Source organism: Artemia sp. Qi Xiang Cuo, chromosome 17 (assembly GCF_049724085.1).
Source record: "Artemia sp. Qi Xiang Cuo chromosome 17, ASM4972408v1, whole genome shotgun sequence".
Lineage (NCBI taxonomy): Eukaryota > Metazoa > Arthropoda > Branchiopoda > Anostraca > Artemiidae > Artemia > Artemia sp. Qi Xiang Cuo.
The window spans coordinates 42,521,161-42,665,339 of record NC_142810.1 but is presented as its reverse complement, the minus strand read 5'-3'; the positions used below and the strand labels follow the sequence as shown (position 1 = coordinate 42,665,339).

Sequence of the window (144,179 nt, the reverse complement as noted above, 5' to 3'; positions counted from 1 at the left end):
ACTTAAAACCCTTGCCCTGAGGGTTGTGGGGCAGTGTCCTCCTCAAAAACATATTTTCTATCTGGAAATCAACTACGCTGAACAAAATGGCTATCTCAAAATTTTGATTGGATGTATTTGGGGGAATGATGGGTGTTGGAGGGGGGGAGGGCTAGTTGCCCTCCAATCACTTTCGACTATTAAAATGGGTACTAGCCCTTTGAATTTCCAATCGAATGAGCATGTTTTGAAGTTTTTACGACAAAACCTTCTATAAAAACCTTATATACCCCAAGGGCATAACTTAAAACCCTTCCCCTGAGGGTTGTGAGGGAGTGTCCTCCTCAAAACCATATTTTTTTAGCTGGAAATCAACTACGCTGAACAAAATGGCTATCTCAAAATTTGATTGGATGTCTTTGGGAGAATGATGGGCTTGAGGGGGGGATAGTTGCCCTCCAATCACTTTCAACTATAAAAAAGGACACTAGCCACTCCAATTTCCAACCATGTGAGCCCTTTTCGAAGTTTTTACGACGACTCCTTCGATACGAAGTGCCCGGGTATGGAGAAAAAAAAACCCAAAAAACAACAAATTGTGCCCACATCGTTCTTTACTTAGGAAGCGCTAGCGCACTGCCTATGAAAAGGTGGGCGTGACAGGGGGGTTAGTTACCGTCCAATCACTTTCAACTATTAAAAAGGGCACTAGCCCTTTGAATTTTCAATCAAATGAGCCGTTTTTGAAGTTTCTATGACAACGCCTTCTGTAAAAACTTTATATGCCCCCAGGCCATAAATTAAAACCCTAGCCCCGAGGGTTGTGGGGGAGTGTCCTCCTCAAAAATATATTTTCTATCTTGAAAACAACTACGCTGAACAAAATGGCTATATCAAAGTTTTGATTGGATGTGTATCCAATCAAAATGATGGTCGTGGGGGGGGGCAAGTTGCCCTCCAATCACTGTCGACAATTAAAAAGGGCACTAGCCCTTTGAGTTTCCAATCGAATGAGCCTTTCTTGAAGTTTCTACGACAATGTCTTCTATAAAAAACCTTATATGCCCCCTGGGCATAACTTAAAACCCTTGCCCCGAGGGTTGTAGGGGAGTGTCCTCCTCAAAAACTTATTTTCTATCTAGAAATCAACTACGCTGAACCAAATGGCTATCTCAAAATTTTGATTTCATCTGTTAGGGGGAATGATGGGGGTAGAGGGGAGGGGGCTAGTTGCCCTCCAATCGCTTCTGAATATTAAAAAGGGCACTAACCACTCCAATTTCTAATCGAATAAGCCCTTTTCGAAGTTTCTACGACAACTCCTTCGATACGAAGTGCCCGGGTGGAGAAAAAAAAACACATTTTCCCCACATCGTTCTTTTCTTAGGCAGCGCTAGCGCGCTGCCTATAACAAGATGCGTTAATCGGTAGTAGTGTTCAAACTTATGAGATGGCCGTTCACAGTAAACTTAGCTAGGATTTGATTTAGAGAAGGTGGGGCTTTGAGTAGACTACTGTCTAAGCTTGTTAATTCTTGTATCTGGATTCTTAAAGCGATTAAAAATCTTATAAACAGCAAATTTTTGGACTAATTCTAGAGGAGTAAAAGTTTTTCTTGACTTGAGTTAAGACGGTGGCGAATGTGGGCCAATCTGTGGCGAACGTGAACCGGGGTGGCCCTGGTTCGCCACTTTCGGACTGCATCAGTATAACCCATTTATCTCTTACATCCAGAAACATTGGTCGTCAGGGATTTTTTTGGAGATACCCCAAACATGAATATATACATAGCAATTTTCAGAATTATTTAAATTCAAAAACTGTGTTTACAAAAAAATAAATAACCAGAAAAGTGGCGAACGTGGGCCTGTCTCCCCTACTAGGAGAAAACTTTCTTGCACTAAAAGCAACCTCTATGATTAATGCGGTGACACGAGACCAAGAAAAAAAGAAAAGGGAGGCTGCGCCCCCCACGTGTGAAAATGATGATCAAATTATACAAAACCCATTTCAATTTAACGACGAGATGCTCATAAGAAATGCAAAACTAAGAAAACCTAAAAGCCAAAAAAAAGGCAGTCAAAAAGGAATGCAACCATAAACAAGAGGAATTATTGACCGTAGAAAGAGAACCAGAGAAAACCAAAGATGAACTAGCCGGAATACTCGGGGTAACCTCCGAAAAATTCGTAGAATTACAAACAAATGATAGAGATTGCAGAAAAATAAAACTAGCACTACCGAATAAAAAAAACCGCAATCTAAATAGTTTTCCAGTAATGGTAAGCTACCTTACAAAATAATGGAGACTGGGGAGAACCCTAGAAAATTGCAACTTTTGGTACAGCATGAACTGAGAAAAGTGGTAATAAAATTGGCTCACTCAAGCCCAACGGGGGTACACATGGGATCCCAAAGAACAAGAGATAGAGTCGTGCAGCGTATTGATGGAGAAGATTAAGAAAGGATATTATCAACTTTTGTAAAGGATACAAAGATTGCCAATTAGTCGCTTACAAAAAACCAAATGAAGAAGTTTCAATGAAAAAATGTCCATTTTCGGCCAACCGTTTGAGAGAACTTCAATGGACATTGTAGGTCCAATCCCAAAATCTAGCGCGGGAAACAGATTCATTCTGGTTATTAATGATCTTGCTACGAGATACCAAGAAGCTATCCCAATGCGAACAGTAAAGTTACCAAAAATCGCAGAAGAATTAGCGAAATATGTCTCACGTCACAGAATCCCAAAATAAATTTTTTACAGATAATGGAACCAATTTTATAAATTCAAATTCAAATTAATTTATTTAACATAAAAAGTACAAACAAATTTACAGCAGCCATCTACAGAAACCCGAAGGTTTGTTTACGATGGCTGCAGATCCATTATTATAAAGCTCTACTACATTCACACAACATCTATCTCTTTGCGGGGAAAAATCAGCATTTGAATTAAATCAAAATAAAGAACATCTCCTACTCTAAAGGGATTACAGTCTATAAATCGCAAGTGAGAACTATCACCCATCATCCTTACAACATCCACTAAAAAAAAAAAAAAAAAAAAGAAACAACAGAGGTAAAAAAAAAAAAAATAAACAATGAGATACAGCTAACTAAATCAACTATGAAAAAATCAATAAGTATCAGCTAGGCTATAGAGCCAACTCCGTGCGCTTTGACTGGGTAAATTCGCGAAAATGCGACCTTTATCTGTCCAAACAATTTTCATACCAAACATTATTCAAATTCAAATTTCTAATCATTCAAATTATAACCCAAAAGGTAACGCTTCAATCTACTCTTGAGATGGCATACATTATAAGCTTGTCTAATAGCATCCAGGAGGAAAAAAAAAAAAATAATAGCAACAACAGAGGTAAAAAAAAAAAAAAAAAAAGAAAATGAGATACAGCTAACTAAATTAACTATAACAAAATCAATAAGTATCAGCTAGGCTATAGAGCCGACTCCGTGCGCTTTGGCTGGGTAAATTCGTGAAAATGCGACCTTTACCTGTTAAGGTCTATCATTACAAATAAATGATAGAGACTGCAGAAAAATAAAACTGGCACTACCGAATAAAAACATCCGCAATCTAAATAGTTTTCCAGTAATGGAAAGCTACCTTACAAAATAATGGAGACTGGGGAGAACCCTAGAAAATTACAATTTTTGGTACCGCATGAACTGAAAAAAGCGGTAATAAAATTGGCTCATTCAAGCCAAACGGGAGACACATGGGATCCCAAAGAACAAGAGATAGAGTCTTGCAGCGTTTTTGATGGAAAAGATTAAGAAAGGATATTATCAACTTTTGTAAAAGATACAAAGATTGCCAATTAGTCGCTTACAAAAAACCAAATGAAGAAGTTTCAATGAAAAAATGTCCATTTTCGGCCAACCGTTTGAGAGAACTTCAATGGACATTGTAGGTCCAATCCCAAAATCTAGCGCGGGAAACAGATTCATTCTGGTTATTAATGATCTTGCTACGAGATACCAAGAAGCTATCCCAATGCGAACAGTAAAGTTACCAAAAATCGCAGAAGAATTAGCGAAATATGTCTCACGTCACAGAATCCCAAAATAAATTTTTTACAGATAATGGAACCAATTTTATAAATTCAAATTCAAATTAATTTATTTAACATAAAAAGTACAAACAAATTTACAGCAGCCATCTACAGAAACCCGAAGGTTTGTTTACGATGGCTGCAGATCCATTATTATAAAGCTCTACTACATTCACACAACATCTATCTCTTTGCGGGGAAAAATCAGCATTTGAATTAAATCAACATAAAGAACATCTCCTACTCTAAAGGGATTACAGTCTATAAATCGCAAGTGAGAACTATCACCCATCATCCTTACAACATCCACTAAAAAAAAAAGCAACAACAGAGGTAAAAAAAAAACAACAAAAAACAATGAGATACAGCTAACTAAATCAACTATGAAAAAATCAATAAGTATCAGCTAGGCTATAGAGCCAACTCCGTGCGCTTTGACTGGGTAAATTCGCGAAAATGCGACCTTTATCTGTCCAAACAATTTTCATACCAAACATTATTCAAATTCAAATTTCTAATCATTCAAATTATAACCCAAAAGGTAACGCTTCAATCTACTCTTGAGATGGCATACATTATCAGCTTGTCTAATAGCATCCAGGAGGAAATTAAAAAAAAAATAGCAACAACAGAGGTAAAAAAAAAAAGAAAAAGAAAATGAGATACAGCTAACTAAATTAACTATAACAAAATCAAAAAGTATCAGCTAGGCTATAGAGCCGACTCCGTGCGCTTTGGCTGGGTAAATTCGTGAAAATGCGACCTTTACCTGTCCAAACAATTTTGATACCAAACATTATTCAAATTTAAATTTATAATCATTCAAATTATAACCCAAAAGGTAACGCTTCAATCTACTCTTGAGCTAGCTTCCATTATCAGCTTGTCTAATAGCATCCGGGAGGAAATTCCACACCCCCGGTCCTGCAAAACGAGGCAGAAACGCAGCACTTTGAGTATTTCGGAGCTCACATGCAAGGTAATTCGCATTTCTAGTCTCATAACAGTAATAAGATGAATTAGCCCAAATTTCCCAAAATACCTCCGGTGAACACTTATTCAAACATTGATAAATAAAAATTGATAACTGGTAATCCCGTAACTGATAAATATTTAAAATTTTCAAACTTGTAGGGCCTAAAGCAATTCAACGTGCTATTTTCAAACTGAATACAGTCACCTAAAATACAAACTATTTTATTCTGTAGAATTTGGACCTTTCTAAAACTTGAAATAAAACTACTAGTCCATAGCATGCAACCACACGATAAATAAGGGCTAACAATAGAATGATATAGTAAAAGTAAAACATTTGATGGCAGTTGATTTTTCAGTCTTCTTATCACACCCAACCCTCTTGAAATCTTAACTGCCACAAGATCACAATGTGATTTCCAACTTAAATTAAAATCAAGACTAAACCCCATGTATTTAACACCAATTACATGCTTTAAAAATTCACCATTAGAAACAATTTCATTATCTAAAACACATGAAACTCCATTTCCACAAAATCTAATGAAATTTGTTTTGGAAATATTCACTACCAAATAACTAGAATTTGTAAAACTTATCAATTCAGCGAGGGCCTTATATGTCTTGTCAATTAACTGGTTCAGACAAGTAGCTGTAATTGTAAGCACCGTGTCATCAGAAAAAAAGGCGTTATCAGTGCATCAGATATATAAAAACGCAGAGTATCAACGTAAATTAGATAAAGAAGTGGGCCAAGCACGGAACCCTAAGGCACACCAGAATTAACAATAAAAGTTTTTGAAATATAATTTTTAATAGACACTCGAATAATGCGCTGGTTAAGATAAGATTCAAACCATTTCAGAATAACACCTTGGACCCCTAAACGGCTTAGCCAACGCAATAAAATTATATGAACCACAGTGCCAAAAGCCTTTCTAAAGTCTATAAACACTGAAATTACCAATACGCTTTTTTCGAGAGCACTATTAATTAAATCTGTTAGGTACTGGACTGCATATATCGCAGAGGGGTTTTTCCTGAATCCAAACTTGGTATCACTAAGAAAACCGTAAGTAGTCAGATGGTTATAAAGTCATCGATGCATCAGTTTTTCATACAGCTTAGCAAATAGGGGCAATATTGAAATCGGCCTCCAATTAGACGGATCAGTCTTTGTACCTCTTTTGTGAAGCGGAATAACTTTAGCCTCTTTCACCCGAGTAGGAAATACACCTTTCTTCAAAGAAAGGTTAATCAAATAAACAATACAAGGCAACAAATATACCATAACATGCTTGAACGTTTTCAGATTAATTCCATCATTTCCTGAAGAACTTGATTTTACCAATCCTATTATCTGTTTTAATTCTTCAACCTTTCATCTGCAGACATTTCCAATTCAACTCCCCTTTCATCACTAAACGTCTCATTAATTTCATTATTTTCATCGTATGGATTCTCACTTATTGATTCACCAATCTTAGTAAACTATGCACCAAATAAATTAGCCACCTCATCATTTCCATCAACAAATTTACCATCAAAGATCAGACTAGCAGGAATCTCGGTCTTTTTCTTCTTATTTACAACTTCATTTATAATATTCCAAGTCGTTTTCGCGGATGCATGACCGCCTTAGCCAATTTACTTTATTACGGATTTGTTTAAATTCAGTTAGATCTTGACTATGGTTACTATTTAAGTAACTCAAATACAATTTATTTCTCCTTCTAATTAAGTCTAGTAGCTCCATAGTTACCAAAGGTTTCCGGGGATCCTTTTTTCTCACCTTTATGCTCTTTACTGGACAAGTTCTCTCAAATATTGGCTACAATATGTCCTTGAACTTATCGAATGCCGCAGAAGCACTTTCAGATTCTTCTTAAACTGGTTTCCATGACATGATACTTAGTTCCTCTCTAAACTTCTGTAGGTTCTCTTTTTTTAGTTGCCTTCTTTTAACCTTTGTCCTGTTCTGCTTTATCACATATTGATATGAAGTCACTGCTACTATAGGAAAGGGATCGGAAGCCTCATTTACTATAACGTCAGCATAACAGCTATGTAATACCTGGGATCGCACGAAAATATTGTCAATAAGTGTAGCTGACTGTCCTGTAACACGAGTCGGAATCCCAACTAATGGATAAAAATTATAACTGGAAAGAAGGTTTAAAAAATCCAAATTATCATTATATAAACTTAAAAGATCAAAATTAAAATCCCCCAAACAAATGCACTCTAGTTTACTCAATTCTACTTCATCAATTAAACTACTAAAACGATTTTCAAACTCCTCCCAAACTGTACTTGGCGGTTTATAAACCTTAGTAATCAATACATCCTTTCCACCAACTTCCAGCTCAAAAGTAAGAGATTCCACCTAACCTTCTATCCAAACTGATAGGTCTTTCCTTATTTTAGCAACAAAATGGTCCTTAACCAAAAATGTCAAACCTCCACGTCCCATTTTCTCCCTATTCCTTACAATAAGCCTGTATCCTCGAAAATTATATAACGACAGAACATGTTCAGCAGTTAAAAAAGTTTCACAAAGGCCAATTACATCAAATTTACTATTTACATCATCAATTAACTGGAGAATTTCAAAATACGTTGAAGTTACATGGCAATTCCAATGGCACAGGCAAAACGATCTTGCATTCACCTCTAATCCTGAAGAAATCACATCCACATAACAACTATCTCTCCAAACCCGACGGGGGGGGGGTTAGACATTTTAAAGAAATCATGGGAGAATGATGAGAAAAATGAAGAAACAGTGATAACACACTTGCTATCACTGCGAGAAAAACTGGATAAATACCATGAAATTGCCAACCAGGCACAGGGGGAATATGCAGAAAAAAGAAAAATATGGTACGATAAATCCGCCCGAATGCGCGAATTCGTGGAAGGGGATGAAGTCCTCATATTGCTACCGGACGGAAATAATAAATTGGAAGTAAGATGGAAAGGACCATTTAATGTGAAAAAAATAATGAATGATTTAAATTATGTGATAGAATTAGATAGAGCGAGGAAAAAGGAAAAAGTTTACAATGTGAATTTATTGAGGAATCTTAACAAAGAGAATGAAAATGGAAGCCACAAAGTTCCGCAGAAGCGCTGCCTCATGATTTTGACCTCAGAAAATGACGAGGAAAGTGCTCCTTTGGGTACAATAGACCTGGCAGAAACACATATAAATGCCATTGAAAAATTTACAGACGCATTAACAGATCGAATCGGAAAAACAAAAAATGTGGTACATAAAATACCAGTAAAAGACTACAAACCAATAAAACAATACCCGTACCAAATACCAGAAGCTAAAAGGAAAGAAATGAAAAAAGAAATAAACCGAATGCTTGGTTTAGGGGTTATAGAACCATCAAACTCAGAATTAGCAGCGTCAGTCGTATTAGTCCCAAAGAAGGATGGCTCCATTAAATTTTGCATAGACTACAGAAAACTGAATAATATTCCCGAATCAGACGCGTGTCCAATACCAAGAATGGACGAAATCCCAGAGTCAGTAGGTTCCGCAAAATTTATATCAATTTTAGACTTGAGAAGGGGATATTGGCAAGTAAAGGTGCACCCAGAATATTCAGCAAAAACTGCTTTTATTACGCCTTTTGGGTTATACCAGTTTAGGTATACGCCTTTTGGACCAAAAGGGACACCAGCAAAATTCAAAAGACTAGTAGATTGTATTTTAAAATCCTTACCATATACAAGAACCTACTTGGATGAAATTATATTATTTCCAAACTCGTTCAATGAACATATAACTCATACGGAACAAGTGTTGACAAGGCTGAGGTGAGCAAGATTAACTCGGAATGTAGAAAAATGTAGATTGGTGCAGTCAGAGAAAGAATAACTGGGACACAAAATAGGGAACAGTATCATAACCCCATTAAGGGAAAAACGGAAAAAATTAAAAACGCAGCAATCCCAAATAAAAAAAATAGTTCGGTCATTTTTGGGATTGGTGGGATATTACCAAAGATTTATGCCCAATTTCGCAACGATTGCTATTCGTTTGACGGAGTTAACAAAAAAGGGTTTCGTAGACCCCTTTAAATGGTCAGAAATTGAACAAAATGTTTTTGATACACTTGAAGATGCTCTTTGTAGCGTAAGAACACTGAGAAATCCAGGTTCTTCCTTGCTATTGGTTCTGCAAAATGGCAACTCAGATTATAAATTAGGGGCTTTTTAATCTCAAAAATTTGAGAAAGGGGAACGTTCAATCAATTTATATCCAGAAAATTGTCAAAATTATATATAAATTTTCGTACAACTGAAAAAGAATGTCTTGCAATATTGTACGCGGTCAAAAAACTTGATAATTATGAATATGGACGAAAATTTACAATAGTGACAGATCACAACACATTGAGATGGCTAAATATAATGAAGCCAGATTACCGACGATTGGCACGATAGGCCCTGTGCTTAGAAGAATACGATTTCGAAATAAAATCAAGACCGGGGACAGATAACAAGAATGCTGACGGGATGTCCCGATTGTGATGAAAACATATGTTGAGGGGAAAAAAAGTTGGATGGGCTGTGCCTAGCTATCACAATAAATAAATAATAGAGGGAAAAATAAAAAAAAAGTTGGATAGGCTTTGCCTAGCTAACACATATAAATAAATAATAGGGGGACAAATAAAAAAAAATTGATAGGCTGTGCCTAGCTAACACAAATAAATTTTAGGTCCAAAAAGGTCCAAGACCAAGGGGAATAAAACAAGATGATTGCAAAATGGAGTGTAACGACCTAAAACGGGTTGGTTAAAAGTTGGGAGATACTGAATGTCGGGTTGGATTGGAAAAACTTGGGAGGAATCTGAGATTAGTCCTATCAACGCTAAGATAGATTTGGTCTCTTTTGCGGGGTGAGGAGCCCTTTGGGGAGCTATGAATGATGGACGATTCACTCGACGGATAACTGGTTGGCCAGTTGTGACCCTGTTACCGAGATTTTGCCTCTGATCTGGAGCCCTTGAGGGATATTCTCTCCTAGTCACTTCATATTTCAATTCAATTCAATTCAATTTATTCAACTTATTGAAATAAAAAAGATGAAACATAACATCAATAATAATATGGATCCTGGAAGCAAACTTGTTGAGGACCATAACAACAAAAAATTGAAAATGAACACGAGAGAAAAAAAAAGAAAAAACAGAAAAAAAGGGAAAACACGGGAAATTAAGGCAAATTGATTTCACCCAAACCTTTGTCCAGTAACCCTATTCATAGTTGTTACTCTTCATGGGAATCGACAATTATTTCCGGCAAACTGTATTCAGTATCTAAGTTTCATCTTTAGTTGGTATCAACACTTATTCTTCATCTGATTATCCCAGGGGAGGGAACCCAGAAAAAAAGGCGATTCATGGTTCGCTCACAATTTTACTTCAGCCCCTGTACCTTTATCGTTTTCACATGCCTTTGCATTGTCGGCCTTAGATTATTTGAAATTATGCCAAGGGGCAATTTACATTTTATTGAGATGTGAGGTTGTTTCCACAGATGGAATTAAGAGGCTATTACAGCCAATTTTTCATGATGGCTGGCATCATCAAATCTGCCAGAAACTGCTTCTATGCTCCTCTTAAATGTAAATTCGTGAGAGGGAGAAAAGTTGTATCTTTGATTGTGCTGCGCACGATCGTTTTCTGTGAATCTTGGGGACTTCAAGTTTCAAAACCTAATGCGGGTACCATACGATAGAGACCATGGTGGTTCTACGATAGAGACGTTTGGATAACGACAGATCCTGAGCCAAGCAGTGGAATTATAGGCACTGGTGGAAGAAAGAAAAGAAGATAGACAAGTTTGGTGATTTTGAAGTTAAGTGTTATATTTACACAAATTACAAAATTACGCAAAAATGGAATGGATTTTGGATGGTGATTTAGCGGATTGGCCAGGGCCAAGCGAAGGTCCACCCCTATGCAAAGTTTGCTGTACAGAACGAATATTATTTTTGAGTTAGTCTAGATTGAGCCCCGTTTAGGGAAGTCTATTCCTTTTAAAGTGTTATATATGTGTGACCTTTTTGGAAGATTACAAGTAAGGTATTATCTACATCTGTGTATACTATTTTTCCAGGAACCCAGACAGGGTAGGAACAGAATTACGATATACCGTCATTATTATATCGACAGGGGGGTTCTGTTACCTTCCAAGGAGATATCTAGAGATTTTAATGGTGACCCGGGTTGAGTGCACCCTGGGCTCTAGAGTTTGGCCATTTGACCGTTCGATCACGTTATCATACCCTGGGGCAGGGTGTATTTTAAATTGGGTATTAACAAAACCTATATTTATAGAACCGTTGTGGTAAGCGAGGACATCCCATTATAATATTTGGTGCCATCGGGGGCTTTCTCCTCTATTTAGTGGGGTAGCACCATTTTGGCACCAATAAGTGGTGACACCAGTAGCTAACCACACAAATACTATTGGTATCAAAATTCGATTTTTTAGAGTTTCGGTTAATATTGAGCCGGATCGCTCCTTACTTACAGTTCGTTACCACTAACTTTTTAAAAAGGTTGGGATTGAAAAGCCATTCTCTGCAGAACGCAGACTTGTTTTGAAAATGAAAATTGTTTAAGATGAGCAAAGACTGAATGATGAAAATCTATGATAGATATTTTAAGGCAAGTCTAGCGTAGAAAAATCAGACTTATTAATAATCTTCCAATCTTCTTCAGTACTATCGGACATTCAGTATGGAAACAAGCATATGTGTTAGTATTTACCTACCAAAAAAGAAATTCGATGCATCCAATTATCAAAATTTTTTGGTGAATTTCAGGGAAATAAAAATTAAAAGTAACTTGGTGGAGGAGGCAAAAGGAGGACAGGATATCTAAGAAAAAGAGAACAAAATTGAAATTGTATCCTGGAAAACTTATTGTAGGACCTAATTTATCTGATTACAGCTTATTAACATCCCAATTTTCTCCTGTCCAAAGATGTCTTGCATCAACTGATTTTGGCTGGACTCAGTGCTGAAATATCCCAGAAAAAGCTTATATGCCGAAAGATTTACGTCCCGAATTTTGATCTTTCGAAGAAAGGGACCGTCGTTTTCAAATCCTGCGTATATTCTTATGATAAGACATTTGAAACAGCAATTTAGGGGATTTTAACTTGGCAATATTAAGAAAAGAAAAAAGAAAAAATGGCAGATAAGAATTAAAACTATATGCTCTTGAAATTAAAAGACTGGTAGAACAGTGTGTGATGAACGGAACTGTAATGCACCATTAAATGAATTGGAACTGAATTGGTTGAATTGAAATAAAATCAAAAAAGACCATTCAAATAATATAATGAAATACTAATGTTGCTTTATTACGGGTTCTGGGTTTAAAAGGGGTAAGAGGTAGTGGAGGGAGACTGAAGCAAAAGAAAACAAATTATATTTCATAATAATAATTACATTGTGGGTATTTTCAATAGTACAGCAAAAATGACAACTTTAAAAGTGAACACAGGGGCCCTGTAAAAGGGATTAACACACTTTATAAAAAAAGCGAAAAAGTATGAACACCCTCAACAAAAATTTAAAAAAAATGAATTTTCTTGACAAAAAATGAAAATCTGTAAAAACCTGAAAAAAATGAAGGGGTGTGAATATCCTTGATAAAGAAAAAAAAATGAAAAAGTATGAAGAAAGTATAATCTTCAAAACCTGTGAGTCTAAATCCACAGTTTTTCAGCAATGTTTAATCATTTGGAATTTTCAGTCGATGACATTTGGCACTCATTAGGTAAAAACGTTCAATTTAAGCTGCCTTGTGAAACCGTCACTTTGATTGCCATACCACAAGTCATGAACGAAACTGAATACAGTAGAGCTAGCGTGAATTTGCACGATAGAAAACTGGGAAAGCATGAATTTCTGTGACCAAAAAATGGAAAAGTGGGAAGAAATTTTTTACAGGACATCATTAGTGCACTTTTATTTTTAATTTAAATGAAACTAAGATTTGAAAATAAATTCCATATGACACTAGTATTCGGCAACCTTTTGTGGTCCTGGGTCAAAAATCAACCAAAATTTTAATACTAAGTTTATGTTTGGTTCAGTAATATTTTTTTTTTAAATCGGTCTTTTTAGTGAATAGTCAGAAATTCTTTTATTAGGATATCAACTACAATGGACTTTTAAACTCAAATTATTGTTATAAAACTATGAAAAATTTATGTGGCCCACCCCGCAGTGACCCTTTGATCATAGATGGCCGATTCCTGTTCTACCCTGCATATTCTCTATATATTTTTGAATATAGATAAAATATTCCAAAATTCCTTATTTTCTTCTGTGCTTTTATTTTTTTTTTCTCTTTGGCTGCTAAATTTTTTTCTTGGGTGGGACGGGGGGCGGGGTTCTTGGGGGAGTAAGACAAGCACCATCAACTCAAACGTGGTCCCATCTCTTGCCTGTATATAGCCACTCGGAGAAGATTGACGATGCTGCTAACGCTTCCATATACGCTGGTGACCCTATTTAGCAACAGTGTTAAGTCAAGTAAGTTGTTCCAATTCTTTTTCTTAATTTCAAACGTAAAAATAGATGGCATTATAAAGCTCTCAAGGATCCAGTTTCTTATCTACTTATTTTTCTCTTCTCTCAGTTAAGCGAGCCTAGATAAAAAAAAAGATATCTAATTAGTACAATCAGTTTGGTTAAGAAAGATATGAATTTCTTCGCTTTGTCAAAAATAAGAGTGTTATTCAAGCTCGGAGAGATCGTAAGTTATTTTTAATAGTATTACGTTAATGAAAAGTGACAGGGAAGACATAAATAGTCAATATGTTGCGATTTTCCACTGTACAGTATTTTTTTGTCTATTCTTTAAAAATATTTCTAATAACATTTGGAATAATTCGTAAAATGATGCTTGTAATAATTTTAAGGAACAAAAAATATTTTCTTCACTACACTATATAACTTTTTTCACTATCCCTAATGTGTCGTAATAGTGTTTGTACTATTTTTCTAACGAGGTGAAAGTTTTCAAATAGATAGAAAAGACTAGTTCTTTTTTTGCTCAAATTTTAGCAGAAGAAAAAATAAACTTTATTGCAGTAGGCTTCTAGCAAACACTTAAAAATATGGCTGAATAAAGGCAATGACAGCTTGTATAGATATCCTTAGAGCCATGAGCTTGGAAACACCATGCCCCCTCCCCCTTTGATTGCTACCCCTCAGTTTGGTTTTTGACGCCTTCTTTTTGTGTGGAATTTGTTGGAAGGATTGAAAATGTTTTGTTAGGAAAACTGTAGAGGCCTGAAGTGACAGTCGATTATTACGTTATTTTAGCCTTGTTCTTTTACTCATCTTTGTGCTAAGATCTTACATCTTTTAACAAAAAGCGCTTAAAAGTGAAATCTTAGCACTAAGATCTTACATTTTATGGCGTTCTTTTGCAAATGTCTTTCATCATTCTGCTCTGATCAGCGGTCTAAGAACAATGATGAGTATATCATCAAAGTTATCTCATCATTGTTCTATGTGGCAGAAAAATGGCGTCCTTCAAGCTTTTTGCTAACATCAGTGAGGTGTAAGATCTTACCACAAAGATGAGCAAAGTAACGGAAATGTTTGCAGAAAGATTTGAGATCTTAGATGTAAGATCTTCGAGCAAAATAACGGCCTTATTGTATAGAGAGGTAGTTTTTGCAGTATTTCAATGATAATCCTTAGTACATTAATGCGACTTCTTTTGTTGGAACTGGTTAAAGAAATATATAGAAAAACAAAAATAACGAGAGGTCAGCACGGTATTATGAATAGACCCAATTCTTAACGTACAGAATAGGATGTTGTCAGTTTTTTTTAGGCATTCCATTGGAAATATATAAAAATTAAAGCATTATTGGATTTAAAATCCATTGAAAACAAAAGTTAAAACAACCAAATGATTCCTGGAGCAGATCCCCCCCCCCCCGGCTCATGCTCACTACCAATTTCTATGAGTCCTATTTTCTTTTTCAACGATTTCTTTTTCATTCGGAAAAATTATACTCACTGTATAGTCATAAACCTTCTAACTCTTCAGTGATTCCATTTCTGTTCTATTTGCTGATGTAGAGGGTGCTTCAAAGTTTTGTAACATTTTGAAGGCTTTAAAACAAGAAATCGAATCTAGAGCTCATGGATTTTAGGGAGTAGAAGAATCTTAACTATCAGGAAAAAGATTTGACCTGAGCAAAAACTGAAAAACAAGAAGTATAGAACATCATGCAATCTTGCCATTAATTAAGCTCAACAATTTTTTTTATTATAAGGCTCTGGGATCTATGGTGTGGAATCGGAAATTACAAAGGCGGTATATTAGCATAAACGTTAATGTGGAACATTTTAAGAAGTGTAATGGACTCAGGGTCTTATGCATGATTTTTTTTTTGGTGGGGGAAGGGGGTATAAAAAGTTTATTTTTCCAGGAAGGGGGTTACAAAAAAAAAACTAAAGCGCCTCAAAAATTTGTTTACTTTCATTTTTGCTGCGTTTTTACGAGCCAAACAAACATTTGGAGGGAGGGGGGGGGGTAAATTTCCCTCATGCTAGATACGGCCTTGAATGTGCCCCTCTTTTTGCGTTTTTTCTATATCAAAATACGGGTGGTTATATGAAATCACCTATATTAAAACTATGGATTGATTCCAAAAAAATACATATCTACTGGAAGTAAAGAGCGAAGTTGAAACTTAAAACGAGGATCTGTTTTAAAGTGCCCCACCCCCCCTCATCAACAACGTATATCGTTGTAGGTATGATTACCGGCTTCAGAAGAAACAGAAAAAGGGAGTTTTTGGTGTTCATTTCAAGAAGAAAGTAAGATAAAAATTTATTTTCAGGTTTTAGCGATTGTAAATATAGGAATCATACGTGATCATTTCGTCCTTGGCTGGATGCCGCTTGCCTTGATGTATGGCTATTCTCCTGATCCTAGATATGACTTCAGAGAAAAGGATCAGATATACGCTCCCTATGTGGATCTAACATTCTTTGCAATTTTCACTGTTAGCGGTCAAATTCTTGTTATTTTACCTCTGCTTGTGCTACACATTTGGAAAGAAAAAGTATGCAAGTATCTTGTAAGTAGACCAGACCCGAACCGCTAGTTTATTCTATTGAATATATTATAGAAGAAAACGATAAAAAGTGAGAAGCAATACGTAATTTGTAGGCGTTGCTATATAAAGGTGTTCGAAACGGCTACAACAATATAAAAATATCAGAAAAGGGTCACTCGACAATGTGTACATTTGTCAGGTCAACTGAGCTGAAGTTCAAGCCGGATTTCTCCTAAGCAAGCACGTATGATTAACACACATAGCAACTTTGTTTTTTCAGGATTGTAGTTGTTCGGAAAAGTCTCATTTCTCCGCATGAAAACCTCATAGGGAGGCCACACATGGTGGCGCACCTGGCAATAAGGAAAAAACTATTTTTTTGCTGTAATAATAGGAATATCAAGGTTTTAATAATGATTTTTCTTATGTCCTACATATATTTGAATTTAAAAAAAAAACAAGTTTTTTCAACTGAAAGTAAGGAGTAACCTTAAAACTTAAAACGAACAAAAATTATTACGTACATGAGGAGGGTCGCCCTCTCTTCAATACCTCGATCTTTACGCTAAAGTTTGATTTTTGTTCCAATTATTTAGGAATGACTCCGGAATCCAAAAGGTCGTTTAATTAGAATAAAAAGCTCTTTTAAAAGTTATAAGAAAAAACTCCTCTTGACTAATTAGGTCTTTACATCGCCATCATACAAGTGTATATCTTATTTCTTTCGTGCCTGTAACATTAGTGTCAACGTCTCTGTAAGTATTTTATGTTACGAGTTTTTATTATTATTATTATTTTTTTTTCACAGCTCTGGCTTTTTTGGATGACGGGTTTTCAATGAATAACAATAATAATAATGATAATTATAGAGACAGTCACAAGAAAGTAAGGAAATAAATAAGGCTATAAAGGAAGTTGGATAGGATTAAAGAGGTGGGAGGAGACCATGAATATGGAAAAGAATACTGAAAGTTGGATTGGTCTAAAAACAGCTGAAGGAGACCAGACCCATCAGAAATGAATAAAAAAAATCAATAAGGAGGAACAGTAGGATAGACTGAAAACCACAGAATAGGGATAAAGCAAGTTGGAAGGCAGTAAAGGAAGCTGGATGGAAATAAAAAAGGTTTTAGGAGACACAAACGTCAGAAAAGGATTATAAGAAGTCGTAAGATAGTGAAGCAGGCTGGAAGACAGAAATGGAAGTTGAGTGGGACTAGAGGAGACTGGAGGAGACCAAGAATGTCGAAAAATATCATGGAAGTCCAAATAGCAAAAGTGGACTAAAAATGAATGAAAAAAAGTCAGAAAGAAGTGGAGAAACTTGGAATATAGGAAATAAAAGCAAAAAAAAGAAAGAAGTAAAGGAAGTCAAATGGAACGAGACAATGGTTGGGTATACCAGGAGTATTGGAAAAGGATTATGAAACTTGGAACAGCTTTAAAGCAGCTGGAGAAAACCAAGAACGCTGGAAAGGGATTAGAAAGGAAGTTAGCCCCCTCTCCAACTTTTTTCAAAATAGTACTCAGGTTTACTTGCTATCTAAGGGACAAGAGCCCCATAACTTGGTGACAGAGAGGATGAATACAGAGCCTAAGGGCTCCATAAATGTGGTTCACAGAGCCTCTTGTAAAGTTTTAGAGAGATACACAGTGTGTAGAAGTCCATTAATCACTGGCTTTTTATGCTTCTACAAAATTTAGGCTATTGAGCTAGATGTTTTGAGCCTAGGTTAATCAACGATAATTTACAGTTACAACTTTTAACAGCAACAATTTAGAAAGGAGGAGAGGCTATCATTTTCCAAGCTTTCTGTGTTGTTTTACTTTCTAGATTTACTTATTTAAAAAAGATTGAAAATAAATTTTAGGTTTTTCCAGATTCTTTATTCAGCAAGTTCATTTTGTATCTGAGGTAGGCTACCCCTTCCTCAACTCTACACTAAGGTAAGCATTGATTGTTTGTCCCAATTTATTAAGAAAGATTGCTAAAATACAAAGGCAGTTGGTTAGAACAAGAAGCTTTTTTAGAGCTCTTAAACACCAGTGAAATGAGCGATGAGTTAAGAAAGTAATAATTATAAAACCAAACTAGAGTGATTTTCAACCCGTGAAAAAAAGGACCGAAAAGATAAAGCAAGTATTTTGGCAATGGTTTTCGCTAACGGTCCTGAGTGTGGTCTAATTGTCAGCCTAAGCCAGATGCCAGCATATTAGGTTGAAGGTCAAATTTTATTTTTGATTTTTCACTAGTGGACAGCTACAAAAGTTAATACGGTATCTATATATAGTTTATGCATAGACAGGTTCTAAGTACCAGCGATAACAAATCCTAAAACATTAGGAGGGGGGAAATGGTTCAACACGGGAGTAAACAATTTAGCTGACTACAACTGCATATCCACTCATAATTAATACGAAACAAGTATATATAAAAGCGTGTAAAATTTTGGACATTTTAAAAAAATGGCCAATCTTTATGTATTTTCCTTTGCGTTGATTAAATAGTGGAGTTAATTTGTATTAATTTAAAAAAATGGAAGTACAAAAAAAAAGAATTTTTCAAATTCTAAGGGACTAACTGCCTCCCAACACTTGCTGATTCTGCTAGGTACATACATTGCTCCAAAAATCTCTTTGTTGGGTATCAAAGACCTATAGTTACAAAAGTAACGAAAAATGTGTGTCTAGAAAGTTCACACACAATTTCATATGTTTTTCCTGAATTTTATGTCCAAGTTTTCCCTTGAAATATTTTTGTTTGGCAGCGTGTGGTCTGCTTTTATTTATTGTACTTTTATTTTTAGGAGAGTATATACTTGTTTGTCCTTGCTTTAATGTCAATAGTATCCGGAGGCTTAGTTATCAATGCATTTGCTAAGGACAAGCACTCATTGTTTGTGAGGAAAGAAGAAAGAGACGCATTTTTTGCTTTTGGGGTAAGTTTTTTCAGTACATTTTGATGAATGTATCAGATGGGCCGCTGAAAAATCAGTTTGTTCAACAATCTATTTTTTAATTTTTTTTTTTTTTGATGAGACAAGTTAAGACTAATGGGTCGTGTCAGAGTGTTGTCTCTCAAAAAAGGTTTAAGGATGAAAACTACGTCCCTTTTTTAAAACTTTCCATTTCAAAAATTTATAAACTTAGGAAAATTGGGGTATTCAATGTGTTCTGTCTCCCATTCAGGATTTTAAAATAAAACAAGTAGCCGTTTTGGCCGACTTTTGGCGCGCTTCTACAGTCACTCGAGCCTCGTATGACAAGACTACGCAGAATAACCTCAATGCTCTAGGTTCGAACATGGTGACCCATACTTGGAAACGCCCTTGATCATTCATAAAACTTAATTTTTTTGTCATCAATAGTGAATTTGAAGCGGCTCGGGCCTCGTATTATAATATCTTAAGCATCTCGGGCTCTGCTTATCTTCTAACGAAGTAAGTGTTAATGATACAAAGGGATTTTTTGCCTTTCGAAAATGATTTGGGATTAAAATAAAATTCTGCCACTGAAATACTCGCGTTATTCATCTTTAACCCATTATTATTTGAAAAAAACTACGTTTTCTAAAGAGTTAAAGAGGCTGAGTTACAAGGTCGAACCTTAAAACGTAAAGGGATTAGGAGGCACAGTTGGGGGCTGCCGCCCCCAAACCCCCGCTTTCGCAGCCTTTAAATAAAAAAAAGGGTTTTAAACTGAAAGTAAGGAGCGACATTAAATCTTAAAACGAACAGAAATTATTCCGTATATGAAAGGGGCTGTGCCCTCCTCAACGCCTCGCTCTTTACGCTATAGTTTGACTTTCTCACAACTCTTTGTTTTAAACAATAAAAACTTTAGCGTAAAGGGCGTGGCGTTGAGGAGGGCACAGCCCCTTTCATATACGGAATAATTTCTGCGACCGCTAGGACCGGAAATCGCTTAACATTGTGGTGGGTCGCCTCTTTATAGAGGCACAAGTGTGCCTCCTTGATCACAACTAAAGAAAAGTTCATGTGTTAGTCTAGCCTAAACTTAGCTTCAAGACTATTGTCTTCTCAAAGTGTTCTCTCTGGGAGCTTTGTCTTCAGGATTTGCAGTCAGAACTCTGTCCACACTGATATGTTTTGTTTTTTGTCTAAGAAACCTAGATGGCGTTTAGTTTGTGCAATCAGACGCTTATTATTTTGTAAGTATTATTTGAAAGAAACTACGTTTTCTAAAGAGTTAAAGAGGCTGAGTTACAAGGTCGAACCATAGAACGTACAAATTTTAAATTAAATATAAACTCAACGCCTCGCTCTTTACGCTAAAGTTCTTATTGTTTAAAAAAAAGAGTTGTGAGAAAGTCAAACTTTAGCGTAAAGAGCGATGCGTTGAGGACGGCACAGCCCCTTTCATATACAGAAGCGGGGGTTTGGGGGGTGGCAGGCCTCCAACTGCACCTCCTAATCCCAGTACGTTTTAAGGTTCGAACTTGTGACTCAGCCTCTTTAACAGCTCCCCAACTGTGCCTCCTAATCCCTGTACGTTTTAAGGGTCGACCTTGTAACTCAGCCCCTTTAACTCTTTAGAAAACGTATTTTTTTTCAAATAATTTAAAAAAGAAACTGAGTTTCATTTTTAAAGTTTAAACTCAGTATATAAAAAATTTGCTCTGACGGTGAATCGAACCCGGATTTTCCGCCTGACAGTCTAGAGTATCAACCGCAGGACTAAAGAGACACAATTGTAATTGTTTTTTAGTAAATGGAATCTATTTTCGACGCAAGCAAATCCCCACAAAACTTGATATTTGGTTTTTGGAAAACAGAGAAGGTGTGATCAGATTGAGCTGAAATTTCGAGGATAAGCTCCCAGGCCCCAGGAAAGCTTATCCTCTAAATTTCAGCCTGATCAGACAACGTTAAAGGGGGACTGTGGTGGGAAAAATTAACATGGGCTATTATAGGAAAACGAGGTTTTTCGTAAATGTAAATTCGGGGGATAATTTTTTCGGTCTGAAAATATCAAAAGGCCCTAACAAGTCAAATTCTGCTTCGAATTAGTCCTCATTCACTGTGGCCTGTAGGCGTGGATAAGAAAAAAAAGAAATGATGAATTTTAAGTGGCTATATTTGGTTTTTTGAAAACACGGAAGGAGTGATCGGATTGAGCTGAAATTTCGAGGATAAGCTCCCGGGCCCTAGGAATGCTTAACCCCTAAATTTCAGCCCAATCAAACAACATTAAAGGGGGGTTGTGGTGGGAGGGTTGAAACGTCCGGCCCAGTTTACCCCATGAAGATAAAGTCGGAGGAGGATGAAATTTTGCAAGTTTCTTAGTTTAAGCTTGGGCTACAAAATGCGATTATCGCCGTCTCTCTGCGACCTCTAGGACCTGAAATCGCTTAACATTGTGGTGGGTCGCCTCTTTATAGAGGCACAAGTGTGCCTCCTTGATTTAAGGTCTGTGCCTCTAGATCTAGATAATTTTTGGTTTCTAAAGAAGTGTTCAGGTTAGGGTATTCTGATACGAACATGAACAAAAAAGACCTTTTCAGGTATACTTTGGGGCTGATAGTTCAGTTTTCCACTCAACTCTTCCAGGATTTAATTGAACCAATAAAATTATATACCTCTTTTGATGAGATAACTAATAACCCCATTTCTTTTTTCATCTAGCCAGTCAAACGACAAACTTTGTTAAAAAAAGGCGCTTTTTACCGCCATCTACAAAAAGGGTTGGAAATCACTTGAGTTTGACTTCTACTTTACAAATTCCTTAATTCGAACCCCAATCATTGCGAATATCCAAAATAGATTCGGCATTAGCACTAGTTCAAATAATAATTTTTTTTGTATGTTATGTAATTTACCAAGCAGATTTTTGATGTAACCTGTGAAACTAGACCAATAAATCACTTAGTTCCTTATTAACTGTATTTCGAGTGAGAACGCATGGATTTTTGGCTGAATCAAGATTTTTATGGTTTCCCAAGACTACATACTTTGGGAACAAAAAAAGTGCCCACGAACCTTAATAGATCAAAAGACGATAACTGTACATGATTTTTAATATCATGATTTTTAATAAATTTTTAATATTCTCGAGAATAGCTTTTGAGTTTGAGTTAAATCAGATATAGATACATTTATTAAAAAGAAAAGAAAACAGTATTTGCCTTTTGCCTTCCAAGAAAGGCAATAATATTCGAAAAAATTGACTTTAAAACCGATTTTAAAATTTACTCGGATAAGGCACGAGTAAATTGAAATGATTTTTTTAAAAAGAGAATATGTGACTGAAAAGTTTTTAGGAGGGCATTTAAGATAGTTGAAAGTAATTACTAAGCTCTGATGCACGATTGCAGAATGTTCCTCTATTTTCTTTTTTTAGTGGTTTTAACAAAAGATGAATTTCATAATCTGTTGCTATCATTATGATAGCTTTTTGGATTTGTACGCCAGTCAGTATGAAAGGACTTATCTAAATGTGAAAGGATATCTTCAACATGGTGTAAAGTCACCATTTAGTATTGAAAATCATGCATTGAGTTTAGAAAACACCATTGAACAATTAATAATAAATTTAATCAAATTCTGTTTTTTTTTAGCTTAAAATTTTCATTTTTCAAAGATAATTTCATTGAAAACTCTGGTATAGACAGTATTGTAGCCGTGATACTTTTATTACAAATCGAATCATCTGAAACAAGGTTTACTTTTCAGATTTTTTGGAGGCTGTAAGGAAGAATGAACTCTTTCTAGTTTTATCCTTCTCTGAAGCTTTTATGATTGCACTTACTAAATTGCCTGTATGAGCTCAGGCCGTAGTCCGTTCCTCCTTAAATACTTATTTTCATTATAATTTTAATGACTATTTCTGTTGTGCTAGCTAGTACTGCTGTGCGTGCTAGTTACCTGTGAAATTATTAGTTGCCTGTACTGACTCACTATGCAGTCCGTTTGTCTGAGACTCAGACAAATGTTTTGAGGGGGGGGGGATCAAACCCCCTATACCCCACCCCCCTGGATCTGGTCTTGCTAGTGCCACTGTACTAGCTAGTTGCCTTTGCAATTGCTAGTTGCCTCTACGAACTCATTCCGCAGTCGGTTCGTCTATAATTTTTCTTTTTCATTACAATTTTGAAGGAGAGGTTTTTCCCTGCTAGGTATTGCAGCTTTGCTGGGTATTTGCGTGTAACTGCTAATTGTCTGTATGAACTCCCTCCATAGTCCATGCGTCTTTAATTTTTCTTTTCATCACAATTTTTAAGGTTTAGTTTTGTTGTGCTAGCTAGCGCAACTTAGTTGCCTCTGCAGTTTCTAATTGCCAGTATGAACTCGCACCCCAGTCCGTGTGTCCATAATTTTTTCTATCATAATTCTTAGAATTAGTTTAGTTGTGCTAGCCAGTACAACTAGTCCAAGCTAGTGCTGCTGCACTAGCTAGTTTCCTTTACAATTGCTAATTGTCTGTATGATCTCACTCCGCAGTCTGTGCGTCTTTTTTTTTCTTTTTATCACAATTTTTAAGGAGTAGTTTTGTTGTGTTAGCTAGTGCAACCAGTGCAATCTAGTCCTGCTGTAGCATATAGCTGAATCTGCGATTTCTAATCGCCTGTATGAACTCACACCGCAGTCCGTGCGTCTTCAATTTTTTTATCACAATTTTTAAAGTAGTTTAGTTGTGCTAGCTAGCACAACTATTCAAAGCTAGTGCTTCTGTACTAGCTAGTTGCCTGTAAAATTGCTAATTGCCTGGATGAACTCGCTCCGCATTCCGCGCGTCTGTATTTTTTCTTTTCATCGCATTTTGTGAGGAGTAGTTTCGTTTTACTAGCTAATATAAGTAGTCCAAGCTAGTGCTGCCGTGCTAGCTAGTTGCCTGTGCAACTACAAATTGCCTGTACGAATTTACTATTCAGTCCGTGCATTTATACTTTTTTTTTATCACAATTTTTAGGTGTTGTTTATTTGTGCTAGCTAGTACAACTAGTCGAAGCTAGTGCTACTGTACTAGGTAGTTACTTGTACAATTGCTAATTGCCTGTATGAACTCACTCTGCAGTCCGAGCGTCTATATTTTTTCTTTTCATCTCAATTTTTAAGGAGTAGTTTTGTTGTGCTAGCTAGCGTAACTAGTGCAATCTAGTCCTGCTGTAGCATCTAGTTGCCAATGTAGTTTCTAATTGCCTGTATGAACTCACATCGCAGTCCGTGGGTCTATAATTTTTTTTTTCATTACAATTTTTAGGAGTAGTTTAGTTGTGTTAGCTAGCACAGCTAGTCCAAGCTAGTGCTGCTGTACTAGCTAGTTGCCTCTACAATTACTAATTGCCTGTATGAAGCAATTTAGAAGTAATTTAGTTGTGCTAGCTACCACAACTAGTCCAAACTAGTGCTGCTGTACTAGCTAGTTACCTGTACAATTGCTAATTGCCTGTATGACCTCACTCTACAGTCTGCGTGTCTATATGTTTTCTTTTCATCAAAATTTTTAAGGAGTAGTTTCGTTCTGCTTGCTAGTACATGTGGAGCAAGCTAGTGCTGCTGTTCTAGCTAGTTGCATGTATAAACTTACTGAAACCGCAGTCCGTTAGTCTATAATTTTTTTTTTTTTTTATTACAATTTTGAAGGAGTGGTGTTGCCCTGCTAGCTAGTGCAGCTTTGCTGGTTATTTGCGTGTGTAATTGCTAATTGCCTCTATGAACTCACTCCGTAGTCCGTGCGTGTATAATGTTTCTTTTCATCACAATTTTTAAGGTTTATTTTTGTTGTGCTAGCTAGCGCAACTTAGTGCAATCTAGTCCTGCTGCAGCATCTAGTTGCCTCCGCAGTTTCTAATTGCCTGTATGAATTCACACCGCAGTCCGTACGTCCATAATTTTTTTCCATCACAATTTTTAGGAGTAATTTAGTTGTGCTAGCTAGCACAAATAGTCCAAGCTAGTGCTGGTGTACTAGCTAGTTGCCTTTACAATTGCTAATTGCCTGTATGAACTCACTCCGCAGTCTGCGGGTCTATATTTTTTCTTTTCATCACAATTTTTAAGGAGTAGCTTTGTTGTGCTAGCTAGCGCAACTAGTGCAATATTGTTGTGCTGTAGCATCTAGCTGCATTTGCAGTTTCTGATTGCCTGTATGAACTCACACCACAGCCCGTGCGTCTATAATTTTTTTTTCATCACAATTTTTAGGAGTAGTTTAGTCGTACTAGTTAGCGCAACTAGTCCAAGCTAGTGCTGCTGTACTAGCTAGGTGCCTGTACAATTGCTAATTGCCTGTATGAACTCACTCTGCATTCCACGCGTCTATTTTTCTTTTCATCACAATTTGTGAGGAGTAATTCCGTTTTGCTAGCTAATACAAGTAGTGCAAGCTAGTGCTGTCGTACTAGCTAGTTGTCTGTGCATCTACGAATTGCCTTTACAAACTTACTGTTCAGTCCTTGAGTCTATATATTTTTTTTTTCATCACAATTTTTGGGAGTAGTTTAGCTGCACTAGCTAGCACAACTAGTTCAAGCTAGTGCTGCTGTATTATGTAGTTGCCTGTACAATTGCTAATTGCTTGTATGAACTCACTCTGCAGTCTGCGGGTCTATATTTTTTCTTTTCATTCCAAATTTATTGAGTAGTTTTATTGTGCTAGCTAGCGCAACTAGTGCAATGTAGTCCTGCTGTAGCATCTAGTTGCCAATGTAGTTTCTAATTGCCTGCATGAAATCACTCTGCAGTCTGCGCGTCTATATTTTTTCTTTTCCTCATAATTTTTAAGGAGTAGTTTTGTTGTGCTAGCTAGTGCAACTAGTGCAATCTGGCCCTACTGTAGCATTTAGTTGCCTCTTCAGTTTCTAATTGCCTGTATGAGCTAAAATTGCAGTCCGTGCGTCTATAATTTTTTTCATCACAATTTTTAGGAGTAATTTAGTTGTGCTAGCTAGCACAACTAGTCCAAGCTAGTGCTGCTGTACTAGCTAGTTATCTGCTGCTGTACTAGCTGTACTAAACCTAGTGCTGCTGTACTAGCTAGTTTCCTAGCATAAACTTACTGTGTAGTCCGCTCGTCTATAATTTTTCTTTTCATTTTAATTTTGAAGGAGTGGTTTTCCTATGCTACCTAATGTTGCTTCACTGGCTAATTGTCTGTGTGATTTTTAATTGCCTATATAAACTCAGTCAGCAGTCCATGCGATTGTTCTTTTCATTACAATTTTTAAGGAGTTATTTTGTTGTGCTAGCTAGCACAACCACTGTAATCTAGTCCTGCTGTAATAGCTAGTTGCCTGTGCAAATGCTGATTGCCTGTATGAACTTATTCTGCAGGCCGTTCGTGTATAACTATTTTACTCATTTCAATTTTTAAGGATTGGCTTTGCTGTGCTTGCTAGTGCTGCAGGGCTAACTAGTTCCCTGTGTAATTTCTAATTGCCTGTGTGAACTCACTATATAGTCTGTTCGTCTATAATTTTTCCTTTTATTATAATTTTGAAGGATTGGTTTTGCTGTGCTTGCTAGTGCTGCAGGGCTAACTAGTTGTCAGTGTAATTTCTAATTGCCTGTGTGAACTCACTATATAGTCTGTTCGTCTATAATTTTTCTTTTTATTATAATTTTGAAGGAGTGGCTTTGCTCTACTGAACTTACCTTTTATTGACTAAATTTATCTTTCTTTGTATTTTAGTCTTTAATGGTCATCACCGGTATCGTGTACATTTTTGACTTGATAGTGACGTTGAGAGAACGAGACAAACAAAATGAAAAAGAAACTGCAATGGACAGTGATCACAGCCTTTAGATATTTTGGTTCGAAAAAGAAAACGAAACAGCATTTTACTGATGACTGAAATTCAAAGTGTGCTGCACATATATTTTGGATTAACGACATCCCCCCCTTGCAAAACAAAGGATTTCAAAACTGCGTTTTAAATTTCTTCTTAAGATTTTGTTTTTCTTCTCAATAGTTTTAAGTAATGATGAATAAGTGAAAGATTCATAGAAATCTGAAAGGAAAAGGAACACTCCTCTACAAATGATTAAAACCTATTGCAGGAATTGTGGTGAAAGGGAATTTCCCTTTCCTTAAGTGTTTAAAAGGGAAAGAAAGTAAAAAAAAGGAAAGGGAGACTCCTCTATATAACAATTAAAACGTGTTCTAAAATATGTATACAAATATGCTTGTGGTCAATTATGAATATTTACCTCAAATAGAAAGGATTCCAAAATAATGCTTGCAGCTGTTCCGTTGACGATTTTCTTTTACTTGATCGCAAAAGATGATTTAATGCAAAATTCAGTGTTATCAGAACCTCCAGATATAATGGCTGAAGAGTAAAAAATAAACACTGGTCCGAACTACGATTGAAATTCATAGTAAACTGTATATGTGTCCTGGATTAACAAAACAGAGCGGGTGCGTTATACGGACACTTTTATATATTGTACAAGGAAATCAGTCACGAAAAACCTGTCAAACAAGCTATTCTCAAGAGACCCCTATATATAAATGATTGCAAAGCTGTGGTTTCTCAATAAGTTACAATATTTAAACGATTTTTTTTTTTGGGGGGGGGGGTTAAGGGGGGAGAAGGTACCTAGGTTAGGTTAGGTTACGTATTTAATATATTCTATGCTATACCCTCCCCCCCCCCCCTAATCTGCAAATATATAGGCCAAATTTGTTTCTAGACTACTAAATATTCATCCTATTTTATTTTATTTCATTAGCATTAACCAAACTTGACTTTTTGGAAGTGTCCGTACAATGCACCAGTACCAACAAAACATATTGAGACTAAGCATTTATATGATGGTTTTCCATAATTTTTTTTTTTGTAGTGATGATTGATCCGATATTTCAAAAGTGCATAATTATGTACAAGATTTGACGGTTTTGCCCTCTTTACCTCTTGTTGCAATATGCATACAAATAATTCTTATTTCTATGGAATATCCTTTGCGATTATGTTGAGTTAAGAGGAAATCAAGCATTTTCATACTGTTTGAAATGGAGAAATTTCAATTGAAAGAAGCTGAATTTCTGGAGGGCACAACAATTGCTGCTTTTGTTGCTATTGTCTTTAAATTGCCACTAATTCAGCTCATAATGTCAGACCTAAAACCAAAAGGTGTAAATGAAACTTTTTCAAAAATGAGTTATTGCAATTCTGGTAGGTTTCTAGTGCTTTATCTGCAGACTTATTTTGCAGAAGTGTCACAAGTGATGGTGAAAGTATACTCATTGCTTTTCATTTGGAGCGAAAATATCAAACATAATAGTTAAACTTGTAGAAATTAAGGTTTACAAACTTTGACTAAAGTTTAAAGTTAAAGCAAAGATTATTGAAAATTTGTCTTAAACACAAGTCTCTATATTTATTTTCTCGATTTGAAGAAGTCCCTCCTTCCCCACACCAAAAAGTAAAATCGGTTAAATTGACTAGAAAGTCAACTACTGTGTCCCATATATTAAGGTCTCATACGACAAACTGCATTAACTTGATTTTTTTTAATATCTAAAGAAAATGAGCAACAGGAAACCAAAATTTCCTTACCTTTTTTTCAAGAAACTATTTAAAAGTGCCTACCCTAGTATGGCTTAAATGGTAGCTGCTATTGACAAGTTTTTGACGCTACTAGAATATTAGTGGCTAAAAACTACTGATAATCAGCCTTTAAGAACGCTTAGATCAAAGCGGAAACAAGAATGTAGGCAACCGTCAAAAGGAAACATGTTTTTTTTTCCTATTACTCAAAATAGCAAGCAGTACCTTTCAAAATATTGAAACCGAAGTTCACATTTCAATACTATTGATGTTATATTTGTCTACTCTATGCACATATTGGGTGTTCAGATTCTTAATCAGCTCATAGAAATGTTTATCATTCATCATGCTCCTGGTTAACCATTCAGTAGTTGTAGCTTTGTTTCAGCAGTTTAAAACTAGTTGCTTTTCGCGTCGAATGGTTCTAATTACTGGTAATAAGATATGATGTTTTGTGGCGTTTTATAAGTTTAATGATCATTTTGTTAAACCTATATATTGCTAATCTTAGCATGTAATTCAAAAACACAGAACACTGGCAATATTCTTTTGTTGTGGCAACACTGGCTTTTAGGCAAAGACTTTTTCTGTCATAAGGAAATCAGACTTTATTGATCATGAGTTTCAAGGCTGAAAGTGCTGTGGAAGAATCTGCGAGGAAATGTGCTACTACACTTTAGTCTTAGAATTTTATCGTCTTTTATTCATATAATATTTATTTTGCCCCATCTAGGATATTTTTGACTCAACTCCCGACTATAATCCGAAATAATTCATTAATCTACAAAGGTGAAAAGTAATATTTTAATGAGTAGAAACTTCGAAAAGGGCTCATTCGATTGGAAATTGGAGTGGCTAGTGCCCTTTTTAATAGTCGAAAGTGATTGGAAGGCAACTAACACCCCTTCCACGCCCACCATTTCCCCAAACACACCCAATCAAAATTTTGAGATAGCCATTTTGTTCAGCGGAGCTGATTTTCTCAGAGAAATTATGTTTTTGAGGAGGAAACTCCCCCATAGCCCTCAGGGCAAGGGATGCAAGTTATGCCCTGGGGCCATATAAGGTTTTATAGAAAGCGTTGTCTTAGAAACTTAAAAAAGGCTCATTCAATTGGAAATTCAAAGGGTTAGTGCCCTTTTTAATAGTCAAAAGGGATTGGAGGGCAACTAAACCTCTCTCATGCCCAACTTTCCCCCAAACACATTCAATCAAAATTTTGAGATAGCCATTTTGTTCAACGTAGTTGAAAGTTCTGAAAATTAAGTTTTTGAAGATCACAACCCCCCTCCCTCCCACAGCCCTCAGGGCAAGGGTTATAGATTATGCCCTAGGGGCATTAAAGGTTTTCATAGAAAGTGTTGTTGTAGAAACTTCAAAAGAGGCTCATTCGATTGGAAATTAAAATGGCTATTGCCCTTTTTAATGGTCGAAAGAGATTGGAAGGCAACTAGCACCCCCTCCACGCCCATCATTAATCTAAACATATCCATCAAGATTTTGAGATAGCTATTTTGTTCAACGTAGTTGAAAGTTCTGAAAATTAGGTCTTTTAGGATGACACCCCCCCCCCTACAGCCGTTAGGGCAAGGGTTATAAGTTATGCCCTGGGGGCATATAAGGTTTTCATAGAAAGGGTTGTTGAAGAAACTTCAAAAGGGGCTCATTCGATTTGAAATTGAAATGGCGAGTGCCCTTTTTAATAGTCGAAAGTGATTGGAAGGCAACTAACACCCCCTCAACACCCACCATTTATCCAAACGCATCCAATCAAAATTTTGAGATAGCCATTGTGTTCAACGTAGTTGAAAGCTCTGGAAATTATGTTTTTGAGGATAGTAAGCCCCTTCAGAGCCCTCAGGGTAAGGGTTATAAGTTATACCCTGGGGGCATATATGATTTTTATTGAAAGCTTTGTCGTAGAAATTTGAAAAAGGGCGCATTCGGTTGAAAATTCAAAGGGCTAGTGCCCTTTTTAATAGTCGAAAGTGATTGGAGGGCAACTAAACCCCCTCTCACGCCCACCTTTTCCCCAAAAACATACAATTAAAACTTTTAGATAACCATTTTGTTCAACGTAGTAGAAAGTTTTGGAAATTAGGTCTTTAAGGATGACACCCCACCCACCTCCCTAAGCCCTCAGGGCAAGGGTTTTTAAGTTACGCCCTGGGGGCATATAAGGTTTTTATGGAAAGCGTTGTTGTAGAAACTTCAAAAAGGGCTCATTGCATTGGAAATTGTAATTGCTAGCGGACTTTTGCATAGGTGAAATTATATGCAGGGCCAAGGCGGAATCAAAGTTGACATATTTCTTTTCCAATCTCAGGGACTTATCATTGAAATTTTTTGTTCATGCAAACATTCACCAAGTTGTTGATGGGTCCTACCAATGTAAAATTTCCAACATGAACACAGGACTCAGTAAACACCATTACCCAGTACATGGTCAGTTTTATCTTTTCCTGAGCTGGTAAAATGTTTAACTTTTTGTTTACTTTTGAGAGAAACAGAGAGATTGTTTTTATTTAAAAATTTTCCAAGTTTATCGCTAAGTTTTGAAATACATGGTAAAGTGGTGAAAGTTTTTTTTTTCTCAATTGCCGGAATAACTGAGTAAAGGGTGACGGGCTCTTTATTTTCTTGTCCTATCTTTTTTAATCGTCCATCTATGATCTTTTCAATAAATTTTATTGGGCAGCCGTTGCAGAATAGAATATCTTTGATATAGTTTAATTCTGAATTAGCATGATTAATTGAACAGATTTTTAAAACTCTGTCTACTAAAGATATTATAACCCTTCTTTTTACAGAAGGGGGGGGTTGATTTGACGATAAATGTAGATGTTGATCATTATCGATCGGCTTTTGAACGTAGAACATTCAAGACTAGGAGTATTTCTTATAATCAAAACATCCAAGAAAGGCAGCTTTCCTGAATCTTCTAGTTCATAGTGAACTGAAGATTCGAATCAAAAGAGTTTAAATGTGCCAAGAAATCCCCAAAAGAGTCTTGTTCTTGTTCCCAAACAGAAAGGATATCATCAACGAAACAAAACCAGAGAGAATGTTTTAAGTGGAAACTACTCAAAGCAGATTGTTCTATTAAATCCATGTAAAAATTCTCCAAATAAGGAGATAAAACAGTGCCCATGGATAGGCCTATGATTTGAAGGAAAAATTTTTCTCGGAACTTAAAATACGAAGAGAACTTGTTACAAAGCCGAACAAGCGTCATTATTCTGTGAATTTCCAAAATTTTGTAATTTGACCAAGCGGAATTCTCCTCTAATTTTATTTTTAAGGCCTGCTCATATTTATGGAAATCGCATTAAGTGTACATAGAAACTGCATCAAAATTAGATAAGATAGTTTTCTCTGTTGTACTTTGAAATTTTGACTTCTCAACAAGATGTATGAAATTTTTTATGTAAAATTTCTTTGTGCTTAAAAGAGGCTTAAAAATGGTGGCTAAGAAATTTCCTACATTTCTAGCTGGAGAAGTATAACATTCTACAATGGGACGTAACAGAATATTTTTCTTATGGATTCTAGGCAGACCATAAAATTTTGGGGCTGAACATCCTTTGGGGTAGAATTCTTTGTACATTTGAGGGGTAATTCGTCTGCTGTCTTTTAAAAATTCCGATTTCTTTTCCCAACTGTTGTGTGTATTTGTCTGTGGGATCACTTTTTATTTTTTTTAAAGTATTTTTATCCGTTAAAAGGGTATTTGCTATAATTTCATAATCTGCAGAATTCATAAGTACTACTTTGTTTCCTTTGTCTGTTCTTGTAATTACTGTGTAGGTATTTTTTTTAAGTTTCGGAGGATTTTAATTTCTTCTTTTGACTGATTTGAAAACGACAAAGATGGTCTGTAATCAAGAATACTCTTTACAATTTCATCTCTGAGTAGGTCTGAATTTTCAACCTCCCCATGAGAGCTAAAAATAGCAGAATCCACGCCCGTAATAATTTTTTATGTATTTACGGTTGTTTAAGTCATTGCAAACTTTGGTCCTTTTGAAAGAATACTTAGCTCCTTGGATGTGAAAACCTTAGAGGATAGACTTTCCAAAGGACGGCCAGGACAAAATCAAGGAAGAGAAATCCGTGTTTGTTAAAAATTATGAAATTTCAGTTTTGAGAATTTTTTCCGATAAGCGAGTTTTTGCTAAATGGAAAACGGGTCGGAAAGACCTTTGTGATATATATAAAATTTGGTGAAAATCTTGAACGGATAAAGTCTGATATAATAAAAATTTGAAATTTAATATTTTATTACTAAGGACGTATCTTTTGAATCTATGGTCTTTTAAAACATGTGTTAAATTTTTTAAACCCATTTTCAGGGTAAACGGACCTTCAGATTGTGTACCTAATTGTAGGTGTAAAAGTAAAGAAGGTGAAAGAATTCGATGTCTTTTGCAACTTTCTAAAAAATTGAACTGACAAATAAGATTTGTATGTTTTTCAACACAATTTAACAAATATAAAACAATATTGGTCCAATGCCTCCCATAATCTAGACGTAAATACATTTAAGCCTGCACTGGCTACACATGACATATGAAGCTAAGAGAGGAAAGGAAATAATAAATGAAAAGGAAACAAAAAATGGGTGAGAAAACAAGGATTTTGTCAGCCAGTGGCAAAACATAAAGACGAAAAACAAGCAAATATTTCGACAAGGACCTCCGCCATGTCGTCCTCCATGCTAAACAAAAAAGAAGAAAACAACAAATATCTAACCTTTTGGAGTTTAATCGACAAGATGCGAACAGATGCTAAATGAAAGACCTAGCCAAAATCAATGAAAAAAGGATTTAACAAAGAGATTGAACAAGAATGTTTTACCTTGCAATACTTTTTACTCGTATGCAATTACGGTTTTCATTAGATATGCAAATAGGTTCTCTTAAATTTGACTGGGTGCAAATATTAACTGAGTCTTTTGATATTAACTTGTTATAAATTGGACTTAATGGAATATCTCCCATGTCTCTATTTATAGCCAAATTTCTTTTTATATATATTTTTTATCTCAATTACCTCTTTAAAAGATTGCGGTAGGCCATTTACAGTAGATATTAAAGTTGTCTCCTCAAAAAGAACAAGATGTGTAGGATTTTTGAATATATGCAGGGCCAAAGCGGAATCAAAGTTCTTATTTTTATTTTCCAATCTCAGAAACTTATCTATTGAAAGTTTGTGTTCATGCAAACGTTCATTAAGTTGTTGATGGGTCCTACCAATGTAAAATTTCCCTCATGAACACGGGAATCTGTAGACATCACTACCAAGTACATGGTCAGTTTTATATTTTCCTGAGTTGAAAAAATGTTCAACTTTTTGTTCAATTTTGAAAGAGACAGAGACATTGTGTTTATTTAAAAAATTTTCAAGTGTATCGCTAAGTTTTGAAATGTATGGTAAAGTGGTTAAAGTTTTTTTCTCAATTGCTGGAATAACTGAATCAAGGGGACGGGCTCCTTATTATCTAGTTATATCTTTTTTAATCGTCCAATTATGATATTTTTAATAACGTTTATTGGGCAGCCAATGCAGAATAGAATGCTTTTGATATAATTTAAATCAAAATTTACATGATTAAGTGAACAGATTTTTGAAACTTTGTCGACTAAATAGATTATTACCCCTCTTTTCACAGAAGAGGGGGTGATTTGACGAGAAATGTAGACACCGATGATCATGGGTAGGCTATATGTATATAGAAAATTCAAGGCTAACTGTATTTTTCATAATCAAAACATCCAAGAAAATCAGCTTTTCTGAATCCTCTAGTTCCGCTTTGAACTGGAGATTCGAATTAAAAGAGTTTAAATCTGCCAAAGAATCCCTAAGAGAGTCTTGTCCATGCCCCTAAACAGAAAGGATATAAGTAACGAAAGGAAACCAGATAGAGTGTTATAAGTGGCAATTATTCAAAGCAGATTGTTCCACGAAATCCATGTAAAAATTGCCCAAATAAGGAGATAAAACATTGGCCATGGATAGGCCCATGATTTGAAGGAAAAATTTCTCTCGGAAATTAAAATACGAAGAGAACTTGTTGCAAAGACGAACAAGGGTCATTATTCTGTCATGTGCTTTTTGATTTCCAATTGACTTTAAAAGACTTGACTGTCTCTTCGGATTTGAACGATATGTCGTTCAGGGTATTTTGAACAGATACTATGTTCTTTCCTAATGAGTATAATAGGCATTAACCAGTGGCGTGCCACCGTTTTCCTAAGCATCAGTGACTCACCGCCGAAAATAAAACAAGCACGGCGCAAGTGTCTATTGCAGGACCATTATTTCTACCCTCTTCTTATTTCTATGGCTTAAAAGATTTAACATATGACATGTTTTGCAAAGGGTGAAAGCTACGTGTATTTTCCCTACAAGTCTGAAACTATAACTAATTTGTATTTGTAAAAGACACGTGAGGGATCAAAAAAGTGAGAAGGGCTGCGCAAATTTTTTGACATGCACTCATTTTGAGCGAGAATCACTCTTTCTGGGCCTTGATTTGCACTCACTGGAGACGTCGGCAGCTAGTCACCTTGTTAACACTGATTTCTATCTTGAAGAATCAGAAGAAAATATGGTTTTTTAAAGTGAAACAGAAGGTTGGAGTGAAAGGATGAAATGAGCCACAATCGCAAACATGAGAAGAATTGACGCTTGAGGTCCTGGAAAAGCACAGGTATAAGCATATTCCTACATAAATCTTGGTTAAATATCATAGAAGAAGTGTATGTATACGAATAGAGGCTATTATAGGCTAGCCTAATCATGCTGTGTTAAATATTTGGTGGTTCTATTCTCTATTGGGGAAACACAAAAAAAAAATCTGAAAACAACATCAAATAATCATAAAGCATTTACTTATTTCATTCCTAAATGTGCTTTGCTTAACCCACCTCCTAATAGACAGATGGGTAGGCCTAGGCTATTTGTATGATATACTGGTAAATTTTTACCAAATCATATTATTGACTTATGAATAAAGTAAATACACCACTTGATGCCTTTTTTAATGCTCTTCAAATAAAATAATCATTTTTGTCAGAAATGGAATTTTACCCCCACCCCTAGGCTATATATATATATATATAAAATATATATATATATATATATATATATATATATATATATATATATATATATATATATATATATATATATATATATATATATATATAATATATATATATATATATATATATATATATATATATATATATATATATATATATATATATAATATATATATATATATATATATATATATATATATATATATATATATATATATATATATATATATATATATATATATATATATATATATATATATATATATATATATATATATATATATATATATATATATACCAATTCAGGTTATATGTTTGCTCATTAGGAGGGTGGAGATAAATTTTATTTCTGATGTATATGGGAGGTAAGTTTTAAATACACCCCCACCCCCCTTATTTGCAAATATATACCCTAAATTGGTATTTATAGGGATGGGGGTAAAATTCATTTCTAACAAAAATGACTATTATATTTGGAAAGAGCATAAAAAAAGGCATTGAGTGGTATGTTTACTTTATTCATAAGTCAATAACATGATTTGGTAAAAGTTTACCAATATAGCACCAACCCAAGTTGTTCATCTGTTGACACACTGTAAACAGATTTCTTTCACTAGTTTCTTTCAGCTTAGTGCAAGACAAGACAAAACAAGTATATATTTGTACTGTATATTTAGGTAAATTTGTTGTTGGCTATTGTAATTTAGATAGGATGAAAGTGAAAATGTTATTTGATGGCTTTTTAATGATCTTTCTTAATTCAGTAATTGCTTCTAGAGCCCTTAGAAGGGCCCTGAAGATATTTCATTTTTGTAACCACACAAAGAAGCTATCAAAACAAGTAAAGCTATTGAAAAGTGGTTAAAAACATATCACTAGTTTATAAATAAGTTGTTCAAGAGTAATATATTCCAGAAATACTTATTTATAATAATTCAAACTCCATTTATTAGGCAACTCAAATATAAACCATTTTCCTACTGTTTCAATTAAGTGTGCATTTTTTTAATGCTGTCAACTAATGCTGTCAAATAGCACTGAATTTTACAATTCAAAATTTTGGCATCAACTAGTGTCAAATTTGTAGGAAAATGTCTGAATTTGACTTGTCATGGAATTTAATTTGTAATCTCTAGCAGTAGACAAAGCTTTGTTTGTCATAGAAAAATTTGCTTTTGCTTTTACTTCAAATTAGTGCCTGATTACATGGATATTTTTTTTTTTGCTGAAATACCCAAAAACTGATCTTTTCTTAGAACTGACAACCCAAAAATCTTAATAATCTGATTGCAATTTCAGTAGGCTATTTTGGTAGGCAAACTTCATATAATAAAATACAATCTTAGTTGCCCAATTGTCTTAGAGTCCTGTGGACATGGTCTGTCATAAATTGCTGAAAACCTTTTATTTGGGGTCTAAAATTGCTTTTGAAGAGCTCATGGAAATTCATAGACTATAATATAATAATAATAATATTTTATTATCTGTCAAAATCAAACAAAAGAGACAGAGTACACAAAAATACAAGAAAAAGATAAACAAGACAAATATATACAACAAAAACAAAATACATAGGAGTACAAGTTCTAGACACAATAAAATACTCACTAGCAGGAAAAGACTGGTCAAACCATAGAGGAAACAAAAACACATGAGTTCTACTGGCAGAGGATTTTAAACCACAGATGGCTTTTAACATTATTATTGAACTTTAAGATCTGATTAAGGATGCCTGAAGTTGGGTCTGCTATATTAATAATTCCTAATAAGAAAAGAATTTTGGGACCAAAGCAGGAAACAAAGTAGAAACTTAGCATACTTAAAGAAAACAGATCAAAGTTTATGTTTATGGCACTCAGGGAAAAATTCTCAAAAAGGACTCAAATACAAAAAATGGGGGAGTGCAATTGCATTATAAAGGCAAGCTAGAACCTTTCTGTTGAATCTCAAATTATTTGAAACAATTTTACTATATGCAAAACCAATTTGCTTCTGTTTTGACAGGTTGACAGGTTGCTTTTAGAGTTGAACCAATAGGAAGGCCAAGGTAAGTAATGAATTGGACTGGCTTAACATTTGTATTTCCAAGAGCAATCATAAAACCATCAGGGACTGATTTCCAATTAAAAAGTAGGATTTCCGACTTTTCTGCATTAAATTCTAATCTAAACTGCTTATAATCATTCTGGAGGATGTTAAAGTTTTCCTCTATACCCAAAATAGTGCAACTTGAATTAAATATATCATCTGCGTATGATCTTAATGAAACATCAATACATTGCAGGACACAAGTTGTTTTATATTGCTCTTGCCCTTGGATTATTGTATTATTAATAGCAGTAGGTGAAGTTATTGCCCCTTTTTTAACTGGGACAACAGGATTATTTTTTATTTTATGATCTGGATGCTGAAGCAAGAGCTTAAGTTTGGCTTTCAGATTTGCATACATATCTTTTAAAAGAAGAAGGGTTCCTTTTTTTACACCATGCAATCCCATATCCAATATCAACTCATCATGAATCAAAGACTAAAAGGCACGTTGAACATCATACACCACAAGAGCCAAATTTTCTCCAGTTTTCTTGGCATCAATGAGAATATATGCTATGGCAGACACTGTGTGGCAACAACCCAGATGCAGCTGGAATCCAAACTGTGATTCTGGGCTATAACACCTATTTCAGACTTCATTAATTATCAAAAGCTCAAATATTTTATACAAGGTTGTCAAAACCATGATCAAACAGTTCGTGGTAACGAATTGTAAGTAAGGAGTGACCTGGCTCAATGGTAACCGAAACTCTAAAAAACGGGATTTTGATACCAATAGATACATCAAAAGAATCAGATTTTAATTCTGATTTCAAATATATAAGTTTCATTGAGTTTAATCTTACCCATCAAAATTTACGCGCCTGAGAAAATTTGGCTGATTTTCGAAAAAAGGGGGAAAGACCCCCTAAAAGCTATAAAACCGTAATCAAAATCCCACCATCATATTCCCCATATCAAGACACCATACTATAGAGGTTCATGCTCCTATATAGAAAAATGTGGAACTTTGCATTTTTTGCAAGAAGAAAGATCACAGATGCATATGTATGTGTTTGTTTTTTTTTTTTCCCAAGGGTGATCGTATCGACCCAGTGGTCCTAGAATATCGTGGGAGGGCTCATTGGAACAGAAATTAAAAGTTCTAGTGCCCTTTTATAGTGACCAAAAAAATTGGAGGGCAACTTGGCCCCCTCCCACGCTCATTTTTTCCCCAAAGTCACCCGATTAAAATTTTGAGATAGCCATTTTGTTTAGCATAGTCGAAAATATGATAAAAATGTCTTTTAGGATGTTTTGATCCCCCAAAGTCCCCAGGGGGAGGGCTGAAAGTTATGAACTTTACTCAATGTTAACATATAGTATTGGTTATTGGGAAGTATACAGACTTTTTCAGAGGAAATTTTGTCTGGTAGGTGGGGGAAGGAGAGGGTCGGGGGTTATATGGAAGGATATATCCATGAAGGAAGTTTTCATGGGGGAAGGGACATTGCTATGAAGGGGGCGCCGGATTTCCCAGCATTATTAAAGAAAAAGATCAGGAATTAAATAAAAAAAAACAAGTTTTTCAACTGATCAACTGATTGTGATTAAGAGGTCATTTTTAAAGAACTGGAAAAAAAATTCGAACTATAGTTTAAAGAGCAGGGTATTGACTAGGCGGCGAACCCCCTAATATATGTGTTAAAAATTTATGAATATAGAAGTTCGTTACGTCAGTTAATTCTAAGTTATGTATATTTATTACTAATAAAAACGTTCGTAAATAAAATTAAACAAGTTTCGAGAAAGCCATTTAACCAAATATAATATGCAAATTTTGTTTTAATTATTCATGTACGGTGAGCCAAAATCAAAACCTGCATTAATTCAAAAACGTTCAAAAATTAAATAAAAAAAACAAGTTTTTTAACTGAAAGTAAGGAGCGACATTAAAACTTAAAACGAACATAAATTATTCCGTATATGAAGGGGGCTGTCCCCTCCTCAACGCCTCGCTCTTTACGCTAAAGTTTGACTTTCTCACAACTCTATTTTTTTAAACAATAAAAAAACTTTACCGTAAAGAGCGAGGCGTTGAGGAGGGAACAGCCCCCTTCATATACGGAATAATTTCTGTTCGTTTTAAGTTTTAACGTCGTTCCTTACTTTCAGTTAAAAAAACTTGTTTTTTTTTATTTAATTGGCCAAAAAGAAGAACATTCCTGATGAGGTTTACCTTTCTTTGGGATCAGAGTTAAAGCCCCAATACAAAAAGATGACAGAACTATTCTGGTGATGAAATCATTTGAAATTACAGTGTAATATGATGAAGGAATAATTGACTACATATTTTGACATGGAAATATTATCTGAACCCCTGGATTTCTTTATCTTAAGGCAATTAATAGCATTCATTACACACTCTAGTGAAACCACACCATCAGAATTAGACAAACTAGCTAAGAAAGAGTCTAACTCACACTTATAATAATCCACAAGGTAGTTTTCAGGGGCAGAGAACATGTTCTCATAATATTTGACCCAAGTTGATTCAGGGATGTCATAATCCGATATATTATTAAGGCAATTACTCTGTGGTTTTAGCACCATTTTTCAAAGCTTATTTGGATCACTAAGAACTTTATCAGAATAAACTGACTGAATTGAGCTCCTACGTTTGACAAGTTCATTTGTGAACCGTTTTTTAGTCTGCAATCTTATCTGATTTACAATACCAGACCTAGGAGAGCCACAGTCTCTCCAAATTTTCAACCAAAATTTTGCCCTATTTGACTTACAAAGTAGTTCATAGGGCACATGGATTTTGTTCAGGATTACATCACACAACTCATAAAATTTTTGAACATTAACCCTAGACCAATTTGGTACCTTAATCCACCTTTTACGCGACTCGGCGCTGTCCATATCTTGTGGTAACTGAGCCTGCAGGAAATATACTCTGAACTTGAGTGGGAGATGGTCAGACGTAAAGTTATTATCCATAACAAGCACAGAGGGAATATTAACAGATTGGCATGCTACAACATGGTCTAAGTTGGACATACTTCCAGAGTTATGAATGTGTGTGTATTTTTCACTTTTTGCTCTGATGCAAAGATCATCACTCATAATGCCAAGTAAAATACTTCTGCAATTTGACACCATGTGGTCATCAAATTCCAGTTTGCAGTTGAAATCACCAACTATAATACAATGAAGGTTTCCTTGACGAGCTTTTTCCAGGCATTTAGAAAGTTTAGACACACTAATTGCAAAGCTACGTTCCAATTTGTCATCCCAGTAGTCATTGGGAACATAAACATTAATTATAGCCATGTTGTTTACTCTAACAGCAAGGTAGTAATCCTCCAAATTCAAAAGGTCAGAGCTTAGGTTTAATCAAGCATACATTACTAAACCACCTGAAGGACAACCACAATCTTTTGTTTGCTTTGCAGGCACAGAATAAACACTATGACAAGGTGAAAGATTCAACAAGTTTATGCCCTGCTCCATAGTAAAATGCTCTAGCAGGCATATTATGTTGCACTCACAAAGAAAATCAAGGATGAAGGTGGATCTGTTTATGAAGTTCCCATTGATATTCCAAAATATCAGACTATGTGATGTTGGGGGCTGCTTGGTCATAGCCTAGAAGAGGTCGGCTTCTGTTTAGCAACAGGACAATTTATGCTGTAGCATGTGTGACCATTTTTCTCACATACTACACAAAACATATCACCAGTGCATGGATTGGATATGCTGGACTATTTAAATTACCCTTGTTCCATGACCATCTACCTTAGTTCTGTCCTAGTATTATAGATGGAGGATGATAGACTACAAGAGAAATTACATTATTGTTTATACAATTATGAAAAAGGCTTATGCCTCTTGCTCAAACTATCTTTCTTAGATTTTTCTTCAATTAGCCATGGCAACTTGATTCTATTTTACTTCAAACAAAGTGCTAGATTACCTGGATATTTCTAATATTGTTTTTACTGAAATACCAAAATACTTACCCACTACTATATAAATATATATAGTATATATTAACATACTATATGGAATATATAGTGCCAATATACTATGTAGTATATAATTACTCTTTGTATCAATTTTGGAAATAATCTGTATCATGACCTATGCTTTCAATCTATGCTGCTAGCCCCTTATTGCCCTCCAAAGCCCCATTTACCTCAATCAAAAGCACAAAAATCCCAGTTTTAAATCCTATTAATGGAGGAACTGAGCATTACAGAAAGAGCTTTGTGCCAGCATTTGTTGAAATAATAAATAAATGAAAATTGTAATGTATCTTAGTCTGCTATAGTGCTGCCTAAGTAAAGAACAATGTTGGCACAATGTATTATTTATTTATTTTTTTAGGTTTGTTTGTTTCTATTAGACCAGGCCACTTCATACCAAATTAGTTGTTGTAGAAACTTCAAAAAGGGCTCATTCAATTGGAAATTCAAAGGGCTTGTGCCTTTTTTAATAGCCAAATGTGATTGGAAGGCAACTGGCATCCCTTCCACACCCAGCATTTCCCTAAACACTTCCAATCAAAATTTTGAGATAGCCATTTTGTTCAATGTAGTTGAAAGATCTGGAAATTATGTATTTGAGGAGGACACTCCCCCTACAGAACTAAGGGCAAGGGTTGAGAGTTATGCCCTCGGGGTATATAAGGTTTTTATAGAAAGCATTGTTGTAGAAACTTCAAAAAGTGCTCATTTGATTGGAAATTCAAAAGGCTAGTGCACTTTTCAATAGTTGAAAGTGATTGGAGGGCAACTAACTCCCCTCTTATGCCCACCATTTCTCCAAAAACGTCCAATCAAAATTTTGAGATAGACATTTTGTTCAACATAATTGAAAGTTCTGGAAATTAGGTTTTTGTTAATGACAACCCTTAGCCCTCAGGGCAAGGGTTGTAAGTTATGCCCTGGGAGCATATAAGGTTTTATAGAAAGCATTGTCATAAAAACTTCAAAAAGTGTTCATTGGATTGGAAATTGAAAGGGCTAGTGCTCTTTTTAATTGTTCAAAGTGATTGGAGGGCAACTAACTCGCCTCTCACACCCACCATTTCCCCAGACACACAATCAAAATTTTGAGATAGACATTTTGATCAAAACATAATTGAAATTTCTGGAAATTAGGTCTTTGAGTATGACACCCCCCCCAGCCCTCAGGGCACGGGTTGTAAGTTATGCCCTGGGGGCATATAAGGTTTTTATAGAAAGCATTGTCATAAAAACTTCAAAAAGGGCTCATTTGATTGGAAATTAAAAGGGCTAGTGCCCTTTTTAATAGTTGAAAGTGATTGGAGGGCAACTAACTCCCCTCTCATCCCCACCGTTTCCTCAAATACGTCCAATCAAAATTTTGAGATAGACATTTTGTTCAACATAATTGAAAGTTCTGGAAATTAGGTCTTTGAGGATGACAACCCCTAGCCCTCAGGGCAAGGGTTGTAAGTTATGCCCTGGGAGCATATAAGGTTTTATAGAAAGCCTTGTCGTAGAAACTTCAAAAAGTGCTTATTTGATTGAAAATTGAAAGGACTAGTGCCCTTTTTAATAGTTGAAAGTGATTGGAGGGCAACTAACTCCCCTCTTATGCCCACCATTTCCCCAAAAACGTCCACTCAAAATTTTGAGATAGCCATTTTGTTAAACATAATTGAAAGTTCTGGAAATTAGGTCTTTGAGGATGACAACCCCTAGCCCTCAGGGCAAGGGTTGTAAGTTATGCCCTGGGAGCATATAAGGTTTTATAGAAAGCATTGTCATAAAAACTTCAAAAAGTGCTCATTGGATTGGAAATTGAAAGTGCTAGTGCTCTTTTTAATTGTTGAAAGTGATTGGAGGGCAACTAACTCGCCTCTCAAACCCACCTTTTCCCCAGACACACAATCAAAATTTTGAGATAGACATTTTGATCAAAACATAATTGAAATTTCTGGAAATTAGGTCTTTGAGGATGACACCCCCCCCAGCCCTCAGGGGAATGGTTTTAAGTTATCCGCTGGGGGAATATATTGTTTTTATAGAAAGCATTGTCATAAAAACTTCAAAAAGGGCTCATTTGATTGGAAATTGAAAGGGCTAGTGCCCTTTTTAATAGTTGAAAGTGATTGGAGGGCATTTAACTCCCCTCTCACGCCCATTTTTTTCCCCAGACACGCAATCAAAACTTTGATACATCCATTTTGTTCAATATAGTTGAAATTTCTGGAGATTAGGTCTTTGAGGATGTTAACCCCCCTCAGGGCAAAGGCTGTAAGTTTTGCCCTGTGGGCTTATAAGGTTTTTATTGATAATGTTGTTGTAGAAACTTCAAAAAGGGCTCATTTGATTGGAAATTCAAAGGGGTAGTGCCCTTTTTAATAGTCAAAAGTGATTGTAGAGCAACTAACTCCCCTCTCACACCCACCATTTCCCCAAAAACATCCAATCAAATTTTGAGATAGCCATTTTGTTCAACATAGTTGAATGTTTTTGAAATCATGTCTTTGAGGATGACAAACCCCCCACACCCCTCCGCAGGGACGGCCCGGGGGGGGGGGGAGTGGCGCGCCCCCCCCCGCAACATTTTTGGAATTCGGTAAAATTTTTGCCAAAGACGAAAATTTCAGCTGAAATTTTGCAAAATCGGCCGAAATTTTGCAAAATTATTGATTTCTGCAGAAAATTTGGCATAAATCAGGTAGCAATTTGGTAAAATTTACAAAGATCGCCCCCTCCCCCAGCCAGTAAAATGAGCCTCAGGATGCCCCTGTCCCTCAGGGCAAGGGTTGTATGTTGTGCCCTGGGTGCATATAAGTTTTTATTGATAGCATTTTTGTAGAAACTTCAAAAAGGGCTCATTCCATTGGAAATTGAAAGGGCTAGTGCCCTTTTGAATAGTCAAAAGTGATTGGAGGACAACTACCCCCCCCCCCCCTTTCACTCCCACCATTTCCCCAAACATCCAATCAAAATTTTGAGACGTCAAAAATGGCTCATTCGATTGGAGAGTGAAAGTATTAGTGCCCTTTTTAATAATCAAAAAGTGATCAGAGGGCAACTACCCCCCTCTCATGCCCACCATTTTCCCAAACACATTCAATCAAAATTTTGAGATAGTAATTTTGTTCAATGTAGTTGAAAGGTCTGGAAATTATGTCTTTGAGGATGACAAACCCCCCACAGCCCCCAGGGCAAAAATTTTAAGTTATGCCCTGGGGGCATATAAGGTTTTATAGAAAGCGTTGTCACAGAAACTTCAAAAAGTGCTCAATCAGTTGGGAATTGAGAGGGTTAGTGCCCTTATTAGTAGTCAAAAGTGATCAGAGGGCTAATGCCCCCCCCCACCACGCCCATCATTTCCCCAGACAGTTCCAATTAACATTTTGATATAGCAATTTTGTTGAATGTAGGTGAAGGGTCTGGAAATTATGTCTTTGAGTATGACACCCCCCCCCCCACAGCCCTCTGAGTTAAGATTGTAAGTTATGTCCTGGGGGTATATAAGGTTTTTATGAACGCGGTGCCGTAAAAATTTCAAAAAGGGATCATTCAATTGGAAATTGAGATGGCTAATGCCCTTTTTAATAGTCGAAAGTAATCAGAGGGAACCCCCCCCCACGTCCGTCATTTCCCTAAACATTTTTGATCAACATTTTGATATGGCTATTTTGTTCAAAATCGTTGAGAGGTCTGAAAATTATGTCTTTGATGATGACAGCCCTCTCGCCATAGCCCTCAGGACAAGGGTCATAAGTTTTGCCCTTAGGGCATGTAAGGGTTTTGTATAAAGTTTTGTTGTTGAAGCTTCAATAGGGGTTCATTCGATTGTAAATTGAGAGGATTAGTGCCTTTTTTATTAGTCAAAAGTGATCAGAGGGCATATGCCCACCCCCCCCCCCTCCACGCCCATTATTTCCCCTAACACTTCCAATCAAAATTTTGAGATAGTCATTTTGTTCAACGTATTTGAAAGGTCTGGAAATTATTTCTAAGGTTTACGAATTCCCCCCAGCCATCAGAGCAAGGGTTGTAAGTTATGCCCTGGGGGCATATAAGGTTTTTGTGGTCATATAAACTTCAGAGGGGGCTCATTGATTGGTAATCAGATGCTCCAGTGCTCTTTTTCAGAGTCAAATTGACTAGATGGAAGCTACTCCCCTCCCCCCCCCCCACAAACACACATAGGCCTACACGTCTTATTGTCCCAAAATGCATCTAATATAAATTTTGAGATTGCCATTCTATTCAAAATAGTCTAAATGTCATATAACAAGGCTTTTGGGGTTGAAACAAACTCCAGAGATTAGGGGCAAGGGTTGTAAGTTATACCCAAGGGGTATTTAAGGTTTTAGTAGGGTTCTAACCTCTACGCTTTCTAAAAGCCAGAATATAATTTGTACTTTACTGAAAAAATTCTTTTAATTGTTTTCATTTTTATAACTTTAATAAATTAAAAATGAATTAAGATTTTAGGGAATAGATATTAACATATGTATATTAAACTGACAATGCACATTTTTTTCAGTAAATTCATTTGAATTTTTTCAGTTAAGTATAAATTATATTCTGGCTTTTAGAAAGAATAAGGGTTTAGAACCCTATTCATATCTGCTCGTTTTGAGTTTGACTCTATTGTTTATTTAATTTCTGTTTGTTTTGGGTTATATTTATTTTTGTTTTTGAGTTTTATTTTATTTTGTGGAATAAGATTTTTAATTAATCACATTAATGTCTCATGTGTATTGTTAATGTGTTAGTTTTTTTTGTTTCATTTTTATTTGACAGGCCAGTTGGATTCATTGCTAAATGTTTTTTATAATGTACTTATGTTTTTACTTATGTCCTCGTTTTTATTCATTTTACTTATTTCACTCACTTTTACTTATTTTACTTACATTTTACTTATGTACTTATGTTTGTGTACTTAAGTACTCATTTTTATTCATTTTATTCATTGTACTTATTTTATTTGACAGGCCAGTTTGGTTCATCACTGTAGTCTATGTTTTAGTATTGCACTTATGTACTTAAGCTTGTTTTTTTTTTTTTTTTTTTTTTTTTTTTTTTTTTTGTACACAATGTAGGCTAGCTGACTGAAGGCAACAAGTTCGGCAGTTTTTTATGTTGTGAGAGTTTGCTTGATAATAAAGTACTATTCTGTTCATTGACAATCATTTTCAGTGGACAAGAAGAAGTAGGATAAAATTTCTCCAATGTCCTTAACGATACATAAATTGAAAGCACTACCATAGTGGTATTTTCCTAGAATACAAATTATTTCTAATTTTGGAATATGAGACATGTATTCTATAGCTATATTTGCACATCCGGGGTTGAGGTAAAGTATTTTGACAGTGTGAAGTCAGAAAACAATTCTTTATTCATAATATAGTATGCAGAATAATTATAGCTAACACATTTTGCGTAGCTATCATGCATAGCCCAAATTATATATACTCATTTTGTTTTTGATTATATTTCTCTTCTTCCTGCTGCTTGTATAGCCAAGGCCTATTGTTAAATTACTTAGAATAAAAGTGTTTTTCTGTTAAAAATACAGTAGGCGTAAGAATTTATAATTTGGGTTATATATTTGTTTATAGGGGGTGGGTAAAGTGAAGTAAAATGCATTTAAGAAGAGCCTAATACAACTAAATAGGCTGTTTTACAATGTTTTAAATCAGTTTCCAGAATTCCCTAGTTTTCCCTTGTGAAAGTAGAACCACAAAGTATTTAACAATTGTTGTAGACTACTGTGTCTATACAAAGTTGTTCCTAGCCTAGTGCAATTTCAGAGTAGATTCAGGTCCAAGAGATCAATAAGCTATGACTTTGTTATTCCTTACCCATCAATAGCAAATTAAAATGCTCAATTAGTTCACAATAAGTTTATGGGTTTTACATTCTTTTAGTTTTTTTTTCAAACATAGCCTACTAATTGGCTCCTTTGCAAATCTTATTTTGAGCCCTCATAATAGCTGTTTGTTTCTCTATTATAGGCTAGAGAATCTACCTAATATTGGGTAATTAATTAATTCTTACTAAGAAAAGAATAAATTTATCTTGTTGAGAATGCAGATTTTCCTTTTAACAACAAAAATGACGGCATCCTTAGATTCAACATAAAAATGAAATATTAGGGCCTTATCTAAGGCAATTATGGATAAGAGATGGCTCATTGACAGAGAGGTAACAATGATATTTGGAAATCAGAGGCAACGCTATAGCGTTGCCTATAGTAAAGGCCATACGGCTTCAATGCTTTATTATTATTTATTTATTCATTTTTTCCCAGAGGCACTTCATATGGAAGGGGTCATCATAAAAACATCAAAGGGGGCTCATTCGATTAGAAATCGAGAGTTCTAGTGCCGTTTTTAAGGGTTAAAAATGATTGAAAGGGAACGAACACCCATTTCATGCCCACTATTTCCCCAAACACATCCAATCAAAATTTTGAGATAGCCATTTTGTTCTACGTGGTTGATTTCCAGATAGAAATTATGTTTTTGAGCAGGACAATCCCCCCACAGACCTCAGGGCAAGGATTTTAAGTTATGCCCTGGGGGCATATAAGCTTTTTATAGAAAGTGTTGTCGAATAAACTTCAAAAAGGGCTCATTTGATTGGTAATTTAAATGGCTAGTGCCCTTTTTAATAGTCGAAAGTGATTGGAAGGCAACCAACACTAACACCCCCCCCCCCCACGCCCACCATATCCCCAAACACATCCAATCAAAATTTTGAGATAGCCATTTTGTTCAAGGTAGTTGAAAGTTCTGGAAATTATATTCTTTGAGAATGACCCCCCTCGCCAAGGTCTTCAGGGCAAGGGTTATAAGTTATGCCCTGGGGGTATATATGGTTCTTATGGAAGACATGCACGTATAAACTTCAGAGAGGGCTCATTTGATTGGAAATTGAAAGTTCTAGTTCCCTTTTTAAGCGTCAGAAGATATCAAAGGGTAACCAACCCCCCCCCCCCCTGCGCTCTTTTTCCCTAAATGTATCCGATAAAAATTTTGAGATAGCTATTTTGTTAAAAATAGTTCAAAGTTCATATAACCAAAACTTCGGTGTTGACACAACCCCCAGGACCCGGGGGCAGGCGTTAAAAGTTATGGCCTGGGGGCATATATGGTTCTTATGGAAGGGATGCTCATATAAACTTCAAAGAGGGATTTTTTGATTGGAAACTGAAAGTTCTAGTTCACTTTTTAAGAGTCAAAAGAGATTGGAGGACAACTGCCCCCCCCCTCCTCGCCCTTTTTTTCTCAAACCCCTCTGATAAGGACTTTGAGATGGCCATTCTTTTAAAAATAGTTCAATGACCATGTAAGGAAAACTCCAGGGTCAATACAGCCCCCCAGGCCCCGAAGACAGGTGTTGTAAGTTATGCCCTGGGGGAATATATGGTTCTTATGGAAGGGATGCTTGTAAAAACTTCAGAGACGGCTAATTTGATTGGATATTCAAAGTTTTAGTTCAGTTTTTAGAGTCAAAAGAGATTTAAGGGCAACTAGCCCCCCTCCCCACGCCCCTTTTTTCCCGAATGCATCCGACAAAAATTTTGAGATAGCCATTAAGTTAAAATTCAGATTACTGTTAATCTGACTTTAAGATGTTCAAAAGTCAGATAACAAAAACTCAGGTGTCGAAACAACCCCACAGGGCCTGGGGGTATGCGTTATAAGTTATGACCTGGGGTATATATATTTCTTATGAAAGGGATAAGATAAGACAAGATAAGTTTTATTCTTCATTAAATACACATACAATATTAGATGTTATAAATCCCTCAAAGGCTCATTGGCCTGTACAAAGAGGGAAGACATATGAATTACATACTCAAGGATAAAAAACAAAAGAAAATTTAAAATGATCACTTACTCACATATGAAGGAGAAGAAAAGAAAATATAATACTTGTATAAACTTCAGAGAGGGCTCATTTGATTGGAAATTGAAAGTTCGAGTTCAATTTTTAATAGTCAAAAGAGATCCAAGGGCAACTAGCCCCCCCCCCCCACACCTTCATTTTCCAAACCCATCTGATGAAAATTTTGAGATAGACATTTTGTTAAAAAAAATAGTTCAAAGGTCGGACAAGAGAAAACTCCAGTGTCAATACAACCCCCCAGGGCCCGGGAGAAGCCGTTCTAAGTTATGCCCTAAGGACATGTATGGTTCTTATGAAAGGGATGCTTGTATAAACTTCATAGAGGGCTCATTTGATTGGAAACTGAAAGTTCTAAATCATTCTTTAAAAGTCAAGAGAAAAAGTCAAGAGTCAAGAGATTTAAGGACAACTACCCCCCCCCCCCCCTCTTTTCGCCTCATGCTCTTTTTTCTCCAAACCCATCCGCTTCAAATTTTGAGATAACCAGTTTTTAAAAAAATTGTTAAAACAATAGATAACAAAAACGCCGGTGTCAATACAACTCCCCCAGGGCCCAGGGGGTAGGCGTTGTAAGTGTTGTCCTAGGGGCGTGTATGGTTCTTATGAAAGGGATGCTCGTATAAACTTCAGAGAGGGCTCTTGTGATTGGAAATTCAAAGTTCTAGTTCACTTTTTAAGAGTCAAAAGATATCCGAGGGTAACTAGCCCCCCCCCCGCCCCACACATCCTTTTTTCCCAGGCCTATCCGATAAAATTTTTAAAATAGCCATTTAATTAAAAATAGTTCAAAGGTCAGATAAGAAAAACGTCCTGTGTCGACGCAACCCTCCAGGTCCCGAAGGCAGGCATTGTAAGTAATGCTATGGGGGTATATATCATTTTTATGGAAGGGATGCTCCTATAAACTTTGGAGACGGTCCATTTGATTGGAAATTGAAAGTTCTTGTTCACTTCTTAAGAGTCAAAAGAGATCGAAGGGCAACTAGCCCCCCTCCCCTCCACGCCCTAAATGCATCAGATAAAAATTTTGAGATAAATATTTTGTTAAAAATAGTTCAAGGTTCAGATCACGAAAGTTCCTGCCTCGACCCAACCCTCCCGGGCTCGGAGGTAAGCGTTGTAAGTTTTGCCCTCGGGGTACACATGGTGTTTATGGAAGGTATATTCGCATAAACTTCATAGAGGGCTCATTTGATTGGAAATGTAAAGTTGTAATTCACTTTTTAAGACTTAAAAGTGATCGGAGGGCAGCTAGCCTCCCCCCACAGTCCATTCATTTTTTCCTCAGAGACACTTCATATAGAAGGGGTCATCGTATAAACTTCAAAGGGGGCTCATTTTAAAGGTGGCAAACTTTTTTTTTCATTTTGATATTGTTACTTTGATGCCAGTTTTGATACTTTGATGAACATTTTTTTTTTTAAGTTCGATTTTGAAATTAGGAATTTTTAAAAACTGGAAACTTTTTGCAATCAAAAACGAACAAAAATTAATTTTAAAAAAAACTTCCCGAAAAATAAGGTTTTCAAAGAAAACTAAAGGCCATTTTAAACTTAAGCTCAGCAGATACAAATACCTGTTAAAATTGAAACTAAAAAAAAAACAGAAATTACTATTAAAGAATAAATAAAACACAAAAGGAACAGAAATTAAATAAACAATCATAGGAAAAAACATACAAGTAATACCATAAACGAATAAATAGATCTTAAAGCGAATAATGCTTAGATTGAATATGAAAATCAAGCTTAAAATGAATTGAAATTAAATAAACAATCGATGCAAACAAACATACAATAGATATTAATATAAATGAATAAATAAATTTAAAAACTAGTGAAACTTAAATTGAATATACAAATCACTGTATATATAATTAGATAATTATATAACACAGGGATACAAATCAAGCTTGAAACGAACAAAAATCACTACAAACAAGAGTTTGGGCGTCGCCTCCTTCTCTCACTGTAAAAGTCTAAAACCTACTGCGTCATTGGCGCTTTACTGAAAACTATATGTGTATTGAACAGTCTTGGAAAGTATTAACAACATCAAATTGTATATTTGATATATAATGATATTAGTGGTTAAAGATCCATCAGTTCAAGAATTTATTTCACTCTATTTTTATTTTTATTTTCAATGCTGTAAGAACTGGAAAATAAAATATTTTTAATATAATTCGTTTTCAGTGAAGCGCCAATGACGCAGTAGGCTTTTGGTTTTTATTTACAGTTAAGGAAGGGGGCAGTATCCAGGCTCTTGTTTGTAGTGAAACTATATTCGTCTCGAACAACTTTAGAACTAATAAATTAAACTGAATATTTGATTTATAATGATATTAATTAATGAAAGCTCACCAGTTTAAATTTTACTATAATTGTAATGTTTATTTTCAATATTAAGTACAAAAGAATATATTTGTCATAAAATTGGTTTTCAGTAAAGCGCCAATGACGCACCTTATGAACACAATATGAAGTACACTTGAGATACCCAATACCTGGATCACTATTATAGCAGTGGACTTGCTAAAAGCTTTTGATTTAATTAACCATAGTACATTGGTAGAAAAACTACCCAATGAATTTCAAGTTGACCTCTTTTTAATTAGAATAATTTTATCTTTCTTCTCTAATAGAACCCAAGTTGTCAAATACTTTAACATATATTCGGACCCCCTCCCGATTTACACTAGAATGCCCCAAGGAACCCTCTTAGGTCCAATCTTATTTCTTGCAATGATAAATAGCCTTAGTGTTGACATGTCTGATAGATTGAATTTATTGATGATCTAAACAGTCTTTCAAAAATCGAAAAAGTAGCCCAATGGATATCCTGGAACAAATATCAGATGAAGCTGCTACTAACAAATCAGATTCAGTGTATTAGAAAACCCTATTAATTTAAGCTCCTATCTGTAAAAAAAATGTGGAATTTTGTATTTTTTGCCTGGAAAGGATGCGTTATTTTTCCAGGGGTGATCGTATCGACCTAGTGGTCCTAGAATATTGTGAGAGGGCTCCTTCGAAAGGAAATTAAAAGTTCTAGTGCCCTTTTTAAGTATCCGAAAATATTGGAGGGCAACTTGGCCCCCTCCCTCGTTCCTGTTTCCCCCAAAATCGTCCAATCAAAATTTGAGATCGCAATTTTGTTCATCATAGTTTAAAAGCCCAATAATTATGCCTTTTGATATAACATGCCCCCCCCCCCTCCACAGCCTCAGGGGATAGGTGTTTAAGTTATAAAATTTGCCCAGTGTTTTCGCACAGTTTTTGTCATTGGGAAGCATGCATACATTTTATGGTGGGAGGGGGACGAATTTTCTGCTGGAGGTTTTTCAATGGGGATATTTTCCATTCCCCGAAGGGTAATTGTCCTGGGTAAATTTTCACCGGGATTGAATTGTATAGAGAATATATCCGTGGGGAGGGTATTTCTCCATGGAGGTGTGACCAGATTTCCTGGCATTATTTAAAAAATGATCAGAAATTAAATAAAAAAACAAGTTTTTTCAACTGAAAGTAAGGAGCAGCATTAAAACTTAAAACGAACAGAAATTGAATGAATTATATGAAGGGGGTTGCCTCCTCCTCAGTCCCTCTCTCTTTATGCTAAAGTTTGAATTTTGTCCCAATTTTTTAAGAATGACCCTGAAACACAAGGGTCGTTTAATTAGAACAATAAGAATCTTTTTTAAAAAACTAAAAAAACATTAGCGTAAAGAGCGAGGTGTTGAGGAGGAGGCAACCCTCTTCATATACGTAATAATTTCTGTTCGTTTTAAGTTTTAATGTTGCTTCTTACTTTCAGTTAAAAACTTGTTTTTTTTTATTTAATTTACATATAGTCTTTGTTACTGGAAAGTATGGAAACATTTTTCGGGGAACAAGGGTTAATATTCTGCAGGGTGGGGAGAATTTTCCACGGGGAAAATTTTCTACGGGGAGGGAGGTTTGTGGGTGATGAACTTAACGGGGTGAAATATTACACTGGGGGGATTTGCCAGAATTTCTATACGAAATTATTTTGTTTGTCTTATTTTCACTTACCCGACTCAGTTTTACAAGTGGAGGTGTTAAGGGTAATTGTCCGAGGGAATTTTTGCACGGGGTTGGAATTGTCTACAGGATCTATCTCTTGGTGGGGAAGGTGTTTCCAAAGGAGAAGTTCACCATGTGGGAATCTTTTGTGGAAGCAAATTTCCACTGGAGGTGTGGGGGGGGGGGCTCCGGAAAAAATATTCAACGGAAGGAGGGATTTCCAGTTTGATATGAAAAACAGTCAGGAATTAAAGTCTTTTTCAAATGAAAGTGCGCTGAGAAGAATTTTTATGGCGGAATCGTCTGCAAAAAATTTTCAGCGAGAATGGAACTGTCTGGAGGGAATTTTCCTTGCGCGGGGGGGGGGGTGAGGTAGGTGTTTAACGTGGGAGAAACTTTTCGTGGGGGAGAGAATTTTCTAAGGAGGAGGAACCGGATTTCCCGGCATTACTTAAAAAACGTCATAAATTAAATAAAAAAAAACAAGTTCTTTCAACTGAAAGTAAGTAGCGACATTAAATATTAAAACGAACAGAAATTATAATGTGTAGGGGGGGCCGAGGCACTTCATGACAAAAAACAAACAAAGAGAAAAAAACTGAATTAAAAAAAAAAACAACAAACGAGACTGCGGCCAGTGGAGAGAAGAGAAAAGACAAATGCTAAACAACGCGGATATTTCGCCTGTATCACAAACAAGGCGTCTTAAGCACGAAAGACAGAAGAAGAACAAGATAAAAAAAAACAAGTTAAAAATAAAAAACCAATAAAATCACCACAAAAAAAAAAAAAAAATTATACAATTGGCGAGTAGAAGGGCCTTATTGACTACAGAACGAACACATGTGCTGCCATCTACAATTTAGTTTAATGCTGACGGGACATAATTTATTCAAGGATTATCGATCGAGTCTAATCGGGGTGGGTGTGTCAAGGTCAATCGATCTGTTGTTGTTTGGCCACGTGCGAATGACATGAGGGATGATTTACATAATCGATGGGGGAATTATTGATTCACGAGCGTGGGGATGAATGTACATAATTTATAAAAGGATAATAGATCGAGTCTAATGGGTGTGTGTGTCAAGGTCAATCGATCTGTTGTTGTTTGGCCACGTGCGAATGGCATGAGGGATGATTTACATAATCGATGGGAGAATTATTGATTCACGAGCGTGGGGAATTAAGAAACAATATGATCATAGAGTCCCTAGGGGGAAAGATTACGTAATCGCTCAATGACCTCTTTTTCCAAGATCGATTTATTTGTTGTTTCTATGTGTAATAACTCGGGGGCGAAGGTTGCACATGCGCATTGAATTCTAACGGGAACAATGTTATTGATCTAGGACTCGAGGGGGAAGTGAATTTCCAGGAACTTGATTGCGTAATCGATTGGTAATTTTATTGATCCGATAACGGGAAACAGTTAGATCACGTGTTTCCTTCTCAGCCAATCAATGAGTCGGTTACATCCCCCTTCTCAGCCAATCAGAGACGTGCTTACATATTAGCGGCGGTGGGTATCTACTGAAGTTGTTTTTTTGAGAGTGTAGTTTTATTAGTCTATGAATAGAATTCAAAGGAGTGATAAGAAGGGTTTGACTTTAATCATTTTGGAGCTATATTTGTGTTGACGATGGCGATGAGTGGAATGGTTACACTCTTAGAAGTTGATAGTGGAGTTGATGATAATGGTACAAGAGCACCAAACATTGCGGTGGAAATCATGAAAGGATCACGGCTTTGTCTGGAATGGGATGCAGTATATGCAAGATATGTGATATCCTTGAGCAAATTTAAAATGGAGGATCAATTATGTTTCGCCGCTAAAGTTGATATAGCACACTTGAATAGACTTCAATGTGCTTTAAGTGCATTGATGAAACATATTGAAGACAATAAACAGTATCGCTGATTGTACATGCTCTGTATTATTGATGTTGTTGTTGTAATTATTCAATAAAATTGTTTCGAAATTGAAAATGTTCTCTTTCTTTTCTGGTTAGGGTTAACGAATCAGGGTCAGTCTAGAGTCAGCAGTTGGAGTGAAAGGACTGAAAAATGAATAAATTTGAGAAAGAGAGAATTAGATCAAATCTAGTGTTTATGGAAAAACATTTGATTTTGGATGATGATTTTCTCGAGTTATCTCTTAAACAAACAACAAAAGTACGAAGAACAAAAGGGAAATCTTTTTGTAAGACAGTGAAGATAATTTGAATGAATATTTCGGCCCTATGTCCAAGGGCCGTCCTCAGCAAGACAAAAATATATAAAAGAAAAAAGACTCACAACAACATGCGACCAATAAAAACCAAAAAAGTGGAAATTCTTTCAAAACAATCCTAGCATCATTACTTCAGCGAAGTTCAACCAGGACTGATAAAAAGTAAGGTAAAACAAGACGATTCAATGAAATGAAAGAAAATAAATTAAAAACATGTTCTTATTGCTAATCCAGCCTTTTTGGCAGCTAACCTCAAAGGTCTTTTTGTAACTGGTTCTGTGTTAATGTCTATCGGTTTTTTAAAATATTTTGTAAGATCAATTTTAATTAAATTTGTGTATAGAGCATTTAGTGTATATTCCCCCAAGTCCCTATTTAAGGAAATATTATTATTAATCTTAAGTCTGATTTCAATTGATTCTCGTACTACCTGCTTTATGCCTAGGTCATTGCTAATAAGGGCAGATTCATCAAAAAGTATATTGTGGTTAGGATTTTCAAAAATATGGCTGCCTAATGCAGAATCAGATGAAACAGTGGAAATATTAGAATTTAAAGCTTTGACAATATCATCTTTATGCTGTTGTATGCGCTTTTCTAAATTCTGGTGTGTTCTACCTATATAATATTTGCCACAATCGCATGGTATTTGATAGACCCCTCTTTGGCGAGTAACTGGGGTTTTATCTTTACCAGAATTTAGAAAATTTATGATTCTAAAATTATTTGTGAATACTACATGCAGATTATTTTTTGTGCAAACTTTTTTAAGATTTGTAGTGATTTTTGGGATATAGGGGAGGTAAATTATATTTAAGGTCTTGTCAGACATCTCACTTGGTAAGCTATCATTAATTTTACGGGAATGTCTTTTCAGTCTACAGTTAATTACATTATTAATAAATATCATAGGATACCCATTTCCAAAAAGTATGTCCTTGATAAAGTTTAATTCTGCTGTGATGTGGGAATCAGAACAAATATTTAGGGCGCGATCGACGAGGGATATTACGACTGCTCTTTTAACTTGAGGGGGGTGGTTTGATGTAAAATGCAAATATCTATTATTTTGTGTTGGTAAAAACATGTTTTTAATTTATTTTCTTTCATTTCATTGAATCGTCTTGTTTTACCTTACTTTTTATCAGTCCTGGTTGAACTTCGCTGAAGTAATGATGCTAGGATTGTTTTGAAAGAATTTCCACTTTTTTGGTTTTATTGGTCGCATGTTGTTGTGAGTCTTTTTTCTTTTATATATTTTTGTCTTGATGAGGACTGCCCTTGGACATAGGGCCGAAATATTCATTCAAATTATCTCCACTGTCTTACAAAAAGATTTCCCTTTTGTTCTTCGTACTTTTGTTGTTTGTGATGGAAAGGCAGTGTGGTCTTCGTCGCTATTTTTATCTCTTAAACGCAGGATATTCTCTTGTCGGGGAACACTTGACAATATAATGAGGAGTGATTCTCCCCCATTGGACTATTGTATGAAACTTTAAAAATGTGATTCAAATGCTTATAGTCAATTTATTGATATATTGATTGGAACAAAGCAGAATCATATCGTGAATATACTTTTGAAAACATTGCCAATGAATTCAATGTAGATGGCTCCCCCATCATTCGAAAGAGGTAACGTCACAGAGCTACTCCTCTCTCCCACCATTTCCCCTCACATTGAATTTATAGAGCAAAGACGATCAGTTTCGTTTTATCGGTGAGTGAGTTGACATCGGAAACCGAAAAATTTTCTATATATGTCCATTGTGCATGTAAACACGTGGCAGTTGGAATCAATGTGAGAATTGTACAATTATATATGACTATAGTGAAAATTGTAAATTATGTAATCCATGTAAATTACATATAGGCTATGCAGTAAAAATTAAAGGATGTAATTCATGTCTTGAGGAGGTGTGTGATTCTCACCCTAGAGGGCACCTGTGCTCCAATTGTCACAATGATAAATGTGATCAATGGGAGAATACTTACCCCGCTATGATTGGAAAGAATCCTAAACGTGATTTTAGTTTATTTCTATGAGAATGGTATCATTACGGATATAAATTACTCTTGGAAGATGAATCCGGTATACGATTCAACATTTGTGGTAACAAGACAATTTGGTTTCTACGTCACCGCTGTGACGATACCACCTCCTATGACTATAAACCAAGTGATGTTTATTTGGCTGTGACCGCATGTGATTCACCACATGAAAACACTGTATGTGATATTGCTTCAAATAGACAGATTGAAACTCTTGAATTTCATAATATGAATGTAAATAGTATCATTGACTATACAAAGAGACATGACAAGAGTGAAGTTACATTGTACTGTAGAAAATGTAACCCTGACTTTGCAGTCAATCAAGATCAATATATAGTGAATCCAAATGATTTACCAGCATTAGTGGTTCACGATAGTTGCCTATACATCGAAGATGAAGAAATCTAAAGTGAAGATTTAAAGACATTGTTGTATATATACGCATTTTATTAATAAACAAATTCACAAACATTTTTTAAGCACTTTACTCTTAGGGCACTGAAATCAATACTGTATAGGTATGAGAGGATATTTTCCACTAGAAAGTCGTTCAGACGGGGAATGTCACTCTAAATGTATAGAAACTGCTTGTAAGTATAGCCACGACACCGGAACACGAAATATAGTAGTGCATGGAAGCCGCAGCTTTTAGTCGTTAGATCCTGCACCCTCTTTCGATTTTGAATAATAGTTTTCCCACTGCTCTCAATATAGTTGCTGATGTGAGGTGTGTAGAATGTATAGGGTAGACCAAGAGGATCAAAAAATTCGATATTCTTCTTTGTTTGATAGATGCACAGCCAATGACCCGTCAGCACAGTCGACGGACTGCTATTAACAATAATCAAGGTATTGTTCGCGCTTTGAATTTTTCCAAGAAAGTCCGAGGGCAGACAATAGGATTTGTACTGGGACATGTAGGGATCCATATTAAATACATTGATTATTTGACTGGTGTTCATGGCGCCAAGTCTAGTAGAACACTGCCTTCGGGAGTCATTTCCTAATAGGATTCATATCGGTTTAGTTAGATTAGTGCGAGAGTCTCAGCCAATGTGTCGTCAAATGTACAATCGAAAAGCGCGGTCCTTTTAAGTACTCGGCTTATGTAATGCATACCCGTTAAATCCAAAAAGATGATACCAAACGTCTTAGCAAGAATATCTTATTTTATACCATTTTCAAATCATTGAGTTGATGTCTCGGGTTTGCATTGTTAACTCATACACTGTTCTATTGGATTGATCAAAGGATAGATTGTAGAGGGGGATGTCGTTTACTTTGCACACAAGAGATGACAGTCCAAACATCTCGAATTTATGTGGACATTCTGTCCATGATCCACTTGTACTGGCGCTATTTAAAAATGCCAAAGCCCATTTAGATGGGCTTTAGCCATTGATAAATGATGAGTCGGTGAAGGTGCGTGAGCCCACTGCAATATGACGTTGATCGGTGATTGTATGAGGAACAAGTAGTTTAATATTGTTGCCATTGACTCTCAGTTTTTCCACGGCCAAAGCAACAGAGCTCTTAACCTATTGTTTGCGTACATAACGTATTGCTGAGGTGAGGGAGAGACTTACATCAGGATTGCCAGCAAGCTCTTTTCTCAATATGAAATTGGAGGGTGCAAACATCAATTTTATATCCACTTTAACCTTGGGCGGCAGCCATTGGGGTATATTAAATATTTCATGATAAATTTTTCCAACTAGATGTAATTCACTAGTTGTAGCATTTTTAAGTGCATCTGTACTCTCAGTATTAGTAATATATTCATATCCAGTGGAGGCGCCTCTCAATTCCTTGTATGACTTGGGTGTCATCAGCATGAATTGCATATAGCTTGTATAGTTGGAGAGATTGTTGCTTGTGCTCACCAGCGTGCCATTGATGTAGACACTAATTTGACGAAATAAATTATGTAGTATACAATTTTCATAGGATATTCCATCGGCCCGAATCGTCATTGAATTATCGGATTTCCGGACTTTCATTTGCAAATCTAGAACTATTGAAGACATGTCCATAAAGTATTCTTCATTGGAATAAATTTGAAAGTGGATATTATAAGAGATTGGTTGTTGCTTATAACATTGTTTTGAATATCCTTACTTGACACTAACATAGACATAGTAGGCAATGAATAGATTCAATGTGGCGGTGCTTGAAGGTTGAGAGTCCGTATGCGGTAGATAGGACATTTTAAGAGAAGAAATCTAGCTTCGATCTGACAATTTTCTTCCTGGGGCTTCTGGTTACAACACGTGTCGGCTTTTTGCTTCTTTTCTTTGAAAAGAGGGATGTCTTACGTTTCCGTCCTGAGTGGAGACTGATGAGGGAAGCATTGTTTCGTGACCTTTTTCAACCTTTGCTATTTTGTTTTAATGCCTCGCCAATGGGTCGCGTGCTAGATCTAAGATTTTCTGAAGCACTTTTTTGTAAATCCTTGCCAGAGCGCCATTCAGCGAGTGTAGAGTATGCACACTCTGTCGCTGCCGATAAACTATACTTTCTGGCCAGCTGGAGTGAAGAGTAAAAGAGATTAGCAAACCAGCTGTCAAGATCATAGCTAGACATTGATGAGCGACCTTTGTAATAGTCCAATCCATTACCAAGCTGTCTCGGACCAAGAGTAATAACATAGCAGTCAATATCAGGACAAGTGAATATCACTTTTTTATTAGACATCTTGCTGTTGAACGATGGGACAAAAATGGCATGTAATCACAGCCAAACCCTTTGAAATTGCTATGGGATCACCCAATTCGGTTCTTAGTGTTAACTGACAGAGTTCCAAATAGCAAGTGTTTACGGGAATATACTGAAGATGCTTTATATTGTAGTGATGAATATGTTCTTGATTGGTTTTTCGTTCAAGAACTCGTAGGAGGGGAACATTTGAATTACCAACCCGAGATGTTTCCACAAATGAAGCATAGAGATATATACAAGTGTCTGTGGAGAAGGCGGGCGGGTAGTCAGCGAAAATGAAATTAGTGTTTCCGGCACTTTTACCATTGATTATATTGAGCTTAAAGCCAAGAACATCCTTTAGATTATCATTGAGAATAACCTTTTCACTGGCAATAGGTGAACTAATGTAGATCTTGCCCTCCTCCTTTGAATAGTTGAAATGAAAAGCTCCTTTCTTATGAGAAGATATTTTTTTATTAATAGAACGACATAAATTGTTCATACAGGTGAGTTCCTCGTAGGGTAAGTCAATATATGGATAATCCATCCAATTAATTTTTTTAATTTTTTCTTGATCGATTGTCGATGGCGGCCCATCATAGGGTCTAATTTTTATTTCATATTTACGATCTTTTCTCAGGATGTCATATGTATTTTTGAGAGTACATTAGAAAAGAGACACTTCATACGTTCCGTCATCGATTTTGTTGGTTGGGGAGAGTTTCGTACAAAAATCACTTGTTTTATTCAGATGATTGTAGAGAGGATCTGAAACATTTGACATGAATGTCAAATAGAAATCATTGTGCATTGTTGATGTCTTCAGCACTGACCCAAGAATCAAAATCTGAGTTGTATCCTAGCAAGCGAACAAGCAACTGTTTCTTGCCCCTCCGAGTACGTCTCTTTAATATCTTTTCAATTTGATACCTTTCACTAGTGTTTCTAAATTTTTGAAGTTAATATTCATAAAAAACACCGATAATCTCATCATCATTTGTGTCTAGCAGTCGATAAGCAGTGGGGTCGGTGTCTAGGATTTTGGACACTATAAAAAGTTCGGTGCTCCATAAATAAGTCCCCTGTTCAAAAATAGTGGTGGTTCTATTAATTCGAACAGTATCACCAACATTGAATTTCTTATTCTTCTTTTTCTCTTTTTCACCCTTGGAGTATTTATTTAGAAAAGTATCAAATGTATTTTCATTGTATTGAACAGCCGTTGTTGTAGAGTTGGACAGAGATCGATGAGGTTGTTGATTATAAATCAAGATGATTTTATGTAAATCATGAATAAAATTCGATGTATTTTTCAGAGTGCAATATCTTGAAATTAATAGACAACTCTTTCTTATTAATCGTTAAGCCAATGCAGCATTTATCGGGCTGTGACTATGATAAAGTCCTGTCATATATTTCAAAAGAACCTTTTGCACAGGGGGATTAACAAATCCACTACCGCGATCCGATTGAATTTTTCTATACGAATTCTGTTCGAGAATACTTTCAATGGTCCGAGCAACTTCAACACCTCTTTTTGACCGTAATGGACTGGCATAGGCATAGCAACTAAAGATACTGATTGCCACCAGAATATATTTGTAGGGGGCATTGTGACGCCGTTGAACTGCGTCTAAAGTTAAAAGTTCCATTTGCATTATATGCAGAGGGAAAAAGGCTTTAGTTAGTCGATATTGTTTACTGCGAAGTCTGTGATTCCGATTTAGTGTGTAACTCGACTCATTCTCTACATACTCTTGTGCTTTTTTCAATATGGTGTCGGAGACAGCTTTGGAAAGAGTTTTGGGAGACCTTAAACTTCTCACTTTGCCAATATTTTCATAGAAACCATTCAAAACTTCATCCATTTCGAATGTAGACATGTAGTGTAATGTCCACTCCCCTTTTGCACACTGACGATTGAATCAATTCGTCCTCGCCTTTGACTAGCAGCCACAGGTGATGTAAAATCATTGCTGCTACTGATAGTATCTTCAAATATTGAATCTTCTTCTTTTTTAAATGGTGTTGTTGGAGGAGGACTATATTCTCTTATTTTCTTTAGAATTTGCTTATTGACAATAAGAATTTTGGGGAAGTTTATTGCACACAGTAATGTGTATAGATTATTGTCAAAGGATAAGAGTCCTTTACGATTCGTCACCATATCACAAATTAAATCAACTAGATTATAACTTTTTCCCTGAATTATAATTCGTTTCCCGGTTCCCTCGACTTGAACCTGATGCTCATCAGTTTCCATCATGAGATAGGATAATACTCTTTTATACTGTTCTTGATAGGTCAATGACACTAGGTTTCCAATTTTCAATACGCTCGAATTCAAGTCATTCTCATTTGATGCTGCTACATAATCTGGAGATGTTTCATGTGTAGGGGTATCAGTGGCGACTGTGTCAGGTCTCTCACGATATGATTTATGTTTGTCCACACGTCGCAATGCATCTTGAAGTAAATTCAGTTTTTTGTCATCGGCAATATTCTCATCGTTAATGAATTTGCTTAGATTGTCTTCAAAATGTTCGATGGGCGAGAGGACAAGTTCAAATGGTGTCAATTTATTGGGTTTTGCCATTCTCTCTCTAGAGAAAACTGTTTACAAGTCCTGCAATTATCGGTAGTAAAAGTGTGAAAAAGCTACCGTCCGCTTGAAGGAGCCGTGTTATTTTAAATTTTTTTACCTTGTTTTTAAAATCCCAGGCGCGTAAAGTGGAACGCTGTTGCTTTGTGTGTTGTCTAAAAACATCTGGCAGTTGAACATTTCCCTCCGTTAAATTTAAAAAAAGTTCAGATATTAGGTTAATGAAATCATTGTCAACCCCATGTTTGAGTATAGCCTTCTTAAGCAATGGTTTTGAAGTGCTTAAAACGGAAAACAGATGCCGTTGTTCTTGTAGTTTCTTCAGTGTCATAATGGTGATTAATAGTCTTTTCTACTGTTCACCGGTAGATATACTGTAATTTCATTGTTGAAAATGTCGGTGATTACACGTAGATCCTCGGGCGTGCTCTGATTAAGATCCAAAAAAATGTAACCGTAGGGATTGCTAGTCGCCTGGGTGTACGCTGACAACAGACATTTAGGGGCACCGGGGTATATCTGTTTATTGAGAGTTATGAGCGAGCTAGAATCACGGACGACTCGATAGATAATATAAACTGTGCAATTCACTGCAAGGGTTTGCATACATTTGCTCTGATGAAACAGATTGTGTAGAACTAGGGTTATGGAAATGTGCTCATGATGGGAGCGAACAGTGAACAGTTGTAGCATTTCCTGTGAGAACTGTTCAATGGATTCAGCCAAATCATCAATAATCAACCACGAGTTCGATTCAATACTATTGAAAATATCAAGTCCTCGTATGAATTGTATTGGTATGGTTGTGGCAATAGCTTTTATTTTATCATAGGACTCCTGCCAAATACTATAGCACTAGTAGATTTTTTTCGGCTTTTCCAAAAACATTTTATCGCAATTTTGAATTATTCTAGTTAAAAGTGTTGTTTTCACCGACATTGACGGACCACACAGACTCGATCTGAAGGGTGTTTTAAATTGATACATGCTGCTGCTGCTGTTGGAGGCAAAAGTCGGACTATAACTAACTCTAAATCGTTTGTGCAGAATGAATAAGTAGTAGCAATAATTTTCCTCGTCTATTCAAGAACAACAAAAAAACAATATTACATGGAAGCATTTATTTTGACACTGCATGAAAACAAATATTTGTGCAGTCCACATGTACTAATATAATAATAACACTTGTTCAACAAGAACAGTTGACATAATTTCTGATCAAAATTAAATCTATATTTGCAATCAACAGGAACAGCAATTATAACACTTTATCAATAAGCAATTTTTTTATTTAAACACTTGTATGTAAAACAATTTATGTAAAATAAAAAAAAACACTTTTCTGTACAACACTTTTTGTCAACTTAAACACTTTTCTATACAATAACACTTTCTATACAACAATAAAAAATACACACACTCACTTGGAACAATAGCACAGTTGAACATGATGAATTTAACGGTGGGGTCCCCCCCCCCCAGAGCCGCGGGGCCGAAGGCCGGCCGGCCGCGGGCGGGACCCCCCCCCCCTGGGCGGCCGCGGGAAGGGACCCCCTCCCCCCGAGGGGCCCCTTACGGGGAAGACCACCCCCTTCTTTTTAGAGCGAGTTCCATCTTCAAATTCTGTTTCATATTGTACTACAGTAACGCCAATATTTAACTGGGCATTAGTCCTGTCAAAAGTGTCAATGGCTCGAAGCGCTACTGGATATTTTCCCTCGAGGCATGAAAAATCTACAATGGGAAATCGGAGCCTTCCTTCCCATGTATAGCCCAAACGTCTAAATTCGTCTTAGTGGCGTCACGTGCTAGAGGCTCGTATGCTGATATGAGGAAAGCATACTTGAAACACTCTTGATCTGTTTCAAAACAAATCCGCTGGACGCCTTTACAACCTTCTAGATCTGGATTATATTTTAAAACTACTGACCTCTCAGACCCTGCCCCCCCTCTTAAAATAAAATCTTTCTTAATTTTACAAATATTAACGCTTAAATTTTCAACAAAAAGAACTATAGATCCACTACCATTTTCATTAAAGTTCTCGAGATGCGTTATAATTTGATCGACCCAATCCAAGAAAACACCCTCAAAATTTTCTAAATTTGAATAAACCGCACGCATCTCGGAATGTATAAAATGATAATAAACCTCGCTTTTTCCCTCATTCAAATAAAACACCTTTGGAACAATGGAGACCTTAATTGAATCCCTCCCTCCAACCACCTGAATCTGATTCTACCGCCGTGCAAGTATTTTTTCTCCCTAGTTGTTCAAAAGCTCGCTATTAACATTAAAAACAGGTCACGACAAAAGCGTCTTAACACTATCACAAAACATTGCAGTGTTCAAAACTATCTGATGCAATAGTGTGTTTGAAAGCTGATAGTGCGTGCGAGTTTTATGCTCAGATCCCGCGGATAAAGTTTCCCCTCCCCCCAGCGGTTCAACCATAACAGGCGTATGCTCCCCGTCAGTTGTTCGAAGTGGAGTCGTGAGGGTATAGGAGGTTTGAGGGTTACCTGGAAAATAATTTAAAATTTGTAATGTATTCGGGCTCAAGCCTCCCTGCTCAACAGTGCGATTATCTACATTAAAAAGAAAATCGTTTAAAACCTCATCAAGAGGATCAGGTACTTCAATGATACTGTGCCAGTCATTGTCCTGAAACTCCACTGGCGGTGTTAGAATTGGTTCTTCCTCTTCTTCACTGGACGGAGAGTAGGGGACCAATGCACCAACCTATAAATGAAAAATAGCTTATTTTCAAAGTGTTCAAATCACCCCTACTGCTTTTAAAATTTGAATTATTATTTAAAGTCAGCGTTTAGTAGTAGTAGTAGTAGCATTATGAGAATATTAGAATTTGTTTAATTCAACTGAAAGAAAATCCAACTTAATATAAGATAAATACAATCTAAAACGCCGCTTTACATGGAAGATTGCAATTTTATTTTTTTCAAAAAAAAAATAGCTTATTTTCAGTTTTCAATTTTTTTTTTTTTTTTTTTTTTTTTTTCCCGTGGCGCTTCCCTGGCCCGTGGGGCCTCGCGGTGGCGCTTTCCATGACCCGTGGTACATCCTGTGGTACTTTCCCTGGTCCGTGGCGCATCTCTGTGGCACTTCCCTAGCCCATGGTGCAGCGTTGTGGCGGGCCCCAAAGGTCCCTCCGGATCCCCCAACACCCTCCCTGGGCCCCACCGGCTCCCTGGCCCGTGGCGCATCCTGTGACACTTCCATGGCACGTGGCGCATCTCTGTGGTGATTTCCATGACCTGAGGCGCAACTGTGTCGCACTTCCCTAGCCCAGGGTGCATCTTGGGGGCGGCCCCCACCAGGCCCTCCGGACCCCCCCAAGCCCGTGGTGCATCTTGGTGGCGGCTCCCAACTGTCCCAACGGATCCCACCCCACCCTCCCTGTGCCACAAAGGCTCCCTGGCCCGTGGCGCCGCAAGTGGCACTCTCCTTGCCCGGGGCGCATCCCGGTGTCGCGTCCCTGGCCCGTGGCGCATCTCTGTGGCGCTTCCCTGGCCTGTGGCGCTTCCCTGGCCCGTGGCGCTTCCCACGATGCTTCTCGGGCCCGTGTCGCATCTCTGTGTCGCTTCCCTGGTCCGGGGCGAATCCCCCGGCCCTTCCCTGCCCACCCCCACCCCCCGGACCCCTGAAAAAAATTATATTATTATTATATATTTAAAATATAAAACATGTCCAAGTATTTTTTTATTTTTCTAAAAAAATTACACAAACTAAATTTTCAATTTAAAAATCATAATCTGAAATGTGGAAAAAAAAAAAACATGATTTGAAAAGGATAGCAATATCCTGTCATGATAAACAACACATTAATATATAAAGTTTTTTTTTTTATAATATTTGTATAGGTACGGTGAACCATTAGTTTATATAGCAATAGAAACTACCTAACCCTACAATGACCAGAATAGAGTGCCTTTTTTTTGTCTTCACTAATCTAATTTAGCAAAAGGTTGAATGCGTGCACTTAACGTGATTCAACAGGGAGAACATTATATTTCCGTTTTAGAGAAAAAATAAGTCATTAGCACCGCTGAGATATAGTCTGACGCAGTTTTCGAAAATGTTGCATTTAGAAAAAGGCCTATATAAGTTCGATGAAATCGATAGATATTTCTTTAGCTCGAGGTAAAAACGCTTATATTTTTATATCTCGGCTGCAATTGGGTGCTAGAAGCCCTGGGTAGCGAGCGTTGGAGGGTGGACGGAACGGCGTCGCTATGTTCCTGTGCGACTGTGTCGGCTATTTCACGATCTTGCATAGATGAGTTGGCTGGGTTCTCCATATTATGAGAAGCCATCCATTCTCTTTTCGGTTTTCGACCGGACTGTATGGTGGCTGTCTCGTCCACTTTTGCTTTCTTGGGTGGAGGGGGTATGCATTCTTCACAATTGTCCTTAAAAAGAAGAGAAAAAGTTAGTATCTAAATAATTTGCCCCCTTTTTTACAGAAAGAAAGTTAGTATCATCATCCATGCAATTTTGTTTAGTTTATCACTAAGAAAGCAAAAAGACAAAAAATTTCGTGAAATATACTAATTGCATCCTTTTTGAATCTGAGAATTATGGTTCATTGAGCCATTCAAAATTTGGACGAGGGTGTATACTTTTCACACCCCCCAGAGCACAACAGCCCACGGAAAATAACCAGATGGTATATATCAATGAGAAAAGAAATGGAAAATTAAACACACAAACCACCAGACCGCTATATAAAAAATGTGCATAGGTTAATAACTGATCCCGGTACAGTGACCAAGACGCAATCTTGTAGCTATTATCCCACCCCCAGCCCCACAGAAAACGCCCCAAAACCCCCACGGCCCATATAACTGAGAAAAAAGACATGGAAAAATATTCCCCTCCCCCACCACCGAAAGATATGGTAAAAATTGTATTCAATTTACACAACAACGTTAAAAAAATTTCGTGAAATATACTAATTTCATCCTTTTTTGAATATGAAAAAGAATCATTACGACTCACTGACCCTGTAATTGTCCGTAAGAGGTTTTTTATTAATAACCCACCCACCAACACATAATACCCAGTACAAGCACCCCCACGGACAATCGCAATTCTACCCTAACTTTCCCACTCTCCCCTCCCCCCACCGCAACAACTTTTAAAAAATAAAGGAAAATTAAGACGCATATAGCAAGGTATCTTTTTCTTAAACACACTCCCCATTACTTTTAACGCGAAGAAACAATTTGTTTTCACCTTACAATGGAGGTGTTAGACTTGACATTCTCTTTTCACGCGAAACTGCTTTTAATTTAACGGGAAAAAGTATCATTTTTTTCAGCGGAAGCTTTTGCTATCCAAATTCATATGGATTTATCAAAGCCGGATGTACTTTAAAGGGGTGTCAGTAATTATCAGATAATTAAATCGTTGCAAGAAATCTGTAAGTCAAGCCATACCGGGTACTATTTTAAGGGATTGACAGAAAGTTGACAGCTGCTTTTAGATAAGATACGGAATTTATCAAAAACAGAATTGTTGTCGTAAACAGAGGGGGAAGGAAGGATGGGGTTTACATACCGAAAAAAAGAGCTTATTTTACGCCTTTTATCGATTATAAACATCATATAGTGATGTGTGTATAGGGGGGGGGGGGGTTACCCGAATAGGGGTTAGGGTTAACCCGTAAAATAATTTTTAAAAAAAAAAAGAAATTAAAAGGTAAATTTTATTTGCCAAAACTTAAACTTCATAAATATTATACATTATAGTTGTTTTAACTGTGTTCTGGAACTTTCTGATAATTTAATCATATTGCATACCCGTTATATACGAAATCTCAAGAGCGAATTGTTATGTAACGGGGAAATCATATGTAAGCACGTCTCTGATTGGCTGAGAAGGAGGATGTATCCGACTCGATGATTGGCTGAGAAGGAAACACGTGATCTAACTGTTTCCTGTTCCAGGACACCTTGACATTCACCCCTAGCATGCACTTGTCCAAAACAACAATAATAAATAAATCCCTCAGGCCTAAAGATTAAAGAAGCATTAATGTTTCTTAATTCCCCCCTTCGTGAATCAATAATTCCCCCTAGCGATTATGTAAATCAAGTTCTCAGGACAGGCTAGCCCAACAACAATGAAGCCATGTTTGTTTCTTAATTTCCCCTTCGTGAATCAATAATTTCCCCTAGCGATTATGTAAATCAAGTTCTCAGGCCAGGCTAGCCAAACAACAATGAAGCCATGTTTGTTTCTTAATTTCCCCCTCGTGAATCAATAATTTCCCCTAGCGATTATGTAAATCAAGTTCTCAGGGCAGGCTAGCCGAGAAAAACAGCAAATAAATCGACCTTGGAAAAAGAGGTCATTGAGCGATTACGTAATCTTTCTCCCTAGGGACTCTACGACCATATTGTTTCATAATTCCCCACGCTCGTGAATCAATAATTCCCCCATCGATTATGTAAATCACCCCTCATGTCATTCGCACGTGGCCAAACAACAACAGATCGATTGACCTTGACACCCCCCCCCCATTAGACTCGATCGATAATCCTTGAATAAATTATGTCCCGTCAGCATTAAACTAAATTGTAGATGGCAGCACATGTGTTCGTTCTGTAGTCAATAAGGCCCTTCTACTTTGGCGCAAACTGATCCACGTAGGGAAAAGATGCTATTATGGAGTTACTTTAGTGAGAACACCAGAGCAACTGAGGAAAAATAAAAAAATGGAAACTTTCACAGATTTTGCGAAAATTTAGCATTGATACATATTTCCAATCGTTGAGGCCAATGGGTAGTTTCTTTAGTTCTGGTAAGGATTTAACCCGGGGAAATTTAGTAAGTGGGGTGTATAAAATTCCGTGTTCTTGTGGGAAGTTCTATTTGTTGAAAGGTTAATTGAACACCGAAACTCAATAGAAAAAACCCTACAATTAAGCAAGCCTCCGGAAACTTTTGTTTCAGCTTTAGCAGAACATATTTGGTTTCAACCCGATCACTGTGTAAAATTTGATGAGGCCTTAGCTATTTCAAATGATAAAGGGTACACACAGTGGGCGAGAGAAGCCATAGAAATTAAAAACATGTTTGCTAACCTTTCGATAACTAGGGACAAAGGTAATTTAAATATTGACCCAATTTATGATAATCTTCTAAAGAGTGAATCAACAGTCAATGAGGGAATTAAGATTATAAATAATTACCAGGGGACTGTTTTACCTGATAGACCAAAACGAATTGGTTCAATAATAGCCAATAAAAGGATTATTTCGCAACAGAATAGTTAAAGAAATTTCCATTTTTTTTTTATTTTTCCTCAGTTGCTCTGGTGTTCTCACTGAGGTAACTCCGTAATAGCATCTTTTCCCTACGTGGATCAGTTTGCGCCAATTGTATTTTTTTTTTTTTTTTTTTTTTTTTTGGTGGTGGTGTTATGGTTTTTTTTTTAGTTTTAACTTGTTTTTTTTTGTCTTTCGTGCTGAAGACGCCTTGTTTGTGATACAGGCGAAATATTCGCGTTGTTTTGCATTTGTCTTTTCTTTTTTCTCCACTGGCCGCAGTCTCGTTTGTTTTTTTTGTTTTTTTCATTTAGTTTTTTTTTCTCTTTGTTGGTTTTTTGTCATGGCTGGCCAGTTCGGCTTAAGATCTTTCATGAGGCACTTCATATGGAAGGAGTGATCGCATAAACTTCGGAGAGTGATCATTCAATTGGAAGTTCTAGTGGCCTTTTTAAGAGCCAAAAAAATCGGAGGGCAACCATCCCCCACGCCCTTTTTCTGATCAAAACTTTGAGATAGTCATTTTATTCAAAATTGTCCGAAGGTCAAACAACTATGCTTTCGGGTTTAATAAGGCTCCCTGAGCCCCCGAGGCAAGGGCTGTAGTAGTGGAGACATTTGCTATACTAAACTTACACCCAAATAGGGGAGACAATTGGACTCCGACCAGAACAACCTATATTATACTGTGTTTTTTTTTCCCAGAGGTTTCCGATTGAATTTCGAGACAGCCATTTTGATCAAAATAATCCAAAGGTTAAATAACTTTGCTTCCGGGTTTGAAACTCTTCCTCAGTCCCCGGGGCAAGCGCTGTAAGCTATGGAAGTTGCTCATTGTTAACATATCCGGTTTATAGGGAAGGGGTGGTCGTATAAACTTTGGAGGGGTCTCATCCGATTGGAAATCAGAAGTTATAGTGCAATTTCTGAGTGTCAAAAGAGATTGCAGGGCATAGAGCCCCACCCCACGCCTAAATAGGTATTTTGTTCAGAATAGTCCAAAGGGGTAATAACTATGCCTCCAAGGCTGGCAACCCCCCCCCCCCCCCCAAAGCCCTCGGGGCAAGTACTGTAAGTTATGCAAGTTGTCCATTGTTGACATTTAGGGTTTTTATGAAAGGGGTGATCGTATATACTTTGGAGGGAGCTCATTCGATTGAAAATTGAAAGTCCTAGATCCTTTTTGAAGAGTTTGAAGTGATCGAATGGCAACAAGGCACCCCTCCCCCCACGTCTTTTCCCCCAAATACAGCCAATCAAAATTTTGAGATATCTCTTTTGTTCAAAATAGTTCAAAGGTCAAATAAATATGCTTCCAACTTTAAGACCCCCCCCCACCATCCTGCGGGACAAGTACCGTAGGTTGTACAAGCTGCCCATTGCTAACATATAAGGTTTTATGGAAGGGGTGGTCGTATAAAATTCAAAGAACGCTTATTTGATTGGAAATTGAAAGTTCTAGCTTTCTTTTTAAGAGTCAAAAGTGATCGAAGGGCAACCAGCCCACCGTGGCCCTTTTTTAAATGCATCTGATCAATGTTTTGAGATATTCATTTTGCTCAAAATAATCAGAATGTCAAATAATTATGCTTCCGGAGTTGATCCCTTCCCCCATTCTCGTGGAAAGTGCTGTAAGTTATGTAAGTGTCTTATTAATAACATGTAAGGTTTTTTGGAAGAAGTGGTTATATTAACTTTAGAGGAAGCTCATTCGATTGGAAATTGAATGTTGTGATCCCCCCCCCCACACGCCTTTTACCCCAGATGCATCAGATCACTGTTTTGAGATGTCCATTTTGTTAAAAATAGTTCAAAGGTCAAATAGTTATGCCTCCAGGGTTGACACCCCCCAGTCTCTGGGGCAAGGTCTATAAGTTATGCAATGTGCCATTTGTTATTATATAAATTTTTTTTTTTAAAGAAGGCAAGTTTGATCCTGGGTCTTTTAAAAGACTAGCATATTAAGGTGAAACTTCAAGGAAATGCTTCAACAACTGCCTGCCTCTGCTGAAGCAGAGGCAGCTGCCAGTAAGGGTGACAGCCGGACAGTTTACCGTATCAAAAAGGAAATGATCAGAGATTTCAGAAACCTGGCTCCTATGATTGAAAGTAAGGCTGGCTAACTTCTTACAAAAAAGGAAGACACTGATAAGAGATGGAAAGAGGTACTGAACTTTCCGCCGCCTACGAATCCTGTATCCCCTCCAGCGGAGTTACCGTTTTTCCAACACGGCATAAACGAAGAACCCATAGGCTTGCTTGAAGTCAAAACAGTATTGCATAAGATTAAGAATGGCAAAGCTGTAGGAGTTGATGGCTTAGAGCCTGAACTCTTGAAGTATGGAGCCGAAATTATGGCCGAGCCCCTTCACCAGGTTCTTACTCAGATATGAGAAGCTGAAAATATTCCAATCGTTTGGAATAAACGGGTTTTTGTCAAGCTCTTTACTAAAAGTAGAACAAACGACTGCAATAACTGGCGAGGTGTCACTCTATAGTCTAGGAAGTAAAATTTTCTGTCAAGTACTACTGAGCCGCATTCAGTCAAAAATTGACGGAATACTAAGAGAAGAGCAGCAAGGGTTTCGACCGGGGAGATCGTGTGCCTATTTGATATTCAGTTTGAGGGTACTCATAGAAGAATCAAATGAATGGCAGACTGAGATTATCATTGCCTTCATTGGCATTTTGAAAGCGTTTGACTTAGTTCAAGAAGACTCACTATGGAGAATACTACGGTATCAAGTCTGGTTTCCGCCAAGGATGTATGCTGTCCCCAGTGCTGTTTTCTAGACTCATTAACCATATACTTCGAATATGCAATTTCACAGATGGAATCCAGCTGAACCAAAACCGCATATTCTGTGGCAGTGAATTTGTCGATGATATAACTTTCTTATTTCATTTAAGAAAGGAGCTTCATAAGAATATCGCTGTGCTCTCCAGCAAGCCAAGCAAGCTGGTCTATCAATAAGTACACAGAAAACAAAAGTCATGCGAAATAACGTCAATACCCCACCTGCTCCACCGCTCAAAGTTGGATCCGATGTATAAGAGGAGGTAGACGAGCTCAAGTACCTTGGTAGTCACATTAAATGTGACGGAAGCCTTGAGTGGGAAATCACCACACGTATTGCATGCGCAGGAAGCTCCTTCAATAAACTAAGAAATGTGTGGAGGAATGCAGCACGAAGCCCAAGTCCCCCCCTGAAGCCCAAGTTCTGGCTCTTCAACATTAACTCCTCTCCGTACTAATTTACGGATGCAAATTTTGGCCGTTGATCAAGCAGCCTGAAAAGCGAATCCAGGGTTTTGAGAACATCTGTCTTCGGTGCATCCTCGGTATCCAGTGGACTGATAAGATCACTAATACCTTTATACTTGAAATTAAAAAACAAAATTAAAACAAGTTTTTCAACTGAAAGTAAGGAGTAACATTAAAACTTAAAACGGACAGAAATGATTACGTATATAAGGAAGGTCGCCCTCTCCTCAATAACTCACTCTTTACGCTAAGCTTTTTGTTTAGAACTTTTAAAAGAGCTTATTATTCGAATTATACGGTCTTTGTGATTCAGGAGTCATTCTTAAGTAACTGGAACAAAAAATCGAACTTTGGCGTAAAGAGCGAGGTACTGAGGACAGGGCAACCCTCCTTATATATGTAATAATTTCTGTCCGTTTTAAGTTTTAATGCTGCCCCTTACTTTCAGTTGAAAAAACTTGTTTTTTAAAATTTAATTTCTGCTGGTTTTTTAAATAATTCTGGGAGATCTGGCTCCCCCTCCATGGAGAATTCCCTTCCCCCATGAAAAACTCCTCCAAAAAATCCTCCAACGTAACCCCCCTCCCACCCCCACCTGAAAATACCCCCTGAAAACGTCAGTATTCTTCCCAATAACCAAAACGGTATGTAAATAATGGGCAAAGTTCAAAGCTTGCAGCCCTTCACCCTGGGACTCTGGGGGGTCGTCATTCTCAAAGATATAGTTATTAGATTTTTCGATTATGTTAAAAAATGGCTATCTCAAAATTTTTGTTGGGCGATTTTGGGAAAAAGGTGAGCGTGGGAGGGGGACTAGCTGCCCTCCAATATTGTTGGTCATTTAAAAAAGGGCACTAGAACTTTTGATTTCCGATTAAATTGAGCCCTCTCTCGATTTTATACGATCACTGGTTCGGCACAATCACCCCTGGAAAAAAAAATACAAACAAAAACGCATTTGTGATCTTTCTTCTGGTAAAAAAAGGCAAATTTCCACTTTTTTGTACATGGGAGCTTGAAACCTCGACAGGCTCGACATGCTGAATCTGATGTACATCAAACATTCAGTTTAATTTAGTAGGTCTTTCTAAAATTGTTCAAGATGAATATGTTTCCACTACAAACAAGAGTTTGGATACTGCCCCCTTCCTTAACTATAAAAACCTAAAGCCTACTGCGTCATGGCGCTTCACTGAAAATGAAGCGCCAAACGAGCGAAAATGAAGCGAAAACATTACAAATATTTTCTTTTTCAGTTCTTAAAGCATTGAAAATGAAAACAAAATTACAGTGAAATAAAATCTTGAATTGATGGATCTTTCAACAATTGATATCTTTATATTTCAAATATTCAATTTGATTTGGTTTATACTTTCCAAGACTGTTCAAGACGCATATAGTTTTCAGTAAAGCGCCAATGAAGCAGTAGGCTTAGAATTTTACAGTGAGAGAAAGAGGCGATACCCAACCTCTTGTTTATAGTGATTTTTGTTCGTTTGAAGCTTGATTTGCATATTCAATTTAAGTTTCATTCATTTTAAGGTTTATTTATTCATTTATATTAGTATCTATTGTATATTTGTTTGCACTGATTGTTTATTGAATTTCTGTTCGATTTGGGTTTCATTTATGCTTCAATAGCAAGATTTTTTTTTTAGTTTTAAGCTTGATTTAAATGTTCAATTTAATCATTATTCGCTTCAAGATTTATTTAGTCATTTATATTATTACTTGGTGTATGTTTTTTTGCTATGATTGTTTATTTCTTTTCGTTTTGGCTTTCATTATTCTTTAATAGTAATTTCTGGTCGTTTTGAGTTTGAATTTTAACTGCTATTTTTATTTGCTGATCTTAAGTTTATTAAATAAAAAAAAACAAGTTTTTTTTAACTGAAAGTAAGGAGCGACATTAAAAGTTGAAACGAACAGAGATTATCTCGTATATGAAAGGGGCTGTCCCCTCCTCAACGCCTCGCTGTTTACGCTAAAGTTTTTTATTGTTTTAAAAAATAAATTTGTGAGACAGAGTCAAACTTTAGCGTAAAGAGCGAGGCATTGAGGAGGGGAAAGCCCCTTTCATATACAGAATTATTTCTGTTCGTTTTAAGTTTTAATGTCGCTCCTTACTTTCAGTTAAAACAAACTTTTTTTTATTTAATTTCTGAACGTTTTTGAATTAATGCAGGTTTTGACTTCTGCTTACCGTACATGAATAATTAAAACCAAATTTGCATATTAATTTTACATTTTTTGGTTAAATGGCTTTCTCGAAAGTTGTTTAATTTTATTTATGAACGTTTCGATTAGTAATAAATATACGTAACTTACGAATTAACTTACGTAACGAACGTCTATATTCGTATATTTTTATTACGTATATTAGGTGGTTTGCCCCTTAGTCAATACCTCGCTCTTTACGTTCAAATGTTGTTCCAATTCTTTAAGAATGACCCCTTAATCACAAATTCCATTAATTAGAATAAATAACTCTTATGAAAGTACAAAAAAAAACTTCAGCGTAAAGAGTGAGGTATTAACTAGGGGGCAAACCGAATCATATACGTAGGCTAATAATTTCTGTTCGTTTTAAGTTTTGATGTTGCTCCTTACTTTCAGTTAGAAAACTTGTTTTTTATTTAATTTTTGGTCGTTTTTTTAAATAATGCTGAGAAATCCAGCGCCCCCTTCATAGCAATGTCCCTTCCCCCATGAAAACTTCCTCCATGGAATGATCCTCCCACGTAACCCCAAACCGACCCACCCTCCTACCAGGAAAAATCCCCAGTGAAAACGTCTGTATTCTTCCCAATAACCAATACTATATGTAAACATTGGGTAAAGTTAATAACTTGCAGCCCTTTTCCCGGGGACCGTGGGGGATTAATCATCCTCAAAGAAACAGTTATTATATTTTTCGACCTTGCTGAAAAAAGTGGCTATCTCAAAATTTTGATCGGATGACTTTGGGAAAAAAATGAGCGTGGGAGGGGGCCTAGTTGCCCTCCAATTGCTTTCGGTCACTTAAAAAGGGCACTAGAACTTTTAATTTCCGTTCGAATGAGCCCTCTCGCGATATTCTAGTACCACTGGGTAGATACGATCACCCCTGAAAACAAAAAAAAAAAAAAAAAACACGCATCTGTGATCTTTTTTTCTGACAAAAAATACAAAATTCCACTTTTTTGCAGATAGGAGCTTGAAACCTCTACTCAAGGGTTCTTTGATACGTTGAATCTGATGGTGTGATTTTCATTGAGGTTTTATGACTTTTAGAGGGTTTCCCCTTGTTTTCGAAAATAAGGCAAATTTTCTTAGGCGCGTAACTTTTGATGGGCAAGATTAAACTTAATGAAACTTATTTATTTGAAATCAGCCTAAAATCTGTTTTTTTATGTATCTATTGATAACAAAATTCCGTTTTTTTAGAGTTTCGGTTACTATTGAGCCGGGTCGCTCCTTACTTACAATTCGTTACCGCGAACTGTTTAAAAATGACCTTTACTTTTTTTTGAAAAACTTATTTTTCGGAATTTTTTTTAATTAATTTTTGTTCGTTTTTGAGTGCAAAAAGGTTCAAGTTTTTAAAAACTACTTATTTCAAAATCATACTTTTTTTTTCAAAATGCCAAATACTAATCAAAGCATCAAACTAGTATCAAAGCAACAATATCAAAGTAAAAAATTGGTTTGTGTCAACCTCGGAGTTTTTATTATCTGATGTTAGAACTATTTGTAACAAAATGGCTATCTCAAAATTGTATCGGATGGGTTTGGGGAAAAAGGGGCGTGGGGGGGGGGCTAATTGCCCTTCGATCTCTTTTGGTTCTTTAAAATTGAACTAGAACTTTTCATTTTCAATCAAATGAGCCCTCTCTCAAGTGTATACGAGCATCCCTTCTATAAGAACCGTATATGCCCCTAGGGCATAACTTACAACGTCCCCCCGGGCCCTAGGGGGTTGTGTTGACACCAGGGTTTTAAAATCTGATGTTTGATGTAGTTTTAACAAAATGGTCATCTCAAAATTTTTATCGGATGGGTTTGGGGAAGAAAAAGGCGTGGAGGGGGGGGGGGGCAAGGGCTAGTTGCCCTGTAATCTCTTTTGACTTTTTTTTACTCTCTTTTGAAACTCAAAATTTTTAGGAAAAGGGGCGTGGGGGGATAGTTGCCTTCTTATCTCTTTTGACTCCTAAAAACTTAACTAGAACTTTCAATTTCCAATGAAATGAGCCCTCTCTGAAGTTTATACAAGCTTCCCTTCCATTAGAGCTATATATGTCCTTCCCCCAAGCATAACTTACAATGCCTACCCCGGGCCCTGAAGGATTGTACTGACCCTGCAGTTTCCGTTATATGATCTTTGAACAATTTTGACAAAATGGCTCTCTCAAAGTTTTTATTCGATAGGTTTGAGGAAAATAGGACGTGCAGGGGGTAGGGGTTAGTTGCCCTCTGATCTCTATTGTATCTTAAAAATTGAACGAGAGTTTTCAATTTCCAATCAAATGAGTTCTCTCCGAATTTTATACGAGCATCGTTTCCATAAGAACAATATATGCCCCAGAGAATTACTTACAACGCCTGCCCCCGGGCCCTGGGGGGTTGCGTTAACACAGAAGGTATTCTTATTTGACATTTGAACTATTTTCAACGAAATGGCTATCTCAAAATTTTTATTAGATGGGTTTGGGGAAAAAGGGTGTGAGAGGGGGGGGGGGACTAGTTGCCCTCGGATAGCTTTTGACTCTTAAAAGTGAACTAGAACTTTCTAATTCCAATCAAATGAGCCCTCTGAAGTCCATACGATTATCCCTTTCATAAGAACAATATAATCCCCCAGGACAACACTTCGAACGCCTACCCCCGGGCCCTGAGGGGGTCGAATTTTTTATCTCGAAATTTGTAGCGGATGGGTTTGGGGAAAAAAGGGCAGGGGGGAGCTAGTTGCCCTCCGATCTCTTGACTCTTAAAAAGTGAACTAGAACTTTTAATTTTCAATCAAACGAGCCCTTTCTGATGTTTATACGAGTATCCCTTTCAAAAGAACCATATATGCCCTCAGGGCATAACTTAGAACGCCTGCCCCTGGGCCCTGGGGGGTTGCATCAACAGCGGAGCTCTTCTTATCTGACATTTGAACTTTTTTTTTAACAAAATGGCTATCTCAAAGTTTTCATCGGATGGGTTTCGAAGAAAAGTCGGGGGGGGGGGAGGTTGCCCTTGGATCTTTTGACTCTTAAAAAGTGAACTCAAACTCTCAGTTTCCAATGAAATGAGCCCTCTCTGAAGTTTATGCGAGCATCCCTTTCATAAGAACCATATATGCCCCCAGGGTATAAATTACAACGCCTGCCCCCGGGCCCTAGGGGGATGTGTTGACACCTGTGTTTTTGTTTTCTGACTTTTGAACTATTTTTAACAAAATGGGTGTCTCAAAATCTTAATCGGTTGCATGGGGGTTAAAGGGGGCTTTAGGGGGGTGGGAGGGGGCTAACTGCCCTCCAATCTCTTTTGACTCTCAAAACCTGAACTAGAACTTTCAATTTCTAATCAAATGAACCCTCTCTGAAGTTTTTACAAGTGTCACTTCCTAAGAATCATAAATTCCCCCAGGGCATAAAGTACAATGCCTGCCCTCGGCCCCTGGGGGGTTGGGTCGTCCCCGGAGTTTTCGTTATATGGTCTTTGAACTATTTAAAAAAAATGACAATGTCAAGGTTCTTATCGGATGGGTTTGATGAAAAAAGGGTGTGGAGGGGGGGGGGGTAGTTGCCCTCCAATCTCTTTTGACCCTTAAAAAGAGAACTAGAACTTTCCATTTCCAGTCAAATGAGCCCTTTTTAAGTTTATTCAAGCATCCCTTCCATAAGAACATATCTGCCCTCAGAGAATAAATTACAAGGCCTGCCCCCGGGCCCTAGGGGGCTATGTCGACACCGGAGTTTTAGTTATATGATCTTTGAAGTATTTTCAACAAAAAGGCTATCTCAAATTTTTATCGGATGTATTTGGGAAAAAAGGGTGTGGGGGGACTGGTTACCCTCTGATCTCCTTTGACTCCTTAAAATTGAACCAGAACTTTCAATTTCGAATCAAATAAGCCCTCTCTGAAGTTTATACGAACATTCTTTCCATAAGAACCATATACACCCCCAGGGCATAACTTACAACGCCTGATCCCAGGCCCTGGGGGGTTGTGTTGACATCAGAGTTTTTGTTATATTATTTTTGAACTATTTTTAACAAAACGGCTATCACAAATTTTTTATCGGATTCATTTGGGGGAAAAAGGGCGTGCGGGGGGGGGGGGGGCTAGTTGCCCTTCGATAAATTTTGACTCTTAAAAAGGGCACTAGTACTCTCGATTTCCAATCGAATGAGCCCCCTCCGAAGTTTATGCAACGACTCCTTCCATGCGAAGTGCCTCTGGGAAAAAAAAATAATAAAACATTGGAGTCCTATGCCCTTTACTATAGGCAACGCTATAGCATTACCTCTGATATCTAAGGAAGGACTAAGGGTATTAAGTTGAAACTTCAAAGGTATTTTGAGAGGGATGTTGAAAAGGGGACGAAGGGCAATGGCTCCCCACTCTTGCCCTTTTAGATGTCCCCCTTAACACTGATAGAGATCTTAAAAAGCCACTATTCGAAATAATCACGAAGCCTAATAGCTATGCTTATGATAATGTAATGTCCCCACAGCCCCCGGGGCAAGGAATGTAAATTATGTAACTTGTCCATTTTTACATCCAGTATTTATCGTTGGCAAGGGGGGGGGGGGTTTGATCCTGAATTTGTCCGAAAAGGATAAGGGTACTGCGGTAAAATTTCGGGGAATATTGAGAAGCATGATGAGCTAAACCAAAAGAAACTATCTGTACCCAAGTTATCAAAAAGGCGTATCTGCAGTATTTTAAGAATGGGTAGGCCTAAGGGTTTTAACTTGAAAACTTTCAAGGCCTCTTCTACTAATTCTACTATTGCGGCTGCAAATTAGACTGGTTGTGACAGCAAATGCGATTGATTCCAACTGCGAAAACTCATAATTGTGACTTAGACTGCTTGAAATAGCCACCCCATCTACTTGTGACTACTTTGAGGAATATTGAGGAGGGTGTTGAACTTTCAAAACTTTAATGTTGAAAAAACGTTACTTAGATGGTTTGATACTTTGATGAAACTTTGATGTCAAAAAAACTTTGATAATGTTGTAAAACATAAAGCTTTGGCAATCACAAACAAACAGAAATTAATTGAAAAGAACATTTTCCGAAAAAGAAGTGATTCAAAGAAAATTAAAGAGCCATTATAAACTTAAGACCGGCAGAAGTAAATTCCTATAATTATTCAAATTCAAAATGACCCGAAATTACTATTACAGAATAAATGAAACCCAAAAACGAACAGAAATTAAATAAACAATCATAGCAAACAAGCATACAATAGGTATTAATATAAATTCATTTTAAAAACACTTTCCGAAAAATAAGTTTTTCAAAGAAAAGTAAAGGCCATTTTAAACTTAAGCTCAGCAGATACAAATACCTGTTAAAATTGAAACTCAAAACAACTAGAAATTACTATTAAAGAATAAATAAAACACAAAACGAACAGAAATGAAATAAACAATCATAGCAAAAAACATACTACAAGTAATAATATAAATGAATAAATGGATCTTAAAGTGAGTAATGCTTAGATTTAATATGGAAATATAGCTTAAAACGAAAAAACATATTTTGCCATTGAAGATTAAATGAAACTTAAAACGAACAGAAATTAAATAAACAATCGATGCAAACAAACATACAATAGATATTAATATAAATGAATAAATAAATCTTAAAACGAGTGAAACTTAAATTGAATATGCAAATCAAGCTTGAAACGAACAAAATCACTTCAAACAAGAGTTTGGTATCGCCTCCTTCTCTCACTGTAAAAGTCTAAAATCTACTTACAACGCCTGCCGAACATTAATTACAACGCCGGACCCCCGGGCCCTTGGGCGTTGTGTAGACCCTGGAGTTTTCATTATATGATCTTTGAACTATTTAAAAAAATGGCTATCTCAAAGTTCATATCGGATGGATTTGAGGAAAAGAGGGCATCGAGGGGGAGGGGGGCTAGTTGCCCACAGATATCTTTTGACTCTTTAAAACTGAACTAGAACTTTCAATTTCCAATCAAATGAGCCCTCTCCGAGGTTTATACGAGCATACCTTCCATAAGAACCATATATACCCCCAGATCAATACTTACAACGCCTACCCCGGGCCCTGGGGGGGGGGTGTCTCGACACGGGAGTTTTTCTTATTTGATCTTTGAACTATTTTTAACGCAATGGCCATACGTAAAGGAGTTTTGTTATATTATCTTTGAACTGTTTTTAAAAAAGTGGCTACCTCAAATTTTTATCAAATGTATTTAGGGAAAAAGGGCTTGGTGGGGGGGGGGGGGGGGGTTTATAGTTGCCTTCCGATCACTTTTGACTCTTAAAATGGGTACTAGATTTCTCTATTTCCAATTAAAAAAGCCCCTTTTGAAGTTTATACGACGACCACTTCTATATGAAGTGCCTCTGGAAAAAAATGAATGGAGTGTTGGGGGAGGCTAGCTGCCCTCCGATCACTTTTGACTCTTAAAAAAATGAATTACAACTTTCAATTTCCAATCAGATGAGCCATCTAAGAATTCTATAAGATCACCTACTCCATAACAATCATATATGCCCCCAGGGCATAACTTACAACGCCTACCCCTGGGCCCTGGGGGGCTGTGTCGACACCGGAGTTTTTGTTATCTGAACTTTGAACTATTTTTAACAAAATGTCTATCTCAAAATTTTCATCTGATGCATTTAGGGCGTGGAGGGGGGGGGGGGGGCTCGTTGCCTCCGATCTCTTTTGACTCTTAAAAAGTAAACAAGAACTTTCAATTTCCAATCAAATGAGCCCTCTCCAAAGTTTATCCAAAACTTATTTATTTATTAATACCAAAGTACGGTAAGCTTTAACAAGCTTGTCGCACTAAACAATTATAAAAAGTCTATAACAATGTTGATGACATAATAAAAGCATACACTAACTGAAAACTTACTCTCTGAAAACATAATAACTGAAACATACATTAGCATACCAAACTAACTGAAACATATCTGTTAATAATTGAAACATACCAAAAAGTAAGCCTACAAAATAACTGAAAACACACTGTCACAAATCAGCTAATACAAACGTAAAAAATATTCTCAAAATGGATAGTGATAGGACCTAGTATAGAAATCTGTAGAGGCTAAACCACCTTTGAAAGACTGGACAGTGGTACTTGCAACTATTTCCGACGGAAGTGAGTTCCAAGTCTTCCACAATTGGCTAGACAAAGAGTTTTGGCCTAATCTTTTCTGTGAACATGGTGGGTAAATTTTGTGTTGGTGTTGACGGGTACTACTGTATTCTGTAAAAGTGAAAAAGTTAGTTGGGGTGGTATTATCAATATTCCTAACAATGCAGAATGTATTTATTAGGTTGGCTCTATCATGTCGGAACTGAAGACTAGGCAACTGTAGTATCTGTATTCTCTGGTGGTAAGGTAGATAACTCAGGTAAGGTATGAGTTTGGTGGCCCTATGTTGCACTTTCTCAACCCTCTCTTTATCTCTCTTATTAAGGGGATACCATACTGATGAGCAATACTCAAGTATTGGACGCATAGTGGACACATAAAGTGAAATCAGTGAATGAAGATTAAACTTAGAAAAAGTACGCCTTAGACGTAGTAATTGGTAATTTGCCTTATGGGTGATTTCTGATACATGTTTATCAAATTTGAGACTTGAATCAAAGCAAATTCCAAGGTCACGAACATAATCTACACTTGAAATTGATTTACCATCAACAAAGTAATGGTGATGTTGAGGGAGTCTACGCAAATAGTGCACAGCATTGCACTTGGTTTCATTAATAAACATAGAGTTTGCAGTACACCACCGGCTCAGAGGAACCAAATCCTCTTGAAGTAAAGAAATCTTATGTTCGCTCATTACTGACCTGTAAATTTTTACATTATCTGCAAATATTTTTAAGGTTGAATTCCTGACAACACCTGGCAAATCATTGATAAAAAGGCAGAAGAGTACTGGCCCAATACAACTGCCTTGTGGAACTCCACTTGATGACAGACATAGGTGATGACAGAGCATCACCTACTGCAACCTCTTGGGTTCTATTTGTAAGATAATCCGTTATTCATGCTTTAGTTTGTGGGCCAATACCATATAGTTGAGATTTATTTATCAGAAGTGGGATGGAAATTTTGTCAAATGCTTTAGAAGAGTCAATATAAATACAATCAAACAAAATACCATTATCAGCCATCAATTGAAAATCATGAATCACCTCAAGAAGTAGCGTGTTACAAGATCGTCGTTTACGGAAACCATGCTGAGCAGAATGCCATAAATTATTTTCCTCAAAATGTGCCTGGATTCTACTCACCACAGTTTTCTCCATTATACGGGAAAAGATTGATGTATTTGAAATTGGTCTGTAATTACTGAAATGGGACTTTGAACCATTCTTGTACAACGGCCTAATGATAGTTCTTTTCCATGCTGAAGGACATTTACCAGATGAGAGACAAAGATTAAAGAGATATGTGAGTGGTCCAGCAAGCACTGATGCAAGTTCACGTAACATCACATTGGAAAATCCGTCAATATCTGGTGCTTTTCCCGGATCAAGATTTTGGAGTGTCAGATAAACCTGCTGGACTGTAAACTCTGAATCATCAAATTCTTTTGTTAAATCTGGAGGAGTAAACTGAGTGTGTGTTTTTGTGTGTATTTGAGTAAAAACTGAAACAAATACCTTATTGAAAAGTTGTAATTTAACAAAATCATTATCTATATGTGAAAAAGTTTCAGGATCTATAAAGGAAGTGGATGATGGGGATTGTGAAACTTGATTCCTTCTTACATATTTCCAAAATCTTTTTGGGCAACTTTGGACTGATGCTATAACATTTGTCTCCACCTCTTGACGATTTAAACGAAGGGACTTAGTTGCTCAATTTCTAGCTCTTTCATAATTCAATCAAGAATCGAAGGTTTTAAATCTTAAATGATCACGCCACCTATCACCTTTTTCTTTTAGCTTTTGTTCAATATACCAAGGAAGGATCTGTCTATTTTTGAAAAACTGTCTTCTAGTATATATTGGTACATATTGATCTTTACCTTCTATAAGGGCCTGCTTAATAAAATCAGGATGCATCAACGGTAGCATTACATTGCTGTAATTCCTCTCGTATAGAAAGAGATGAAATATAATCTGAAAATGCAATGTAATTTCCTCTATCATAATCATATTTGGGAAAGTGATTTGGAATATCAGAAAAACCCACAAAACAGTTTAGTGATATCACCAATACCAAATGATCACTTTTTCCTAGTGGTGGCAAAAATTCAACGCTAGCAATATCATCTGGCGATTTTGTAATTACAAGGTCTAAAACTGAAGGGGTTGAATTAGCGCGCAAATGAGTAGGGTTTTGAATGTGCTGATGCAAATAATGCTCATGTAAAGTTTCTAGGAATTGATTTTCAAATGACTCATCAGAAAGTTGTGTTGTACTTGATGTCCTATCAATAGAAGGCAGGTTAAAGTCAGCAACTGCTAGAAACTTAGAACTAGATAAAGAGACAGTGGATATGTTTGGAGTTTATCTCCAAACTATACGAGCATCCCTTCCATAAGAACTATCTCCCGGAACAGGGGGGGCTATGTCGACACAGGAGTTTTTCTTATCTGACCTTTGAACTATTTTAGTGAAAGGCTATTTTAAAATTTTTATTGGATGGGCCTGGGAAAAAAAGGGTGTGTTGGAGGAGGGGGCAAGTTGTCCTCGGATATCTTTTGACTCTTAAAAAGGGAACTAGAACTTTCAATTTCCATTCAAATGAGCCCTCTCTGAAGTTTACGAGCATCCCTATCATAAGAACCATATACGCTCCCAGGACAACACTTATAATACCTACCCCCCGGGCCATGGGGGTTTGTGTTGACACCGGAGTTTTGTTATCTAATTTTAAAATAATTTTTAAAAAACTGGCTGTCTCAAAATTTTTTAGCGGATGGGTTTGGGGAAAAAAGGGCATGGGGGGGGGGCTAGTTGCACTTAAATCTGTTGACTCATAAAAATTGATCTAGAACTTTCAATTTCCAATACAATGAGCCCACTATGAAGTTTATACGGATCATCCCTTTCATAAGAACCATATATGCGCAAGGTCATAACTTACAACGCCTGCCCCCGGGCCCTGGGGGGTTTGTGTCGACACCTGAGTTTTTGTTATCTGACTTTCGAACAATTTTTAACTTAATAGCTATCTAAAGAATTATATTGGATGCATTTTGGGGAAAAGGGGCGTGTGGGGGACTAGTTGCCCTCCAATTCTTTTGACTCTCAAAACTGAACTAAAACTTCCAATTTCCAATCAAATGAGCCGTCTCTGAAGTTTTCACGAGCATCCCTTCCATAAGAATCATATATGCCCCCAGGGCATAACTCACAAGGCCTGCCCCCGGGCCCTGGGGGGCTGTGTCGACCTTGGAGTTTCTGTTATACTTGAATTATTTTTTAAGAAACTGGATATCCCAACGTTCTGGTCGGATGGGTTTGACGAAAAAAGAGCGTGGAGGGCGGGGGGCTAGGCGCCCTCCAATCTCTTTTGACTCTTAAAAACTTAACTAGAACGTTCAATTTCCTATCAAATGAGCCCTCTTAAGTTTATACGAGGATCCCTTCCATAAGAGCCATGTATGCCCCCAGGGCATAACTTAAAACGCCTGCCCCGGGTCTTGGGGGGTTATGTTGAGGCTGCGGTTTTTGTTATATGACCTTTGAACTACTTTTAACAAAATAGTTATCTCAAAATTTTTATCGGATGCATTTGGGAAAAATTGGTGTTGGGGGGCTGGTTACCCTCCGATATCTTTTGACGCTTAAAAAGGGAACTAGAACTTTCAATTTCCAATCAAATGAGTCCTCTCTGAAGTTTATACAAGCATTACTTCCATAAGAACCATATATGCTCCCGGGGTGTAATTTATATCCCTTGCCTTGAAGACTGTGTGCGGAATGTCCTGCTCAAAGGTATAATTTCCAGAACTTTTAACTATGTTGAACAAAATGGCTATCTCAAAATTTTTATTGGATGTGTTTGGGGAAATGGTGGACGTGGAAGGGGTGTTAGTTGCCTTCCAATTATTTTCGACTATTAAAAAGGGCACTAGCCATTTAAATTTCCATTTGAATGAGCTTTTTTTGAAGTTTCTACGACAATGCTTTCTATAAAAACCTTATATGCCCCCAGGGCATAACTTACAACCTTTTTCCCTGAGGTCTGTGGGGGGGGCTGTCATCCTCATAGACCTAACTTCCAGAACTTTCAACTACCTTGAACAAAATGGCTATCTCGAAATTTTGATTGAATGTGTTTGGGGAAAGGTGGGCGTTAGAGGGGGGTTAGTTGCCCTCCAATCACATTCGACTGTTAAAAAAGACACTAGCCTTTTGAATTTCCAATCCAATGAGCCCTTTTTGAAATTTCTACGACAAAGCTTTCTATAAAACCTTATATGCCCCCAGGGATAATTTACAACCTTTGCTTTGAGGGCTGTGGGGGGAGTGTCCTCCTCAAAAACATTATTTCTATCTGAAAATCAACTACGTAGAATAAAATTGGTTATCTCAAACTTTTGATTGGATATGTTTGGGGAAATGGTGGTTGTGGAAGGGGTGTTAGTTGCCTTCCAATCACTTTTGACCCTTAAAAAGGGCACTAGAACTTTCGATTTCCAATCGAATTGGCCCGTTTTGAAGTTTATGCGACAACCTCTTCCATATGAAGTGTCTCTGGAAAAAAAACAATAAATAAATAAATAATAAAACATTGGAGCCGTATGGTCTTTACTATAGGCAACGCTATAGCGTTGCCTCTGATAAATTGACAAATCTTAAAACGAGTAAAACTTAAATTGAATATTTAAATGAAACTTAAACGAACAAAAATCACTACAAACAAGAGTTTGACAACTGTCTCATTCCCACTCCACTACCTGTAAAAGTCTAAAGCCTACTGCATCACCTGGGCTTTGCTTAAAACGAATTATGTTACAAATATTTTCTTTTGTACTTACGACACTGAAAACAAAATTGCAGTGAAATAAAGTCTTGAATTGCTGAGCTTTCAGCAATTAATGTCTATACATTGACAAGAACAAGAACTTAAACTGTCATAATGGAGCAAACATGCTAAAGGAATAAAGTTTTTTTGAAGGGAGCTGGTGTTTGATTGGAATATGTTGAACATTTCGTCTTCTGAGGAATTGGTCTATGTTCAACATATGGAAGAGTGGTGAAGCCTCCTCTTGAGCGGGACTAATTGCATGCACTTGAATTAGTTGCCCCTCTTGACATCACTGTGCCAACTGTGCTTTGTAAGAGCATATGAAAACAGGGCTTTAGAAATTCCTGAACAAATTTTATTTGGGTTAAACAGCAGAAAACTTCTCAATGATATTTCTGCGTTTTTGAAACTTCTGTGTTTACATTGTATAAAAAGGCGCTCTAAAGCAGAAAAAAATAAGTTCGTTTAGAAATTCAGTATTCATCGCTAAGGCCCTATTGAAATTAGACAAATTAGTAACTTGATATCTTCTGTCACTAGCAAAGAAAATAATCTTCTGTCCTTTTTTCCCTTGGAAAAGGTTTATAAATATCCAAAGGCATTGTTTATTCTTCTTTTTAGGAACGTCTTGCCAAAATCACTGCCTGAACTTATTTTTTGGATGCCAAATCTTGTTGTTGAAGTTTCTTTCTGGGTCTTCCATAATCATGTTTGCTGAGAATAAAGTGAAAAATATACTTCAATTAAAGGAATTGTTTCTGGATATACAATGGAAAAACGAAAGAGCTAGAAAAGGAGAAGCTTATAAGCCTACAAACGTAGAACATCTGGCAAACATTGCTTCCCATGGGGTATGTTTCCATTTTAAGTTAGTTTTTTGGTTTGGCTCAGAGTTCCTTAGCCAGAGGTATTTATTGGTATTCTTGCACACTGAGAGCCACCATCACCCCAGTTAAAGACCTCGGTTGTAAAATTGAAAGTACTGACTGAAATGTACTTTGATCAATTTGAACCAAAAAAGACAAGCCAATCAAGCATCTTTTTGGAGAAAAGAGTATCAACTTTTCAAAGTTCACTGAAGACATTTTAGATCTCATCATAGCTAGAAACTATTTGATGCTACATATGTGCAACTCTAAAATTTTGGCAACTCTTAAAATATTTTTATTGCTTTACAAAACAGTAAAGATATGCTTGATTTACGCCTATTAAGTTTCAGGTGATAAAACAATACTGGGTTTTATTACCCAGTTTTTATACAAACTGGGTATTAAACAGAATTAAATGATTATTACGAGTTCTTAATATGCTTCTACTTCTCAATAATTTGGTTTGGATGAGTAGTTACTGGCATAGATAATATGGTATTGTTTTACCATTTTAATTTATCCATACATTTTGTTTTATCAATAAACCGTGTAAAAAAGCTGGAATAGTCAATTAGGAAAATTCATCTGGTGTAGGCAGTTTTGAGTTTTGCTAATTCTAGCTACATCTTGTAAAGTTAGAAAAAAGGGGTCAACCTCGAACAAATTGCTATACACATAATTCTTTCACTATCCTACTAAGGAATACGTGCTGATTCCGAATCCGAAAAGTTTACCGATCTAGCTCTTTCACAAATTTGAGATTTTTTAGGTTGAATATAAAGTTGAGGCCAAAAATCTTGGTTGAGTTAATACCAGCAAATGTGATTAGATATGTAATTTCTATGCTATTTTCACCCTCAGAATGAGGTGAAATAGCTAGAGCGGCAAACTTTTAGCATTTGGAATCAGCACATGTTTTTTAGTCGGATAGTGAAAGGTTCATTTGTATAGTAATTTGTTTGAGGTTGACCCCTTGTTTTCGCAATTTTCCTAGAACCTTTCCCCCAACCTCACTATCTATCAAAACTTTAAGCCCCAAACAATTTTTTTTTACTTTAAACATTTGGTTTCATGTTCATCAGCAAAAAAAGAGCGTAGAAATGACATACTTAATCACATTTACTGGTATTTACTCAATCAACATTTTTTGCCTCAACCTCAAATTCAACCTAAAAAACTCAAATTTGTGAAAGAGCTAGAGTGGTAAACTTCTAAGATTGGGCATCAGCACATATTTTTGTGTCAGATAGTGAAAGAATCATTTGTATAGCAATTTGTTTGAAGTCAAACCACATTTTTACTAGACTACTAAAGAAATTGACATTTTGGCTATTCGCGTCGTTTTGTTTTTGTTCCAATATTTTTTGTCAATCCAGCCAACCGTTTTTTTTTTTTTTAATTAATTTAATATTTAGTATTCTTTAGTCTACATATTTTAGTTTTGTATTTTTTTGCAGCCCAAGTTTGTATAAAGGTCCCAATGTCCATACTTGAACCCCCTTGTATGTTTTCCCTGTTATAAGAACTGTCAGCTTCTTCTTGTATGTTATATTTTACGATTGTTGGATGTGGAAAGAGCTGCACAGTCTCAACTCGGCCATAGAGCATTACACATTAGCACTCACCATTCACTCTACAACAGCCAAATGTAAGCTAACGTTTTGACAATAGTGATTTCAATTCGATTTCCGAATAATAATAGACTATTGATCGTGTCTACATGTTCTGCATTAATACTATGATGCTTCTGTCTAGTTATGATTAGGCTATGATGCAAATAAAGTTGTAATAAGTTCATTCATTTACTGTGTTACATTTCAATTTTGGCATAAACTTAGTTGAAAATGAGTAATTGTCCCTATTTTAGATATGTATTCTTCCAAGTGTTTATGCTTCCTACTTGCTTCAACAGCAAGCAGTTTGTTCAGTTCAAAAAATGGTATCTCTTGTCTATGGTGCAGCTTTAATTGGTTTATTCAGCGTTTCAACCGTCTTTCATTCTGTGTGCTTTTGTCAATGTCGAACCAAGTAAGTATGCCGCATCTTTTGTTTGCTTCAATCTGTTTCGCTATTTCCTTTTCAAAATTAAGAAGGAAATGTCTCATTGGTTGAAGTTTATTAATTTCTAAGAATAAATTACGGTACATTGAACGTTTATTTTCACTACTCAGTGTGGGGCAACGTCTTTGATTATTTCAAAGATTAATTGAAATAACTTTTTCCGCAAACTAGTTTTTCAAATAAAAGTAAAGAGCTCCGTTAAACCAAAAATGAGTAGAAATAGGGTCAAATAATCTTCCAAGCGTAAAACTACCACAAATCACCGTCAATAAGTAAGTGAAATCCAAAACGAACAGGAATTACAATACATAGCCGAGTCAAACTCAAAATGAGTGAAAATTAACCTGAGTAGGGTTGACTGCTCCCGTACCTTCTCAAGACCAGAAAATAATCTGCACTTTCCCAAAAACAAAACACATAAAAAAAAAGTTTTTTCACTTTTTTGAATTTAATTCATAAATAATCATTAAGGCTTTATGGGAATAAATATCAGTATATGTATATTAAACTGACAATCCACGGTCATTTTTTTTTTGTTTCTTTGTTGTTTTTTTCAGTAAAGTACAAATTATGTTCTGGTATTATGCCAATATTTCGTCTTTTCTTCCAAGAAATAAGGATAATTGAGTCCTGATCTTTAGAGGAATAGTTTCTTAAACCACAGTGCTTTTCCATTTACGAAAAAAGGAAACCACCTTTAGAGGAGGGTTGTGAAGTAACTTAGGGCGTATCAGGCATACAAGGGTTTAATATTCATAAGTTTTAATTCTACCCATCTCTCTTTCGCTCTAGCATTGTTTTTAATATCTTTCGGTGTGATAGTAATATCAAAAATGATAATGATGCAGATTTGCTTCACTAAAAATTGTTGTTAGCTATTTTAGTTAAATATACTACAAAGTAAATCCGAAGTTAGTTGTATGTTGTTCCCGCTAAAACGGCAATATCGGCTTGGACAAAAAGTTTTTTTTGTGACTTTCAGGAACTTTTTAAAGAACTTGGACCGCACCCCTTTTTGTAATGTGTTTTTTAATTTTTTTTTCACTCAGTATTATGACTACTATGTAGTTGTTGGTGTAGGCGACACTTAGGACAAAAATAATTCAATTCCAGATTATATTTTGCGAAATTAAGTAACAGTATGATTGTCCAGCCTGTTGTTTTATTGCATATTGGACAGTCAATTGTTTTATTTGACGGTATATTATGATTAACATTGTCGTAAAGTTACTAAAAAGCAAATTTAAAGCTAGTTTTATTTCGTTCGTTGAAGTTAGTTAACGAACGTTAACGTTAGTTTAAAGTTTAACTTAGGACGTTAGTTTTAAGTTAGTTTTCTTTCGTTATTACGGTAACGTCAAATGGGACAAGAAGGTTAGTATTTAGTAGATTATAGGACCTTTTTAATGAACCTGGGATACACATCATTTTCTATTGCGCGAATAATTGTTCACTTCAGACAAAAATAATAAAAGTCACCAAAGTCCAGCTTATATTTTGCGATATTCAGTATCAGTTGGATTGTCCTACCTATTATTTTTTTTATATTAGGCAATCAATTGTATTATTTGACAGCATATTATAACTTATATTGTAGTAAAAGCTACTAAAAAGTAAATTCAAATTTAATATTTCGTCGTTTATGTTATTACAGCAACGGCAACTGGGACAAGAAGGCTAGTATTTTGTGACTTTTGGGAACTTTTAAGGAACTTGTAATGCACACCTATTTTTAATGTGCGAATAATTGGTTTTCCCACTCACTTCCATGTTTCTACAGTGTAACTACTTTGCGGTTTTTTTTGTGTAGGCGGCACTTCATACAAAAATAATAAAAGTCACCAAAGTCAAGATTGTATTTTTCGAAATTTGGTATCACTTGGATTTTCCAACCTGTTATTTTATTATATATAAAGCAATCAGTTTTTTACTTTTTAAGGTACCGTATATCATGAAATCTAACCAGTATTACCGCTATTTCACTCTTATAGACTTGAATATTACCTGTTAAATTTTATGGATGAATTCTTGGACAGTCTTTTGTGGCTAGTTGCGTCAATTCACAAAAATACAGTGGGAGGGGGCAAAATGTATTTGCGAAATTTAGAGATGGGCAATTCTTATTTAATATTTCAATGAAGATACAAAAAAGAAAAATATTTTTAATGAGAAAGTTTACTTAACGATTTACTTAATAAAAAACTTTCTAAAAAGAGTTATTAGAAAAAAATAAAGAGCTACTTTAAAACAAAGATAAGAAGAAATAAAATCAAGGATAATTCAAACTTGAACAGAAATTACTATCTATAAATAATAAGATCCAAAACGTACATAATTGCCGCAAACAAGAGTTTGGCTAACGCCACTTATGTCTTTTAGTGGCAATAGCGCCACTCATACCTTCCTGTTTTTTTTCTTATATATTTTTGTTACAATAATGGTATGTCGCTAGTCCTGATAATTTCCTTGTATATGTTCATCGTTTCAAAAATACTTGTGACATAGCTGAAATACGAAGAAAGTCTAGATTGCATAGGCGTTGGGAAAATGACTGGATTGAAACTGAGCTGGGAAATGTCAATAAAAAATCAGGATTCCATGAGGAGCTTATAATACCTGAAATGCGCAGCAAAAGGAATGACCAAAATACGGCGGAAGACTTCGAAAAAAATTGGCAATCCTGAGAAAATCATTATTCCGGAAGTTTTAAATAAGAAAGGCAACAACCAGGTAGACGGGCAACTCCTTGTAAGATCAATATCTCACGGTGTTTCAGAATAATTGTGACATAGTATAAAGAAGAAACGATCAAACATGTTTTGATTTTTTTTTAAGACGAAACAGAAATACTGAAAAAAACAACGATTATTTCGAAAGGACAACCGCTTTTTTTCTTCAGCGCGAAGAAAAAAAAATATTTAAGGAAAATGCCATAAAAGACAAAGAACCAAAAACAAATGTGGAGTGTTAATGTGAAAAAACAAACCAATGAAAAACCTAAATTAAAAGATAAATGAAATTCAATAAAAGCCAAAATTAGAAGAATTTAAAACCAAATACTTAACAACCAAAAAAGCAAGTCATTCACGAATATGTAAGAATTTGCAGAAAATCGAAATATCTTTGAACTGCCATCGAAGGATACTAGCAAACAACTGACGGTTTCAAAAGAAGATTCATTTACTGAAACAAACGGACCAGCAATTAAATAACGTGGATAACTATGTCATTTGATCTCTGATTTGAATTATTACATTCCGTGCACAAACCTTATGAGACCGGAGTGGTTGATGACGCGTTTTATTATGTGAATTTGAAGATGATTCAAGTTTCATTTCAGAGATGACTAAAGTAATGGCTTCTCTTTTGAGAAAACCGAAATGTGAGTCATTTATTCTTAAATCCCCCGTATTTCTGTTCAAAGCTAGACCTAAATGTTGGCATTTATAAATATCAACAGCTTCTCTGTAGGGCTGGACAATACCTTTGTCGTGTGAAATCAAATTAGCTTGGTTAAATAAAATAGTATGGTCTGGTTGGTCATAACTGTGTTCTGCTAGTATGGAGTCAAACTTTATTTTATTTTTTTTTACTTTTTGAGGGTGTTATCGATTGGTGTAGAGAGCTGAGTTAATCGGTCCGTAAGCCGTTGATCCGTCCGGATGTACCTAAGACCACAAGAGCATGGAATTCTATAAACATTAGTGTTTTCACCTTTCGGGATAGGGTCTTTACCTTGATAAATTTGAGAACTGATGGTTTTACCGGTTCTATAATAAGTGCAAATATAATCTTTCCTAAAATCATTGGAAATCTAGTCTGACACCCCTTTTACGTAAGGGATAACTCATTTTTCCTTTTGATCTTAGTTTTCTGTGTCAGTTTCGGATAATTTCGTTTTTCAATCACAGAATTTATGAACCCAATCAGATAACCTTTCCGAAATATAACGTCCCTAAGGTGGTCGAGCTCTGAATACAGGAAACTTGGTGAACAAACCTGTAATTGTCATTCCTAGGGAAGTGACCACTCCTCTTTTCACTGCAGGAGAATGATAAGAATAATAGTTAAAGTAACAGTCACTGTGTGTAGGTGTTCTGTAGACCCCAAACTTAAATCATATATCATTACGGTGCACCAGGACATATAAGAAAGGAAGACGCCTAACTACTTCTGATTCTTGAGTAAATTTGAGTTTTGGGTCCAAGAAGTTAAGCAAGTGAAGAAGAGACACCAGAGATTCTTCACCATGCTCCCACAAATAAAAAGTATCATCTTTAAAACAAGCCCAAAATTCAAGTCTTCATTTTTTTTCTTCAAGATTTTTCATGAAGATATCAGCTTCTATTGGTGAAAGGGGGACGCCCATTGGAAGCCATATTTCTGTCTATAAAAAGTGCCTTTTTTAATGGAAATAAAAGGAAGTTCTGTTACAATGGGCTGTAAGTGAAAGAAGTATCTGATTCCAAAGTGTAGATTTTTCTGATATAGACGGGTTAAAATTAAGTGTGTGTTCCAAAATGAGTTCGGCCTTTTGGGAATCACAATTGGTATACATTGAATCCGCATCAGAACTGTCAATTCTTGTATTTGGTTTAACTGAAACTTGCTTTCCCCTTGAAACGAAGTCAGCGGAATTTTTAGTACAGCATTTTTGAATCTGAATTAGTGGGCAAAATACAGTTGATAAGAATTTTCCAATTTTTATTGTAGGAGAATTAAATGAAAAAACAATCGATCGAATGCTTAAAAAGCATTTTTGATCGTTTCTTTTTTATATTATGGCAGACCAATATGGTTTAAGAAATTATCTCCTTAATTGTGACATAGCTGAAATACGAAGAATCGTATGAATCCTGCGGAAATCATCATCCCGGCAATTTTTAAGAAGGAAGGCAACAACCTGGTAGACAGTCAACTCCTGGTAAAATCAATATCCCACGGCTTTTCAAAAATAATTGTGACACAGCTGAAATACGAAGAAAGTCTAGATTTCATAGATTTTGGGAAAATGATTGGAGTGAAACTAGGCCGGAAAATGACAGTAAAAAATCAGCAGTCCCTGAGGAGCTTATAACGCCTGTAATGCGCAGAAAAAAGAAAGACCAAAATATGGCGGAAGACTTAAGAAAAAAGTTGCCAATCCTGGGAAAATCATCATCCCGGCAATTATTAAGAAGGAAGGCAGCAACCTGGTAGACAAGCAACATCTTGCAAGATCAACTCCTGGTAAGATCAATATCCCGCAGTGTTTCAAAGATAATTGCTATTCTACAGAGTATCCGAAACTGCTAATTGAAGAAAGCAGGGAATGGGGTTCGAAGATCTGTAAATCTATGGGGACTTGATGAAGCCCTTTGACTCCGTATATCATGTAAAGTCTGTTGAAAACTCTCATCCATTATAGAATTCCTGAGAAAATAGTGACTTTTATTGCCATGTATGAGGGTAGCGAATATAACGTCAAGACACCAAAGGGTCAAACCCTTTTATTCCTGATTCCGTCAGGAGTAAAACAGGGTTGTGCTATATCACCGTAACCTTTTATGACAAGGATTGATCACATCCTGCGGAACACAAAGACAAGAGGCACTCTTAATAACCAAAATTCAAAACACTTTTTGAAGAAAAAAAACTGTTAAGTGACGAAAAAGTTCCATTTGAAGCGGATTCTGGGACGGTAACTATGATTAATCCTAACCGTAGATGTTTATTGCGGAAAGAAATTAATGGAAATTCCAGAGAATGAGAACCCTCAAAAATAGTGTCAGACCAAAATGAAAACTACAACAATGGAATCAACATTGTTGTAAACCTGATAGAGAAAAAATACATCCTCCCACCTTGAACAACAAAGAAAATTATTTTTTTGCATGGGTATGACTGATGCGTGCTCTTTTTTTTCCTTTTTTTATTCTTTTTTTTTTCTTCACTGCTAGCGGGGAACTGAGAAATCATAAAGAGATGTTCTCTGTCTCATTTGAAGGAAATTGGAATATCTGCGCACTTAGTAAGTAACAAAATATAATATTTGAAAGAAAACGCAATTTTTGACAAAAAACTTCATCTTCTGACCCAAGATAATGAACGACGTCGCATATCAGGGCCGTATCCAGGATTTTTGTTCGGGGGGGGGGGGGGGGGTTTACCCGATTTTTTCCCGTGGAGTTTTTCTAACATCCGCGAGCAACATTACGTTAGCTTGAGACCGTTAGTCCGCCCCTTGCGAACAAGGACGCGTCCACTAGGCATACTTTCGTATCTATAAGGGGTCTTTTTTTTTTTTTTTTTTTTTTTTTTTAGTAACGCAAAAAAAAGACAATTTTTTACATAAAGTTAAATAATACAAGCTTTTTTTTTTTTTTGCGCAAAAAGAAGCCAAATAGTAGGCTAGAAGTAGTCTATATATTTTTTTTTTTTTTTTTTTTTTAGCTAAAAGTAAGGGCGAATATCTGTAAAACGAAATCCAGGCGACGATTTTTCTTCCCTGCAAAAATGTCGATAACCTTTTCAGGGCAGATGCCAACGTCCCTATGGACTGCAAGGAGGGCTAAGCCACTCAGTCGTTCTTCTCCTGTTGAATTTCTCAGCCAGGTTTTGGGTCTTCTGAGCGTTGAGAAACTTATTTCCGGAGTAGCAGTGTTAAGAGGTAGCGTCGCAAGAACAGCCAGAAGAAGAAAAACATTTGGAAGAAAGGTAGCGTCGCATGCCTGAAGCGAAGACACAGCACAAGTAGGCCTTCTGATACCGGAACATTCTCCCACTTGATGCGTCATAGCTCAATTTCTTGCTTCAGATAGTCTGGCTCGGGAAGAATATCGCCATACAATTCAACCAATGATTCCATGTTTAATGCCTTCAGATCGACAGAAACAATTTTGGAAAGAGAAAGGACGCTGAGATGTGACAGCAGTCGTGCTGTCAATGTCGATTTGTGCTGAAGCACAAATCGTTGTTTCAAATCGGGAGTGAAACATCTCAAGAAAGCAACATAGATCAATATTTCGTAGGGATCGAGACGGTCTGCATCGTCTGCATTTATACTCTAATCGCGTTTCATTGTTAGACAAGACATCTGCTAGCCCATGATAAAGGCTATACGCTAGGGCTCATCTAAAATAGACGTGAAAGCACACTACAATGGACGTAAAGCGCCTTCGGATACTTTTCACGTATAACAGCCTGGACACCCCTCTGATCGCTGCTGCACCGTCATATCCCTGACCAACCATCTTGTTCAGATTAAGACCAAGGCTTTCGAGAAATTGCAGGATTGATGAAGCCAGACCTTGCCCAGTCAAATTAGAAACTGAGGTAAAACCAAGGAAGTCCTCATGCAAGTTCCCTTTGAAAGTGTAGCGGACGCAAACAGACAGCTGCTCGGTATTCGAAGCGTCCGCCGTTTCATTGGCAAGCACCGAAAAGCATGGACTTGTGTTTACTCTTTCCATAATAGACTGCTGAAAAAGCTCCCCGGATGCGGTGATAACGCCATTCTGGCTGATGGAAGAACGATATATGGCATTTCCGGCACCAGAAAGAAGGTGGTTCTTCAGAACATCGTCACCGTATCTTTCCCTTAGCCACAGTACTGCTCGAAAGTTACCATAATTGTGAGAAGGTTCTAGATCTGAGACCAAAATTGGGCCGAAATCGTTAGTACCACGAGAGGGCAAGCTGTTGCCACCCACAAAATATCACCGTCTCAACAATTGGTCGCAACTTCTGGCGATTTTCTTGAACCTGCGCTTTCCTCGCCGCCTCTAGTTGGTGCACGATATTGTCCTGCCTTTTCTCCGAGACAGAAATGAAGTTTTCAGCCGATACGATGCAGTTTCTATGAAACTCTGCTTGTTGGTGAGCTGTGAAGCACTCTATCGCATTCTTCCAGTTCCTGAATGGTTTGGTGACTACATTCCCCCAGCGCTGGTGGCAGCCTTTGCCAGCTGTCTCTGACGAGAATAGAACGCAAAATTTGCAAAAAGCAGCGTCCTCAGACGGAGAGTCGGACAAACAACTGAAACGAGCGAGCCAAGTTAACCGAAACTTCAGCTTCCTTTTTTTGGATACTGGAAAAATTTAGGAGACATCTGGAGTCCAGGGGCTCTTCAGCAAACGGAGTTTAGAATTTGAATCGAGACTGGATGATTTGTTGACAAAACGACCGATGTCATTTGCAAACAACGATAAAGACTGGGTTGGTGCAAGTGCGTGTTGCATCGTGGTTGGTTCCAGTGTGCGTGATTCAGAAGCTTCAACGATGGCTCCAGTGCCCTTCAGATCCACAGGTGTAGATGAATGCTCCGCAGACGTCCCGCTAACGCCACTGTCAGCAACATCCCTGATCCGCTTGGGCGCGAAAAACGACGTAATGTCACACTTCCTCTTCATGTTGAAAATTGCTCTTCTCTTAGCCAAGTCCGAAATTGAACTGAACTGAACTGACAATCTTGCACTCTCTTATACCATACCTCGAGCGCCCATTAATCCTAATTTACTATGCAAGGTCAGGTGAACATGGGGTTACCTAATTGCGTAAGCTGATCAGAGCGCATATTATTAACCCTAATTTACTATGCAAGGTCAGGTGAACATGGGGTTACCTAATTGCGTAAGCTGATCAGAGCGCATATTATTAACCCTAGTTTACTATGCAAGGTCAGGTGAACATGGGGTGACCTATGGTTACCTAATTGCGTAAGCTGATCAGAACCGTTAACCCACAAAATGCAATAGGATTTAGTGTGGGAGCATATTGTTTTTCTGGTAAGGTTTTGTCTTTACAGGTATTTTTTAGACTAATTTTCGACTCGGTCAAATTTTTTTTTGGGTGGGGGGTTCAAACCGGGTAACCCCCCCCCCCTGGATACGGCCTTGTCGCATATAGTAAGTTACAAACATAAATGACGTCAGTTTAGCTCTTAAATCGCGATATATAGAAACAATTCAACGTCATATACCAATACAGGAGTGACTGGTGAAGTTAACTGAATAATTGTAGAAGACAGTTATTGACATCTAGTCAAATCTTGCTTTTGAAAGCAAAAATGGTCTTGAATGGGTGTGATAGCCTGTCGTGCTAGCTGTATTTCGGATTTTCGAACTTTTTAACTACTTTTTTTGTACTTTTTGTATGTTAAATCTCTTAACTCCATTGTTCTTTCAATTGTTTTTTTTCGGATTTGCAATATCTATCAGTACCTCAAGTTTTTGCCTTCCTTCCTAATTTTCTATAGCCATTAACAATTTCAGTTTCAAAGAGACGCTTCATCGGTGCGATAGAGCAATGATTTACGTTTTTATCGCTGCTTCATATTTTCCTTGGTTGACTTTGTACCACCATCACAGCGGACATGTACTTGACCGTCGCCAAGCTGTAATTCTCAGTATGGGTGATCTTATGTATGGAGTTTGGATTCTTGCTTCCCTGGGTATTCTTTATCAGCAGGTAAGCTTTTTTTATTTATTTAGTTTTTCCTTTTTACTTTATTTCGTGCTGCTATAAGATAATAGGCTAATACTTCCAGGGAAAAGAGATAAGTATGGTTGTAGGGTAGCTGCAGCTTAGTAAAAGATTAACATATCCCATGGTAAAAAATAGCCCGAAACCTCTAAAAATGATGTCACATCAAAACATAAACTATACCATTGGAACCGCCTTGGCCGAAAACTTTTCATTGGAGGAAAACCCATTGGATTGAAAAACAAGGAAAGTGGCTGCAACCATGAAATTTTGTATCAGAATCATCTTCTTTTTTTCCTTCTCCGCAGCTAGCGAGGAGACGAATACAGAATACATTAAATCAAGACTTCTTAGATGACACTAAGTTTCATCTTGACAAACAGTTGCTACATTTGTAATAGTGATAGTCATATGTTGCGCACTGTGAAACCAAATTAAAACGCTCGTCTATTTATAGACATACTTCGTTCTTGAGATGGAGAGGCGGAAGTGACTTTTTTCTGGTCAGTCAAAAGCCAGCGGATCTTAAGAGTATTTTCAATCTCTGTTTTATAAAATAAAATCAATGATTGAGCAAATGGGTCCACCGACTTTATTCCTGACAGTTTTATGTGCTGAGTCGTACTCTCCTGAATTTATTGACTACTTACGGACCGTCCATAAGAACGAACCTGATATGTTAAAAATAACCCCAAAAGATTCGACGTTTATAGATCCAGTCGCAGTTTCCATGCACTTTGACAAGAAATGAACAACTATATTTAATTATATTTGCCTTAGCCGGGGAGGCAGTTTCGGCTACTTTAGTCTCGAAAGTTAATGAACTTTCTCTATAAATTGACGGCTTTTTAGAGAATTCGACGAATTTGGGCCCTGTTTGGCCAGCTAGAATCGAAACCAACCTAGCAACTAACCCTTTGCCAGCTCCTACGTTTGCCGTTGTACTAAAGAACTGTCCTGCAAACCTGACCTCACCTAGTGCTCGCAAGAACTTTGTCGATAAACTTTGCCCTGAGGCCTCAGGTGAAATAACTGAACTGGCTTCAGAATGGAAACTTGTTGTTAAGTGAAAGCGTGCAGCGAATAAAATTGCCGAGAATGCTAAAAACAGTACCTCAGGTATCTTGGTGAGTGTGAAATCTCCGCTGTTTATAGGCGTCCTGAAAGGCGCACTGACCGATTATGATGAGAATCCAGTCAAGTCTCTCGTACGTGAAAGTTTCACAGTGCGGAAAGTCCTGAGCGTTCACGGTCGACTTTGAGTCGAAGCAAAGCCTGGATCAGTTCTTCAAAGTGTCTGTGAAAGTTGGCTACGATAAGATTTCTGCACAAGCATTTGCATATCTCCCAAAGCATTGTTTCTCGTGTCATAAAACTGGGCACCTGGCCTCGCAGTGCTCCAATCGGGTCCTCTGCTCTCGCTGTGGATCATGTGATCACACCTCTAACATTGCCTCTCCGTGTTCGGAAAAAAAATTTCTGTCTGGAATGTAAAGTTGCCGGCCATACTTATTACAGTGTAAAGTGTCCCAATAACAACAGTCAACTAGCAAAGTCCACGGCGCGATATGGATGTGTCTACTACTGCACAAGCTGTACTTTCGTGGAATATTAATGGTGGACTTTTACTCAAACTTCCTGCGATAAAAGGTTTGCTTTCAAATTGTGACGTATTGTGCATGAAAGAAATTTTTTTACGAGTCATAATTTAGGCCTTCTTAAAATCAATAATAAATTTGCTAGCTACTCGGTGCCCGCTAAACGATCTGCTTCCAGTGGCCGCCCCTCGGGTGGTATTGCGATGCTTCTTAGGACCTCGTGCCGGTCGAGTATTTTTGATTCATGTGATTTTTTTCCTGCTGTCCGTGTAGAAGAGTATGTTATTGTAAACTTCTATCTCCCGACAGATTACCGCAATGACCGATCGGAATTTTTATTTACTTCCGTATGTGACAAACTAGGGTCTAATTTAACTGACGCCTCGTTTTTACGTACTTGTATTTTGTCTGGTATTTTTGACGAATGGCTTAGGATCTCGCCGAAGGATGTCGATTACACTTGCACCCACCATTCAAGTCACGTGTCGAACATTGACCATGCAGTTTCTTCTGCAAATCTCCAAGCGTCACCAGTTCAAGTCGTTACTGACTTCCAACTATCAGACCACCTTCCAATATCTGCATCTATTTCTTGTCCTTCTGCTCAGTCTACTCCCACCCCACAACCACATCAGCCTCACACCTAATTTTACAGGGATTAGAAAAACATCCAAGGTGATCTTTTCGCAACAGTTCTTAATTCTGTCCTTCATAAAATTCATGTTCCGTTCCAGCTGCTCATGAGAAATCCGCAAGCTGATGCAAATGAAATACGGGGTTTGCTAAATATCTTGAAAAAATTTGTCATGCCCTGCGATGCGCAGAAAAGTCGCTATACCTCTCAAACGTATGCGTTGGGGTGTCACGAAGCATTGGTCCAGTAATTTGAGCCTAGTTGAAGTTTTGAGAAAATTTCAATTTTGTTACCATTTGTGGCTAAAGTGTGATTGTCCTCGCTCTGGCTGGGTTTCTGACATTCGTCTTTCTACCAAAAGAAATTTTGCAAGAGAATTATTTATCCACATGAGCCAGATAGTTTAAGAGACGTCCCAGCAAGCTTCTCTGTCCGAACCTTCCTTCTGGAGAAAGGTATCCAGATATCCTCCTAGCAACCGACTATCTGCTCAAGTTGTTCCTGATTTCGAGTGGAATTCATACTTCTCTGCTGAATTCCCCCGCCAAATGTCACCCTACAGTCCGAATATGAAGATAAGCTTGATAAATTTCGGTCTAGTTGTCTAACCGGCAATTTTGTTGTCTCGGCTGATTCTGTACTGCGAGCAATCCAACGCCTAAAACGTAAGAAATCTTCTGGCATCGATAAAGTGAGCACTCTTTGCATTCTGCATGGAAGTGAGCTGCTGGTAAACCATATTGCTCTTTTGATGCAGATGATTGTTACCCAAGGAATTGTACCTTCTTCTTTCTCGATTGGGGATCTCACTCCAATTCCAAAGAAAGATACCACCCAGTGCTCGTCTTTCCGCCCTATAACTGTGGCTACTACCTTCTTTAAGCTTTTCGAACCTCTGTTCATTGATCATCTGAACGCAAAATGCTGTGTTCCACCTTACCAATTTGGATTCCAGCCACGTCTTGGTTGCGCCCAGGCTTTGTCGGTTGTCTTGAACGCATCGGTCGATGCTGATGCTTCAGGTAGAAATTCTCATGTTAGCTGGGCACGATGTTCGTAAAGCTTTCGATTCTCTCATTCACGCTGCCGTGCTACTCCTTGTAGCCAAACGTGTAGTGAGCCCTTCATATATCAGAGCCTTCGAGACATGTATTCTCTTCTTAAAGTTTGTCTAATACTTCACCCATTATAAAACCCGATTATAAAACCCGACCCATTATAAAACTCAAGTCTATGCACCAACCCCTGATATTTTTGTCAACGTCGAAAAAAGTACCGTCAAGGTGCTGTTTCTTCGCCTTCACTCTTCAATAATGGAGTTCTTGATGCACAGACAGCTTTTCCAACATCTCTCATCTGTGCTGGTCTTAATTTATCTCTCGTATGTTATGCAGACGATATTCTGAATTTTAGCCGCACTATCCAGCGCATTAGCGAGATTTTCGCAACGCTACAATCTGATTATGCAAAATCAGGTCTTCAGTTCAATTCTGAAAAGTCTGAAGTTGCATTCTTCAACTGGAAGCAAGCGCCGCCTTGGGATATTCCTCTCAGAAATAGTAGGATTAAGCCAGTAGATCATATCACCTACCTCGGTCTTCCTGTTGGTTCGTCAATAATACACATGCGACAACTATTAATTGCTCAAATTGAACGTAGAATTGGGTTATCATATGCTTTTTTTTGGTAACGAATAAGTTACGCTTCAACCGCCGTCTTCTTTCAAAACTTTTTAACTCTGTCGCTCTACCACATTGTCTGTACATATCACCGTTTTGGAAAATGCTCGCAAAATCGAACAAGTCAAACATTTGTCCAGTCTTGTTCCGATTCGCAAAATATCTTTTACGTTTCCCCCCTTGGACCCGCAACTCTTATATAGTTACAAAATTCAGCATTGCTGACCCCATTGTAGCTGTGGAAAGCAAATTCGGGCTTGTAATTCCTGTTTGACAAAGTTGAACCATCCTTGGTCGTCGGTTCTGGCACAGTAGTTAAGTTGTACTTGTTGTGTTTTTTTTTAAGTGTTTGTTTTCGCGCTTAGTGTAACTGTTGCAATTTTTAAATGATTAATGATTTAGTCTCTTTTCGTACGAGTCCAATTTAAGTGACTCTGGTTATTCTCAATCTTGGTGTCAATTTTTCTCTGATAATATATTGCGTATAGTACTAATAATTTAACTGTTTGTTAATTATCCATTCTTTTAAACATATTGTTTTAAGTAAAGAAGTAAAGTCTCCGTGATTGAATAATTTCCTTGTTTCTGACATTTATGTATATCGGAGTAAATTAATCATTTATTGAGAGTGATCTTAATTCAAGACCAGCGGACGAAAGTGTCGTTTAATTGTTTTACTGTTTCTTTTCATATATAGACTAGTTGATATAATTATCTACTGTATATTTTTAATTCAATGATAATTATTTGGGTTAATTTTTTTTTCACCAATTTCGGCTTGGTGCAACGATGCTCATATTGCTTATGTTTGTTCAGTACTTGGGAGTTTAAAAACAAATACATGTCACGTACTTCCAGTGCAGTGCATACTTGAGTTTTTCTTTCTCGTATTTGTAATTTGTTCTAAGAGTTGATTAGATCTTAGCTCCAGCGTTCGTCCCTAAGTTTATTATCACTGCTAAGTTTGTTGCCGGGTTGTTGCCTTCCTTCTCAAAAATTACCGGGATGGTGATTCTCCGAGGATTGCAATTTTTTTTCGAAGTCTTCTGCCGTATTTTGGTGAGTTCTTTTTCTGTACATTTCAGGCGTTATAAGCTCCTCAGGGACTTCTAATTTCCTATTGACATTTTCCAGCCAAGTTTCACTCCAATCATTTTTCCAAGGTCTACGAAATCTAGACTTTTTTCGGATTTTAGCTATGTCACAATTCTGTTAGAAACACTGCGAAGATCCTCAGGGACTGCTGGTTTTTTTTATTGATATGTTCCAGCCCAGTTTCACTCCAGTTATTTTTCCAAGGTCTGTAATCTAGACTTTCTTCGTATTTCAGCTGTGTCAAAATTATCTTTGAAACTCTGCGAAGCTCCTCGTGGACTGCTGGTTTTTTTTATTGACATGTTCCATCCCAGTTTCGCTCCAATTATTTTTCCAAGGTCTTTGCAACCTGGACTTTCTTTGTATTTCAGCTATGTCACATTTAGTTTTAAAACACTTTGGGATATTGATCTTGCCAGGAGCTGCCCATCTACCATGTTGTTGCTTTCCTTCTTAAAAAATTACCAGAATGATGATTTTCCCTGGATTGGCAACAAAAAATTTCGAAGTTTTCTGCCATATTTTTGTCATTCCCTTTTCTTTCAGGCGTTATAAGCTGGGCAGGGACTGCTGATTTTGTATTGACATTTTCCAGCACAGTTTCACTCCAATCATTTTTCAAAGGTCTATGAAATCTAGACTTTCTTCGTATTTCAGCTATTTCACAATTCTTTTAGAAACATTGTGAAGTTCCTCGGGGACGGCTGGTTTTTTATTGACATGTTCCAGCCCAGTTTCACTCCAATCTTTTTTCCAAGGTATATGAAATCTAGACTTTCTACGTATTTTAGCTATGTCACAGTTATCTTTGAAGCACTGCTGGATATTGATATTACAAGGAGTTGCCCATCTACCAGGTTGTTGCTTTCCTTTTTTATATTTACCGAGATGAGGATTTTCTCAGGATTGGCGTCTTTTTTTCCGAAGTATTCTGCCGTATTTTGGTTATTCCTTTTTCTCTACATTTTAGGCATTATAAGCTCCTCAGGGACTGCTAATTTCTTATTGACATTTTCCAGCCAAGTTTCACTCCAATCATTTTTCCAAGGTCTACGAAATCTAGACTTTTTTCTTATTTCAGCTATGTCACAATTCTCTTAGAAACACTGCGAAGCTCCTCAGGGATTGCGGGTTTTTTTATTGACATGTTCCAGCCCAGTTTTGTCCAATTATTTTTCCAAAGTCTATAAAATCTGGACCTTCTTCGTATTTCAGCTATGTCACAAAGCTCTTAGAAACACTGCGAAGCTCCTTAGAGACTGTTGGTTTTTTATTGACATATTCCAGCCCAGTTTCACTTCAATAATATTTCCAAGGTCTATGAAATCTAGACTTCTTCGTATTTCAGCTATGTCACAACTATATTTGAAACACTGCGAAGCTCCTCAGGGACTGCTGATTTTTTACTGACTTGTTTCAGCCCAGTTTCACTCCAATTATTTTTCCAAGGTTTATTAAACCTAGACTTTCTTCGTGTTTTAACTATGTCACAATTATTTTTGAAACACTGTGAGATATAATCTTTCCAGGATTTGCCCGTCTACCAGATTGTTGCGTTCCTTCTTAATTATTGCCCGGATGATTATTGTCCCAGTATTGGCAATTTTTTTCGAAGTCTTCTGCCCTATTTTGGTCAATCCTTTTTCTGCACATTTTAGGTAATATAAGCTCCTCAGGGACTGTTGTTTTTTTGTGTTTTTTTTTACATTTTCCAGCCAAGTTTAACTCCAATCATTTTTTCCGGTGTTTATGAAATCTAGACTTTCTTCGTATTTTAGCTATGTCACAATTATTTTTGAAACACTGTGGGATATAATCTTGCCTGGAGTTGATCTTGCCAAGAGTTGCCTATCTACCAGGTTGTTGCCATCCTTCTTTATAATTGTCGAAATGATGATTTTCCCAGGATTGACAAAACATTTTTTCGAAGTCTTCCCCCGTATTTTAGTCGTTTATTTTTCTGCACATTTCAGGCGTTATAAGCTCCTCAAAGACTGCTATTTTTATTGACATTTTCCGGTCCAGCTTCTCTCCAATCATTTTTCCAAGGTCTATGATATCTAGACTTTCTTTGTATTTCTGCGGTCAGAATCATGTTTGAAACACTGTCGGAAAATGATCACGCTAGATGTTGTCCGTCTACCAGGTTGTTGCCTTCCTTTTTAAAAATTGCGGGGATGATTATTTTCCCAAAATTGGCTATTTTTTGGAAGTCTTCCGCCATATTTTGGTCATTCCTTTTTCTGCATATTTCGGGTATTATAAGCTCCTCGGGGATTGCTGATTTTGTATTGACATTTTCCAGCCCAGTTTCACTCCAATCATTTTCCCAAAGTCTATGGAATCTAGACTTTCTTCGTATTTTAGCTACGTCACAATTATTTTTGAAATGCCGTTGGATATTGATCTTGCTAGGAGTTGCCCGTCTACTAGGTTTTTGACTTTCTTATTAAAGATTGACATAATGATGATTTTCTCGGGATTGCCATTTTTGTCGAAGTCTACTGCCGTATTTTGGTCATTCATTTTTCTGCACATTTCAGACTCTATGAGCTTCTTAGGGACTGCTGATTTTTTTCGACATCTTTCAGCCCAGTTTCACTCCAATCACTTTTCCAAGGTCTATAAAATCTAGACTGTCTTTATAATTCAACCATTTCACAATTTTAATTACACCGTATACGAAGGTGGCTGCCCCTCCTCAGCCCTCCACTCTTAACGCCCACGTTGAAATCCTAAGAGTTTGACTTTTCTTAATTTGGACTGCTCTTGAGGCTATAGTTTGACTTTTTATCCAAAGTCTTTAAGAACGACTGCTCAAGCACGATGGCCATTGAATTTGAATTGATTCAGAAAAAGCATAAGAAAATGTTGAATATCAATAAAAAAGAGCACAAAATTAGGAAAGGAGAACAACTAAAGAAAGAACGTAGAGAAGGGGATATTAGGACGTTTTGGCGTATAGTAAAGAAATCTATACCAGCAGTAGATTCTTGGCCTACATATTTAGAGGAAAGAGAAAAAGAAGTGATTAGGGACCAAGGAGAAACTAGTTTGAGTGTAGATCTGGTATCTGTAGTAAGTGATATAGTAGCTAGGCCAATGAAAGAATGTGATTATGATTTGGTTGCCAGGTAAATTAATTTGGGAGACAATGAAAGAAATGAGAGGCAGGTCTGGTCTAGGTATAGATGGTATACCAGCCGCACTTTAAAAGTGGGGACGGGTGTGGCTGCTGCCTGCTATATAAGGGACATTTTCTGGTATATTAAATAGTACAGAACGGCCTCTGTCTTGGGCTTCGTCTATTCTAGTGTCGTTATTTAAAAAGGGGGATATATTAGACTACTAGTTCCCAGCCAAATTCGGGCCAAGCCCCACCTTGCCCTTTCCAAAATCCTGATGCCCCCTTCCGTAATATTAAAAATTTATTTAAAATTTTATGTGTATTCACCTGAAACTAGCTTATAAGCCATTAACTTGGTATCTTTTCATACGTCATTCTCTGGACATATTTTATGCTAATAAAAAATATTGTCTGAATATAACACCTTTCGTACAATGTTTTACGTCATTGCAGTACTATAATGGAGTCTCGTTGCAACTGAAACCTTGTATAACTGGATCCCATGTAACTGGACCCTCGTGCATCTGACCCCAGGTTTAACTGAGCCCCCTTGCAATTGAACCTTCGTGTAACTGAACCATCATATAACAGAATTCCCCATTACACCTCGACCCTCTTCAACTGAACCCTCATCCAACTCAACCCTTGTTTAACTGAACCCTCGTAAAATTCATTTCCCATTCAATTCAACTGATCCCTAATACAAGTAAATCCTCACTGAACTAAAAATCCGTGCAATTAAACACCACTAAGATCAGCCCTCATTCAAATCAACCTCCATGTAACTCCCCCTCCCCCATCTATTTGTACACCCATTCAACTCAAATTCCGTGCAATTTAACTCTCGTTTGACGCAATCCTCATTCAACTCACTCAACGTTTAACCCAAACCTGTCTGACTAGCCCCCATTCAAATCAAGTGCAGTCAGCTCATCCCACCTCATTTCGACAATACAGCTAGAAAATGTAATTCGGCCTGTTTTGTCGGAGCTGAGAAGAGCCAACTCGAATGAAATGACCTTTATTTATTGGATAGTTCTGTTTTGTTCTTATTATGGGATGTGGTCGTCTCTTACTTGGTTGCAAGCTTCCGCTGCAACCCGGATCCAGTTAGTATAGGCTAGAGTTCGTTCTTTATTATAATACAAAAATCAAATATCTTTGAAAAGACTGCAGTATGAAAAGACATCAAAAATGCAGTTTTTAATTGGAAAAATGTATTCTCTTTTAGAAATAATCTATTTTAGTTACCAAAGATTTTTAACCCAATTAATTTTCTTTAAAATGAGCCATTGAACAACTCTCTAAGATGTTCCAGTGCCAAGCTATTTGTGGAAAAGAAAAAAATATGCCGTTTAGGCAGAATGTTGTAGTAGCCGCCTATTTTCTTGATTTTCAAGCCAATATATTTCCCTTGCTGTTCAAGCCAAATAACAGAAAGTTTACTATACAGGGGTTTCAGACATGACGGTTGTAATGGTGTACATTTTGTTTTGATCTGACTTTTTTTTTCTTTAGGAGTTATGGGTTTTTATATTTCTTAACATTGGACGGGATCGTCTCTTACTAGGTTGCTAGCTACCGCTGCAACCCGGATGAAAAGTGTAGAGTATGCAACCAGTGTAAATTGCAAAGAGGATATGCAGTACAAATTAAAGGCCGTAATTCCTGTCTTGAAGAGATACTGCCTATGGATAACTTGACTGATCCTTTATACAATAATAATTACTATGGACTTGAGTTCGTTCTTTACTATAGTGTTTTACTTTTTGTTTCTGATTGTCGGAATTTTGTAGTAGAATCTACCCCTGCTTCCCCCCCCCCCCTTGCTCTCTTTGTCTCTTTTTCTTCTTTGTTTGTGAGCTAGGGCCAAATTCTCTCTAATGCTTGGAATTTTCGTTTAGAATTACCCCCCTCCTGCCCTCTCTCTCTCTCGCTCCCTTTCTTTCTCTTCTTGTCTGTTTGTGAGCTAGCGTCATATTTAAGGTACGATTCTATCGCATATAGTACACGTAAAACCCTATCTTTCATATTCTTTCAAAAAAATTATAAAGCAAAATAGAGAGTTTTCGTATAAAGAATTATATAACTTTAAAGAGTACACGAAGAATTCAAAACCAAGAACTACTTCCTTTATTGATATCACAATAAATATACACTTGATTGAGAGTTTAACCTTATCCAGTAGCATATAAGAATTATTAGCCACTTCGCAAACCTACTCTCATCAAAAGAGTTACTGATAACTTACCGGCTCTCATCAAACTAACCTCATCTCGTCTACTATCATGAAAGAACACTGAGCCATATGACCCCTAGACTTTTCCTGAGCCTGAGGTCATCACCGTCATCATCATTTTCATTGCTGCTGTCGTCATTTCTGTCATTGGGGATTATTATTGTCGTCCCTTTACTGAAATTCTTATTGTATTACAAACAGGAAAAAGCCTATGGCTTTTTCTTAATTGGAATAGTAAGAGATAACCTAGCTACAACCTATGATTATGACATCATTGATCAATATTTAACATGAAATTATAATCTTATTTTAGTTACTATGGGCTGGAAGTTTGTTCTTTACTGCAGTACGATTATGGCATCACTGATCAATCTTAAACAGAAAATATAATCTTATTTTAGTTACTATTTGCAGGAAGTTTGTACTTTACTGTAATACGATTATGACGTCATTGATCAATCTTTATCATGAAATACTCAGTTTTTCGTAAAAAAATTGATTCTATTTTAAAAATAATTTGTTTTAATTACAAAAAGTTTTTAACCTCATGAATTTCCTTTAAAATGAGCTATTGAACAACTCTCTACGATGTTCCAGTGCTAAGCTATCTGTGGAAGAAAAAAAGAAAAAAACAACGCCGGTTAGGCAGAATGCTGTAGTAGCTGCCACTTTTCTTGATTTTCAAGCCAATATATTTCCCTTGCTGTTCAGGCCAAGGAACAGAAAGTTTCCTATTTAGGGGTTTTGGACAAGGCAGTTCTAATGCTGTACTTTTTGTTTTGATCTGACTCTTTTTTTAGGAGTTATGGGTTTTCATATTTCTTAACATTGGACGTGATCGTCTCTTACTAGGTTGCTAGCTACCGCTGCAACCTGGATAATAAGTATTTTTAAAGCGTAAAATGTAAAAGGGGGCAGCCACCATCATATATGGCATAGTTTCTGTTGATTTTGTGTTTCAATGTCGCTCTTTACTTTAGTTTTTAAAAAACTTGTTTTTTATTTAATTTGTTGTTCAGAGTGCAATTTCTTCGTGGTATTTGTAAATTGAAGGTTTATTGTAATTTTTTCAGTTTACTTTTGTTACATCTTGAGTATCCAATTTGTTCTATTTACAGCTCTTCCATGAACGATACAAATCTTTGGAAATTGTGTTTTACATAATGATGGGATTTCTTCCCTCGCTTCCTTTCATAAACAGGGTAAGTTTTTTTGTTTTTTTTTGGGGGGGGGGGGGGTAATTATCTAATATTATTGTTCAAAAACTCATTTTAAAACCATAATTGCTTTCATGTATGACACTTGGTTAGGGGTTAGGAAAGTGGTCCGAGTATTTTTTTAAATGGGTGGGGAGTTGGAATCAAAGAAAAATGCATACATATGCCACTATCTTTAACTTTTTCCGACGGTCCCTTTTGTCAATCTCTGGGGGGGGGGGTAGAACCCCCTTTCAGGTGCAGATATGAGAAGAAGGATATTTTGTGCATTATCTTTAAGGCTGGTTTAAGATCCTGCGACAGAGTTAAGTTATTCTTGATAACATGCTTCCGAAAATGTTTAGTTGCGATGAATTTTATTTTTGGGTCTGGGCTTTTTAAGTATAGATCGTAATTATAAGTTTTAATATGCTATTAGAAGATAACGAAAATTTGACAGTTGTAAAAGAAAAAAGAAACTAGGTTCGAAACTCGGGAATGATCTTATTCATTAGACAAAATGTATCTACATTTCTCTTAGCTCAAAAGAGACTTAAATCCATTTGAATTTCGATATTTTTTTTTCAGTATGGCATTGGCATCGTATGTAGGCAGAGAGAGACAAAATGTTGTAATATTGATGAAGTCTGCGAGGTCTTTTTTAAGATTAGTTAGAGAAAAACATGACTCGCATGACATAAATATTTTTCTTCTCTCTGTTGTAACAAACCTTAAGAACAAATTTGAAGAGCTTGTTATCTATTGATATAGCAAAGGAAAACTTTTGTTCTTCATTTATTTGTGTAGGCACAGTCAATGAAAGCTCTGTAGCTGAGTGTCAGATCAAGAAAAAGACTTTGTGAAATGGGTGTTGACGATGATACTAAAACTCGATTTACTTGTTTTTATAATTACTTAATACTTGTTTTAAGTGTTTAACTACTAACTCGTTTTTATAATATCTTAATGTCAAAGCCCCCCATTTACTCTTTACTTTTTTATATCACAATGATATCCCCTTGAAATAAATGTTGTAAAAGAAAAAAATTGGTCAGTGAACGCCCTTGTGATCTTCAAATCCATACTTGATGTCCTAATAGCCTTGACATTCATCACAACATTTAAATTGGTAGAATCCGTGATAAGTAACTGGACATTAAAGAAACATGTTATGAAAACAATTCTTACTTTACATTATGCACAATAATCATGGTTAACATATTTTGTATGAAGTTTTTTTTTTTACTTTACCCCCAACCCCCTCCTAATGTGCAAATATATAGCTCAAGTTGTATATTTTCCGATGCATTATGTATTACCCCCCCCCCCCTCCCTCCCGAAAAGTTTGTCCAACTCGTAAAAACCTCACAAAAATTAGTATAAACCAATTTTGATGTGTTTTTTTGTTGTTTTTTTTTGTACCCCCTCCCCCCCCCCCTGAAGGAGAACAAACCTGGATACGGCCCTTAATCCATAGCTATGGTTTGCAGAAATGGTTTGCAAATGAGGAATTTTTTTCTGTTCGGCTAGTGTAATTATAACTGATTATTCATTTTTTCCAGAGCCGGTTGTTGGCTCATTGTTTGGGTTTACGTCATACTAGAGTCATTAGGTCATAACAGTGTAACTCACGCAAATTCTTTTTTTTTCTTTTTCTTTTATGTATATATATATATAATATATATATATATATATATATATATATATATATATATATATATATATATATATATATATATATATATATATATATATATATATATATATATATATATATATATATATATATATATATATATATATATATATATATATATATATATATATATATATATAGCCTCTCAGCTTGAGAAAAAAAAGACGAGTTACTTGGCATCAGTTTCTTATGTAAGCTAAAAGAATAATAAAATAGGCCTAAGAAAATACGTATTAAAATCAATGGAAGTAAAAGACGTTTTTAACACGGAAGTATGGGACGACACTTTTCCATTTTCTCCTTTGTTATGCTTTTACCGACCCTTGTAGATTTTTTTTTTCGTACCTCACAGAGCTGTTCAAGGGGAAGTGTGCAAGCTGCTTGAGGTACCTTGGTGGGGAGGGTACCATGGCTAAGATTTTATAAAAAAAAATGATTGCATTTGTCATTTGGCAGATGATATAACCTTTTTTGTGTGGGCCACCGAGGTTAATTTTTTCTCTGTGTGACCTAACCGCTTGTAACAACCCTGTTGCCATATCTATCCTGTTATTTTTTTCCCTTACTTATTATTTCTGTGTTATTGTTTATTTATCTTTGTGCAGGGCGACATCATTGGGCTGGAAGAGAGTGCACTAGGTGGCTCATTTTACTGTGTTGGCATATTCTTTTTCAAATCAGATGGCAGAATACCATGTGCTCACGCTATCTGGCACATATTTGTTGCTCTTGGCGCTGCCACTCATTACTACGCCGTCTTTTCTTATTTGATTGGGCATAACATTTTTACGGAACGACCAATAGGGTGTATAGTTGACTTACAGGGTCAATAACCCTCACACTTAGCTTTATTATTTGTGTTAGATAAACACGGATATAGACGAAGATCTTTATAATCTGAATTTAGTATAAAGTAGATGCACAATCTGGATATTCCTTTTAATAGGGAGGGTGGGGGTGGAATTTTAAGTGACAACTGGAAAAAAAATAACTTGAATAAATACTCTGAATAATAAAACCAATCATTTCCGGCCCTTGTTTAGCCTGCGTGGTGTATTCATCCATATTTTGACTGTGTCTTGCAGGTGTACTTGATGTGGCAATCATGTGCTTTATCACTCAAGTATTAAAAAGAAATAAGGAGTTTTAACTGTTTTGACTTACGAACGTTTCATAGAAAGAAACTTTATGGAAAATCAATTCGAGATTTTTGGATTGGCTCCTCTAAAGTCTCTTGGGGTTAAATGTCCTTGTTGACAGTGCAGACAGCCTGGACATTTATTGAGGATCGTCTAAAGTTGGATTGAAACTCCAGCAAAGTGCTGTTTAACGTTAAAATATTTATTTTTTTTTGGGGGGGGGGTGGGTCGATTGGATGTATATTGGGAATATAGGGGATTTTCCCTACTTCCCTATCCTCGAGTATGCTTTTATCTTGCCGTCGAATTTTATATCTTACTTAGCTGTATTTTCTGATAAGATCTTTTTCTACCTCATTTTATGTCAAAAATAAGTGGATAAAAATTATTCTATATGGAGCTTTAAGTCACTGGGTTCTTGTATAAATCTCGGTGAGCCAAATTAGAAATTTTGAAGGTTGCCATTTATGTTTTTTGCGTCAGAAACAAGTTAATAAAAATCACTTTCGATTAAGTTTTGTATCGCCATGGATCTTTGTCTAAATCCCCATCAGCCAAATTAGAAATTTGAATGTTGCTATTTATGTCTTTGTGTTAAAAATAAGTGGGTAAAAATCACATTAGGTTAAGTTTTGTATCGCTGTTGAAACCTAGTCTAAATCCCAATAAGCCAAATTACAAACTTTAAATATTGCTATTTACCTTTTTAAATCAAAAATAAGCGGATTTATACCTCTATATTATGATTTATATCGCTGCTGGACCCTTGTCAAACCCAAGCGAGCCAAGTTTTAAATATTGCCATTTAAGTTTTTGGAAGAAACATCTTGAATACCATTAACATTGAACCATAACAAAATTAACTGCCAAATATGACTTGTTTTGTCGACCGTCTTGGGAAGAATTGACGTGGAAAATAGACTTTTTCCGCCTATGGTTATGGAATTCTTTCCATAAATATAGGGCCAACCCCCTACCCTCCCTGGATATGGCCTTGTATGCAATTTTACGTTGTTTGAAAAGAATTTATAATTTGGCTGATTCGATTATGAATCGTATTATTTATTTACGTAGGTTCCAATTCTATCTTGAATTTTTCCTTGTGTCTGTGTCTGCTTCCCGGAATATTTGGTGTCTTAGTTGAAATTATGAAATGCGCCCTGTGCTTAAAATATGGATTTTTTTAAACCATTTTCATGCTGTTATAAGTAGGTAATTCTCTTGCAGTTTTATGGCTTCGAATTCAGATATTATTGGGATACAAATAGCATAAGTGACTGATTTATTTATTTCTCTGGATTTACTCTTGGTCACCGAGGAATTGGTTAAAAAATTTGTCACCTCATCAAGCTAGGCATGTACTCATAGTTTTTTTTTGGGAGGGAGTACGGTGGGGCCTTAAAAAAAGTAAGATCGGCATAATTGCATAAAAATCTTGAAATTTTTAAGCTATATCTTAAATATCCTAAAATTTAGTGGGACGGGGAACAGACCCTCCCCCTCTTTTGTGCCTAGTTCCTCTGTGTACATGTCTCATCCATCTCATACATATGAATGGAACCCGATAAATCTAGGAGAAATAGTGTCGTCACCAACGATTGTTTTTTTGCGTAAAATAAGTCCTTAGGAGAAGACAGTGAAAATACTTGAAATTTTTGGGGATTCCGTGGGATATAGCCAAAATAAAAAAAAAAAGTTAAAGAGGGTGATAAGAACAGTATTTGCCAAATCATTTTTTTCATACAGCATGACAATATGAGAAGTCTGTATAATATACGTAAATCCTGGAACAAAAATTGGACTAAAAATCGTGCTATATTTCTAATAATTTTAAACACGAGTTCTTGCAACGATGGGACTTAGCACTGAATTCTTAGGCTTTTATGTTATTTAAAAACGATTTTGGGTTCTTCTGTTTCTTTAATCAGTAATAGTCCTTTCACTGGAAATAAAGATGTCTATATATAAGTCCCATAAGTCGTATTTTCCTTTTTTCCGAAATCAAATCATTTTTTTAAGTTTTATTGAAGCTCTTTTTTCAATTTCAATTTACTTGTTCATTTCGTTTCTTATTTATTATTATTTATTCATATAGATATTGAATATGTGTTATATAGTGTATGTTTTATATTTAAAAAATCGTGTTCGTTAATTAATGATAGATAATGAATTGTTTAATTATTTGAATGCTGTATTACCGCTATGCAGAGGTGCCATGTATTTTTTTTATTCATTTCTGGATTCATGTCGGGATTAGGGGTTTTGTGTCGTGTTTTTTCGATACGAAAGTATTTTACGCTTTAAATGTATTTTTTGTTCGTCCTTGGGATGAACATCCTGCCTTTTTCTTCAGTTCCCATTGCTGACGTGGTGTATAGTATGTTTAGAACATAAAGAAAATGACTTTGGTCCCTAAACTGCTTTTTTATTTCCTTTTACTTCTTATTCAAGTTATAAAAAAGAAATTTCCATAGCATGAATGTGATATTCTTCTAAGTCTAAGTAAGATATAGTTTAAACTCACAATTTTCCAACGAGTCCTGTGGTAAATGCACACTGCAGAGCATTGCAACCAGCCTTTTTTGGGAGCCTAAAAATGCCAGCCGAAAAAGTTTTTTATCTCTTGTTTTTTACTCCTTTCTAGTTCTTGTCCCAGTGAAAAACAAAGATGTATCCACAGCTTGAATGTAGCGTCCTTCTATGTTGAATAGAAATGTTTTTGGAATCAGAAGTTTTTTCAATATGATACAAAAGGATAAACATCCACCAGAGCCATTGATGGCACATATGGCACTGACAGTTTATTGTCGGCATTACAGTTAGAGGGTCTTTTTTCCAGAGACATATAGCAAGCCTTTCGCCCAACCTTACGGCAGCGGGAGTTCACTTTTGACCCTGTACTGCCAAGCAGAGCATCAATCCACTCTGCTATACTAGGGTTTTCCAATAAGCCCTGTGGTAAAGCCATCCAATTTATAATGGACGGTGCTGCCACAGATCTTCTGTGAGACTTCACCAGTGCCATTAAAAGATGTTCTGATTTGTAGTTAAAAAAATTGGGATTAAACTGAGACTCAGGAGATTATGAAAACGAAAAGAACCAAGAAATAAGATGAACATTTTGTGTTGGCATCTCGTTTTTTTTTTGTGCTGGCACCTGGCACATTTTTTTTCAACAAGAATGCCAAAATTGACATTCCCAGTGAGAATACTAAACAAGTGCATTTTGTGCTGGCAGTACAATTTTTATCTCTTCGCAAAAATATTCTTTTTCGTATTTGCCTCTTGAAAAGCATCAGGCTCTTAATTTGCATAAATTATGAACCAAAAGTCTTGTAATAATACTTTCTTGATAATTTATATTTTTTTTATCGGCTTTGATCTATTTTGTCCAGTTCTACAAAAATATTCATGTGAGCCCAAGATACGTCAGTAATACTTTGAAATGGGATTTGTGTTCGGACATTTGGAAAATTAATGATGAAAACTCGTCTGTCTCGCCCTAGAATTTGTGTTGATGTCAAAACACTGTGTATTTGTTCAAAACGAAAACCTCTTTTCGCTCTCTCCAACAGTTCATCCTTAACCCTTGGATCATGCTAAGTACGTTTCCAGAAAATGTTCGCTTCTATGATATGTACGGAAATTTCTTTAGAGCAACATTTTACTCTGCGTTATTGATGCACCTCCATGTACCTAGAAATATGCCTCCCCGGCCGGCAATGCATAGGCAACGGATGTAAAAAAGAAATAGCAAGGGAATTTCATAAATAATATTCTAAGTATTCATTGTGAATAATTAGTTCATACGAAAAAAAAGGATCATCTCTACTGTCTTATTTTGTTAAATGTGTTTTGCTTTTTTATTTATTATGTCGTTTTTAACTTGTTCTTTGATGTGAAAATGTGTGCAATTTTGACCGCTATGACAAACTACAAAGCAAGTCCAACGATAAATTTAGGAAAATTCTGGACGCACCTTTGTGACCGTGAGATGATTTAATGGAATAAATAAAAAAATTTAGTTCTACGAACTGGTACCGTTCGTTGCATTACAACTTATAATTTTTCTAATAACTACGAATGTGCTGATTAAACAGTAAATATTTAACTTCCGTAACAATCTTCCAAAATCTGTAGCAAATTAGTTATTTCACTTTTGACATTATTACTCATTGTGTTCCGTCTCTTCTTTATTGCTCTCTTACTCTCTTGTTCAATTCGTTTTATAAAGTGCTTAGAATTTTTTCACTAGAGACCCTATGCGAATGATATGCCAGGTTGATGGGCTAGTTTTTTTTTTTCCCTGAATCTTTCGGGAATATCTTTGAGTATTTTTTTTAATTACTCTTATGATTGTGCCAACATTTTTTGTGCTAGGCTTCCACTAGCTGTGTTCCAAATTGAGGCTCCGGTCTCATCGCTGTTTTTCAACCAAATGTTTATTGAAAAATTCTATTCTATTGGTTGTATATAGACTGTCCTAGATTTTGGAATGGTCATGTCAGTTGTATTTTGAATCGTTAGGGTCGTACTTTTAATTAGATTCAGACGTCAATTTACTGTTTTAAACCCACTACTCATGTATGTTCTCTTTCTTTGGAAAAATTAAGAAAAAATTGGGCTTTTGAATTTATTTTTACTGTGTTTTTTTTTTTAAATAAACTTTCAGGTTTTGTTTGTGTAATCATGGGAAAAATTTATACTTCTGTCTTAAACACTTATTGAAACCATTTCTGTTCTTTCCATAGTAAGATGCTAATACGTTGTTGTAGTTATGTTTCTTTTAAACTTTTGTAATAAAAAATAACAAATCTATTAAGCTTGTGGGAAAAATTGTCTTTCCACGAGGATTGCCATTTTAAAAGTCACTCCATTCACCAGTATAATGTTATAATATCAAAACAGCATAAATGAGCATGACTTTGAACTATTTCAGGCATTAAAATATAATCTTAAATTTAACGAAACAAACCTAAATTATTTTATTCTAAGTTCTTAATATGATTTTACCTCCTAATAATTCAGTCCAATAATTTGTTTGAAATACATAGCCTTCGTACAATACATAGTAGCCTACATGATACGATAACAGGCTTAATGAGTTGCTAGTGATCTCGTATGAAATGCTTTAATGAATTCTGAGGAATCACTGAGCAGCATTTTAGATATGCGTTGGAAAACAGCCTTCACTACTTACAGTTTCCCACTATATAGAGACCCAAACCGTTTTTAGTATGCATTTAAGCTTAATGATTCGTCCTTGTTTAAATTGATAAGTCTTATTACTTTTTATTACATGTTAATTCCTTCTTTCACTTTTTCTCACGTCAATAAAATAGAAAAACGTCATAAAAAATACACATACAAAAATTCAATCTTACGACGCTGCTAGAAGCTGAAGAGCAGAAACCACGAGTGTTTAAAATTTATGTAAATATACAAAAGTCTTTTAAGCAATATTTTTCGCAGCTCTGCAGCTAGAAGGGTGATATCGGTATTGTCCGTTGTATTTGGTCGTTGCTTTATTTCTTATAACTTCAAAGCGGCGTCTGATATTTTTCGATGACCTACCAAAAAATCTTGTCGGATCTGCAAATTTAGGTAGCAAATAATACCGAAAATTACCGAAAACCGGTTATTACCGAAGATTTATTACCTGTATAAGTACCAAATAATACCGAAAACCCTTCTAATACCGAACACCCTTGTAATACGTGATCAAGGAAACAACCACCACGTATCTATCAAGAATGATAGCAGCAGTAGTAATAATCCGTCAGTTTAATAACCGGTTTTACATGCTTCTGCTACCTTAAGAAGCATTTACCTGTGGTATGGAAAGAAACACACAGGGGTCTTGGTAAAACACTTGCATTTAGCAGTGTATTATAACTTAACATGTCTTTAATTGAGTTAAAATATCCTCTTTTTTTTGTTGTACATTTAACCTAATTGTATGCAACAACTGGTAAAGGTCGTTTTATGCTAATTCGCAACATTGTAAGCAGTGCCAGTAATTTTTTTTTTCTTGGGAGTGAGAAAGCGCTGTTTAAGAAGAACTGTGTAACCTAAATATCTTTTAACTGTGCCAACTTAAAACGTGATTGGCTAATGCACTTTTAGCAAAATCAAAGAATGTATCATTTTTTGTAATCACTACTTTTTAAAACACCTAAGGGTGCAGAGCAGTGGAACGTAGTTGCCGTGCTTGATTTTGAAAAATACCTCTTTTGCATTTAAAATTTGAATAATTATATCCTCCGGGCAAGTATTTAAGTGTTTTTAAAAAAGCTTTCCAGATCGTAAAAGTTCTTTTAATAATTATTGTCGTTTTTCTTTTATAATTCATTCTTTTTCTTTACATTTCGAAAATGTCTTCAATCTGAATACTCAGGACAATTAAGTACGTTGCTATAATTTGGTTATGAGAAATTCTTTATGCTGGATATTTGCTATAATAGAGTAGAACGTAAAATGTAGGGGACCAACAATTGGATGTCGTATTCCGAAATTATGACTGTTTATATTCCTTCCAATTTGTGTCTTGGTTTAGCATGTTTTTGGGCATGAATTTATTTTCAAATCTATTCTGTATGTTTATGTGTGTAACAAATGTCTGAAAAAAAAATCTGTACGGATCTCTATTTTTATTTACACTTTTACACACGTTAGATATTCCTGCTTTACCTCATTCATAAATAAAGAGCAATTTATCAGCTCTTTTCAAGAATTTGCTTCCCCTCTCCCTCTAAAAGAAAAAGAGCCCTCATTAAAAACTCTTTTAAGTTGGCTGCCGAAATAAAAAGGATGTATTCAAAAAGGTCTACATGTCTGCCCCTCGAAAATCCCCCCCTCGTATTTCCCCTAGATAACTTCGGATGTTCACTAGAAGGAAAATTGAAAGTTCTACTTACCTGCTTAAGTCAGAGGCAGTACCACAGTGCTGCCTATACTAAAGAACCATAAGATTTCCATCTATTATTAGTATTTTTTTTTCCAAAGGCACTTCATATGGTAGGTTTGGTCATATAAACTTCGGAAGGGGGCTCATTCGATTGAAAAATAAAAGTTCTAGTGACCTTTTTAAGAGTCAACAATGATTGGAGGGCAACAAGCTACCACCCACACCATTTCTCCAAATTTACCTGATCCAAATTTTGAGATAAACGTTTTATTCAAAATATTCTAAAGGTCAAACAACCTTGTCTCTGGATTTGACAACCCCTCCCTCCTTCCAGCCCCGGAGGCAAGAATGTAAGCTATGCAAGTTGCCCGTTGGTAAGATATAAGGTTTTTATGGGAAGGGGGGTTCTATACACTTTAGAGAAGGCTCATTCAATTGGAAATCGAAGGTTTCAGTGGCCTTTTTAAGATTCAAAAGTGATCGGAGGGAAATCCTCCCCCCCCCCTCCAACGCCCCTTTTCACCCAAATGCATCTGATCAAATTTTTCAGATAGTCATTTTATTCAAACTAGTCAAAACATTAAATAACTATGCCTCCGGGGCTGATACCCCCCCCCCCTCGCGCAGCCCCTGATGCAAAGCATGTAAGTTATGTACGTAGCTCATTGTTAACATATAAGGTTCTTTATTAAGATTAAATAAATTTTTTCAACTGAAAGTAAGGAACGACGTTAAAACTTGAAACGAACAGAAATTATTCCGTATATGAAAGGGGCTGTCCCCTCCTCCACGCCTCGCTCTTTACTCTAAAGTTTTTTATTGTTTAAAAAAAACAAGAGTTGTGAGAAAGTCATTTTTTAGCGTAAAGAGCGAGGCGTTGAGGAGGGGACAGCTCCTTTCATATACGGAATAATTTCTGTTCGTTTTAAGTTTTAACGTCGTTCCTTACTTTCAGTTAAAAAAAAATTGTTGTTTTTATTTAATTTTTGAACCGTTTTTGAATTAATGCAGGTTTTGATTTTGGCTCACCGGTCATGAATAATTAAAACAAAATTGACATATTCATTTTACTTTTATTTGGTTAAATGGCTAATTTTATTTACGAACGTTTTATTAGTAATAAATATACGTAACTTACGAATTAACTTACGTAACGAATTTCTATATTCATAGATTTTTAATACGTATATTAGGGGGTTCGCCCCATAGTCAATACCTTGCTCTTTTATAGCTCTTATGAAAGTACTAAAAAATCTTTGGCTTAAAGAGCGAGGTATTGACTAGGGGATGAACCCAATCATATACATAATGTTTTCGGTCGTTTTAAGTTTTGATGTTGCTCCTTACTTTCAGTTGAAAAACTTGTTTTTTTTCATATATAATTTCTGATCTTTTTTTAAATAATGCTGGGAAATCTGGCGCCCCCTTCATAGCCATGTCCCTTCCCCCATGAAAACTTACTTCATGGAAAGATCCTCCCACATAACTCCCGACCCACACCCCCCCCCCCCCCACTACCAGAAAAAAAAACCTGAAAACGTCTGTGTACTTCCCAATAACCAATACTATATGTTAACATTGGGTAAAGTTCTTAACTTTCAGCCCTCCCCCTGGGGACTTCGGGGGATTAATTCATCCTAAAAGACATAGTTATCATATTTTCGACCATGCTGAACAAAATGGCTATCTCAAAATTTTGATCGAGTGACTTTAGGAAAAAATGAGCGTGGGAGGGGACCTAGTTGCCCTCCTTTTTTTGTCACTTAAAAAGGGCACTAGAACTTTTGATTTCCGTTCCAATGAGCCCTCCCAAGATATTCTAGGACTACTAGGTCGATACGATCATCCCTGGAAAAAAAAAACAAATAAACACGCATCCGTGATCTTTTTTCTGGCAAAAAATGAAAAATACCACATTTTTGTAGATAGGTGCTTGAAACCTCTACAGTAGGGTTCTCTTATACGCTGAATATAATGGTGGGATTTTCAGGTTCTATAACTTTTAGGGGGTCCCCCTTGTTTCTAAAATCAGCCAAATTTTCTCAGGCGCGTAACTTTTGATGGGTAAGACTAAACTTGATGAAACTTATATATTTGAAATCAGCATTAAAATCTGATTCTTTTGATGTATCTATATGCAGTTTCGGTTACCATTGAGCCGGGTCGCTTCTTACTTACAGTTCGTTACCACGAACTGTTTGATATTGAGAGGGAAGCCAAACACTATCAAAATACACTTAGTCCTTGCTGGTTGTGAAAAGGAAATATTAGCAATATCTAAGCAACCATTTATTGCATTAGGTTTAAACTTTCAGTGTCTATAGAGGGGGAGTTGAAGAGAGACTGGAGGGCAACCAGCCCCCTCTTGCCCTTTTTGTGTGCCCCCTCTCCTTAACAATAGTCCAAATTTTGTAATTGTCATTTTGTTCAAACTAGTCAAAAGGTTTAATAGTTAGGCAGGAAGGCAGATGCCTCAAAGCGTGCATTTTAACACCAAAACATCCTAACTCGTTGAGATTTTGGATAAATACAGAATTAGTTTCGAGGTAGGGGCGGGGGGGGGGGGGTGGAGGTAGAAATTGGTACACAATCTCTCTAGATTTCCTGGAACATTTTTGGTCGACGCTGTCATTCTGAAAGTAAAGAGTAACATTAAACCTCAAAATATTTATGTTGTTGGGGAAGGTGACTGCCCCTTCCCTATCCCCAACCTCTCCCTCGTGGTTGTAGAAAATCCAGAGGATGCTCATTTGATGAAAACATTAAGAGTTCTAGTTGTTGTTTTTTTTGTTTTTTTTATCAAAAGTGACTGGAAAACCAACCAGCCCCCCCCCCCCTGTCCTAAACTATTTTTGATGCCTTGCCCTCTTTGATATCTGGAAAGTGATCACACATCCATGATCTTTCCTTGGCAAAAAATGCACCAAACATTTGTATATGAGAGGTTTAAACCTCTAAAGCAGGGTTCTCTGATTATTTTGTTTTTAAGGAGAGGGCTGATACCTCAAAGGGTGCATTTTAATGCTAAAACATCCTAACTCTCATGGAGCCTTCAGGTAAATACAGAATTAGTTCTAAGGAATGGGCGGGGTGGAGGTAGAAATTGATATTTAATGCCTCTTGATTTCTGGGAATATTTCTGGACTGCGCTGTTTTTATGAATGGAAAGAGTAACATTAAACCCCAAAATTAGCAAAATTTACTCTGTATAGGAGGCGAGCTGCCCCTTCTTTATCCCTAATCTCCCCCCTGTGGCCGTAGAAACGTCGGTGAATACTCATTTGATCGGATATTGAGATTTCTAGTCCTCCTTTACAAGTCAAAAGTGATCGGAGACCATCCAGCCCCTGTTCTAGTACTGTTTTTGATATCTGGTCTTTTTGTTACCCCTTAGAATATTTTGAGCTACCGATTTTGTATTTTCTCTGAGGCCGCTCAGAACTTCTCTGTGGCTGTAGAAACGTCGGAGGATACTCATTCGATCGGAAATTGAGATTTCTAGTCATTCTTTGCAAGTCGAAAGTGATCGGAGACCATCCAGCCCCTGTCCCAGTACTTTTTTTGACATCTGGTCCTTTTGTTACCCCTTAGAATATTTTGAGGTACCGATTTTGTATTTTCTCTGTGGCCACTCACTTTTGCATGTGGGGGAATAATCTGGAGGACGCCGGCTCCCATCCAAACATGACATTACCTTAGATGAGCTTTATTTAAGATTTTGACAATTTTAATCATTGAAACTGATCGGTATAATTAGAAACTTCCCATTTGTTAAAAGTGTAAGAGTCCAATTTAATGTGAAAGCAACGCTTAGTTTGTGTCCTGTTTTTTTCTCTCTCTCTCTCCCTCTGTCTCTATTTTACCAATTTCGTTTTATTACAAGGAGGTGGTAAATAACTTGCGCAGTTTTACACAAACTGCGGGCTTCTTAATGGATTGACGAAAATGATGCCCTGTTCTGAAAAAGCCATTTGTAATTCATGCCTGGGGCCAAAAAGGGTGTTTCGCTTGACCTTGGGCCATAGCCTACGGCGTTAGAGCTTAAGTAGAGTGTATATTAGAGAGATAAATAGCGACGAAGATCACGCTGCCTTTCAATCATAAACAACAAAATAGTAGTAGAACAATAGGGAATTTGTTCTATAAGATATTGGAATGCGAACCTTAAATGAACGTTCGACCCTATATCAAAGGGGCGTTCGTCAGTCCATCAAGAAGCCCGCAGTTTCTGTAAAAACTGTGCAAGTTCTTTACCACCTCCTTGATTAGTAACGTAGAAAAAAGATCACAGGACTCAAACTAAGCGTTCATTTCACATCGAATTTGAAAGAAAAAAAAAATATTGAAAGACGCAGAGTGAGCCTGTGGCCAGAGGCCCTCCCACCCCTTCTACCACCAACTTTTTAGTAGAAGTCCAGACATGTTGTACCAAGTTTGAAAAATGTAGACATGCTGCACTTTGTTGGAGCTAGAATTGCGAAAGGACTTTCAATCCGTATGATGGGGACCAAGAAGACAGCCATTGGACTTCCTCAACAACTTCTCTTCTTCTTGCAATTTTGTTTCTGAAAAGCAGGCGTGCTGTAACTTCTTTGGAGTCCAGTCAAGCTAAGATTGTATCCAACCGCGACTACTTGCGACTCTGACAACTACTATTAGTTTGTTACTATTACTATGATTGCGACTATGACTGCAAATACTTCTGCAACCTCTACTATTAGACTAAGAACTATAAAGCATAATCGAAAGAGTTTAACTGTTGTTGTTGTTTGGGATTTGACGCGTTCGACCATTAGGTCGTATGCGTTGGTATTACTGACTTTAATCCTGCTTTTTCAATGTCAGAGATATATCTTCACTTTTTCAAGCAGAGTTAGGGAAATGAACCAAGTTGAAACATTCAGATAATGTTGAGGGGGATATTGAACTTAAAGACACTACGTGCATTCAGGTGTTAATGGGCGTAGCTGCAATATTTCAGGAACGACAAAGACAATAAGTTGAAAATTTAAGGAAATGTCGGATGGGATATTGACCTAAACCAAAAGCATTCTGGCTGTTAAAATTGCATGTCCACGATATCTAAGAAACAGGTACGGGTATTAAGTTTAAACTTCCAGAGAATATTTAAGAGGATATTGAACTTAATCAAAATACGACTATTTTCATCCCAGTTGTCAAAAGGGCGTATATGCAATATCTCAGGATCGGCTAATTGTATTTATTTGATACTTTCAGGAGATATTGAACTAAATCAAAAGTTACTATGTATATCCGGTTTGTTAAAATGGTGTGTGCAATATCTCAGGAGCAGTTGTAAATATTAAGTTGAAACTTTCGGAGGATATGGACGGGGATCTTGAACTTAATCAAAAGATACTATATGCATTCCAGTTGTCAGAAAGGCGTATTTGCAATATTTCACAGGAATGGGTGATGGCATGTAGTCGAAAATTTCAGGGGATGTTAAGATAAATCGAAAGACACTGATTAGAACTAATAAATTATTATAAGATATTTTTATTTTTAAGCTGAAGACGTGTAAACTGGAGAAATATTCGTTATATTAACCAATATCAAAACGGACTGAAATTAATAAAAAAAAAACTCAGTTTATCAAAAGCATGCAGCTTCAAAATCTCAGTCACGGCTAATGATGTGAATTAACAGCTTAAGGGGTCCAGATTAGACTTTGAGGGAGTATTGGACGGGGAGACCAAGTTGACTTTAAATTTTAACTTAGGAAGGCCAATGTGAGCTTATCAAGAACTATAAATGTTTGAAGGAAAATGTGGTTGCATTGATTCTTGGTGCGAAATGCTTGTATTCTTTCAATTATCCAGATCCACTTCAAATTATCGGTCATGGAGACAGCTCAATTAAAATTTTAGAACCAAGAGAACTTCAACTGGAAACAAACTTGGTTGTATTGATTCTTGACGTCCTATTTTTACGTCGTATTATTTAGACAACAAGCCAAAAGTCTTTAATAACTGAACGAAAAATGCATTTATTTAAACAAACAAGCAGTCTGGACAAAAAAAAAGATATGATACGATGATTTTAATGAAATCATCGATCAATAATTGTATATGTTAAAGGCTGCAAAACAATGGGGATTAGTATGACTTCAGACCTACAGACGGTCAAAAATCATGCAGATTGTCTGTCCATTTATTTGAATAATATGGCTTTCTATAGCACGATTATTATTAGAACTTGTTTCAAAGTTTTGTCCAAAATACAAAAAGCATGCCAAAATGTTTATTCTTATGTAGGAAGACCGAAAAGAAGTTATAAATAATACTTTTTAAAGAACAATGAAAAAACAAACAATGTCGATTAAAAACAAACAGAAATTAATAAAAATAACTGATTTAAAAAAATAAATTTTCAAAAGTTAAGGGCTGCAATTATCCAAAAATACTCAGAAATAAAGTCAAATCATAGTTGAAACCTAAAAGAAACAGAAATGAATATCAATGGACAAACGAACCCAACAAACAGATTCTAGTAAATAATCAAGCCAGACTTCAGGGGATCAGAAATTATGGTAATCAGGAATAAGCCAAACTTCTGAAAGACAATTGGCTGAATTTGTCTTCTAAAACTCTATTGGCCTTCTACAAGTCAAAGAAGTCAAACGTTCATTTGCGCTTAACAAAAAAAAAAATATATTGACTGCTGTGACTTTGAGGAAAGAATATCAATACATACTAAAAAGTCCATCTGCTTTTATTGGTTCTATTCAGTAATCTTTATTAATTGATTATTTTCTTTCTTTTTTTGTTGATGTTTTAACAAGCAAAAATACACCACTCGAAATAAAGTTAGTTTTCCGTAGAGCAAAAATGGCATTCCGGCCTTTAAAACGCATATGACAACAAGCCAAAAGTCTTTAATAACTGAACGAAAAATGTATTTATTTAAACAAACAAGCAGCGTGGACAAAAAAAAGATATGATAAGATGATTTTAATGAAATTATCGATCGATAATTGTATATGTTAAAGGCTGCAAAACAATGGGGATCAGTATGACTTCAGACCTACAGACGGTCAAAAATCATGCAGATTGTCTGTCCATTTATTTGAATAATATGGCTTTCTATAGCACGATTATTATTAGAACTTGTTTCAAAGTTTTGCCCAAAATACAAAGAGCATGCCAAAATCTTAATTGTTACGTAGGAAGGCCGAAAAAAAGTTATAAATAATATTTTTTAAAGAATAATGAAAAACAAGCAATGTCGATTAAAAACAAACAGAAATTAATAAAAATTACTGATTTAAAAGAATAAATTTTCAAAATTTAAGGGCTGCAATTATCCAAAAATACTCAGAAATAAAGTCAAATCATAGTTGAAACCTAAAAGAAACAGAAATGAGTATCAATGGACAAACGAAACCCAACAAACATATTCTAGTAAATAATCAAGCCAGACTTCAGGGGATCAGAAATTATGGTAATCAGGAATAAGCCAAACTTCTAAAAGTCAATTGGCTGAATTTGTCTTCTAAAACTCTATTGACCTTCTACAAGTCAAACGTTCATTTGCGCTTAACAAAAAAAAAAAAATATATATTGACTGCTGTGACTTTGAGGAAAGAATATCAATACATACTAAACAGTCCATCTACTTTTATTGGTTCTATTCAGTAATCTTTATTAATCGATTATTTTCTTTCTTTTTTTGTTGATGTTTTAACAAGCAAAAATACACCACTCGAAATAAAGATTGCTTTCCGTAGAGCAAAAATGGCATTCCGTAAAATATGTAAAATAAAAGAAACAGAAATGAGTATCAATGGATAAACGAAACCCAACAAACAGATGCTAGTAAATAATCAAGCCAGATTTCAGGTGAACAGAAATTATGATAATCAGGAATAAGCCAAATTTCTAAAATTCAAATGTTAATTTGCGCTTTACAAAAAAAAAAAAAAAAAAAAAAAAATATTGGTTGCTGTGACTTTGAGGAATGAATATCAGTACATACTAAAAATTCCGTCTACTTTTATTGGTTCTATTCAGTAATCTTGATTAATTGTTGATTTTCTTTCTTTTTTTGTTGATGTTGTAACAAACAATAATACACCACTCGAAATAAAGATTGTTTTCTGTAGAGCAAAAATGGCATTCCGGCCTTTAAAATGCATATGGGATAGTAGCCCTGCTCCTTTTCGTTTGAAGTTTGATTTAATAGTTCATTTTAACATTTTATCTATTTTGTGTTTCATTGTTGGTTGTTGGTCGTTGGTTATACTTTGAAAAACTTATTTTTTTGAAGGATGCTCATTCAATTGCAAATTGAAAGATCTAGTACATTTTTTCAGAGTCAAAAGGGATTGAAGGGCAACCAGCCCCCCCCCCCATGCCCATCATTTCCCCAAACACATCCAATCAGAATATTGACATTGCCATGTTTTTAGCATAGTTGAAAGGTCCAGTAACTGTGTCTTTGGGGATGTCAACTCCACCACAACCCTTAGGGCAAGGGCTATAAATTAGGTAATTCGTCAATTGTTTACATATAGTATATATTATTGAGAAAGATTTGAATGTTTCACCTTTACATTCCAAAATGACGAAGGGTATTCATGCGATCTCATCAGAGAATATTGAGGGGAGTTTTGAATTAAATCAAAAGACGTTATGTGCGCACGGGTTGTCAAAAGAGTGTAACTCAAGAATGACTGAGTGTATTAATTTGGTACTTTCAGGAAATAATAAAGGATATGGTCAATTAATCAAAAAGGCAATATTTGCACGTTACTACTACAACTACTAACAATACTACTACCACTGGAACCACTGCTTCTGTAGCGGGCACTATCAATGCTGAGGATATTGAAATGAACGTCTGAGGGACTGTTGAGGGAAAGTTGAACTAAATCAAAACCTACTATGTCCACACAGATTATCAAAGGGGCGTATCAGCAATTTTTTTGGAACAGCTTACAATATCAAGATGAAACATCCAGGGCATCGTAACGGGGATATTCTACTGACCAAAAGGCAACATGTACATGCTACTACAGCTGCTACTGTTAGTAGTACCACCAATACAACACTTTTACTGTTCTTACTACTACTAGGATACTTGTACTCTTAAGGCTAAGCGTATGAAGGTGAAAATTTGAGAAAATACTGAGGGGAATTTGAACTAAATCTAAACGCTCTATGTACATGCGGATTGTCAAAAAGGAGTATCTTAAGAACGGATTTGGGTATTAAGTCGGAGCTTTCAAAAAATGCGACTAAACTACTCCAGCCACTACTTCTATTTCAATACTTGTAAGGCTAAGTGTATTACGTTGAAAAGGCCGTTAAAAGGGGGTCAAAAGTGCGTATCAGCAATATTTTTGGAGCGGCTTACCACATCAAAATGAAACTTATGATTTATCTTGAGGGGGATGTTCAACTGGCTAAAAAGCAACATGTATATGCTACTACTGCTAATAATACTTTGCTTTTACTGTTATAACTACTACTAATACAACACTGCTACTTCTACTTCTACCACTACTACTGGGATACTAGTACTATTAAGGCTGAGCATATGAAGGGGAAAATTTTAGAGAATATTGAGGTAAAATTTTAAGTAAGTCAGAGCACACTATGTGCATGCAGATTATCAAAAGGGCATATCTCAAGAAAAGATTTGGATATTAAGTTGGAACTTTCAGGGAATGCTTAAAAGGGAAGACCAATTGACCAAAAGGCAATATATGCACGCTACTACAATACTACTACCACTGCTACTTTTACTACTACTACTGCTTTTATTGAAACTACTTGTTAGGCTTAGAGTATTAAGATGAAAATTTCAGGAAGTACTGAGGGAGAAGTTAAACTAAATTAAAACTATGAATATACAGGTTATCAAAAGGGTATTTCGGAAATCTCATAGCAACGACTAATTGTATTAAGTTGAAACTGTGAGAGCCTGATGAGGGGGATATTCGACTAACCAACAGGAAATATGCTGTACTACTGCTGCTACTAGCACTAGTGCTATTACTGTTAATACTTGTCTTACAACTAGTACTACTACCACTGTGACTACTATACAACTATGCCTAAGGGTATGAAGGTGAAGTTTATGAAGGAATATTAAGGGGGGACTTGAACTGAATAACAACTAGCCGTCTAAATGCAGATCGTTAAAAGGGTGTATTAGCCATTTCTTAGGAAAGGTTTAGTGTGTGAAGTTGAAACTGACAGGGCTTGTTTTGGAGGATGTTGAACTAACCAAAAGGCAGTATTAGCATCTTAATACTACTGCTTCTGCTACTACTACTACTACTGTTACTAAAGCTGAGACTACTACTATTGATTCTACTGCTACTGCTATTACTACGACCACTGCTACTAAAGCTAATGATATTAAAGCGAAAATTTTAAGGAATATTGAAACATTAGTGAAATAAATCTTAAAACCCTACGCGCATACAGGCTGTCAAGAGGACGTATCATGAATGCTTCAGGCTCGTTTTATGGTATTAAGTTGAAACTTTCAGCGTCTTTCTATACAGTATTTGAAAAAAGAGGTATTTGCATACTACTACTAATCATACTACTGCTACTACAACTATTACTACTACGCAAGCTAACGATATTAAGGTGAAGCTTTCAAGGAATTGAATAGAAAAAAAAACATTTTTCTAAAAAGAAGTAAAGAGCGAAGCTATGTCTTGAGCAGAACGAAAAAACAGTACCAGAAGTTATAATAAACAATGTTCTAACAGTTAAAAGAAACATATATTACACTTCTTAAAAAAAATAAACCAATAATGAACTTAAAATGTACCAAAAATAAAGCCGATATTCGACTCAAACATAAGACGAACAAAAAGTAATAGATATATGAATTGGGAAGTCGCCCCCCTTGTACCCCAATTATAGCTTTAAAAAAAACAAATATAAAAAGACAAATATTAGAGTTAAATAAAAACAGATATTCGACTTAATGAAAAACGAAACCAATAATGAACTTTTTTGTACCAAAATAAAACTGATATTCAGCTCAAACTCAAAACAACATAAATGACTAAATATCTGAATTGGAAAGTCGTCCCCCTTACATCCTAATTATAGCGCAAGAGTCATTTCCCCTTTCCTGAAAGCAATTAAATAAAAAAAAAGTAAGGAGCAACATTAAAACTCAAAACGAACAGAAATTATTCCGTATATGAAAGGGGCTGTCCCCTCCTCAACGCCTCGCTCTTTACGGTTAAGTTTGACTCTGTCTTACAACTTTATTTTTTAAAACAATAAAAAACTTTAGCGTAAAGAGCGAGGCGTTGAGGAGGGGACAGTCCCTTTCAAATACGGAATAATTTCTGTTCGTTTTAAGTTTTAATGTCGGTCCTTACTTTCAGTTAAAAAACTTGTTTTTTTTTATTTAATTTTGATCGTTTTTTAGTTAATGCAGCTTTTATTTTGGCTCACCGTCATTGAATAAGTAAAACAAAATTTACATATTAATTTTACTTTTCTTGTGCTAAATGACTTTCCAATAAACCAAAACCAATACTATACAGAGATACCAATACAGAAATTATTCCGTATATGAAAGGGATTGTCCCCTACTCAACGCCTCGCTCTTTACGCTAAATTTTTCATTACTTAAAAAATAGAGTTGTGAGAAAGTCAAAATTTAACGTAAAGAGCGATGCGTTGAGGAAGGGACAGCCCCTTTCATATACGGAATAATTTCTGTTCGTTTTAAGTTTTAACGTCGTTCCTTACTTTCAGTTAAAAAAACTTATTTTTTTTATTTAATTTTTGAACGTTTTTGAATTAATAATGCTTTTGAATTTGGCTCACCGTACATGAATAATTACAACAAAATTTTCATATTAATTTTACTTTTATTTGGTTAAATGGCTTTCTCGAAACTTGTTTAATTTTATTTACGAACGTTTTTATTAGCAAAAAAGGCTGTTAATTAGAATAAATAGCTCTTATGAAAGCACTAAAACATCTTTGGCTTAAAGACTGAGGTATTGACTAGGGGGTGAACCCAATCATATACGTAATATTTTCTGTTCGTTTTAAGTTGTGATGTTGCTCCTTACTTTCAGTTGAAAAAATTATTTTTTTTATTTAATTTCTGGTCTTTTTTTAAAGAATGCTGGGAAATCTGGCGCCCCCTTCATAGCAGTGTCCCTTCCCCCATGACACTTCCTTCATGGAAAGATCCTCCCCCATAACCCTCCACCCCCTCCCCCCCACTACCGGAAAAAATCCCCCCCTGAAAACGTCTTTATAATTCCCAATAACCAATACCATATGCTAATATTGGGTAAAGTTTACAACTTTCAGCCCTCCCCCCGGGGACTTCGGGGAATTAAGTCATCCTAAACTACATAGTTATCATATTTTTTACTATGATGAATAAAATGGCTATCTCAAAATTTTGATCGGGTGACTTTGGGAAACAAAATGTGCGTTGGAGGGGGCCTAGTTGCCCTCCATTTTTTGGTCACTTACAAAGGGCACTAAAAATTTTAACTTCCGCTCCAATGAGCCCACCCACGATATTCTAGGACCACTGGGTCGATACGATTACCCAAGGGGAAAAAAACAAACAAACAAATAAACACGCATCCCTGATCTTTCTTCTGGCAAAAAATGCAAAATTCCACATTTTTGTAGATAGGATCTTGAAACCTGTACAGTAGGGTTATCTAATACACTGAATATGATGGTGTGATTTTCATTGAGGTTCTATAACTTTTAAGGGGTTTTTCCCCTTTTTTTCGAAAATCAGCCAAATTTTCTCAGGCGCTTAACTTTTGATGAGTAGGATCAAACTCGATGAAACTTATATATTTGAAATCAGCATTAAAATCTGATTCTTTTGATGTATCTGTTGGTATCAAAATGTCACCATTGCGCCGGGTCGGTCCTTACTTACAGTTCGTTACCACGAACTGTTTGATATAATCCATATTTTAAGAGATTTCAAACCAAAAGTAGAATTTAAAAAAAATGGACAATTTGTCAAATAAAAAGTGAAGATTGAATCTAGAGTGAAGTGTTTACCTCCCCCCCCCTCCTCCCATCACCTAAAGGTGAAACTGTACTCGTAAAAAAAGATACAAAAATGTATATAAAATTTTTTTGACACGTCTTGTAAAAAAAATTGTGGAAACAACCCCCTCCCCTTTCATACAAACCATAGAATGCCTCTCCTCCGAGAAAAATCCTAGACATTAAACTGTTAAACATAAATAGTTTTTTCAATAAAATACAGTTTAGAATTTTGTGAACGAAGAAAAGCAAAAGAAAGCACCATTTTCTTGTAAACATTGATGATTCCTGGGAGTAGTAATTGAACAATATATCCAGAAGGGACAAAAGCTCCTGGACAGGTTTCTGGGCTAGATTTTTAAACATATATTTTTAATCTGCATTTAATGTAGGTCAATGACCTAAATTATGATGTACGCTCAGTATAGCTAATCATTAAACGGTCTTAATTAGTGACCTGAATATAGGGATGAAACCAAGATGAGAATAATAAAAATATTATTTTGTTTGGATAGAATGAAATTGGTAAAGGGTTAATTTGCATATCAGCTAAGGTAAGTCTGAGGGAACGTTAAGTCCTACGCAACGGGACATAAATGTTAGAATATGATTAGAATAACGTCAGGGGTATCAATCTGAGAAAACAATTAGTGGTGACAAGGCGATCTTGTGACCTGACCTAGCTTTTAGTTCTCGGCTGTGGTCTGTATAATACACAAGTATCAATTGAGGAGTGTGGGCAATATAAAATATTCTTTAGCATTGGAGTATGCTAAAAAGTTGAAAATAATAAAGTCGTAATTGCCAAGAAAAGAATTTTAATATAGAAATTCAGAACAATCCTTAGAAATCCTTCGAAATCAAGTAGTGAGGTGGTTATGGATTTTAACCATCAAGGTCCCCAACCACTAAAGACCCTAACCACCAAGGACCTAAACCTCCAGTGGCCCACCCCACAACCTCAAAGCCCTCCCCCCACTTTTTGGCCCCTCCCCCTATTTTTATACACTTTTTGATGTTTTTTTAACTTTTAATTTTTATATTATTTTAACATAGAAATTTTTTTCAACTTTTTTTTACATGTCTTAGAATGTCATGAAGTATGCTTAAAACCAAAAAAAATTCACATTTAATGTTTTCGAAATGCAAAACGAGAATGATATAGATATGTGAGTCGTGATTTTTAATATTATAAAAATAATGTTTGTAGTGACACTTTTCTTTTTTTCTGACTTGGAATTTTTTGGACTAGGAATTTTTTGGACTTGGAATTTTTTCAACTTTTTTATTTTTTTTATATTTATATGGGTTTTACCATTCAGACTGTCTCTCTCACTATGTCTGTGTGTCCGAGCGGGTGTGCTGTCATCTATAAGTACAGGTGAAGATGTGTAACGTATTCTATAAGTAGAGCTAAAAAATAAGGTGGGAAAACTTTAGGTGATTTTTTCCATACTATTCATTTTAAAATGACTTTCACGCTGCTGATAATAAGTTCAAGATCATTTCTAAATTTTCTCGAAGAAGGTAAAGTGTTTCACTTCAGCTCTGAATTTTCTCAAAGAACAGAAAATAAAAATCTCAATTTCTGTTCTGAATTTCTTGTAGAAGATAGGAAAAGTTATACTTTGATGCTGAATTTTTCCCCAAGAAGAGAAAAAGTTCCAGTTTCCTCAAAGAAGGGAAGAAAAGTTTAAGTCCTCTTTTGAATTATTCCCCATGAAGAAATGTTGTATCACTTTAATTCTGAATTTTCTCAAAGAAGTGAAGAAAAGTTAAAGTTCTCTTCTGAATTTTCTCAAAGAAGAGAGAAAAAGTTATAGTTAAACTCTGAATTTTTACACAGAAGAGAAAAAAGTTCAACTTCCGTTGTGAATCTTCTCAAGGAAGAGGAAAAAATTGCAAGATCTGTTCTAAATTTTGCCGTAGAAGGCTGAAAAAAGTTATGCATCGATTCTGAATTTTCCTCCCCAAGAGAAGAAAAAGTTCCACTTTAATCCTGATTTTTCTCAAAGAAGTGAAGAAAAGTTTAAGTTTTCTTCCTAATTTTTCCCCTGTAGAGATAAAGTTTCACTTTAATTCTGAGTTTTCTCAAAGAAGTGAACAGGAGTTCAAGTTCTCTTCTGAAGGTTGCCAACGAAGAGAAAAAAAGCTATAGTTCGATTCTGAATTTTTCCAAAGAAGAGAAAAGTTAAAGTTCAATTCTAATTTTTTCCAACGAAAATAAAAAAACTTTCACTTCAGTTCTGAATTTTCTCAAAGACGAGAAATAATTTTTTTCTGTAGAAGATAGAAAATGTTATAGTTCAATTCTGAATTTTTTCCCAAGAAGAGACAAAATTGCACTTTAATTCTGCGTTTTCTCAAAGAATTGAAGAAAAGTTCACGTTCTCTTTTGAATTTTTCCAAAGAAGAGAAAAAGTTCCACTTTAATTCTGTGTTTTATCAAAGAAGTAAAGAAAAGTTCAAGTTCAGTTCTGAATCTTTCCCAAAAAAGAGAAAAGTTCCACTTTAATTCTGAGTTTTCTCAAAGAATTGAAGAAAAGTTCAAGTTCTTTTCTGAATTTTTTCAAAGAAGAGAAAAAAGTTACAGTTCAATTCTAACTTTTTCCAAAGAAAATAAAAAAAAGGTTCCACTTCAGTTCCAAATTTTCTCAAAGACGAAAAAAATTAAATTAATTTTCTAATTTTTTTTCATAGAAGATAGAAGAAAGTTATACTTCAATTCTGAATATTCTCGATGAAGAGAAAAAGTTCCACTTTAATTGTAATATCTCTCAAAAACGTGACGTAATGTTCAAATTCTCTTCTAAATTTTGTTAAAGAAGAGAAAAAAAGTTTATTCAATTTTGATTTTTTCCAAAGAAGAGAACAGTTCCACTACAGTTCAACTTTAATTATAAGTTTTTTCAAAGAAGTGTAGAAAAGTTCAAGTTCTCTTCTGAATTTTTTCCCAAGGAGACAAAAACGTTCCACTTTAATTCCGAATTTTCTCAAAGAAGTGAACAAGAGTTCAAGTTCTCTTCTGAATATTCCCAAAGAAGAGAGAGAAAAAAGAAGTTACAGTTCAGTTCTGAATTTTTCCAAAGAAGAGAAAAATAGTTCCACTCCAGTTTTGAATTTTTTCAATGAAGGGAAAAAAATTCAAGTTCTGTTCTAAATTTTTCTTTTGAAGATAGAAAAGTTATAGTTCAATTCTGAATTTTTCCCTAAGAAGAGAAAAAGTTCCACTGTAATTCTGAATCATGTAAAAACAGTTTGTGATTGTTCAGGATGCATAATATACCTTTTAATAGTCTATGCAAAATCGGATTTATTGAAACCAAATTTACTAAGACCTTGCAAATATTTTCCTAAAACCAACAAATTAATGCATAAAATTTTTTATTGAAATGATGTCATGTAGAATATTAATTTAAAGATATGTTACATACATCAATATACATTATTAATATCATGGAACAACTTTGGACACTTTGACTCTGTCCCATAAAATAATTCATCACATTCTTTCTTGATACTGTAGCTACTCTCTTCTCTTAGTTCGCAACCAGTAGAATAATCATTAATCCATTTTGTGTCATACATTATCCTTACTGAGGTGTCACCTACGGGTTCAATATGCATTTCATCTTTGGTGTTATTGCGTTCATTAACTATATGATCAATAGTACTAGCAATATTCACTGATGATTTGCTTTTCTTAGAATTTTCATTAATTTTCTTGATGATATTATCTGCCAATGCCCTTTTTATTTTGGCGGTGATTTCATTGTCTATTACCTCATTACGTTTTTACACAGGTAAAATTTCCGGCACAGTTGCAAGATATGATTTATGACATTGGTGCAGGAGTAAGCCTGTCTTTTTTCACGTTCTGTCGAATACTAATACCCGAACGGATGGCGATATGATTTATCAAGAGGTAACGCTATTAGCAAGAATTTGACCCTCGTTGTCAACTATTAGTTTTAGGTATGAATTATCTTTAAATAATATCATCTCCGGGAATTTTATTATATTATATCCACCATTAATAATGATGAATTTTGTCGGTAGTCCAACAAAGTTTAAGCTCTCATTGTCATGACAATGCACACATACGTTTCCAATGGTGTCACCATTAGTGCTTTTTTCATAGCTAAAATATTTATCTTTGTCAGCATTCAATGCTACGATAACTCTATTATGTACACATACTTACTTGAAGTATTTACTTTTTACTTTTTGGTCATTCTGTTCAATAATGGTATCTGATTGTAAACTATCGGTGATACTATTAATGTTCAGTGATGCTTTGCCTTCCATTGAATTATCTTTAGTTTCATTGGCAATGTTACCTGTTCATGCCCTTTCAATTTTGCTCTCGATTACACTGTCTATTATCACATTGTTTTTACAGAGGTTAAAGTTCCAACACATAGAAAGGATATGATTTATGACATTGATGATGGAATGCACTCGTTTTGCTTTTACGTCCTGTTGAATGGTAATACCACAAAGATGTTGATATGATTTATCAAGAGGTAACGTGTTATCTGTACAATGAGCAGGAAGTTGGCCCTCTTCATCAACTTTTAGTTTTAGGCTCGCATAGTCTTTCAGCACTATCATCTCTTGAAATTTGACCCTTGCATAACTAACTGTATAATCATTGAATTTATTCAATACTGCAAAGTCATTCAATATCTCACTGCAACAACAACTCTCGCATATATTTCCAATAAGATCCCGACTAGTACTTGTTTAATAGTTAAAGTATTTGTTTTTTGTCAGCATTTAGCGCAACGACGAATTTATCATGTGTACACACTTTCATTGTATAATTAATTTTCATTTTTTAAAGAATATGACGGAAGTTTTTATCCTTCCGATGTAGAAAAATTACTGATGATCAGCCATAGAGTACCACTGGTACAGCCACATAAATATTAAAAAAATTAAAAAAGATATAAAGTTGAAGAAAACTCCAAGTCCAAAAAATTCCAAGTCAGAAAAAAAAGTGTCACTACAAACATAATTTTTCTAATAGTAGAAGTCACGACTAACATCTATATCATTCTCATTTTGTATTTTGAAAATATTAAATGTGATTTTTTTTGTTTTATTCATATTTTATATCACTCTAAGACAAGTAAAAAAAGTCTAAAAAATTTCTATGTTAAAAAAATATAAAAATAAAAGTTCAAAAAATTAAACTTAAAAAAAGCATAAAAAATAGGGTAGGGGTAAAGTTTGTCAGGGCCTTGGAGGCTGGGGAGCTTGGAGGTTGAGGTTTTTGGTGGTTAGGGTCTTTGGAGGTTGGGGACCTTGATGGTTCAAATCCATAACCACCTATCTACTTGATTTCTAAGGATTTTTCTGAATTTCTATATCAAAATTCTTTTCTTGGCAGCTAAGACTTTATTTTTTTTTATTTTTAGCATACTCCGATTCAGAAGATTATATTGCCCACATACTCTGATTATATTGCCCACACTCCTCAATCGATACTTGCATATTATACTGACCACAGCCGAGAAGTGAAAGCTAGGTCAAGTCACTAGATCGTCTTGTCACCGCTAACCGTTTTCACAAATTGATACCCATTACGTTATTCTAATCGTATTCTAACATTTATATCACATTACGCAAGACATTTTATTCTCTCGGACTTACCTTAACTGATAAGCAGTTTTAACCCTTTTCCACTTTCATTCTATCCAAATAAACTAATATTCTTATTATTCTCTTCTTGGTTTCATCCCTATATTCAAGTCATTAATTAAGATCCTTTAATGCTTAGCGATACTGAGCGTACATCATAAATTGGGTCATTTACCTACATTAAATACAGGTTTAAATACAAGTTCAAAAATCTAGCCCAAAAACCTGTCCGGTAGCTTTTGTCCCTTATTGATATATTGATAGAACGCTACTCCTGGGGCGTCATTTTTCTTTGTTGCGTTGTTGTTGATGTTATAACAAGCAAAATCAAACTAATTTTAAATTAACTATTAAATAAACCTTAATAATTGAAAATTAAAATTCCAATAACAATCAAGATCACGCGAAAGAAAATATACATGTTTATGAAAAACAGATCTGTGTCTAAATTCTTCTTATTCGGTCTTTTTCCTGTAAACATAGAGATCAATAGCGTCTAAATTAAATTTTGAGAATGAATAGTTTTTTTTTGAAGAAATCTATTTTATTCTTTGAGGTAAAGTTTTGCAATGACAAATCTATTTCGTTCTTCTATGCATTATAAGTTTAAATTATTAAACTAAAAATTGCATTAAATAACCAAGTCAAACTCAAAACGAGCAGAAATTAACATGAGTAGGGCTCAAAACTCCCTATGACTTCCCAAGGCCAGAACATAATTTGCACTTTACTGGAAAAATATGAATGTTTTTACTTTCATAACTTTAATAAATCAAATAATATTAACATTTTGATTACTAAATATCAGTATTTGTTTATTAAACTGATAATTCATTTGTATTTTTCAGTGAAGCGCAAATCATGTTCTGGCCTTGGGAAGGCATAGGGGGTTTTGAGCTCTACTTATGTTAATTTCTGCTCGTTTTGAGTTTGACTCGGTTATTTATTTTAATTTCTGTTTGTTTTGGGTTTCATTTATTTATCGATGCTGATTTGTGGTAGTTTCACGCTTGGTAGGTTATTGGATTTTATTTTTGCTCATTTTTTGTTTAATGGAGTTCTTTACTTTTCTTGAAAAACTTATTTTGTGGAAAAAGTTTTTTTTAATTAATTTCTGTTCGTTTTATATTGGCATAGTCTTCTCAGGGAAAAAAATAATACTTTAAATCTTTTCTTTTTTTAAGACTTTATAGTTTGGCCAGCTATTTCTGTGTTGGAGAAAAATTTTCAGCAATTTTTAACAACATTAACTCTTTTAAAAATCTAGACACAATTAGTAGTGTTTAATTTAGTTTCGTACCTCCTTTAGTTGACCAAAAATAGAAAACTTGATACGAATCGCAACAAAAAATCTGTTTACTTTCTTTGATAGCTTGGATACACTTACGCTATTTTGATTTGGTTAAATTATAAGATCAGAAATAGCCCCGAAAGTTTGAACATAATACCTTCGGTAGTTTTTGGGATACTGCTGAGATGCCTTATTGGGAATTAGTACTAACAGAGTGCATTTTTATATAATCTTTAGGCGAACATTTAGTTTTTAAATACAATGGGCAAATGGGAGAGTGGGCGTGGGAGAGGGAGTAGTTGCCCTCCAATCACTTTTGACTATTAAAAATGGCATTAGTCCTTTCTATTTTCAATCGCATGAGTCCTTTTCGGTGTCTCTCCGACAACTCCTTTGATACGAAGTGCCCTTGTCTAAACAAAAATAAATAATACATTGTAACCCATCCGACATTTGCTATAAAAATATCAAGCCTTCTAATCACTTTCGACAATTAAAAAGAGCACTAGCCCTTTCAATTTCCAATTGAATAAGCCCTTTTTGAGTTTCTACGACAACGCTTTCTATAAACACCTTACACGCCCCCAGAGCATAACTTACAACCCTTGCTCTAAGGGCTGTGAGGGGGTTGTCATCCTCAAAGATCTAATTTCTAGAACGTTCAACTACTTTAAACAAAAGGGCTATCTTAAAATTTTGATTGGATGTACTTGGGAAAAGGGTGGGCGTGAGAGGGAGTTAGTTACTCTTCCATCACTTTCGACTATTAAAAAGGGCTTTACCCCTTAAAATTTCAAATCGAATGGGCCCTTTTTGAAGTTTCTGCAACAACTCTTTTTATAAAAATCCTCATATGCCCCCAGGACATATCTTACAACGGACATAACTTACAACATGTATTTGGGAAAAGGGTGGGCGTGAGAGGGAGTTAGTTGCTCTTCCACCACTTCCGACTATTAAAAAGTGTACTAGCCGTTCCAATTTCTAATCGAATGAGTTCTTTTCCAAGTTTTTACGACAATTCGATACAAATTGCCCTCGTATGGAAGAAGAAAATAAATAATACAATGTGCCAACATCGTTCTTTAGTTAGGCAACGCTATTGCACTGCCTATGATAATTTGGATACCCGGGGGGTAATTTCCAAGTTCATATATCTAGTAATTTCTGTTCGTTTTAAGTTTGAGTTGAATATAACTTTTATTTCTGATACGTTATAAGTTCACTATTGGTTTGCTTATTTAATAATTATAATATCTTTTTTTACCTTTTAATTGTTCATTATAACTTGTGATAGTTTTTTTTGTTCTCAAGACTATTGCTTCGCTCTTTACTTTAGTTAAAAACGCTTGTTTTTAATCTCTGTTTGTTTTGAATTCATTTCGGTATGAATGAAAAATGAAAATGAAAGAAGAAGAGCCAAAAAAATGTCTTGAGGATAATGATTGAGTAATTGATGATTTTCTTTGAAGGCCCTAATTAAATGAGTAATTAATACTGACATTTTACTAAGGGCCAAAATTGAAAAAAAACCTGAGCCAAAGCAAAAAAAAATTCTCTGAATGTATAATTTTTTAGTCGCCTTGTAAGTAAAGAGAGCTGTATTGTATTAATGACTTTAGCGGGTGCCCTGTCCCCCCATACAAGCAGAAAGTACCCCTGTCATTCCGAGGTGACACATATGGTTTGTGGTCTTATCGTACTTCCGGTTTGACAAGCAGTGCCCTATAAAATTCCAAACGCACACATCTGGTTTGATCGTACTTTCACTTTGACAAGCGGTGCCCAACATTCCTATGACAGCCAGCAGGTGTCATAAGAGAAAAAGACTATCCAAATTATTGCTTGCAGTTTAAGAGAACCCATGGGAACATCAAGTCCGTTGAGACGGTCTAAATTATTGTATTCGGTTTAGGCGGGCCCATAGCCACTACTCTTTTCTTCTATAGTAGTTTCATATCACGAAGAAGCTTTAACGGCGCTTCCACCAATGCCATCATCTACATAATCAAACTCAAAGATGGCGTTATTCTTAACTACAATTATTGATGGTGACATGTTTTCTTTTCTAACTATACATTTTTTAGCTTATAAGCAGTTCCCCACTGATTTTACAAAATTTATGTTTGAGGTATGAATCGAACGTGAGACCCATGATTTCCTATAGTAAAATAACGGCACGTTACTAGACTGAGTCAACAAGTCATTAATAAAATTATCTTCGTTGAAATACATTCTAATGCATTCAATGTATTATTTCTGGGAGGTTGGCCAACTGATGTCAAGCGTTACAATATCGTAACAAATTATTTGGAAAATCAATTTATTAACTGGATTTTTGGTAAGTGTTAACAGTGATCTTTTTCCGGCACCATTTTTGGCATCGTTCT

The 144,179-nt window shown here is 36.0% G+C and overlaps 2 protein-coding genes across 2 annotated transcripts; both read left to right on the top strand.

The window, feature by feature from the left end:
* The first annotated feature begins 13,733 nt into the window (after window positions 1-13,733).
* LOC148942223 (uncharacterized) lies at window positions 13,734-27,484 on the top strand. Its single transcript, XM_089103127.1, has 4 exons — window positions 13,734-13,831; window positions 15,942-16,181; window positions 18,968-19,099; window positions 26,811-27,484. The coding sequence occupies exons 1-4, from the start codon at window positions 13,778-13,780 to the stop codon at window positions 26,922-26,924; spliced, it is 540 nt and encodes a 179-aa protein (XP_088959253.1). The 5' UTR covers window positions 13,734-13,777; the 3' UTR covers window positions 26,925-27,484.
* Window positions 27,485-35,243: 7,759 nt separating this feature from the next.
* LOC148942222 (monocyte to macrophage differentiation factor) lies at window positions 35,244-121,570 on the top strand. Its single transcript, XM_089103540.1, has 6 exons — window positions 35,244-35,383; window positions 88,731-88,960; window positions 90,846-91,006; window positions 100,292-100,487; window positions 111,993-112,076; window positions 114,372-121,570. The coding sequence occupies exons 2-6, from the start codon at window positions 88,817-88,819 to the stop codon at window positions 114,597-114,599; spliced, it is 813 nt and encodes a 270-aa protein (XP_088959666.1). The 5' UTR covers window positions 35,244-35,383; window positions 88,731-88,816; the 3' UTR covers window positions 114,600-121,570.
* Window positions 121,571-144,179: the final 22,609 nt, after the last annotated feature.

What these genes read in the sequence shown, in the direction of transcription:
- LOC148942222 (XM_089103540.1), top strand. Translation starts at nt 88,817, where the DNA reads ATGTTTGCTGAGAATAAAGTGAAAAATATACTTCAATTAAAGGAATTG. An exon ending in CAAACATTGCTTCCCATGGG is followed by an intron (nt 88,961 to 90,845) that starts GTATGTTTCCAT and finishes TCCCTATTTTAG; the next exon opens with ATATGTATTCTTCCAAGTGT. An exon ending in CGCTTCCTTTCATAAACAGG is followed by an intron (nt 112,077 to 114,371) that starts GTAAGTTTTTTT and finishes ATCTTTGTGCAG; the next exon opens with GGCGACATCATTGGGCTGGA.
- LOC148942223 (XM_089103127.1), top strand. Translation starts at nt 13,778, where the DNA reads ATGAATTTCTTCGCTTTGTCAAAAATAAGAGTGTTATTCAAGCTCGGA. An exon ending in TATTCAAGCTCGGAGAGATC is followed by an intron (nt 13,832 to 15,941) that starts GTAAGTTATTTT and finishes ATTTATTTTCAG; the next exon opens with GTTTTAGCGATTGTAAATAT. An exon ending in ACGCATTTTTTGCTTTTGGG is followed by an intron (nt 19,100 to 26,810) that starts GTAAGTTTTTTC and finishes TTTGTATTTTAG; the next exon opens with TCTTTAATGGTCATCACCGG.